The sequence below is a fragment of the Acomys russatus genome, chromosome 19 (assembly GCF_903995435.1).
Source record: "Acomys russatus chromosome 19, mAcoRus1.1, whole genome shotgun sequence".
Classification (NCBI taxonomy): Eukaryota; Metazoa; Chordata; class Mammalia; order Rodentia; family Muridae; genus Acomys; species Acomys russatus.
Genome location: NC_067155.1, coordinates 56378149 through 56522327, shown reverse-complemented (window position 1 = coordinate 56522327; position 144179 = coordinate 56378149). Strand labels below are relative to the sequence as shown.

At 47.9% G+C, this 144179-nt stretch overlaps 1 protein-coding gene across 4 annotated transcripts; it reads left to right on the top strand.

Moving 5' to 3' along the window:
- The first annotated feature begins 48055 nt into the window (after positions 1–48055).
- Tbx5 (T-box transcription factor 5) lies at positions 48056–101696 on the top strand. Of its 4 annotated transcripts, XM_051161609.1 has the most exons (11): positions 48056–48127; positions 48305–48460; positions 48625–48734; positions 52706–52890; positions 54667–54761; positions 56608–56727; positions 57549–57696; positions 61080–61232; positions 69421–69512; positions 90817–91043; positions 100472–101696. In XM_051161609.1, exons 4-11 carry the CDS (start codon positions 52744–52746, stop codon positions 101044–101046), a joined length of 1557 nt encoding a protein of 518 aa, XP_051017566.1. In that variant the 5' UTR covers positions 48056–48127; positions 48305–48460; positions 48625–48734; positions 52706–52743; the 3' UTR covers positions 101047–101696. The 4 variants fall into 4 exon arrangements, with proteins under 4 accessions (XP_051017566.1, XP_051017569.1, XP_051017567.1 ...); XM_051161610.1 differs by lacking the exon at positions 48056–48127 and having other exon boundaries at positions 48303–48460; XM_051161612.1 differs by lacking the exons at positions 48056–48127; positions 48625–48734 and having other exon boundaries at positions 48302–48460.
- Positions 101697–144179: the final 42483 nt, after the last annotated feature.

The window sequence follows — 144179 nt, the reverse complement described above, 5'->3', positions numbered from 1 at the left end:
TGGAAACAATTGGATCATGTCTGGGTGTGTCTATCATTGTCACCTGGGAAGGGCAGTGCTGCTGGCTTGGAGGGGACAGGACAGGCCTAGCTCTCCACCCCCAGATGCCTCCCCACCATCTCCCTGCTCCAGCCTTAGAGCTCCACGTACCACTTGGAGCACTCCAAGGCGTAGGGCTCTCCTAGCAGCCATCTGGTGACAAATTTGACACCTCTTCAGCTAGTGTATTGTCACTTGTGGCAGTTTGTTGATGAGCTAATGAGGTTTGCAGAAGTTAAAAAGCCAACGACTGGCAAGATGGCTGAGCAGGCGCTTGCAGCCAAGGCTGACGACCTGAGTTCTGTCCCTCGGATTTCATGGTGGAAGGAGACAATTGGCTCCTGCAGGTTGTCCCATGACCTACACATGAGTGCCTTCTGCAGGTGGTCACCCATGCATGCTTGTACACACACACACACACACACACACACACACACACACACACACACACACACACACACATGTAACATGTACATTTTAAAAGAAGATAGGTTCAAGGCAGAAGCAAGCAGATCACTGTGTGTTTGAGGCTAGCCTGGTCTACAAAAGCAAGTCCAGGACAGCCAAGGCTACATAGAGAAACTCTGTCTCAAAAAAAAGAAGAAGATAGGGTCATGCAGTCAAATGCAGACTCTTTCTTAGGGTGTGTGTTCAGTAGGGAAAATGCCTCCAATATGGTTTCTTTCCCTTCTTAGGGAATCCATGAGGTCACCATGTGGGGACAGTGGTGGCAATGATAAAAAGTGGCTTCCATCCCTTTGGAAGCGAGTGAAGCCAGAACTCAAAACAGGGAACAGCAGAAGCTGCATTTGGCAGAGCTTTGGGAGTTTCTAGGCTGCTTTCAAACCACAAGGAAGATTCAAGGCAGCCGGAGAGGGTGGACCTGCCAATCAAGGCAGGGGCTGTAAACAGCCGGATCCCCTTGGCCAGACTCCTAATTGACCACAAGCCACCGTGTCCTAAATTTGGCTGTGATTTCCAATGGACTCAATGGAGACTGAAAGAGGGTGTGAAATATGTGGCATGCTGGGCGTGGACAGTGGTGAAACCTACTGTGGGTTGTCACCTGGAAAGTTGTGGCCAGGCTGGCCACCCCAAGGTCAAGATAACTTGGGTCAGTTGCCACAAAGGGCTGATGGAGATGACAGTGAGGTACCAGCTTCTAAAGACAGGATTTTGGGAGCTACCATGGCTTCCCCAATAAACAGCATCTTAATGCAATGTGTTCATAAAGCCAAAATTAATACAACATGATTGGTGACTTTATATGTCATTTAAGGGGATAGAGAGATGGCTCAGTGGTTGAGAGCACTGACTGACTTTTCAAGAGGACCTGGGTTTGATTCCCAGCACCCACATGGCAACTCACAACCATATGTAACGTCATTTGGATCCCCAGCACCCCAGTAAAGACAGGTGTCATGCCTGGTATCCCACTGGGGAGGCTGAGATAGGAGGATCCCTTGGACTTGCAGCCCAGGATGATTAGCCAAACCAGGGTGTTCCAGGCCCAATGAGAGAGCCTGTTTCAAAAAATAAGATGGAGAAGGGCATCAGACATCAACTTCTGGCTTCCACATACATACATACACATGCAACGCACCCATAGACCAACACATACATGAACATACACACACACTCAAACTCACAAAAAACACATACCACCACCTCTCCCTCTGGGTCAACTTCCTTGGAGAAACAAACACTATTATGACATGGGTATAAAAAATGTCCAACCATAATGCTCGGTCCCTGGTTGTGGCATTATCTTAGAAGGTTCTGGAAATTTCGGAGGCAAAGTTGAACTGAAGGAAATAGGTCACTGAAGGGTATATCCTCCAAGGCTTATTACTCCTGACCACTCCCTGTCTCCCTGTCTGTTTCCTGGCAGTCAGGGTGTGAACTGAGCTGTGTCCCTACGCCTTCCCCCATGTGATGGATAGAGACCCCTGGAACCTTGTATCAATATAGACCTTTCCTCCCTTAACTTGTGTCACATTGTCTGTCACAGCAATGGCAAAGCAAGTCCCTCTTTGGAGGAGCCCACCTCCATCCCCTAGGTTCAGAATTCTCTAGATCCCTGAGCTGAGTTCAAGACTTCACAGGGTTGTAATTTGTTTTTGGCTTGTTTGAGTTTTGAAATGGATTGATTCCTATCAACAAATAAATATTGCTGGCCATACACAACGCAATCTACAATGAGCATGCACTGTGGAAGGGCTCAGTCAAGCTAACTCGCACACGTCCCTTCTCATACTGAGAGGTTTTTTTTTGGAGTTGATTGATGTCACTACAGCAATTAAAATACGCCCTCTTGGTATTTATGATTACCAATATGAGGTATTGGATCATACATCAGATATCTTTAACCCAACCTTCCCTGAAGTGCTATTTATTCTCCCTTCCCTCCCCTCTCTTTTCTCCTCCTCCCCTCTCTTCCCTTCTTCTCCCTTTCATTCTCCCCCCTCCCTCTCCTTCCCTACCTTGTCCCCTTCCCAGACCTGGCCTGATGAAGAGAAACCATAACAGAGGGAGAGACCATCTGTCTCTCTTGCTCTTTCCTAGAAATGGGAGAACTTTCTCTTGGCCTTAGAGTCTCTTGTGCAATGGCATCAGGGAGACACTAGGACTGCAGTAATCATCTGGGCTCAGAATTTAAAATGGCATCTCACTCATTGCTTCAGCTGGGGTGACTAGACTAGACTAGCCATGGTCCAGTGCAACCTCTCCATATGGCTGTCCAGCCTCCTTGTGGTACTGTTGACAACTGGTAGGATTTCTCTTTTGCGATGACTTCCTTTGCAACAAACAAGGCAACAGATGAGGGTGCTTTTGGATTTCTGACGAGCCCCGGAAGTCACACAGCCTTGCTGGCCTTGTGTCCCATGAGTGTCCATGGTGAGCCTCAGGTTGCTTGGTGAATATGGTCATCTTTGGAAGCCAGCTGTCAGCAACCGTCTGTTTGGAATATACTTCCTTGCACCTGACTGGCTAAAATCTATTACTAGGTCTCAGAATCCATCACTGTTGAAAGCAGTTGCCATCACAGCAGAGACAAATCACCATAAGAGTCAACATCAGAGCCCTGGGACATGTCCTCAGGGCCAAGCCACCTCAACTTCTACACACAGCTGTGCCTTCCTCGGGGTGGATCCTCACATTCTGTCTACCCGCAATGTCCAAAGCCCCATTCTTCCCCCAAACCATGCAGAGACCCAAGTTCTGAGACCTTAACTCATTTTAAATGGTAGCTATCCCTGATGGTGATATACCAAGTCTGAAACAAAGGGTTCTTCGGTTTTCTTTTCAGTTCAAAATGTCCTTTATACAGCACGGGCCACCTCCATGTCAAGGACTTCCCTGGTTATGTGCTGGGCTCCTGGGCAAGCATGAAGTTCACCTGTGTGTACAGGGACTCACACAGGACTTAAGTGGGAAGGGAAGAGCCTGGGACTAGGACATGACAGTAAGCTGGAAGACGTCTGCTAGCCAGATCATCATGAGCTATTACCCAAAAAGAGTGCAAACTGCTGTGTAAACAGAAGACATTTTTTATAAAAGGAAGGCTCGGGCAGAGTAGTGTAATATACAGTGGGGAGGGGCGAGAGAGAGAGGAGTTGGTTTATGCTCTATACCAGTGGCTGTCAACCTGAAGGTCTTGACCCCTTCGGGGGTCACACAACCCTTTCACATATCTGATATGCTTCACATCAGATAATTGCATTATGATTCATAGCAGTGGCAAAAACATAGTTATGAAGTAGCAACAAAAAAATGTTATGGTTGGGGGTCACTGCAACACGAGGAGCTATATTTAAGGATCCCAACATTGGGAAGGTCAAGGACCACTAGCCGATGTCTTCCCAGCTGTGTGACCGGCCCCACCGATACAAAAGCTGCATGATTTATACGCCACACCCTACTGGCCATTGGCCCAGGCCTGCCATCAATGGAGGGGCCACATTTACCTCTCATTATGTCTAGGTAAGAACTTCACCAATGCCTAGGCAAGTTTCCCAGGTGAGAAAACGCTAGAAGTTTGGCCAGCCTGCTGAAAAAGGAGACCTGAACAGATCTCTCGACACACAGGACCTAACTTCTAGAACAGACCACCGTGGATATGCCAGGGTCATAGAACTAATTGACAAGTCCATGAAGAGCACAGCTGTGGCTTTTGTATGGGTTGTCCACTACTCAAGGGAATTGCTCTGGTTCAATCCTCAGAAAAACCTACAGATTTAAACAAGATCACAGACGCAGGGTGCCTTGTTATCGCGTCATGAATGGAAGAGCTGAGGAGGGGCTTCTCTCAACGTCTGGATGTACCCATCCTGGGAAGTTTTGTGATCTTGATGTTGCCTGCCTGGGAGCTTGTAGTCTGTAGGGAGGTCCTGGAGAAAGCGGTAGTAAGCCCCAGGCATATCCCTCTGCATGCTAAGCCAGGAGCCTCTCTCTTTTCTCTCTGTCTGGACCTTCATGCATCTGGAATTCCCCTTCCTGGTCATCAGATGCCTATAACCCTCTATTTTATTAGTGTCTCCCCCCTTCATCTGTCTCGAATGACCACTCCGGAGATAGGGAGCATTCACAAAGGAATCTGTGCCACCGAGGCCGAGGAAGGGAAAGCCATTGCTTTCCTGCTATGTAAAGCATCTATAAAAGAACGCTTTCATGTTCGCTTCTGAAATAACAGAAAGTGCGGGCAGCGAAAGAGGAAATGTGTAAAGCGCTCCGGATGCTGCCTATAGACAGCCGAGCCTGTGCTGGTCTCTTTAAACATTCTTTCTTTCTTTCTTTTTTTTTTTTTTTCCCCCAGGAAGAGCCTGGCTCTCCCACTGTGCATTGATAATTTCAGTGCTTTGTATACCAGGTTCCCAAAGTATACATGAAAGCGTATATACATGATGAGCACTCTGCCTCCCACCATTGGTCCCAACAGCTCAGCTCCCCAGCCCAGGGCAGCTACTATCACCTCATCCTTGGGACACTGAGTCCTTTTGGTTTGTTGTTGTTGTTGGGTTTTTGTGTTTGTCTGTTTGATCCTGGACACGCAAGTCTGGGCACATGCCAGACCCACAGTTATGGGTTTTAGCTTTTCCTTAGCAATGTCTGTCAGGGCCACATGTCCCTTTTCTTCTTGTTAATGGCTGTGTAGTATTCTCTGTGGGTTAAACCATGATTTCTCGAGGCAGATTCCTGTGGCTAGGCTCTTAAAAGATTTTCAGTCTTTAAACCAGGCATGGTGGCACGTGCCTGTAATCCCAGCATTCAGGAAGGCAGAGGCAGGCAGATCTGTGTGAGTGTGAGGTCCGCCTGGCTTCCAAAGCAAAGTCCAGGACAGCCAAGGCTACACAGAGAAACTCTGTCTCAAAAAGAAAATATTCCCAATCTTGCCCTATTCCAAATGCTATTACAATAATCACACTGCAGACATTCCTTTATGCAATCGTGTCATTACTCATTTTAAAATGGGGCTGCTGAGCCACAGGGCAAGGGTTCTTGATATTTGAATGGCCTTCCTGGGTATGTATATATATATATATGTGTGTGTGTGTGTGTGTGTGTGTGTGTGTGTGTGTGTGTGTGTGTGTGTATAAAACATTTACTTATCAATTGTGCTTCTGTGCATGAGCGCATGATGCAGTATGTATGTGGAGGTTGGGGACAAATTTTCAGACATCTGTCCACTCCTCCCACCAGGTAGGTCCCAGGGATTGAACTCAGGTCATCAGGTTTGGCAGCAAGCACCTTTACCTGCTGAGCCATCTCACAGGCCTCCACCTGGGTATTTGGACGAACTGCAGCTGTGATAGTTAACAGCTGGGAGTTGATGCTATTCAGAATTGCCACAGAAGCAAGCATGTGAGAGGTTCTGGGACTGGGTTAATGGATGCAGGAGCTTCCTGACTACAGGCCTCACGTCCTGTGCCTTCCCCTCCCCCCAGGGCAAACTGCACCCCCAAACTGTGAACCAGAAGGAACCCTTCCCATCCTTAAATGGCTTCTGTCAGGTGCTCTATCACAGCCTCAACACAAGTGACTGGCTCAGTGACACTACGGTAACCCTCTTATCCTCTTACCTTAGTGATCATGGGGGGGGGGGCACTGGGAAGGCATTTTCAACCACAGGAGCAGATGTGAAATATAACAACGCCAGGTAAAAACAACACCTGCTAACATCCAGAAGAAGGGAGGAAGATCGGAAGAATGGAGTGTTCTTTTTTTCAATTTTCCCCTGTTGAGCTGCTGTTGCTCCCACAGAGCCGGTGTCTGAACTCATCCCTGGCAAATAAATGGCTTAAAAATTACATTCCTCCACTTTAAACCAAACACCACTCCTCCAGAAATTTAGATAAATAAAATGTCATCTATGTATCAAGTGGGCTCTCAAAGCCTAAAACGCCCCCCCCCCCCGCCCCAAGATATAGCTGGTGGAACTGTTATCTAATAGCTGGGTCAAAAGTGCAAGAGTCCAGACATATTAGTCTGTAAGCCTGGCCTGGCCGTTGATTCGCCTGCAGAGGGGAGGCAGAGTGGAGGCGGTCATTCACTTCCCATGGTCTCCTGCTCGCTCTGATGGTTCTGTCCTCCTCTACACCCCCTGCCTCAGATCCTGTGTCTAACAGTGTCTGTGTTGCATTCAGATGAAAGGCTCGGGGTAAGACTGAAGTGTGTTGCAGACTTGTCATCTCTGGAGGCTGCAGAGTTTTGATGGAGAACCCATGCCATGCTACAGTGACAGTTGGGCTTGCTTTCTCTGGAGGACCGCTGACCCTGCCCTCGATAATCTATGGAGATTTTCACATTCCAATTACACCTAGCAACATGTGACATCCCCCTCAAATATTCATTTTAAAAACTTCATTAAAAAAAGATTTATTTTAGTTTTGTGCATGAGTACTTGTGTAGATGTTTGTATGTGCACCATGTGGATGCAGTGCCCACAGAGGCCAGAAGAGGGCATCAGATCTCCTGGAACTGGATTTACAGGTTGTGAGCAGCAATGTGGGTGCTGAGAACCAAACTTGGGTCTTCTGTGAGAGCAACCACCTCTGAGCCAACTCTCCAGTTCCTCTCAACAAGATTTTTATTTTTAAGCAATGAAGATCTGGGGACCGGAGAGATGACTCAGAGTTAAGAGCACTGGCTGCTCTTCCAGAGGATCCATGTTTGACTTCCAGCACCCACAGGCTTACATGCACCTACACAAATGAGGATGAGGTGGCCAGACTCTGACTATAGCTGGAAAGCGGCCTGAGCCTGTGCTACTGTCTGGAATATTTGGGAGAAACGGCTCCTGATTCCCATCTCCACATCTATAAAATGAGGGCAATTCTGATATTTAGAGGCTGCAAATGTGCAGTAGAGTGGATAGAGCGACTGCAAGCATTCAGAAAATCCAGGGTTCAGCTAGCATAAACAGGGTGTTACAGACTTGGGAGGTGAAGGCAGGAGGATCAGTTGTTCAAGGTCAGCCTCAGCTACATAGTGAGTCTGAGGCTTGCCCAAACTATGTGAGACCCTGCCTCAAAAAGGGCACTCAGTATTGACAAGAAGAAAATCAAAATATTGATCAGTTCTTACAAACATGGAAGATGCCCAGTGCATTGCACTATCTGGTAGTCAGCTTAATTTAATTCTCTATTTACAGATATAAGTAAATACATCTCATCAACATGCTAATTTTCTTTTACTGGCAATATGTGATAAAATTATATACATATTACTTTAAAATGAATGCATTTATGACTTATTCCTAGTAAAATAAATGTGACTTTTATCTTTTAAAATTCTGAGTATGATAGGCAGTGGTGGCTCACACCTTTAGTCCCAGCACTTGGGATACTGAGGCAGGTGGATCTTTGTAAGTTCGAGGCCAGCCTGGTCTACAAAGCAGGTCCAGGACAGCTAAGGCCGTACAGAGAAACCCTGTCTCAAAAAAATTTTTTTTAGTAAAAATAAAAATTTTGAGCACAAGTCTTTAAAGTCACAAAAATAAAAGCATGGCATGTCACATTTTGAATATGCAGGACCCCTAAAGAGAGGGCTCTGGACTTCCAGTGATGGGCTTTCAAGAGGTGACTGGATCCTGACTGAGTGCACTGACCTAACTGCCCCGTTTATGGCATTATTGTGAACCAATGGAGATGGGAGATGGGTGGTGGGATCTAGGAGAGAGAGGTTAGCCAGTGAGACTAACATCTCCTCATGAGCCCTTCCTATCTCCCTTCCTCTGCTTCTTGTCTGTCCGTAGAGAGCAGACACGCTGCCTGCCGGTGATGCCCTCCTCAATCAAGCAGTTAGAGTCAAACAGTTATGGACAGAACAGTTTGAAACTGTGAGCCAAAATCCTCCCTCACTTCAGGGCCACTGCCAGGCATTTTATCGCAGCCGTGAGAAATGTAACAAATACACACGGATTGAATAAAAAGTTTAAGGATCCGTGTTCGGCATCCAGCATCACCCGGGATGCTTTCAGTAGATGACATGTGTGTCTTTGCTGTTACATCCATCCCGCTCCTACCGAAGGGCACTGCTTGCTTGGCTAAATGAGATAGTAATGTGCATAATTTGTTTGATGCTGTGGTCCATACTGGCCTGAAATAAATAAATGCATTGGCTGGCGGCGCCTCTCTGCCGTCAGCTGCTCCACCTCAGGACTCAGCCTCCCCGTGGGAAGGCTTCCAGGCTTCTGTAATTACTTAGCCCAGTGAGTGCCCTTGGGCTTTTCTCCACTCAAACACCCAACTTGGCCACTTTCCCATTTTAGCTGGATTACTTCTTTTGTAATAGCAACCAAATGTCCCCCAGGCCCAAAGACCCTTTCCAGAGGTGACAAGCCCATGTTAGCTCCTGGCCTCTTGGATGGCCCCTTGCTGCCAAAGCTCACTACCAAAAGTGGAAGCCGAGCAGGCGGCACCCTGCTTCTCCCTCAGGCTCCTGTTGGTGGGATAGCATCAAAAACCTTTGCCACAAGGGAAGCTCTGGGGAAGCCCCGAAGCTGCCCTAAGGGGCAAACAAGCTAGGCCTTGTCTTTCTCGTGTGCCTACAGTTATTTAAAAATAATAATAATAAAAGCAAACAACAAAATCTAGAACGCTGCTTGTTGCTATGGTTTTAATGCAGTCGGTCCTCAGAGGCCTCCTGTATGAAGCTTGTTCCTCAGCTGAGGACCCTGATTGATGAGGGTCTGGAGCCTTTCGGAGGTGAGACCTGGACTTTGAGGGTTGTCCCTGTCTCTCTGTCTCTCTGTCTCTTTCTCTGTCTCTGCCTCCTCTCTCCAGCCCCCGTCTCTGTTTCTCTGTCTGTTTGTCTTTCTGTCTCCTCTCTTTCTCCCTGTCTCAACTCTGACCCCAAACCTCTCAAACTCTCTGCCATTTTGTTTCTCAGCATTGGCATCCTGCATATCTTGGCATCTTGATATATCTACTATCTTGTTAATGTGTGTTGCCACAAGCTTATGCACACACACACACACACACACACACACACACACACACACACACACTTTTTTAAAGAAAGGAATCCCAATAGTTTTCATTGGCTTTTTTCATTAAAGTCTGGACTTTTAGTGGCTGCATAGTATTCCATCTCTACGTAGAATATAATAGCACTAGCATCTTATTTTGAAGCCTCTAAGCCCCTAGTTTCCCTGTTATTAGTTGCTGTGCTGGTGTGAACATTCTTGTAGATAAAATATTTGCCTGTGGTTCTGATTATTTCTTTAGAAAACTTTTCTAGACATGAAACAGGCATGCATGGACCTCTAAAATAAACTGCAAACTGCCTGGGGTGGGATGGCTTCAATTTGCACTCTGCCCCCCTCCTGTTGTCAACGGAACTTGCTGTCTCTGTTGAGGGCCCTTTCCCAAAATCCTTTGAATTGAGAGGCCCCAGAGACTTGGCATGCATTTCTCATTATAATTTTCCCTCCCCAAAATAACAGAGATCTAAAGAAAGAGGAAAAAAAGAGGGACTGGGGAAGGGGGTGGGCCTATAGAGGGCAGAGGGATAAAGTGGGAAATGAGGGGGGAGGGGGAGGGGAAAGTGAGGTGGGGGGGCACGGCAGAAGGAGACCAAAAGAAACACAGGTGATATGGTGATGGGAAAAAAAAAAGGCAGTGAAAGAGAAACAAGAAAATTGGGAAGGTTTCCTCTTGCTAGACTCTGGACAGTGGGGACCATGGTGGGGCCAGTGAGGGCTTCTCTGAAGGCTCTAAGAGTCCTGAAGGTCATGGCGGATCCTGTTGCCTTTGGCATTCTGTTCTGTCCACTCCAATTGTTTCACAGCGAGTCTGCAGTCCCTCTGAAGTGACAGCCCAGAAGCTTCTTCTACCTGGAGCAACACAGATTTAAGAACACATCCTGTTTGCATTTGGGGAAAAAATTATTTGAAGTAAAACGCATCAAAGGGAATTTTTCAAAACTATGAAGCCATGAAAGCTAGAGAGGCGAGGATGGGGAGGGGAAGGAACAGGACACACTCCCCAACACCCAACTGCATCCTGGCAAAGGAGACTACACAGGACAGCAAGGACCAAAATAGGCAAGGCTCCCAATGTCCTGTCCTGCTGACCAGGGCCCAACGTCCTCCCTGCCTCTCCATGCAAAACTCACCATGGATTTGGCTCTGCCCCTCACTGAAGGAGACCATTTAAGGCTTTAAAAATGTGCCCTGAAATACAAGCTGGTGTCACCCGTGCCAAGAGAAGATGAGCCGCTTTGTCCCAGGAACATCCGCTATCTCCCAAAGGAATGCGACAGATGTCTGTATTTTCTGATATCCCTGCCTCTCTGTGCCTCTCTGCACCTCTCTCTCTCTCTCTCTCTCTCTCTCTCTCTCTCTCTCTCTCTCTCTCTCTCTCCCCCCTCCCTCCCTCCCTCCCTCCATCCATCCATCCCTCACTGTCATTCTCACCTTCTGTTTCTAAGCCCTTACTATGGCCCTGAGAAAAACTTAGCCCTGCACTGTCCCCAGCAGACCAGCCCCACCAAGCACCTTGCTTCCCTGCACATTAGCTTAGAGCACATATCACAAAAAATCGCAGAAATTAAAAAAAAAAAATGCAAAGAACAGAGCTCTTTCTAGGTTCATCTGTAAATGAAAAATAGCACAAAGCACAGAGTTTGGTGTGGGGTTTGCTAGATAGGGGACTGAAAGACAGTACAGATTGGAATCACTGCATAATTTTGTTTGTTTGTTTTGTGTTTTGGTTTTTTTTGTTGTTGTTGTTGTTGTTGTTATTTTTTGTCCTTTTTTTTTTTTTTTTTTGAGATGGGGTTTCTCTCTGTAGTCTTGGCTGTCTTGGACTCGCTTTGTAGACCAGGCTGGCCTCGAACTCACAGCAATCCACCTGCCTCTGCCTCCCGAGTGTTGGGGATTAAAGGCGTGCGCCACCACTGCCCAGCCTCACTACATTTTTTTTTTTTTTTTTTTTTTTGGTCTGCTTAATTTTTCCTGTTTTGTTGAGAAATGCCTTCTGCATGTAGCCCAAGCTGCCCTTAAACTAGTGGTCCTCTGGGGTTTTAGGCCTATGCCACTGTGTCTAGCTTTCTGGGTTTTTTTTCCTACCATGTGAATTAGAAATTCATTTTTAATCCAGTTATTGTTTTAATCCATTTTTAATCCAAGTATTGTTTTTAAAAATTTGATGGATCTGGACCAAAACTCAACTTTACCATAACCAGCTCCGAAGGCATAGATGTGACTTTAGCCATTCTTGATCTTAAAAGAAGGTTATCAGTTGTCTGCCCCCCTCCCCTGATGTTCCAAGAAGGAATGAATTTGTGCATGTGAACCCCCACCAGCTTAGAACCTGACAACTGGTGTTAAAAAATATCACCACCACCATCATCACCATCATCACCACCACCAGCAGCAGCAGTAGCACCACCACCATCACCATCAGGATAGCCAACATCACTATCAGCAGCACCACCACCATCACCATCAGGATAGCCAACATCACTAGCACCACCACCATCACCATCAGGATAGCCAACATCACTATCAGCAGCACCATCACCATCAACATAATCATCATCATCATCACCATCATCACCATCATTAGTGTACTTGTCTGTGGCTGTTATCATCTAAATAACCTGGCTGATTACTTGTTTGTTTCCTGCAAGCCAGGAAGCCCTGAATGGCACTAACCCTTTATGCTTTGAAGTCCGTCTGCCTGGCGACCTGGGAAGGGGGCAGCCATGTGTTAGGGCCCTGAAGCATATAGATCTTCCCCCACGGATCATTAGGCTCATGTCTGTCACATTTATTTAAGGAAACTGGTAAGGAGAGGGAGGGTGAGGTTAATTGCTCTGAAGATCCTGGGCCCTGCTCTCCAGATGGGGGGAGGACCCACACAGCCTTCATGACCCCGAGCCTGGCTCCAGCCAGGGCTCCTGAGAGGGGACCAGACTCACTCAGAGAGAGAAAAGAGGATCGGGGTGACTCCTAGGGCCCCTAAGCTTTACCTCTGGGTCTCCAGACTGGCAGAGGAATAGTTTGGTAGCAGCTACTGCAGAATGCTTGGCGATAGTCTTAGCCCCTCCAGGGTCAGGGAAGAAAATGCCTTTCTACAGTTCCAGTTCTTGCCGGGCACAAAGCATGCCCACAAACAGGGACAAAATGCTGCCATCTGAGGGTCTACTGTGTTGTCCTCTGGGTGACAGACTACTTTCCAAGACAAACTAGTGAGTGGGGGTTCCCCTCCCTCTATGGTCAGGGTCAGACTTGGGGTAGCCTTTATCACTGGTCCACTCTGAACCTAAGTGAAACAATAGAATTCTACTTAAGGCAAATGGCCCAACAACTATGGTCCAAGAACAGGGCACAAATCTGTAACTGCTCATGTGCAAAATACGTGTTCTCTCGCGCTCTCTCGCGCTCTCCCTCTCCCTCTCTCTCTCTCTCGCTCTCTCTCTCTCTCTATCTCTCGATTAAAACACAAGCTCCTGAAGCAATCGGTAAAAATTCCCAAACAGATTAAATGAGCCTTTTTCCTCACCTTAGCTACATCTAAGAGAGAAAAGCCCTCGTAGAAAATAATAAGAAACACAACAGTCCCGGTTAATTGAGAGGAAAAATTAATTCCTGGTCGATAAGGGAGAAGGCGGTGTATCTACTCAATATTGGTGGGTGTTACTACCTTCCCCCCTCCCCCTCTGCCCCGCGCGCCACCAAAAATATTCCTTTGTAGGGACCTGCCTGAGCGCTATGGATTAACAACCTCGCCCTCACTCATCGCCCCCACGCCAGGCTAAGCTCCGAGGCCTGAGAAGGTGTGACTTCAGACTCGGGGTAAGGATGAGGTGGGGGCGGAATGCGGCGGTGTGTGAGGTGATTGTAACCAGAAAGGCCTGGCCAGGAATCTCGTCGCTGTCCTGAGCGCGGCTGGCAGACAGCCGGCCCCCGGGAACCCGGACCGGCCCCAGCTGCCCCGGTAGGCCGGCAGCTGCGGTCTCTCCCGCTTACTGGCCTCAGCCGGCCTGATGGAGGGGTTCGAGTCCCGGTGCGCGCTCGCCAATGCTTAGGCTCTGAACTCAGGCCAGCGTTTATCCCACTACCACCAGGTAAGTCGTCGTCAGGTGTTGGGGAGCCTTGGGGAACCCCAGTCAATCTGTTCCTTTCTTACTCACTCAGACAGGCGAAAGTCTGGTATTTTAGGGATTCCCTAGGGCAGGGAGGTGGGAGCAAGAGAAATGTCAGGGATGGCGAAATGAGTACCAGCTCACCGGACTCCCTTAGGGTGGGAAGACGGCTCACAGATTCAGAGAAAAAGGGTGCTAGTTAGTTATGAGGAAGGGTGTGTGCGCACCTCACCTGTCAGGCTCTTACTTTTCTCAGGCACTTGCGCTGAAGTGATGTGAGGTCCCAGTCACCAAGAAACTAGTGTGTCTATTGGGGTGGGTGCTACTGTAAGGACCTGTCTGTGGCACAGCCGTACACGACAAGAGCTTCGAACCTAATGCCAGAGGATTTGAGTTCACGGTTTCCCCTCCTTACTACTGTGCGCTCCCAGGTGGGTGGCTTGCCTGAAATCTCTGCTGCTCGCCTCCTCGACTGGCAGAGAGGAAACATCAGAGAAAATAGATTGTCGTGAGCTTAATGTGGTGAGGAATTGAGTAATCATTATAAAATAGACCCTCATTTTGGGTGAGTAACTATTTTTTAAAGAAAACTTTGATGATTGTCTAGGGAGAGACTGACAGGGTGCGTGAGTCCCAGGTAGGCTCTAACTGGTCTGGGCAGCTGCGGGCGGGCGGGCGGGGCGGGCTCCTGCTCTGAGCAGGTGTCCTGACATTTGGGAGGCCAGAGCGTGTGATGCTCCAGGGTTTCGCAGAAAGTTGCTAAAGGCCTCCAGCGAAGCCTTTAACAGCTGCATCCCACAGGAGGCTCTCGGCTGGACCAAGACTTCTGGTAGGTTCAGCCAGAGAGTAGCAGGCACTGCACTCCCTCACCTTAGCCCTGGGTCTGCATTCTGCTGTGCGTGTTGGGCCTCCCGCACAGAGTTCACTAAGGGCAGAAGGACACGGGAGCAGATGGGAGCAGATGCGCAGACAGACAGACGCCACGGAGCCGGACAGTCTGTGCTCACAATCAAAGGAACTCTCCTCTCTCGCCCTCTCACCCTGCTCTGCAATCCGGGAAGCACCAGGCGGTCCTGACCAGTTTGAGTGCTAGGACAGCGTCCTGGTTCTCTGGGGCTCTTTTCTGACAGAGTTTAAGCTCCATCTGTTTGCTTTAAACTGGATGCCTTCACCTGCCCAGGACTCACAGGTTGCCACAAAACACCCAAGTGCTTAGAATATTTTAAAATTTCATTTAAAATTTAAAAAGCTCATTAAAAAAAAACCATATGTAAAGAGGTTCATTATGGACAGGGTACTGTTCCCTGGGCAATGCCAAGGCAGTCAGCCATCCATGACAAAAGAGGTCACTCTTGTGTAACACACACACACACACACACACACACACACTCAAAAGCATCCTTTCCAAAAGTTTACCGAGAGCCTGGTGTCAGCTCCTCCTGTAATTCAACTGCTCCCAAGGCTAGTGAAGAAAGATCTCAAGATGGAGATCAGCCTCCAAATCTCCAAACACAAACAAATTTGTTCCTATTGACAAAGCTCACAATTTCCATGAAACCCACAAGTGAGACAAATTGTCACACTGGCCCTCTGGCTGGCCCCAGTCCTCAGAAAGGTAGATGCTGGACATTCACTCAAGCTTTTGACCTTTCAGCTGAGTCTGGCACTTTGGTCCAGCACTCTAGAGTGTGCTATAAAGCAGTTTGAGCCATGGTTTGGGCTCCCAGGGGGGTTAGTGCACACATCTGCTCAAGAGGCTGAAGGGCCATGAGGACTTGAGTCTCTGACTGGTCTTCTGAGCTTGAACCTTTGGCTGTGGCTCTTAGGGTTTCCCTTCAGGAACAAACCAATACAAGCAAATTTGAAACTAGTGAATGTTCTTTGTGACAGTGTGTCTACACCTTCCACCTGGCGCAAAGATCATAACTGATTTGGGGGATCAAGCTCTTGCTTCTTGTCTTTGAAGAGGCTTGTTCACTGACACATACATACACAGAGAGAGAGAGAGAGAGAGAGAGAGAGAGAGAGAGAGAGAGAGAGAGACAGACAGACAGACAGACAGACAGACAGACAGAGACAGAGAGACAGAGAGAGAGAGAGACCCTGTGGAGCAGTTCCACACAGAGCACACTTAAGTCCCTCCAACCTTTGCCTTGACTCTTGACCCAACCAAGTGTGGCCAGGGAAAAGTTCAAGCCCTCAGCAGAAGGAGTCCTTAACAGCACTGCCGCTAGGTTTCTTCCCTTCTTTGGCTCGCTCCCACCCCCACCTTTTCGAGGTCAGCTATAAAAATAAACTATTTTTCCTTGTTAATAAATCTTTGCACTGTACCCTCTTTAAAGATCTTTGCCCCCCCCCCAGGAAAATTCACTGCACCCAGAGCAAGCAAGCAGGGAGATTAATCTGGGAGCAGGATTTATATGGCGCAGGCGCCCTCAAACAATTGCAGTTCTGAAGTGAAATGAGTTTGGGAAGGGGTGGGGGAGGGGAAGGGCCTCGGGAACCGCAAACACTTTTGTGTCGCTAAACAATGTGGAAACTCTTAAAGACCCTTTTCCATAGACTCTTGCGGCCTTGGTGCTTCCCTGTCAGCCTTCGGGAACGGGAGAGAGATATATTAACTGAAGACAGAATCTAAAATTACTTAGGGGTTTTAAACAGGCTTGCAGTGAGGGGCGGGGGGGGGGGGTGCAGATAAACTGTTTGTCCCTGTTTCCTCCTCTTGGTGTATTATTTCCAAGATATTTTATCCTCACCCCAAGTTTTTTCCTTGCACTCCCCTTCTTTTCTCTCTCTATTTGTTATGTTGTCTCGGGGGGGGGGGGGGGCGTGTAGTGGCCAAAGACTGGTGGGAACCAGATATCAGTCTTCCAAGGTCCTAGTTTGCATCCTAACCAAGGGCAATTGTCTCTTGTGTGACTACAACTAGGCTGCCATCACACCTGCCTCTGGTGTGGCCTTTCTTTGGTGTCTTTACCTTTCACTCAGGTTCTTAGTAACATTAAGGATCCCAGCCTTTACACCTCAGTCTTGTGTGGAATTGTAGACAACTCCCTTTCTCCCAGGCCCCAGAGTTAAGCTGGCCTGGGGCATGGATGCCCCAGTGGGTGCCTATTTTCCAACCTTGGTGTAAATGTCTCTGTTGGTCCAGCTGCACTGTTTGGCTTCAGATACCTAAGAAAGGAAGAGATGATAGAACTAAAGTGGCCTCCTCCTGCTGTTGGAAGGATATGGAGCTTGGTGAGATTGGGGTCTTGCTTGCAGCAAGCATCCTGCCCCATAGCAAACTGGAGCTAGGTAATCATATTCACCTAATCCCAGCATGCACTAGTGCAGTTCCCGAAGGTGTGTGTGTGTGTGTGTGTGTGTGTGTGTGTGTGTGTGTGTGTATGGTGCTGTGTGGTGTTGTGTGGTCAAGCTCAGAACCCTGAAGGTTTCAGAGATGTCAGACGTCCTTGGGAGTGAGTTGAGATACCTGGCAGGTACCAAAAGATTGACCTGATAAACAAGGGAAGCCTCACATCAAGACCCATTCTTTGGTTATATAGCTTCAGGTCGTGCCAGGGCCTCTGCACACCCAGCGGTGGTGACTGGGACAATTTTCTGCTACTGGAAGTCCCCCAGGATTGGTGGGAGAGACCCAGGGTACCTCTTCTGTGCCAGATTCTTGATTCTTGAGTGTGCAGTTCCTTACCATGTCTGTAGTCACAGCTGCAGGCTGGCTCCTGTCCCCAGGAGTCACACAAACCACGTTGGGAAGAAAAGCAAAAACAAGCCAAATCGGGGTGGGGGTGGGGCTGGGGGTAGGGCTGGAGGTGAGGGTGGGGAGTTCTGTGGCCAGCCTCTGCTTTGCCAAGGCCGCTGTTGCCATCACTGGGAAGGCACTCCGTAAAACATTTCTGAACGTGTCTGGGCCTGACTCCGGAGTGTGAGACAATCCCTGCGGCCCACGTTGCGGGCCGGACCCCTTGATGGAATGGGCAGTGTTCATCAGCGCCACTTACATCACCTTGTAGGGCGCGCACCGCCCCATTTGCGCTCCCCAGACCCTACCCTCCAATGTGGGGACCCCGCTGAGCACCCAGCGATTTGCTTCACCGGGACTTGGCTGAAACAAGGGACCACCATGGTGGACTGTTCCCAGAACCCTGTGGAAACTCCACCTTAAATCCGGCGCTGTTAGTTAATTAAACATTAATTAATTAAAACAAGGAAAAATCCAGCCGACACCAACTCCTTTAGAACTGCATAAACTGGCAGCGAGGGCAGGACATTCCTTCCTCAGGTATCCCTTGAACTCCCACTCCAAATCCAACAATTATCTAGAAGTAGCACTGAATATTCTAAATACTTTGGATTTGCCCCAAAGTGAAAATCTGATCTTATGGAGAACTGGGTCTAGATTCTGTCAAGTGTTTCCTTCCTTCAAGACCCCAAAAGTTCCACTCTCTCTTGAAATTTCCAGTTACATTTGGACCCTCACCCGTCTAAATTTCCATCTTTGACCCTGAGCGGTGGCAGCCCTCATGGAGGGGGTGCCTTGGCCTCTTCTCAGAACTCTGCAGGATTGGGGTGCTTTGGTGGCCTGGGATAGAGATTCCATCACCTGCTGGGAGTTTCCCAAATGGAAGTGCCCAGAGAGGCTCCCAAGATCCACAGGAGACTGTGGAATCAAAGCAAGTGCTGGGCCTTCCAGGCGCTGCTGCTCTGTAAAATAAGCTTAGTTCTCCCAAGGACTCTATGGGTAGCTGATACTGTGAGGAACCTTCTCGGGCTTCACCATTGCCATCCACTAATGATAAGTCTAAGGCATACATTTTTGTCTGGAAAGGTTTAAAAAGCAGAAAGAAAGGGAAAAAAAAAAGGAACTCCTTTGCCTGTGCTTAGCCATTGTAGGTACCTCAGACCAAATTTGAGAAATCTGCAGGAGTTGAACAAGGCCCTGTTAAGGGGGTTTTGTTCGCTCTTCCAGTTTAGGATAAAGTAGCATGCTCTTACTTCCAGGGATGTGATTTGTAACCTTGTTTTTTTTTTTGGGGGGGGTGTTATTATATATCAGTGGTTTTCTCTTGGACTTTTGAATCTATGACACACTTGTGACACAGACATAAAGTGAATTTGTTTAGTGAGTTCCTCCCCCACCCCCCCCCCCCCCCCCACAAATTCGATACCCGGACAGAAAAGCTTCAAACATCTTCAGTAGGGACTGCAAATAACCCCACAGGGCTGGATCCTGGCCCTTTTCCCTGCTCACTGCTTTCCAGTGTAGACCTCTTGGAAGTGGGAGAACTGGTGGGGGGATTCCAAGTCTTCTCCCTGGGACCACTTTGAGGTTGGTGGCTAGGTCAGTCACCCTCTGAGGGCAACGATGACCCTGACTTCTGGGGCGGAGAGGGGATTAAGCAAGTGTCCTGTGGTTGCCCTTTAAGAGTACACAAAGGTAGGAGGTGGGGGAGGGGCGGGGTGATGGTGAAGGACACAGCCCCGACTCTACTAGCCAGCGGAAGCTTGTGGCCCTCAAGCCACTACAGCTGGGAACCTGAACCACAGTCTCCGTTGCAGAAGTTGTACTTATGAGCCCTTCCTCTTGAGAAAGGAGATTCAGGGCTTTATTGTACCCCAAAGATGCTCCTGACTCCCCAAAGCAGAATCCCTTACCCAGCCAGAACCTATTGCTCAGCCACGGACCTGATTTAGACTTCCTAACTAATCAGATAGGGGGCTGTGGGGTCTGAACGCGGAACCTGGACCCTTGACTTGTTCAGTGACTTTGCAGAAACAATTTAACCCCATGGTTCTCAACCTGTGGGTCGCGACCCCTGAGCAGCCAAAGGACCCTTTTCATGGGGGGGGGGGTTCTCCTAAGACCATCGGAAACCGCAGATATTTACGATTCATAACATTAGCAACATTACAGTTATGAAGTAGCAAGGAAAATAATTTTGCGTTCAGGGTCACCACAACATGAGGAACTTGCCTTAAAGGGTCACAGCTTTAGGAAGGTTGAGAACTACCGCTTTTTGGAACTCAGTTCTTATCCAGTGAAGGTGACTGGGCTTTTAGGAGAAGTCGAGTGGGAAGGCAGGAGAGGAAGCCTGGAGACCAGGTGAGTCTTTTCCCTTAGAGTTGGGGAGACCTGTCCAGCCTGAGTTCCCAGCCAGAGAGTTGTAGAACAACGCATGCTGGCTCTTTCCTCCCAACCAGATGGTGAGAATGTAATAAAATAAATATATATTGCAAGACTATTCCAGAGGCGGCGGTGTGTGGTATCGTCCCCTCTGGGCTGTGTGGGTGGATGCTTGCCTTTTTATTCCTAGGCTTGTCTCTGGGCTATGAGTTCAATTCCAAGCTCTGCTCCTGTTTCTAGCTGGGTGACTTTAGGAAAGAGCCTCCTCTTTCTGTGCACAGCATGAGAAATGAATACTGTCGCTTGTTCTTTTGTTGTGAGGCTTGAGGTCAAGTAAGCGAGTAGGTGCGTGGGTACATGGGCCAGGGAATGCTATATCGTCCCAGCACGTCGTAAGAAACACATAAGCACACCCTAACACAACACACAAATCCTAAAGGAAGGTAAACGCGGTGCGTATAATACCCGATATTACGACGTGTTATATTGTATTATAATTCTGGGCACACGTGCGCGCGCGCGGTGAGAGAGATCTGCGGTAGCCCGGACATGCTCTGACACTGTATTGCCCTTGGAGGGACGGGCGGTCTTGCGAGACCACTCTCTTCCCCAGCGCCTGCAGCTGGAGCTCTCCAGCGGCCGAACTTTCTCTTTCTCCTGGGGGCGGTGGTTCAGCCTGGCTTCCCGTCTGTTAAAGCCACCGAGGAGAGGTATTTGGAGGCAAGGAGCGCTAGAGACTCCTGAAGGATCCTGCCACATTGGAGCAACTACTCACAGCCAACGAGGCACAGAAGAGGCCGTACGTCTTTGGGATAAGCGATTTAGAGCGGCTGGCTGACGCGGTGACAGCCAGAGAGAGTTGGTCTTAACCAAAGAAGAAGCTAGTGGAAGCAGACGATGGAGACCTAAAAGCAACGCTCTTCTACCCTTCCCTTTCGGTTCCGCGCGGAAGAGCAGGGATGCTTCCCTCCCGCTGAACGCCCGTAGGCTTTGTTTGCTCTGGTTTACACCGGCTGAGGCAGTGCTGCGGACACACGAAGAAACCGGCAGAGGATAAACAACTTTGAGAGCAGTTTTAAACGCAGCTACCCGATTGCTAGCAGCGAGGGAGACGACCGAGTTCAGTGCACGCCGCAAGCAAGTTGCACACGGAGGGACTAGCAAACCCAGAGTAGGAGGCACGTGAGCACGGGATCATTCGCGCTCCGGTCACCGTTGGCGCGTGCTGTTTGCACTTTCTGAGCCATGGATAATTCACATGAGGTTGTCTGCGGACAGATTCGAGTTTGCGCTCAGCATCGCTTTCCTACGGGAAGAGCAGCGATAAAGGCGCCCATGCGGTTATTGCGTCTGCATACTCCTACCCGCGAGGATCTAGGTTGTGAAAACCGTGGGTCTCTACTCGGGAGCCTTCTCTAGTTTAAAAGAGAAAATTGTTCACTTTTGCTTTTTGCTGTTATTGGGGACTAGGATGACTAGGATCTCTCTCTCTCTCTCTCTCTCTCTCTCTCTCTCTCTCTCTCTCTCTCTCTCTCTCTCTCTCTCTCTCTCTCTCTCTCTCTCTCTCTCTCTCTCTCTCTCTCTCTCTCTCTCTCTGTCCCTCTCTCTCTCTCTCTCTCTCTCTCTCTCTCTCTCTCTCTCTCTCTCTCTCTCTCTCTCTCTCTCTCACACACACACACACACACACACACACAGACTTTTTCTTGCTAGAAAAGATAGCAGTAGCCAGGGCTACCAGGTCACCAGGTTACTGTGCTTTGAGCCCCGGGTGCGCTCTGAGCAAGGCGAGCGGATTATCCGTGGCGCAGCAGCCCAGTGTCCCTGGGCTACGGAGCCAACTGGTTCTCAAAGGGACCGGTGCCTAGGAGGGCTGTAAAGTTGTGTTCGGTTTCTCCTTTTTCTTGGCGATTTTCCACAAAGTTATTTGTAGCAGATAAGAAACTTCGGGAGACCCGGGGCCTCGGGGGATGAGGTGGGGGGTCCCTCTGCCAGGCCCCATGGGTTTTATGGCCTCGGACCTTAGAGGGCTGAATCACAGGCAGAATAAAAAAAATGTGTAAATTATAGATTTGCCTTATAAAACACAAACCCTAAATCCGGCGGCCAGAGAACGTGACGGCTGTGGGGGTTCTGTGCTGACCACAATCGGCACAAAAGCTCCTGTGCACCTGAGAAGCCTCCGAGCTCCGGTGCTGGGAAGTACAGGCCTGGAGCTTTGCCCATAACCCGGTGGGCTAGGCAAAAAGAGGGCTAAGTCGAGCACCTCAGCCTAGGATAAACAAAGATGCCCCGAGCCTCGGCCGGCTCCCAGCCTGCAGCCGGCCTTTTAGCTTCGGCTGGCTAATTACGTTTAATCGAAAATATTGTTTATAACGATAGCCAGGAGCAAATAACGGCGTTTAAAAGGTCGGGTGTACGCGCCGCCTCCGATGCGGGGGTTCCCTGCAAAGAATTTCACAAACCTCGCTGCTCAGAATGCTTTTGTGATCACAGTTCTCTTTAGCCCTTTGGGAGCTTCTGATTTTCTTCTAGCTTCCAGATTTATATCTCTTTCTTTTCTCTTTTCCTACTCTCACCCTCACCCCACCTCTGCTTTCTTTCTCACCTTCCTTCCTTTTTTTCTCTCTCTCTCCCTGTTCTTTCTCTTCCCAGTTTATGCTCATTTTTCCTTCTTCTTCCTATATACATATTTTATTTTGAATTTCTCTAGTACTGGAAATTGAACCCGAGGCCTCGCGAGTGCCAGGCGGTTCTGTAATACTGAGCTACGTCTCAGCTGGCATTCTCGGGTTTTCCCCCCTTTCTTTCCAAGTTGGTGGTAGTTCAAGCACACTTCCTCTGCATTATCTTTTTTATTTTTTTTTAACCTCCCTTACAATATTTATTTTATGCTTCCTTTTCTTGAACCACATGCCACCCCCCAACCCTCTCTTTCCACTCTACTGTCTGGTCTCTGCTTTCTGTCCCAGAATGTGCAGGTTGAGCTTCAACTTTATTAATAATATTATTATTATTATTATTATTATTATTATTATTACTATTACTACTACTACAAACTAGACTAGAAACAGATCTCATTGGCCTGGCAAAATTTGAAAGAGGAGAGAGAAGGCTTTGATAGTTCTATCAATGGGTCTTACTCTGGGTTACTGCCATTCTCCCCAGGACAGGAATACAGGAGATACAGGAGGGGGGAAAAGTTGACTAAGGCTCCACACTTTCCACAGTCAACATGGATGTCCATTTGGAACCCAGGAAGCTGCGTTATCAGCTGCGGTCCACCTTATGTGTTATCGCCTGCATGCATAACAGCATCCTTGGATACCAGCTATCTGCTTGAGTCCTATATTTGTGTGAGCAGAAATTTCAGGGCCAACAAACCACTTAGGAATCGGCTCCTTCTGAGACCACCTAGTTCCCTTCCTGGATGACAGATTTCTGTAATTTTTTTTCTGCCGTTGAGCCAAGGGTCTCCCCTTCTCAACAGCCGTTCATCTATTGTCATATTTATTAGGCAAATATAAACCCATAAATACACATGAATGAAAAGCTCCACGTCCGTAATGCACTGCTTGGGGTTGCCGACATTCATTCTCCGTCAGCCTCACTCCTTTAAATTTTGACAAAGAGTGTGGCAATGCCAAGCTACTGGCCTTTCCCCTACGTGATGAGAATATTAACATTTGACCATTGTGCCCCCCAGGAGTAGCCTCCGCTCTCATCCACCTTTCCTAACCTTTTCTTTTAACCGGAGGCCATTTTTCCCCCCAGTGCTCTAGTCACAGCCAGCAGTTCAGAGGACATTGGGAGAAAATGCAAGCACATCTGAGGCAGGGTGATTTCTGAATCCCCTCCCTCAAGCACAGATGCTTCCTGGGGACCCGAGGGACCCTGTGCTTCCAGAGACAGAGGGGCACTAGGTGCTCCTGTGTATGACCATCCAAGGGGGGGCAATTTAAGGAGAGAATTCCTAGTAGCAGCCCCACGGCTCCTTTCCAGGCTTCCTGGAAAGGCTCTTGACCACAAGACTCTGAGCCCTGTTTCAGCCCATGGTCACCTAGCTCTTTTGAAGACTGGTGTAGAGGATATTTGAAATTCACGAGCAGCGCCGCCGTTGAGGGCTTGTGATTCTAGGTAATGGCTGCAGCCACCTTGGGGGGGGGGCAGTAGGGTCCAGCCACCCCGACCAGGCGTGCAGGCGCCTTCTGAACCAGACTCCTAATCCAAGGTGTTTATCCTGCTGTGGCCCTCTCACTTGTGAATGACTCTTGCATGAGAATGCTCCTCACCAGGCACAGTTTGGAAAGGTCTCGATGGCAATTAACAAGAGGTTGACTATTGCTAATTATGTAAATTAGGCAGTGGCTTTTTATCGTGCGGATGGGAGAACATCTAGGAAATTTCTCAACTGGAGGTTGTAGCCGCAAAGAGTGAAAAATGATTGCATAGAAAGCAAGTGGCAGAATGGTTTGGGATAGCATGAAGTGGTGTGTGTGTGTGTGTGTGTGTGTGTGTGTGTGTGTGTGTGTGTGTGTTGTGATGGAGACCTCCAAGAAGATGTTCAAGACAAACAGCCACTGCGGATGATCATCTCTAAATGAAGGGAATTTCGTATTTGGAAGAGTGCTTTCCTTACCTACACTGTAAGTCATTGCAATTGATTTTTTTCTTTAGTCTTTCTTCTCCTTCTTCTTCTTCTTCTTCTTCTTCTTCTTCTTCTTCTTCTTCTTCTTCTTCCTCTTTTTCTTCTTCTTCTTCTTCTTCTTCTTCTTCTTCTTCTTCTTCTTCTTCTTCTTTCTTCGAGACAGGGTTTCTCTGTGTAGTCTTGGCTGTCCTGGACTTGCTTTGTAGACCAAGCTGGCCATACCTCACAGAGATCCTCCTGCCTCTGTCTCCCTGAGTGCTGGGATTATAGGAGAGGATCACCACTTATGATTTTTTTTCTTAATAGGAGGAAGTGGCAGCTGCCCTCTTGGCCCTTCCTTGGCTGCCCCATATCTCCACCTTCCATTCTTTGCCCCTCTCCCTTTCAAAATAATAGTCACAGACTCAGGAGCACTCATCGTGTGTCCGGGCTGTGTCAGTCATTTTAAAGACAACTCATCCATTCTCATTGGACACCCATAAGATAGATGTCCTTAGCCCCATTTTACAGGTGTGCACACAGAGGCAGGTCTTCTGACCATGTTCACATCCTAAGTTAAGATGCTTTTGGGCTCAAATTATCTGTTTAAACCAAGTAATTACAAGCAGTCTCCTTTACAGCGGTGTGCTCCCCTTTGCTTCTTTTCCCTCCACGTCCCCGGCCCCTCAGCCAGCCATTAACTTCCACCCCATCTCCCACCACTCACAACTGAAGCAATGAAAATAAAATTCTGGAAACAGCAGAGCCCAGACCGACATGGGCCAATGACTCCCTTAGAAAGCGAAAGGCAAAAAGGTGCGAGAGACACAGTGGATTGAAAGGTGGGCTTGATGAAGCCAGCTAAGTCAGACGGTCCTTCCCTCAACTGTTCACAGGAAGCCCTCCTGTGGACCCCACAGGTCCCCAGTCCTGTCCCTTTCCTCGGCTTCTCCAGCAGTCCCCATAAATCCTGGCAGGTTTTCCTTCCCAGAGCCTGTGCTAAACCCTTATTGGGGTGAGAGAGTTTGGCTTGGGAAACTTCTTGCTTCAGATCCGGATGTGGAGCCAAGATTCCTGCAGGGAGCCCCAGAGGCACAGGCTTCGCAGCTCTCACCAAATTTCCTCTTATCTAAGGATTTCGCTTCTGCAGGTGATGCCTTCAAACTTCAAATGCATTCCTCTGCTGCCTCAGCAACGCCTCAGGACAGCACTAGCAACGCTGTTTTTAGCAGAGGGAAACAAATAGCTCAAGGCACTGAGCATCCGAGATGCCCAGTGTGCATTAGACACTTCTGTATTTTTCTACCACAGAAATTAAGTGGTGTATCATAATGTTCTAGCCCAGCTGCTTACTCCCACTCCCCAGCTTCCTTCTTCCAAAGTCATTCCTTTGATAGCTCCTTTTGGGTACATTTTCCAGATCAAAGCAAGGGGTAACCTCATCTTCTGCGAACCGAACCTCCGAGCCTTCAGATTCGTCATGCAGCCCGCTGTGTGAGTACCAAGGGGCTGCAGTACACCACCAGTCATTAGCTTTGTGGTCCCGAGGAAGGCTTCAACCTCTCTGCCTTGGTTTTCTTATCTGTAAAATGGCCTTTCTTTCTTGGTACCCACCTTAAAGTTTTCCTTTGAAGATTAGATACAACAAAAGGTGTGCCAAGCAGCCAGGGTTTTTATCCAGCCAGGCTCCTTAGCTTCTCTAACTGTATGTTGCCCTTTCAGCCTCCCTGATATGAAACGGGTGCCAGTGTTAATGGAAAATAACCAAAAGAGCAGTCTTCCTTCATCAGCAGAGATATCTTAGAATGTGTGCTGTTGGAAATGGCTGAGGTTGCTGCTCTCTCGCCCTGCCTACCTTCAGAGAGGTTGGGGGTGGTGCCATACTGAGTCATAACTCCAAATTCCCACTAGCACTCCCACTTGGCCATCTTGTGCGGGGGGGGGTTGGGGGGATGGGAGAGTAGGGGGGCTAGGAGAGTGAGGGGGTTGGGGGTAGGGGATTGAGGGGGTAAACTTCAGTATAGAAGGAAGAGGTGGAGGGGCAGCACCCACAGGGCAGATTCCAACTGTCTGGAACCCCAGTTCTAGGGCATCTAATGCCTTCTTTTGGCCTTCCTGGGTGCCAGGCACTCATGCACATAAAAGATAAGATTAAACAAATACTGTACACTTTATTTTTAAAGGAAAGAAGTCTACCTTGGGCTTGAGAATGTGTGTGGTCACATTTAAAAAGTTGATGCTATTTGCTGCTCCATGAACTATAATCACTTGGCTTTTGAAAATAGTTTTTGGACATAGAAGTGCATTCCGAAGGGCAGGGCTGGGGGGAACTGGGGAGATGTCTCAGTGGTTAAGAGCACTGGCTGCTCTTCCAGAGGACCAGGGTTCAATCCCCAGCACCCACATGACACCTCACAACTGTGTGTAACCCCGGTTCCAGTGGATCTGACACCCCCACACAGACATACATACAGGCAAAACACCAATGCACATAAAATATGCTTCTTGTAGCGACACTGACACAAGCTCTGCAGACTCTTTTCTTTGTGACTAAAAGATGTTTAAATATGGAAAAATACAGATTCACATACCTACATTCTCATATCCAGAAACACACACACACACACACACACAAAAATGCACAAAGTACGTGTATGTTCAAATGTGTTTGGTTTTTTGACATTTATTTATTTATTTATTTATTTACTCTGTGTGTGTGTGTGTGTGAGAGAGAGAGAGAGAGAGAGAGAGAGAGAGAGAGAGAGAGAGAGAGAGAGATCTTCCACATGTGAAAGTCAGAAAACAGCTATTGGAAGTCTGTCCTCTCCTTCCACCATTTCTACTATGGGTTGGGGGGGGGGGGACCTGAAGATTTGAACTCAGGTTACTGGGCTTGACAAATGCCTTTATCCCCAAGACATCTCTCTAGCCTTAAGTCTGGTTTTTTTGTTTTGTTTTGGTTTTGGTTTGGGCTTTTTCTTTTAATAACAAACACAATGAAGCAGAAGTAAGCAGCCTAAGGTCTCTCTCTCTGCTGATGGACTCTGAGATAGCCCTCCTTTTTAAACTAGTCCTACATGTGACCACAGAGAATGGCATTGTTGCATTTCTTTTTTCTTTCTTTCTTTCTTTCTTTCTTTCTTTCTTTCTTTCTTTCTTTCTTTCTTTCTTCCTAGCATGTGGGTCCCAAGGATTGAACTCAGACTGTCAGATTTGGTGGCAAGCATCCTTACTGGCTGAGGCTTCTCGCAGGCTCCTCCACTGTAGTTTCAGTGCCAGTATTTCCATGTGTTTCCTTGGGCAGCCCCCACCTTGCTGGCTCTAGGTGTTTTCCCTGGCAGAATGGAAACATGCCGGCTAAAGCTGGTCAGGAGGGGGCTTTGCCCTGAGCTCTTCTGTATAGTATAGAGAGAGGCCATTTCTGCTGTGACAGTGTGAACCAGCCTAGTCAAGAATAAAACACCCAGCACTGAAAACAAAAACGAAACACCCCAATCTTTTGTACTGAAATGAGCAATTCTTAGCTAGTGTCTATTTCACAGACTAAAAATAAACAGGAGGCTCTTTGGTTATTTTCATGTCAATGCTCCAGTCACCTCAGAGGAAGTAAAAAGGAACAGAGACTGTAGGGCTGGAGTGGCATCATGAAGTGACATGAGGAAAAAAAATATATCAATAGTTTCTTGTCTTACAAAAGCAATCTGTTAGGAAGAAACACACACGGACATGGCTGGAGGTGAGAGTCAGGGTAAATTCATCCTGAATTACTAAAAAGAAAAGACCGTGGGACTAGTGGCTGGTGGTGTGGTTCAATGGTCAAGCCCAGGCCTCATGTGATCATAGTCCCGGATTTCATCCCTAGCACAGATAATAAGATAATAAAAATAAAATTAAAATTGATGTTCAAGGTATTGTTTTCTGTATGTTAAGTTTCACCAGACAGGCAGCTGCTCTGTTCCTGTTGCAGATGTACCCGGAGCAGCTCAGAGGGATTTATCTTAACCTTTGAAACCAGTTTACTTGAGATGGGGGCAGGGGACAGACTCCACTAGTGTTAATGGAATTTTATTCCTGGATGTGCCAACTTCTGGGGGTGCGAAGCCCTGAAAATTGGAAGGCTTTGTTTTCATCCATAAACGGATGTGGTCGCAGAAAGACAGAAATGAAGAAAAGAAACACAATACGGAAAGTTGTTTTGCAAACAGCTGGCCCCAACTTGGGATGCAATTAGTTGTTTTCTTAGTAATTTGCTCGGATTGGTTTAGTGTTTTTTTTTTCTTCTATGTCTATTACTTCCAAGATAGTAAAACCCCAACTAGCTATGTTTAAAATTTCTTTAATCAGTTATCAGCTACATTCAGCTTCTTTTTATGTCAAAAATAGCTTGCTGGTAGCTCCAGTCAAGCCAACTGGCTTCTCTTCAAACTGGTTTGTCTGAGGCTGGGACTCCACAGGAAATGCTCAGCTCTTACTCCTCGATGGGACCCTATTGAAGTCAGCTGGAGCCGGGCCATTTTCTTGCACTAATAAAGCCCCCAGAATCCACGCTGAAGACCTGATGAAAGATGCTGGCTGCTTTTCGGTGGCAAAGGAACAATACAACGTGGACGGGGAAAGGAGGGGGTGGGGAGACCCATTCCACCCGGTGATTCAAACCTGCTTCCAGACAAGTCCTAAGGGTAGAATGGCTGCTTTGCATTTCCAGACTTGTAGGGATGAGGATAATAGCGGGGGGGGGGGGGCGCTGCGGCAGGGGGTGCAGGGAGGTGAATGACAAAATAAGGAGAATGACAAAAGCGAAGAGAGAGGGCAAATTTTTTGCTATAAACGATAGAAGTGCACACTAGGCAGAAGTGTAATTCCATCGTTCCCGTGATTACCTTTTTTATTTCCCTTCATTTGGTTGGTGGGGAACAGACGTCTCTCTATGTAGTCAAGGCTGCCCTCAAATTTGAGACCTTCCTGCCTCAGCCTCCTGAGTGCCGGGATGGCAGAGAGGCACCACCAACTCCAGACTCTATTACTAGCTTTAGGTGGAGGTTAAATAAAGGGGAGGGACTTGGAAGATGCTCAACGGTTAAGAGCAGTTGCGGCTTTTGTAGAAGACCTGTGCTTGGTTCCCAGCACCTACGTGGGATGGCTCCTGTCTCCCTATAGTTCCAGTCTCAGGAGACCTGATTCTATCTTCTGGCACCTGCATGTACAGGGTGCACACACATGCACTCAGGCACACAGGCATGCACATACAACATAAGTAGATGGCTTTTTTTTTATTTTTACAGCATGAGGTGTGTGGGTATCAAGGTGACCCAAGACATACTGTGATAGCTTTTGTGAGAATTTATATACATTTATATGTCACAGAAACCACTGTTTTTCAGAATCTAATTAATGGTGCACCCTATTCATGATTTTTGCCAATATTTGAGCACTACTTAATCTTTTCATTGTCTATTTTTGAGATGGGTCCTCTTTTAGCCCGGGCTTACTTTGAGTTTGCTATGTAGCCTAGGTTGGCCTTGAACTCTTGTCTCTACTTCCTAAGTGCTGAAGTGTGGATGTTACAGGTGTGTGTGTGTCATGTCACCTCCACCTGGCTGTCTCAGTTTGCGTTCATCTTTCTGAAGCTGAGCATCATCCTGGGAGTTTTCTGAAGCCATGCTTCATTTGGCAGGCCACCTCTCTCACTCTGTATATATGTGCACATATATTCATAATATGTATATATATGCATGTGTATAATCTATATATAATGCATGTCTAATGACATAAATAGATACAAAATAAATATATGGTGTTAACATTTTCTTTTTATGTTTATCTGACCATAGCTGAAATCCTATGGGACACCTGAGGGCAATGGTGACAGAGACCTGACTAAAAGTTTGGACTCTATAACAACAATGTGACTATATCCAGGTGATCTCATTAACCTGTGAGAGTGTCTGTAAGTGGGGTGACAGTGCCATAATGGAATTGTAAGAATTAAAAGAAGATTGGCCATGTCAAGCTCTGTACCATGCTTGGAAGGTAATAAATGCTTCTGGGCTGGGGGGCATGGCTCAACTGTAGAGCCCCCTGCCTAGAATCCCCCAGTGAGGGGCTGGGAGCATGGCTAAATGTGAGCAAGGCCCCACCCTTTATCCTCAGTGCTTCAAATAACTAAATGAATAAACAGGTAAGTACACCAGATTTCAGGGAAGCATGTATCCCCAGGAGTGAGCATCCCTAGGAGGCCCTAGCCCATGCTCTTGGTGGTCAGCCCCATACACACAAGTGGTCAGTTTCTACTTAGATCGAAGTTTCAGATGGTGATACAGATCCTAGAGGGGATGGTAGGGCCTGGGCAGGAGCAGTGCCAGGGTCATCTGGGTAAATTTACACAAATTCTGTCATCTGGGAATGCGAAACACACCTCCCGTCGTCACTGAGCTATCCCACAGCCAGGATGCAGTCATTTTTCATAAAATGAAAAGTGTTCTAAAGAGTTTCTGGCCCGTGTTCATGGCGCAAGATGTGGGGATCGCTGTCAGATGGTTCTAATGGGAAACGAGTGCTCATCTGCGAATCTGTTCTCAGCCACTCTCTCTTGGAAAATGTCATTATTCCCAGCATGACCAGCGAGTGCCCACCCACACCTTTCATCCAGCCACTGCTAGGTTATTTATAAGGCTTAATGAACCCCAAGTACACGGCTCGACGATCATTTCACCACAGTCTTTAGACACAGCTTTCCCCAAAGCTACGCATGCCGCAGGCAGTGTAGGGGAGATGGAGTGACTCTTTGTGTAAGGGGATGGACAACAGTCCCATTACTAGGGAAACTTCTCGGATGCTACTGAAGCTGCCACTCCTCATTGGAGCAGAGTTCCCAGAGGCTGGGAAGACAGGCAGCTTCTGAGCAGGAGAGCCTGTTCTTGTTTTGGTGGGGTCCTCAGGAGGGCTGGCCTCGCTGGTCTTTGTATGCCTACTTTCTGAAGCAGGTGGTGGCCATTTGCTATTGCGGCTGCTTCATTCAGCTCTCAGGACTCCAACTCCAACTGATCTACATTTAAAACGGCAGCATACTGGGGCTGGGCATGTAGTTCAGCAGGTAGAGCTCCTGCCTAGTATGAACAAAACCCAGTGACATTTAAACTGCACGTGGCAGAACGTGCCGTAATTCTAGCACTGGGGAGGCAGAGGCAGGAGGATCAGGAGTTCAGGGTCATTCTTGGCTACGTAATGAGTTCAAGGGCAGCCTAGAGTATACAAGAACCTACCTGGATACAGAGAAAAGGAGAGAGAGAGACAGAAGACAGATAGACAGACAGAGACAGAGAGACAGAGACACACAGAGAAAGAGAGACAGAGACAGAGACAGAGACAGAGACTGAGACAGAGACAGAGACAGAGAGAATGAGAATATACTAGCAAGACGGTTCAGTTGGTAAAAGCACTGGGTTCACATACCTTACTGCCTGAGTTTGATTTCCAGAACTAACATGGTAAAAGGAGAGAATGAAAAAAAAAAATTAAAAAAAAAAAAAAAAAAAAAAAAGGAGAGACTGGACTACTACAGGCTGTCCAGATGCTCATAGAGGTGCAAGAGTACACACACACACACACACACACACACACACACACACCACACCATACCACATACACACACAATAATAATAAAACTGAAATTAAAGAGAGAAAAAATAAATTAAAAGGGAGGATTTTATTGGATCATGAAACTGATGAATCTTGCATTGTGCTGCCTTGAGGCATATTTAGAATCAAAGGAACTTAATAATGGATTTGGATCTTTTGGTTCTGCGTATGTGTTTATATATTACATAAACACAGAGGCAGATGCGGTGGCTCAGTGAGTGAAGGTGCTTATCATCTGAAGACGTACGCCTGACAACCGGGGTTCAGTCCTCCGAACCCTCTTCTGAATGGAAGGCAAGAACCAACTCTACACTAATTCTCTTTCCTCAGGCCCACAAATAGGCACCATGGCACCTGTTCCCCCTCCCCCACATTGCATGCATACACAGTAACAACAAGTAAAGGGTTTTAAATGATACATATACAATGCTTATCATTTTTCAAATGTATTTTCGTTTATGTATGTGTCTATCTATGCATGTATGTAGTGCTGGCAGAAGTCAGAACAGGGCGTTGGATACCTGGAGCTGGAGTTACAAATAGTGATGAGCTGTCCATGTGGATGCTGGGAGTCTAACCTGGGTTCTCTGAAAGAGGTAGCCAGTGCTCTTAACTGCTGAGCCAGCTCTCTGGGAACATACATAGTTTTTAATGAACCACACACATTAAAGATGTTGTTTCTCTCCTTTCCAAAGGCAAGAACTGGTATTCACTGAGAATTAGGATGGAGTTTCCCATAATCCCACAGCAGTCACCTAGTCAGACAGCTTTCTGTCTCCTGTCTTTCACAGAAGCCATAGTCCGCATTTCATTACCACTCTGGTGGAAGATGGGCCTCATTGGCTTTGGCAGTTTGGGAGAGTACTGTTTAACTATACTGGAAAACATACCGAGATTTGAGTTTGTATAATGTTACTTTGGGAATTTGTATCTGTCTGTCTGTCTGTCTATCTGTCTGTCTATCTATCTATCTATCTATCTATCTATCTATCTATCTATCTATTGAGACAGGGTCACCGTACATAGCTGCCCCAGTCTGGCTTTCATTCATGTTCTCCTCCTACCTCTGCAGGGTGAGTTCCTAGGATTCCTTTGAGTCCTCTCCAGCAAAATGTATTTCCATGAGTCAGCTTCCAGATTTGGGTCACCTGGAAGGACGTGTTTAGAAAGGTAGCCTTCCTGCAGAAGCAAAGGTGTGCTGTTCGTCCTTCACTTCTTTATGCTCAGCACATACCCAGTGTTCCAGAGTGGGGCTGCTATTTTACCCACAAGCGCCCCTGCCCATAAAGAGTGGTGGATGGCATGCTGAAGGGATTCTTTACCCAACTGAGAGCTGTTCGAACAGAGGGACCACATTGGGTGACTCACAACTGCCTGTATCTCCAGCTCCCGGGGGGATCTGATGCCTCTGGTCTCCAAGGGCACCTGTAACCATATGCACAGATTTGTAGATGTGCACATAAATACAAAACAATGAAAGCAAAACCAAAAAGATTTATGAATTCAGTTTTGTCTGCTGAGCCGCCACCATTTTCACTCATGGATGAGAGACAGTAACAGGTAATAGTGACTTTAAATTTGGGTTAAAGTAAGATAGGGATTTGATGCCTGCTAGAGCCCTGAGAGGTCTGTACCTCAACTATGCATTTGAACATATATACGTGCACATGTGCACACATATAGATATTCTTTTTGCTTTCTTCTCCTCCTCCTTCTCTTCCTCCTCCTCCTCCTCCTCCTTCTTCTTCTTTTTGAGATAGGATTGTCCTGTGTAGCCCTGGATGTCCTGAAATTCATTCTGTAGACCAGGCTGGCCTTGAACTCAAAGACCTGCTTACTTCTTCCTCCCAAATGCTGAGATTAAAGACATGTACCACCAGCACCCAGGTACACGTATGTTAAATCTTGACTCCACACAGCCAGATTCAACTTTTTAATATCATCTGCTTTTAATTAACTTTTCTTTTGGTTGGTGCTGAGGACTGAACACAGAGCCTCATGCGTGCTGAATGTGCACTCAGCTCATGAAATGCGGGTCATGTGATGCAGAGCTGATCGTTGGCTTCGGTGGTCAAGATTGAATTAGACTGTGTATCCCCTGTTCGGTGGCCTGGCGGCTGATTTCAGAATAAGATGAGATCAGGACATTAAATTAATTCCCATGTATGTAGCTCAGATGCATACCTGCTAAATTTCTTGTGCATGTGTGTGTTCATGCATACATGTGCACATGTATATTGCATGTGTATGTATGTATATATGTGTGTGTGGGTGCATGCATGCATGTGTGCATTCATGTGTATGTGGATCCTCAGGCGCTGCCTGCCTTCTCTTTTACTGAGATAAGATCTTTCGCATTGGCCTGGGACTTGCCAAGTAGCCAAGGCTGGCCAGCCAGCAAGTCCCCAGAATCCACGTGTCTCCATTTCCTCAGCACTGGAGTTACAAGCATGTCCCATGCTGCAGTTTGGGGTTGTTAAACTTAGGTCACCATACTCACACAACAAGCACTTGCCTGACCGAGCTGTCTCTGTAGCCTACAGCATCTGCTAAATGTCCCTGTCATTCACACCGCATTGGGTGTGAGCTAATGTATCATTTGTGCTTAGAAGGGTTCTGGGAAATGGTGTGAGCTAAGCCGAGCACATCCGGTCCTTAGGTTTCTGGTTGGCTTTTCCTCTTGTGATATAGTTATCCAGTGAGTCCAGTGAGTGGGATCCTCCATGGTGCCAATATGCCAGGAACCCTCCCTGTCTGCAAAAGCTGTGTGTGCTGGGTGTTCATAGCTTCATGCTTTCTGATCTTGCAGACACCGACTAGCCCAACCTTTCAGGTCTGCCTTTTTACCCTTTCTGCCTAAAGATTCTTCTCCTGTGGGTTAAAGTTTCCTTTTGCTCATGAGTCACATAAAAAAAGGAACAGTGACCCTACCTCTGTCAGGGGTGTGTTGAGTGTTACACATGAGCTGGTGTAAGTTCATCGCTCAACACTTCCAGCCCCCATATGAACCAGTGTGAAAGCTCCTTCGTGGACTTCCCAAGCTTTGGGCTTGGACCACCCCTTGAATTCTCTCCATCACTCAGCAGAAGAGAGTGAAGGTCATCTTTGAGTAGAACCAACTTCTGTCATTGTTTAATAGTCCAGGCACGTATATCCCTGTACAGTTGGGTTTTCTTCTTAAGAGCACGGGAAGGGAAACAAAACATTGATGTAAATGAGCAGAGCTGGGAGGGACTGGTGTTGCCGGGGTCCATGTGCTAAAATCTCCATTGATGGGAATGTTGATGGAGTGCGGACACTCAAACTGGATGACTGGATGTGTCTATTCACTGTGGCTTGGTAAACATCCAGGCACAGCTTCTTCATGACCTGTGGAATGTGGAGAAACCCAGCTGGGAAGGTCGGATGACTTGTCATCGGATACTCCCCAAGCTGCCTCCATGTGTTTAGCCAGCACGCGTGCCTTGGAAGTTTTGAGCTGACAAAGCCATTTTATTTTTTTTCAGTCTCTGCTTCATTCTCAGCTACGTCACTGGCAGGTCTTGGAAAAACAACACTGCATGAGCTGGTGTCTAGGTAGGAAAGTTCCTTTCTCCAGGAACTATTTTCTATTCTCTGGACACCAAACATGGACAGAGAGTCATGTATGGCAGAAATAAATGCAGGTGATTTTTCTCCTGCTTTATCAAGACCCTGCTTTGAAAACCTACACTCGGGCCGGGCGTGGTGGTGCATGCCTTTAATCCCAGCACCTGGGAGGCAGAGGCAGGTAGATTGCTGTAAGTTCGAGGCCAACCTGGTCTACAAAGCGAGTCCAGGACAGCCAAGGCTACACAGAGAAACCCTGTCTCAAAAAAAAAAAAAAAAAAAAAAAAAAAGGAAGAAAAGAAAACTTAAAGAACTAGAGAGATGCTTCAGAGGTCAACAGCACTTGCTGCTTTTCTGTACTACCTGAGTTTGGTTCCTATACTCATACCAGATAGCTCACAGCTATCTGTAACCCCAGCTCCGGGAGATCTGATGCCTCTGTTCTTCCAGGGCACCTGCACTCACGTGTACAGACAAAGACGGATACACAGGCACACACGGACAGGCACACACACATAATCTAAAATGATATATATTTTTTTAAAAAATGGGGTTGAAGAGTTGAGCATCATGGCCTATGCCTGTCAGCCCTTGGGAGAATGGGGACGGTGAGTTCAAGAACAGCCTTGCTTATATGGTGAGACTCTGTCTCACAAAACAAGGCAGCTAGAATCAAAATAAATATCCAAAGGGAAAGAGGGAACGTCAGTGCTATTCATGGAACACTCAGCATGGAACCCTGCCTGTCACCCGAACACATCCCAAGCAGACTGAGAAGTCTGTGGTTGTCATGGCTTTAGAGATAAAACTGAAGCCCAAGGAGCTTGTGAACCAATAAAATCTCAGACTATGCAGTTGTAGATGCTGGGATTTGAACCCAGAACTCTGGCGATTCTCCCACTCTATCTTGCTCATGATCAGGTACCCATATGTCCCCTGACTTATTTAATATTATGTTAAAAAGTGTGTGTGTATCAAAAGACAGCTCAAAGGGGTTGGTTCCCTCCTGCACCTCACTGGATCAGGGGATAGCATTCCATTCAGGAGACCTATGAGAAAATGCCTCTACCTGCTGTACCCTGAATTCTTGAAACTCTCTGCTTCTCCCACCAAATTAACTGTTATACTTGAAGCTGAGAGAGAGCTGGCATCCAAGGTCCACAAGGAAACAAGAACAGCCTGGTTGAGAGCATAAGCTGCCTGTTGTCAGTTTAAAAACCCTGTGTAGGGTCTAGTGCCGTAGCTCTGCCCGCAGAGGCCCTGACTCTCACATCCAAAACCCTGGCTTTGATCCCCAGCACCATATGATACTCTGTGCAACCCCAGCACCCAGGTAAGGAGGGGGCAGGGGAGATGAAAAGCTGGAGGTCATCCTTGGCTACATACTGAGTTCAAGGCTAGCCTGGGCTATATGAGATCCTGTCCTTAAAAATGTCTTTTCCCACCAGCTTCACCCTTGTGTGGGTCCTCTGGCCCGTGGCTGTGGATGCCAACCATTCAGACCTTGGAAATGGGCCCACACGTCTGGATACTTTCTGTGAGCCGGCATAGAGGACAGGACCCTCTTGTTAGGGACTGAATAGCATCGTTGCCCAAATTCATCTGTTGGAATGTGACCTCATGGGGGAAATAAGGGCTTTATAGAGGCAATTAAAATGAAAATGAAGTCATTAGGATGGGCCGTACCCTCCTACCCCATTTGACTGGAACCCTTGTAAAAGAGGAAGGGTTCATATAGGCACGTGGGAGACCGCCACCTCTGAGGTGGAAGCAGAGAGGAGGGCCATGCTTCTGCCAGATAAGGAGTGGCAAGCTGGTTGTCACTGCCAGGTCGGTGTGGTAGAGAGCTGCCCTTCCCTCTGATCAGCTGACAGTCAGACTTGCCTTCTGTGAAGGTAGAAGGATGCGCTTATCTCATTTGAGCCATACCAGCCCCAGGAAATCTAGACAGCCCTATGAGAGACCTGAGAGAGAGAGAGAGAGAGAGAGAGAGAGAGAGAGAGAGAGAGAGAGAGAGAGAGAGAGAGGGGCTGGGGAGAGTGCTTTGTCCGAGTGTTCCTCCACTGGGAGCTTGGGGTGTTTCATTCCAAATCTACTCAGCAACACATCACAGGGAAAGGCTGACGGAGTCAAGTCCCCTCCCCTTTCTGATGCTTTTGATACTCTCAGAAATTCAAGGGAAGGGCTGAAATTTTGCAATGGGATGTTCATGACTCCTTTCCTAACTTGGGACATGGAGCTAGTCAGGGCTGCTTTCAGCTCAAGGCCCCCCGTATCAGCCATCTTTGGTGTAATAGTTCCTTACAACAAACAACCACTATGGCAGGCTTAGTTTTGTTTGTGAGTCTGTGGATAGCTGGACCATGGCACTCATGAGGCTGTGTGCAGCAAGGCTGCTGGCAGTAGCTGGCCTTATATGTGATGTGCAGGATGGGGAGGGTCATCCAATCCACTCAATCTCTCATAGCCTGTGTGGTTTCCTTTATGCAGTCAGGAAGTGAGAGGCAAGGAAGAAATAGGAGAAATGACGTCACTGCATCTCAACTTCAAGACATCTCAGTAACACTAGATCCTGGGACTGAAGGCCTGAGGTCTCACCCTAGATCATTTTGTTTGCTTGCTTGTGTTTTGTCTGGTTTTTTTTTGTTTGTTTGTTTGTTTGTTTTGTTTTTGTTTTTTTGAGATATGCTTCAGCCCTTAGCCCAGGCTGGTAATCTCCCTGCCTCAGCCTCTTGAGTGCTGGGACTGCAGGTGAGTCACTGCCTCTCATCATTTCTTTTCCCTTCTATTTTTCACTCTCCATCTTTCCTTCCCTTCTTCAGCAAGGGGTCAGGGCTAGAACCCAGGGGCCTCCAATATTGCTAAGTAAACATTCTACCAGGGAACGCCCACTCCCTACCCCAGTCTGCCATGAGTATTTGATAGTATAGGATCTGGAAGACAGATCCATAGTCCCTGCCTCGAAAGGGATGTGCCCATAGGAAGAAAGCCTGAGAGTCAGGGGTTAGTTTAGGCTGTTAAGTGCTGATTGGAGATAGGGGCAAAGGCTGCAGCAGCCTAGGGCAGCTTGGCCCCTGATAGTAAAAAATCAGCCATCCCCCGCTCCCAATCTGGAGCTGGGGCCAGGGTGTCTGGGGCCATGAGCACCTCTGACCTCCTCCTTCTGCCCTCAACAACATCTCTTGGGCCAGAGGACTCTTAACTTCTCCTTGAAGATTTTAGTAAGTGGCACTCATTTCTTCCCGAGGGGACCATGGACACACTGACCTGCAGAGTCCACCTCCTGCCTCCCCTAGTCTCTAAGGTTCTGAGGTCTTTGACAATACGTGTCTCAAGCCCTGTATATGTACAGGTCATGTGTCTTACACATATATGGCTGTCTTATTTATTTATTTTCTTTCATAACCACCCATTGAGGAATGAGACTCATTGCACAGAGTGAGAAACTGAGGCCAGGGGAAATTAAAATCTTTTGCTGGACACGCACAATGAGGAAGTGGCAGGGTGGAGATTTGAACCCACAACTATGTCTAAGAGCTTCCCTCTACAGCCTGGTTTTACCACCCCGGGAATCTCCCCACTCCCAAGTCCACTGTGGTTTAAAGAGAGACAGGCTGAAGTTTGAGCTGAACCCAGAAAAAAAGCCCCTTTGCTCCCCAGCTTTTAAATATCTGTGCTCAGCAGGATCCCAGTTTCTTTCCTTACTTCTTCAAGCTCCAACCCAGTGAGACCAAGAGGTCAGAGCGTGGGTGACAGGCCAGCAAAAACAGCTAGAAGCACGGTGTTTTCTGCCAGCTATGGGCAACACCCTGGATGTATAAATGCTTGCTTGGTTTTATTTTATTGTTATTATGGCTCAGGGTCCAGTATGGGCCATAAATGGATTTAAGAGACTTTGGGGTAGAGAATTTAATATAGCTGGTGTCATTAAAGAAAAAGTGTCCCCCATGGGGACATACAGACCTTCTCTCACCCTGTCTCTCTCCCCATCTCCTGTCACCTGCCACCTTACTGAAACGAAGTTTTGGGGGCAGGGTAGTCTTCCATGGGTGGGGGTCAGGGGGGGGAGAGCAAGAGGAGACTGCGCCAAAGTGAGCTGAGAACTCACAGGGACACGGCTGGGGTCACCCTTCCCAGGATGCCTGAAGCTCTAGTGAATAAACAGTCAAGTAGGGATACTCAGGGGGTGGGGCATGGGACAGAACTTTCTAGATAAGGAAGGGGTTTATCAGCTTATAAAAATACCACTTTCACCTATCAGCTGCCTTCCTCTCCTGGGAAGAGACAGAGGGTGGAAGAAAGGGGCCAGGAATGAGAAATGGAAGAAGACAGATGAGAGATTGGCAAGGGATAACCAGAAGGATACAGAGAGGGGTCTTCAGACATCCCGTCTTCCCCACATATATGTACAAAGGGCCTTTAGTTTTTCTCCAAACGTCTCACTATTCTGACTTCTGTTTTTTCAATCGTAAGGAAGACGAGAATGCTACAGCCCTGCACATTTTGCTGATTCATTATCTATGATCTGAGAGGGTCGGTTGGTGGAGAAGTAGGGTCAGGTCCTCTGTCAGGAGTCACTGTGGTGAGTTTGAGCAGGGGGAAGAAGATGCTGGTCCCAGCCTCAACTGGGCTCCGAAAACCTGGTCCTCTAGACATCCACTGCTCCTTGAGCAGAATTAAGGAGTCTGTCTGACCAGTGGCTGTTGAGCCCATGTGGTTACCAGGCCTGGGGTGAGTTGATGTGCCTCAAGGCCCTGGAGCCTCTGGGAGGGTGGCAGGAGACAAGGAAAGGCAGGCTGAGGGTCCAAGTGCAGATAGAGATGGGCTTGGTCTGTCTGGTCTCAGTCTGCACATGGTCTATTGAGTCAGTTCTCTTAAGGTGGATTCACCAGGCCTGGCTGTGTTCATAAAGGAAGGCTGTGTGTAAGAGGGAAGAGGTTAGGTCCAGGTATGGCAGACGTAGATGCATTGTCGATCATGAATGAGTAGGTATAAATGGGACTCTGAGTGTGTGTGTGTGCATGTGTGTGTGTGTGTGTGTGTGTGTGTGTGTGTGTGTGTGTGTACTAACTGACTTGTACTATGTTGTGATAGACATTTGTTGTGGATGATGGCTGATTTCTCTCTCTCTCTCTCTCTCTCTCTCTCTCTCTCTCTCTCTCTCTTTCAGTTTGTGTGTATGAGAGACAGAGACAGACAGACAGAGGGAGACTATAGTTGCAGAGCATATCAACAAACACCTGTTAGATGAAGAAAAATAGTATCAGGAGTTCAAAGCCAGTTTCATCACCTGCATAGTGATGATGCAGCCTGGGCTACCTGAGATCCTCTTTTAAGACGCAACTATGAGTGTGAGTGGTGGAGAATGGGTATGTGTCACAGATGTTCTGTGTGCTGGACAATGAGGAAGGTGGCCGGGTGTGATGTCCAGCGAGGAAAAGTCCTACTGAGTGTGCACGTATCTGTTCACAAGCTCACAGGTTTGAGTCTGTGGGTGGCTCGGAGTGATCGTGGCTTTGTCTACATTGTCATGCGTTCTGTGTTAGATTTTCATGAGAAAACACTACACTACATGTGCTGTGTGCGTTCTAAGTGACCCTCGGTATTTTGTTGCTTGATTCTTTCCCTAAGGAAGTACCAGCTGATGGCAAAGGGGGTCCTGTCTCCTGGGAGCAGGGGAGTCAGCTGCCTTCTAATACCATGAAGCAGAGGAGGACAGGGCTAGAGACACCTTGAAACACTGGCTTGCAAGTAGCTACTGGCTCCTGAGAACCCATAGGCCTGCTCACAGGGGATAAGGCAAAAGGCTGTCTGAGCAGAGGGACCAGCCAGGAGGAAACGATCAGAGGTACAGGTTAGAGGAAACACCCCGATCCTGAGACCAGGAAGCCTAGAAGGCTATGAAGGATTGGAGGGCTGTGTGTCTATCTTGAGAGGAAGTCACTGTGCCTTCCATTGCAGCCACTGTGTACTCTAGACTGTTACCTCCATACACCTGTGGGCACCACAGGCACCTGGTCCTGCCAGCCTGTCAGGAGTGGGGCTTCCCCCACATGTTGGGGGACAGAAAGAGGCATGCTCAGCTGTACTTGCCCCTTTATTCTCAGGCACCTTTTGCCCAGTTCCCAGGAAATGGCTGTGGTATTTGTTTCCAAATATAGACAGGAGTGGGTGGCCCCTGGCTGTCTGTAGACGTCCCTTCTGGCCTCTAGAATGCTGCGCCTTTAAAGAAGCAACTGCCAGAGGATGGCTTCAGGCCCACACCTGGAACTGCTGGTAAAAACAGTAATCATAAAATTAGATGATGGGCTGGAGAGATGGCTCAGAGGTTAAAAGCACTGGCTGCTCTTCCAAAGGTCCTGAGTTCAATTCCCAGCAACCACATGGCGGCTCACAACCATCTGTAATAGGATCTGATGCCCTCTTCTGATGTGTACTCATACACATTAAATAAATAAACAAACAAATATTTTTTTAAAAAAAGTACACGCCTTTAATCCCAGCACTCGGGAGGCAGAGGCAGGCGGATCGCTGTGAGTTCGATGCCAGCGTGGTCTACAAAGTGAGTCCAGGATGGCCAAGGCTACACAGAGAAACCCTGTCTCGAAAAACCAAAAAAAAAAAAAAGTAGATGATAAAAAATGGAGAGATGGGGCGAGGCTGTGAGTCAGGGGGTAAAGGGGCTTGCTGCCAAGTCTGACGATCTAAGTTCAATCCCCAAGGAATCACATGGTAAAAGAATAGAGCCAACTCTTGCAAGTTGTCTTCTGATGCTCACACACATACATAGATGTGCAGAGTCCCACATTCCACTCCACTTCCACAAACACACTTATGCATGCATGGCCCTTCCGTGATGATAGACACATGCATGATCATTCCACACAGTCCGTGTCCCATGCACACTATAGTCTACAGGTGTTTTCATATAAGGAGGTACATAGAAAATAATAAGTATGTATTTGAATGCATAAATGCATACTGTAAATGAGTGTATGTTTTAATACTCCAAGGAAGCTTACACAGTGATATATCTAAACAACTCTAAATTGACACATACTTAAATGTATATATTTAAATACCTCAAGAAAGCCCACACAGTGACACAAAATCCCTTGCCAAATGGACAGACAAACGAACATAATTTTCTTTTTTCTTTCTTTCTTTCTTTTTTTTTTTACAAACATAATTTTCAATGATAGGCTAGGTGTGATGGCTCACACCTTTACCTCCAGCACTAGTGAGGTAGAGGCAAGCATATCTCTGAGTGTGAGGCCAGCCTAGTCTACATAGTGAGGGCCTGTGTCACACACACACACACACACACACACACACACACATACACACACACACACACACACCAAAACAACAAACAAACAAAGCAACTATAACAACAGTTGTGGCTGGGTCAGTAGAAAGCTCATCCAGTGTGCATAAAGGGCCATGTTTCATCCCTAGCACAGCATAAGAGGGGTGTGCTGGCAAGGTCTACAATTCCAGAATTATGGAAATAGAGGTGGAAAGATTTGGAGGCCGCAACCCTGGAGATTTAGATGTCTTCCCAGGAAGGTATTCCCTATAGGCTGTTAAGGCAGCCAGGATGCCTCGAGCAGAGGGACAGGACTTGAGAGTGGGGTCTCCACTTCAGGCACTGAGCTGTACTAAACTCTCAATGCCCCCTTTCTAAGGAAGTCCTCCCCTCCTGGGCTCAGGCAGCCAAGGTACAGACTTGAGCACTGGTCTAGGACCCTTCTATGACTCTTACTTGGGCCCCAGGAAGTCAGCACAGCAGAGAGACCAATGGCAACTTGTCTCTCTCCTGGAAATTGCGTGTCAGAAACAAAAACAGTAAGCCTTGTGGTCCTCGCAGCCCTGCCCCAACAGGGCAGCACTCTGGGGTCCGCTTTTCCTGCACTGGGGGCTCCCTTGCACAAACTCAAGTGCTGGCAGATTCATGAGCCTAAAATATCTGTGTGCTTGTGCATGCGTGTAGACACCAGTGGGACACTGGCAAAGGGGAATTGGGGACTTAGAGTGCTCACTTAGGGTTCTATCCTCAGCAAATGCGGGAGAATCAAATGTTCAAGGTCATCCTGGGCAAACATAGGGAATTAGAGCCAGCCTGGTCTACATAAGACCCATCGCCCCCCCAAAAAAAGGACTGGGAAGAAAGGGATGAGACACTGTAGTTGTTCCCACCCCTGCCTGCCTCACCAGGCTGAGGCCAGAGAGGCTGGGTAGGCCCTACAGGTGGCTAGGAGCTTTGCTGACACTACTTGCCCAGACAGGAATTGGAGCAAAGAGATGAGCAACTATTCCCTTCCCTGGCTGCTTCTAAGGGTGGTAGGATGGAAACTACCCCTCATCTCCAAGGCTTTTATGGGCCTAGACCTTTCTCCCGATGGCCCTTGCTCTGCTCTTCTGTCTGTCTGGGTTGATGATTGCCAAACTGGGCTGTCAATGATGGCGGGAGGGAGGAGCACTACCTCATTGCTGCCCCTCACAGGGACACAAGAAATTTAGCCTGTATTGCCTGTCGTCCACCTCCACTCCAAGAGAAGATCAATAACTCTCCTCTCACAGAAAATGTAAGGAACAATTCAACCGGAATATGTTTGTTTGTTTGTTTGTTCTTAAATGAAATCGGGGTGGCATTTACCATTAATATCAAATTTTCTAGTTTCTGACTTCTTCCTGCTGTGAAGAAGTTGCTCCAGGCCAGCAAAGGGAAGGCTAGGGTGGCCATGGGACCACTGAAATAATCATGGAGTGTACTATGTAGGATACATATATCCCGGACCTGGCTGGGGTTCCAAGGCTCATCACTCTAAGGGGTCCTCAGTCAGGCTAATACTAAGTATCAATTTTCTGCAGAAAGCCAAGGATACCAGTGAAAGCATCTTCAGGCCTCAGGACACTGAGGGACACAGGACTGGACTGTCTCTCAATTTTCATTGCTGAGTGTGTCTAGTGTGACTCCTGGTTGCCATAGTAATCAGGAAACCCAGAGATGTCACCCTGTCCAGTTCTATCCACTACCCCACTCGCCAGTGCTCTTCTGGTTGTGACTGGGAGAGACAGACTGTATGTATCTGCTTCCAGAACTTTCTAGCAAGGCTGTGTGAGGCTGGAGGAGATTGACTTGGGGGCTGCTAGCAGCCCAGGCTGATGGGGAAGAAAAATTAGAGGTCTCGACCAAGCAATTGTCTTGGTGACGGATTCTTCCACTTTGGGGTTTGGCTACCCTCCTCACCCTCACCCACACCGCCCACCTCCCTTCACCTATCTAAAGTCATTACCAGAGTTTTCACTCACAGTTCCAGGCAGGAGTGTCAACTCTTTTCACTTCCTGCCTCCTCAGTGGGCCCCAGCAGAGGACTGTGTAGTACTCCCAGACTTGGGTCTTGCAAATTTTCATCAGGGAAGCAGAAAGAGGAGAGAGAGAGAGAGAGAGAGAGAGAGAGAGAGAGAGAGAGAGAGAGAGAGAGAGAGAGAGAGAGAGAGAGAACCACATGAAGATCAAGGTGGCTGCGTCGATGTGGATAAAATGATGGTTTTTTGACTATATAGGTCCAAGTTCAAAAGTCTAATTCGACCATCGGAAGTCCCCACACCACTTTCTTAGCCTCTGCATGAATGTGAATTGAGTTTGGAGGTATCACACTGAGCTGGTGTGGAGAAGTAGCCATTTCCAATTCCTCCTTTGTTTCCCTGGCTCAGGGTGAGGCGTCGCCTCCCCTCCCCCTTATGCACAGCCCTTTATGAAACTGGGGTCGGATTCTCTCTGGTGGGACCCCTCACTTCTTTGGGCTGGCTGGCTGGAAAGGGCCCTCGGAGGCTGCCGTCAGTGTCTGATAGAGGTGTAGTTTCATCTCTGGTTTTGAATCTGGCCCTTTGAGCAAGCGCAACACGTGTGGATTTAATTTTCCTTTCTTTCTTGCCTTCTTTCTCCCCCCCCCCCACCACCCTCCAAAGGGAACAAGAAAAATAGTCTTTCGTGTCGACAGCGCGACACCATTCCTTCTGCCAAAGAAAATTTGTCTTTTCCAGAGCCCCAGAGAACAGTGCACTCCCAAGTTTCCATGGCACCCTTCATGAAGTTGGGGTAGGGCTGGATCCAGACAGGTCCCTTTATTCTCAAGGAGGACCCCCAGACCTAGATTTATTAGTATAAGTCTCTGGCAACAAGGACACTACACACACATTTTGGGACTGCTGATGGTGTGGATGTAGATCCGCAGGACTTTCATAGACTTCAGGGTTGCAGATAGGATTCAAATTCCTGGGTTCACCACAGCCCTGCAGGGGCTCCAAGTCATCTCTGTTCAGGCCCTCGCCTTTTGTGGCTGGTGACCACCCAAATTAGAGGGGATTTGGACAGCGGATCCCCTTGCTCCACTCTGCTTGCTCGCTTGCTAGTTGGTCACCAAGTTCTACTGTCACCTTCCTGCTACTCTGAGGGAGTGACTCCTCGCCCAACAGCTGGCTGTCCAGAGGAACATTTCCATTTCTTATCTCATAATCCTTGATTTGAAAAACAAAGCAACCGGTCCACCCACATAATCAAGAGCAATAATCCTAAGTGATGGAATATAAGAAAGGCATATCGAATATTGAATAATAATAAACACAGCCAACTTTCTTCTCTGAAGGCTCCAAGCTGGGAGGCTGAGAGCTGAATAAAACACTGGAAAGACCACTCCTGAGGTCCTGGAAAAAAATATAATAAAGTCAGATTTCACTAGGCAAGAGGGAAAGTGACCTCCTGAGGGGGGAAAAACCCAAAACTTCCCACCCTCCCCAGGACTTTTCCTTTTTCCGATCTAAGTTGGCCAAAGTTTAGTTTTCTCATCATAACTATTGTCTTTAGAATTCATATTAACTTTCCCAGGCCTGTATGCACTTCTCTCTACTTTCTGACCCCAGAGGAGACCGAAATGAGGCGGGACTGGGCCCGTGGGGAGGGAAGCTGAACTGATTGTGTTGGGGGTCTTCTGAGCTCTGGGTGTGACTTCACAATGGAAGGGGAAATGTGGTGATGATGACGACAACGACGACGATGATAATTAATAATAATAATAATAACAACAACAACAACAATAATGGCAACGACTCCCTTCGTTTTGTTTTGTTTTAATAGGATTCTGCGTCTTCCTGTCTTTCTAGGTATTTAAAAATCAAGGCAGAAATTTTGTAAAGGAAAGGAAGTACACTGGGGGAGAAAAGCCAGCGGGAACAAGTCTGGGGAAAGCACAGCTCTTGCAAAGGAGGGGAGAGGGAGGTGTGCCGCCGCCCTCGTGAGAATCTACAGACAGTGGACGGAAGGAAGGCGGGATGAGCCGCTAAAATCCAGACTGTGATATTTTTCTGTGGCGGTTGCTTTCTCCAGAGCGCGGGGCGAGTCTAGGAAGCAGGGCTGGTGAAACCCTTGAGGGTTGGTGCAAGCCGTTGTACCCGAAATTGCCGAGCAAAGGGGAAAGTGAAAGGAACTCGGCCCACTCGCAGTGCGCCCTCGGTCGGGGTTTCCCGCCCATCTCGGCCCGACAGGTCAGCCCAGGCGAAAAGAAGGACAGGCATTTCGGATTGCATTCTTGGCGTCTAGGAGGAGAATTCGCGGATTTGAGAGTCAGAGTCCTTCGCTAGGGGAAACGAAAGCGAAGCTGGAGCAGCAGGCCCGGCAGCCTGGACTCTTGGGGAGGAGGGCAGGGATGCGCTGGTGTCCCACGTCCGTGCTGCAGGCCGCTGCCCGCTGTCCTCTGGGGCCTGACCTTGGCTCGGCAGCTACAGCAGGGCCGCCCCGTGTCATCGCCGCTCCAGTTCCCTGTGGACCGAGAGTGAAACCGGGTCATGCTTCTGGAAACCCTAGGGTTTCAGGGAGCGCAAAGGCCCAGGATAGACCTGCGAAACTGGGGACAAATCCGAATTAAAAATTTGTCTCTCATGGGGTCGTTGGAGGGGCGGGGTGGGGGCGACTTACCCTCGAGAAGGCCCTGCGCTAGCTGGCTCCATGTAGGGCAGGCCTAGCTTACCGCTGGGCGCCACCGGGGGTGGGGTAAAGTCTACGCGGTTCGTTTCGTAACTCAAAGCGGAATGGGTTTCCAAATGCGCATAGAAACTTGCACAGACCCACCCAGCCACTTGGAAATCATGCCCCTTGAACCAACTAGAAATAATTGCCGACTTCAGCAGGACCGGGCGCTGAATTCCTTTTTCCCTCCGCACCGTGCACCCTTCTCCATCCCCTTTCCCACTCCGCCCCACCACACACTCGCACCCCGCCCCCGTCTGGCCACTCCAGGACCCATTGCAACCCGGGACCTCACTGAAGGAGAGGCATACCGAATGGCCTTTCTCTCTATAAGGAACCTTGGCCGACATCTAAGATATCTGATACCCACTAAGATAGGCCCTAATAATAACTTGAGTGCAAGAACGGACCTTGCGATACCTTGGCATGCGATACGGCACCCCAAATGTAACCAGCTAAAAAGACCTCCTCATCAGAAAAGTAAAATTGTGTAAGTAGGAAGCCTTTTACCCTTTGCAATGAATCTTGGGAAATACCGGTTTTCCTTACAAGTGGGGCTAAGGTGGGCTCTGTTCTCACTTCTCTTGACCTCTCCTGTCTCTTGTTCATCCTTTCCACTTGTCCAGAGGACCCTGGGTTTGTTTATTTTTTTATTTATTTTCCCCAGGATCCAGGCATCCTGGACTTGTGTCTTACAGTAGACCTTAATAGACGAAGACCGAGAGAACTCAGCCACCCACCACTGCCCCCCAGTCAAGCGTGACAAGGCGCGGGCTGGTTGCGTGACTCGTGACGTCTCCAAGCCCTATAGGAGCAGCGCCTGGTGAGATAGTCTCTATCGCCCGGTTGCCTCTTTATTTTATTGGGGTATGCCTGGCAATAAACAGTAATATTTAATTTGTCGGAGACCACAAACCAACGTCGAGCTGGGAGGTACTCTCTTTTTTTGATAGCCCTTGGAAGAAGTCTTCGTTTTTTTAAAAAAAGGGGCCTTTCGTGGGGGATGATATCCTTTCGAAACTCCTTGTGAGCTACCTTGCCTCAGTGAGCAAAACCCTTTTGGCTTCTGGGCTAAAAGAAGACTGAGATTCCTGGAGGTGAGTCTCGTTTGGGGGAGAACTAAAAGGCGGGATGAATAGCTACAAGGTGGCTTTTATTTTTCCTTGGAACCTCACTTCCCACCCTATCTAGGCCTGGCTGAACCTCCTCCTTACCGCTATTGAAGAGCCATCTGCGTCCTGTCCTTGCATTTTGTCTTCTATTACTCTTGCGACGGGTTTCATGGAAAGAACTCAGAGCAACAACATTGCGTGCTATGGCTGGCGCCATGCACCCTCTAAGCCCAGTGAAGAAAGTATGTCTGGCTGGGTTGTTGCTTGGGGGAAGCCCAGATTTTCCCTCTTGGGAAGGGCCTGCTGAGTATTTATGGGGATTAATTTTATCCCCAAATCTCTATGAATGTAAAGCGGAGGTCTGTCTGGATTTCCCCTTCCTTCAACCAGAGACGCAGGCTCTCATCTTGAGGTCAGGCTGCCTTTCAGTCCTCCGCCCCGAGGTTGAGGTTGCCTCAGTTCAAACCCAAAGGCCTTCTGAGAGGACTTTTTTGAAGAGTGAAGGTGTTTGTGCAAATAGATAGCTGACCTTGGCCAAAGTCTGCATTTGAAAACAGACCTGGATGGTAGAGGGTGGTGTTTCTCCCTAGTTGCCCCACGCTTACAACTGAAAAGTCCACTGGAGACATTTTGCAGGGGCGGCCTGCAAATTTTGCAGCCACAGAGGCTTTGCTGTTGCTGGGGTCCAGTTAGGGCACCCCTTCCCTCTTTCCAGTCCTTGTCGCTAAGGGAGAGTCTCTAAATTAGAGTCCCAGAAAAGAAGCATGCCGAGAGGACATAAGGAGGCTGGTGTTGGTACAGAATGGAACCCCTGGCATTTGTTTCAAGGAACACTCTGTGTCGTCCCAGCCTGGGTCTGCATACACAGAGACCTATTGCCCGTGTCTCTGCTGCTTTCATTCACCCTCTGAACTACAGACTTCAGAGAGGCAAAGGGCAAGCCAAGGAAAGCCCTAGCCAGTCCTCAGTAACTGATTATTATAATGAAACCGGGAACTACCCTGTGTACACCCAAGTGTGTATGTGTGTGTGGGGGGGGGAGGGAAGCACACACCATGATTTCTTGGCATCTTTAGTTTTGCCCCCCCCCATTCCAAGGTACTTTCTCCTCCAAGACCTAGAGAGCTTGGGGCAGGGCGGGTGTGTGTGTGAGTCTGCATAGAGGAGAGCTGTGAGTTGTCAAGGCAGCTCGTCCTGACTCTGCATGGGGCCAGGCAGGGTCACACCACTCGCTCTCTGTCTGAGGTCTGCTCTAGAGACAGAAATCGGGTGAGGCTACCGAGGTCCCTGGGTGTGTGCACGCCTAATGCGTCCACTTTTCGCTCTCTGCAGGGTCGGGCCACTGAAATGGCAGGGCTTCCTGAAGAGAAACTGGATGGCTCTACCCAGATTCCTATAGCTTTTCTTCCTTCCTTCTTTCTCTCCTTCCTTTTTTTTTCTTCCTTTCTTTCTTTCCTCCCAGCATGCCCTGGCTCAGAGCAGCCAACCGAGATGGAAGAAGGATGAGAAGGGAGTGGGGGGGGGGATCATCAGGTCTAGAACTGAGAGTCCAGTAGTGATTCAAGCGTTTGGGGGATTGCTAGTGAACGGTGGAGTGGGGGGGGGGAGGTGATGAGAGAGAGAGAGAGAGAGAGAGAGAGAGAGAGAGAGAGAGAGAGAGAGAGAGAAGCAGTTTCTACATTTTGTAAGCATCCCAGCATCCCAGCTGAGTTAAATTGTCTAGGAGGGAGGGGAGAGGAGAGGGGAGGAAGGGGAGCGGGAGGGGGAGAGAGAGAGAGAGAGAGAGAGAGAGAGAGAGAGAGAGAGAGAGAGAGAGAGAGAGAGAGAGAGAGACTCATACCTCAAATTCTGGAACCTTAACCCCCTGAAAGCGTCTCTCTGAAAACAGCTGGCCAATTCCCAAGGCTCTCTCAGGTCCCCCGGCTTTTCTTCTCTGGGTGGGGTGGGGTAAGGGAGTGGGGGAAAGAGGGAGTGCAAGGGCAGAGCAGGACACTGAGATTGTGTATGGTTTAGGGTTGCTCCCGGATCTTCTGCTGTTCAGTTTCGTGTTCTTCTGAGCCCTTCTGGAGCCTGACAACTTAAAAGTATTTAGGGCTAGCGAACAGCCAGCGAGCGGTGGTGGAGGAGGTGTGTGCTGGAGGTGGGCAGTCGCTGGGAGGCTCCAGCAGTGGGTATACTTCTTGTAGCAACAGTAGCAGCTAGCTCGGGCAAGCAGTCCCCAGCACAAACTCCCCAGTCACCATGCCTGCACCCCTACCTGGCCTCCGGCTTTCCTGCTAAGAGGAAGAGGGGTGGTGGTGAATGCATCCCGCCGCACAGTGCGAGGTAACGGTACTAACAGATGGCCGGGGAGACTTGGGCGGGAGCAGGCAGCAGCAGGCAGCTGTGGGAGCGGAGGAGAATGGCGGCGGACTCCAGATTTTATCCCGGCCTGAACCTTTTCAAGGCAAGGGGGAGCCGGGAGGCTGCTGAGACTGAGGGAGCAACATTGAGGCTTGCACGGCACACGGCCTGGTTCTGTCAAACCACATCTTGCTCGCCTCCGCCAGCCCCTAAGCTTGCCGGAATCCTGGCAAGGGCTCGGGTGGGTTTCTCCCGATGGCTGGCCGTGAACGGGAGAGCGTGTGGGGCGCCAGCCCTGTTTTTCTTTGTTATGAGAAGATTATGGGGGCTCCCATGGCAGTCTTCCCTGAGCTCCTAAGGGTGGAGGAAGAAAGATGCAGGAGAGAATTGGGCCTCAGAAACTGTCCATAGCCCGCTTTAGGTTTCAGGCCTCTGCAAAGCAGGCTGGGATCCAGTTTCCTTTTGCTTTAGAAGCTGCTAAAATTGTGGGGGGCCATTCCGTTCATGAAGTCTTCTGGTTTTTTGAGGTGGAGGCCTGGTAAAAATCCTTACTTGAGGAAGGAGGCTGAACGCTGAACGAAGAACTTCAGCTGCTTGCTTCCTCTTCCTCGGCTGAACCCCCAGGCTGCCCTACCAGCCACCTCTGTCTCTGGCAGCCCATTCAACGCTTGCAGCCCAGGATTTATCTGGGACCGATTTTAGACTATCCAAGCTGGAGCCAGGCCTGCAGTTTGAGCGAGCCAACCCTGATTGAAGCTCAAAGAAGTTCCCTTTAGCCTGGCTACTCCACAAAAAGCCAGCCTCCGCCCCCCTCACCCCCTGCCCCACAGAGAGCGGTCTGAAAGAGCGCTGAGTATGCAGCCCACCGGCCTGCAGTAGAGAGAACTCGGTAGTCTCAAACTCTCACAGATCTACCTCCTGGTCTCCTGTCTTCAGTGTGGCTACGTTTTTGTTGTTGTTGTTGTTTGTTTGTTTGTTTTAAATCGGTGTCGCTGAAGGTTGGGAAGACGGGAAGACTTAATTTTAAAGGCTGTCTCATCTTAAGGCTTGTAACAGACGACGAGAGCTTTACTATTCTTTATCCTTCGGGTGTATCTCTTCAAGTCCTTTCTCCCTTGTTTATTTTTAATTATTATTAATTTTTTTATTTTTGCAAGATGCAGATTATTCTGGGCCATTTGCCTATTGTGGAAAAATAATGTCTTTAAGGAGGTTTCATTAAAAAAAAAATTGCTGGCATGGCCTCCTGAATTTGACAAAGACTGTTTCTCAAAGAGGCACTGGGTTTTTGTTTTCTGTTTTGTTTTGGGTTCCTACCCGATGGCTTCCAAAAATACCGACTCCTTATCTTTATTGGCTCTTCCAGGAGTTCAGACAAATTTGACGGACAGCTCTCTTATCACCCAGAGCCTGTGCAGGGGAGATGCGGGGGGCCTTGCCGCCTTGCCTCCTCCCTGTCTGAAGCGGGTATTTTGCAAGCCGCGGCGGTGCGTGGTCGGAAAGTACAATAATAAAACAGACTTTCCGAAGCCTCCTTCAGCTGGGAGTGGAGGGTCAAACGTCTGTCCCCTACGTTGCTAGACACTCTCCAACGCAGTCTTTCTTGTCCTCAGAATAGAATTTCGCGCGGGCACTGGACCCCGGGCGCACCATGGCCGATGCAGATGAGGGCTTCGGCCTGGCCCACACGCCTCTGGAGACCGATTCCAAAGACAGGTCCTGCGATTCAAAACCCGAGAGTTCTCTGGGGGCTCCCAGCAAGTCTCCAGCATCCCCGCAGGCCGCCTTCACCCAGCAGGTAAGAAAAGCCGGCCCACCGTGCGCTCTGACTCAGGCTGGAGTGTGGTTCCCAGCTAGCAGTGCAGGGGGCGGGCACGGCCGGTTAGCACTTCCTGGCTAGTCTCATCCAATCTCCCCCAATACCACTCTATTCCAATCCACTTTATCGAGGCGTTTATCTTTATGGCCTGCGTATTTTCGAAACGTATTTACATTATTGGAGAGCTCTCAATTATCCGACTATTTGGGGTCAGCTAACAATGGCTCAGATAATTCTCTCCCAGCTGCCCCGGGTATGCCTTATTAAAGGTCGGGTCAGCGGCCGCTTCAGGCCGGCATGAGCGATGGCTTGACCCTCCTTAGATCTTTCTTAGCCTTCGCCTCGGCCTGCCTGCTCTGCGCAGCCCGCCTCGCCCCTCACGCAGCACCATTTATCTTGCTCTGGGGCCTGGTGGAACGCCCTGATCCGCTAGGAGAGCACTCGGGGGCTGGGACCAGGGCACCCGAAGCCTCGGAGCTCCCCTGGGCTAGAAGCTGGGAGGGGGCTTCAACCCTATGTCCTGCGCTCTGAGCGCCCAGCTCTTTGGTGCTTCAGGTGGGTTTTAAAAAACTAGGTGTCAAGGGACACCCTCGGAAAGGCTTGTCCAGAGAGATGGGAGTGATGGAGAAAACCTTCCTTGGGTGTTAGATGCCTTCTCAGGCTCTTCCCTTCGCTTCATGTGTGCATATTTTTTTTAATAAAAGCAGAGAAGCTTAAGAATAGCTGCGGGAAATTCACAGATTTTAAAAAATTCTTTATTTTATTTTATTTTTAAATTCACAGATATTTTAAAGGGGGTAAACAAGTTCACCTTTTAGCCGGTTAGTAATTGTTTCGAAATGAAACTTTGTCTCTGACTGCTTTGGTATTGGTTTTTAAAACTAGCTTCCAGTTGAAAGGGAAAATGTTATAAGGCTTAATGGCTGTCTCAAGTCAAAGAAAGGCTGGGTGGTGGTGCTGGATATGCTAGGTGTGAGGGCCTGGAAGGATTGTGAATATAGACACTGATAATTAATTTTTTTGAGTCCTTGAGAAAAAAATGTTTTAAGATTGAAAATTTCCACATAGTAGCTTACATGTGCTGGAATCTTAGCGTTTAGGAGGGTGAGGCAGGAAGATTGCCAAGAGTTTGATACCAGCATATGAGCTGCAGAGTGAATTCCAGGCCTGCCTGGAGTGCAGATTGAGACCTTGTCAATAATAATAATAATAATAATAATAATAATAATAATAATAATGATAATAATAAATAATATTGAGACATTCTTGTATGCAGATATACATACTCAGTGATGGTTGACAGGAATGTATTTGCACAGCTGTGTGTTTTGCATCTGAGCAACTATACAAAAATATCTTAGTGAGGTTTTACTAGATTGACGCCCTCCCCAACCATATCTCAGCTAAGAATGAATCAAAATTACTTGGCCTGGTCCTTTAGGGAAGAGCATAGTGGTGGGAGATGATTTCCAGGCCTCAAGCTAGCAGAGGAGACAGAAGCTGGGAGATTGCTGGAAGCGGCTTCAGCCCATGTAGGAAATGGTAGGCAGATGCCTAGCTTTCCCCAGGGTTCTTATTACACCACAGAAATTAGAGCTTCCTTTCTTAGAGCCCACTGGCTTCACTGGGTACCTGAGTAAAGGCCTCTGCATACAAGGGGAGTTTGAGAAAGGTTTGCTCCCTAAGACTTAGCACTAAACTCCTCTCTCTCTCTCTCTCTCTCTCTCTCTCTCTCTCTCTCTCTCTGTCTCTCAGGGCATGGAAGGAATCAAGGTGTTTCTTCATGAACGAGAATTGTGGCTGAAGTTCCATGAAGTGGGCACAGAGATGATCATCACGAAGGCCGGGAGGTGAGCCGGCTCCTGGCATAGACAGAGGGCAGCCATTGGAGGGAAGGAGAGAGAGAGAGAGAGAGAGAGAGAGAGAGAGAGAGAGAGAGAGAGAGAGAGAGAAGAATGGAAGAATGGAGAAGGACTTTGAGTAGTTAGATTTGGACTTGATCCCTTGCCCCTACCCCTATTCCCACCTTCTCTAACCCTGGAGTAGTTCCAGGGTCTCACCCAGTTATTGACAAACCCGGAATTGTAGAATATATTCGCTACCTCTTCCATTGTTTATAGAGAGCAGGCAAAGCCTTTGAAAGCGAGCGGGGAGCTCCTCGGAGCTCTGTACACAGACACGGATAAACACAGCCGCCGATCAGCCATCGTGCTGGGCCCAGAACTGCTCTTCAAGGCCCGCAGGAGTTTCAGTTGGAGAGGCTAGGCGTGGGGGCGGGGAGCGGGATGGCAGAGGGGGTGCTAGCTCTAGGTATCCTGTGAACTGTTGTGTGTACGGGCCTGGGGAACCTACTCATTACCCCTGAGGTACCGTATGTGTGTCCCCACTATCTAAGAGGCCGAGAGTTGGCTCAGAGCAAGTGTGCAAAGAGACAGGGGCTAGGCCAGTAGACCCAAGCTGCCGGGTGTGTAACGACAAAGGGTGGAGTTGATTTTTCCAGATTCCGCGGGTTCTCCAGCCCAAGCCACCCTCAATAAACTGACAACGGTGACGTTTATTATTTCTTGAAATTAAACAATGTCGGCTCTCCCGCTCAGCCCAAGGCCCTAGTGAACTAGAAGGCGGTGGGTCTGTTTATATCAGACATCTGAGGTCCCCTTTCCCATCCTGGCCAGGAGGGAAAGTCCCAGCCGGCTGCCTTTCTCCCCCCCCCCCCCCACTGGAGCCGAGAGGATTTAACTATAAAAGGCCTGCAATGTCTCTGGTGGCTCTGCCTGCCGGGCAGGCACTCTCGCTGGGGCAGATAAACACGAGGACGTCCGGGCTCCCGGCCTGCGGTGGAGAGGCCTTCCTCTAACCTCTTTTCAAGTTGCACCGACCTATGTTCCAACGACTTGTCCCGGTGCGCAAATCCAGCCGGATCTCTGCTTTCTGGAGCGCAGTCCTCACCAGCCCTTAAGGAAAAAAAAATACTAGTGGGGCCAAGGCATATGGGAGCCCTAGGAACCCGAGTTCTGCGTCAGTCGTGTGCCATCAACTTTCTAGTTCAGCCTACGGTTCTCTCTAAACCCGAGTCTGGAAGGGTTTGGAATGTCTTTCCTGAGTGCCTGGGAGTTTAAGCTCCCCGGGGAAACCTGCCAAGCGCTATGGAGAAGTTGCAGATCATAGGCGAGTAACCGCACGCTGGTGCTGGTGATGCGGGCCTGGTCACTAACCCAGCGAACTGGGAAACCACTTTGGCAGCTGCAGTTAACCTGCGCCTCCAAGGGCAGAGAACTAAAGTCAGTATCAATGGTGATGTGTCCCTAGGGCGCCACCTTGGTTGGCAGCCTTGGGGCTTGGAGTGAGAAAGTGGCTAGCTTTGTCCTGCACGGGCCTCCTCCTCGTGACTCTAGGTTACCCCATTGAAAGTGAGTCTCTTTAAACATAGAAATCTGCAGAGGGCAGGCAGTCCCTACTTTTTCCCCAGGTGCTTGCAGTCGCTGCGGCTGCCGCCCCCCTTCTCTCTTCACCCTTTTCTCCTCCCTGTAACGTCAGGGGAAACCCGGCATGGATCTCACCGAGGATGGAGTGGGGCCAGTGTTCTTTGTTTCTCCAGGAATTGCTAAAGAGCAGGGACCCTCTCTTCGGAGTATTGACATTAATCCCCTTTCTTTCTCCTGTGTGTTCCTCTCTTCATCCTCCCCCCACCCCCAGGCGGATGTTTCCTAGTTACAAAGTGAAGGTGACTGGCCTTAATCCTAAAACAAAGTATATTCTTCTCATGGATATTGTTCCTGCGGATGACCACAGATATAAATTTGCAGATAATAAATGGTAGGTTCCAGATTTCCAAAGGGCAGGGAGGGCTGGCAGGAAATTGTGATGCCTGTCTCACCCCTGGCAACCGAACAAGCAAGTGCATCACCATCATCACCATCACCACCTCCACCATCACCATCATCACCATCACCACCTCCACCATCACCATCATCACCATCATCATTTAGCTCCTACTAAAGCTCAGGCTTGTGTGCCTATTGTGAAGCATAGAAAAGTGTTGCTCCCGTTTCATAGACCTGAAAACTAAGGCTGGCAGGAAGTGAGGGGATCTTGTGTGCTTCTACATCCATATAGGCTGCACTTTTATTTTATTTTTTAAAAGGGTATTGTTACCAAGTACTAGATATATTTCTGGGGGGCATAAAACCATTTACAGTTATTTTTTATGAGTTACCTGCTTTCAACATGACTTTTTTTTTTTTTTAATGAAACTGCAAAACTGGCCAATGGCTTTAACTGGTGAAGCAGTCAGCAGAGGAGAAACTATTTGTGGTCTCCACTGCTCCTTAGGCAGCCGGCAGCAGGGCACAGTTCAGAGCTCCTTTTAAAGGACTTAAAGCATTTTCAGGAGTTTTGAGCGTGCATATTTTCAAATACCACTAATAATTTGTGGGCAGCAGGGTTTTGAGGTCCCATACGGTCCGGGTGTTGGGCTAGGAAGGCAGGCCAGGGGCTTTTTGGAAACAGTGTGGTGTGCTCTGGGGCAGCAGGGGACTGTAAAGGACTGAAGGAAACTAGAATGTACCCAGAACAGTCCCCTCTAGCAGCCCTTTTCAGGACAGCTACCCCCTGGGTCTCTCATCTCCTTAACTCAGGTCTGTAACTGGCAAAGCTGAGCCTGCCATGCCAGGCCGCCTTTATGTGCACCCAGACTCCCCGGCAACCGGAGCACACTGGATGCGACAACTTGTCTCCTTCCAGAAACTGAAGCTCACCAACAACCACCTGGACCCATTTGGGCACGTAAGTAGCCTGGCACCCACCCCCCCCCCCCCCGCCAGTGGGTGGGACAACCCCCACCCCTACCTCCATACCTCTCTTTGGGTCTCTATCTTCTGACTACCCCTCCCTCTTCTCCTTCTTTCTCCTACTTCCCTAACGTTCTCCCCAAGATCCCATTTACATGACCCCAAGCTGCCCCCCCCATCCCCCCAGCGCAACTAGTTGGAACCCTCCCTCAGTCTAGGATTGTCAGCCAGAGCTGCCATACCCAGCTCTTTTATCTTTCTAATCTGAACAGTCCTGTTTCACCACCGCCCCCCAAGCCTGTTCTTAGAATCCCCCCTCTTTGTCACCTCCTCAGTTAGATGGTAACCCTGGCTTTCTTTTTCCCTCTTAACTATTCTGTCTCCACCACTCTCCAACCAACCGAGAAAACAATCTTTCCTCTGCCCACCCTGTGGTCCATCCCAGGATCTATCTTTTCCCGGGGGGGGGGGGGGACTGGAGATAGGTTTTTAGGAGTCCCTGTTTCCAAGCTCTGCTTTATGATCTATCTTTCCCAGGTCAGGAGAGCGCAGAGTTCATGCTTCCTCTTTTACAGGTGACAAAGTGACCCCTGGTTTCAGAGCTTACTTATTTTTTTTATTGCATATGAGTGCTTTATCTGCAGAAGAGGGTATCAGATCACATTATAGATGGTTGTGAGCCACCATGTAGTTGCTGGGAATTGAACTCGGGACCTCTGGAAGAGCAGGCAGGCACTCTTAACCACTGAGCCATCTCTCCAGCCCCTAGATCAAAATCTTAAACCCAGAGTCTCTTTGGCTTTAAGAGAGCTTCTAATGGTCTCTCAGCCCTGCCTCACCCTTCTTTTCCCAAAGAACAGCAAGACACTGGTGTAAGTTTAACTTTTTAACAACTATATTTTATTATGAACTTATTAAACAAACCTAGGAGCATGTCTTGAAGTGTTGTAATCAACACACAGGCCTTTGGAGAAATACCCTCAAATAATTTGCTTTGGTTTTGGATTCTCCATTTAGAACTCTTTGCTAGACGGCTGGCTCAACTCTCTTCCTTGGATATCCTATACTCATGGTTGCTTTTGCAAAGGGAAGTCCAAGGGAGGGGAGAGGATATTCCCAAGTTCATACAGTTTGTTTGGGGACAGGGGTTTTGTGGGGTGGGGGTGGGAGGTAGACACACATTTTCCAGGTTAGAGGAATGAAGGGCTGGGCAGGATGTACTTGGGGCCAAGTTCAAATGAGCAATCTGCTCTTTCTGAATGATGGTGACAGAGGTCCCCAGCTGGGACCTGGGAAGAGTAGAGGGTCTCAGGGTGATCCCCTGAGGGGGTTCTGCATGTGAGAAGGGGGAAGGCTGGGTTGCTGGTTAGGAAAGTTTACCCAGAGCACTTCTTATGACTCACTGAATTCATAGTGATTGCAGTGCAGTGGTGTCTGGTGCAGGGTTAGAAGGCTTGGGATACCCCTGTAGTTACTAACCAGATGGTTAGATTCAAGGTCTTGGGAGGATCTGCCTGTTTTCTTCCTCTGGTTCCCTCCTCCTGAGTGCTGGGACCTTTGAATGGGGGTGGGGGGCTTCCTACCATGGAAGTTTCAGCTAGCAACTGAGTCTGTCTCCCAGTATCACTTCAGCTCTAAGCTGCCCCTCTCTTTTTTTCTGAGTGCTTTTTTTGGGGGGTCATTCTGGGGTAGACATCCAAGAAACGTCCTTGGCCCTATAAACAGATACAAGCCACTTAGCAGGGTGTGTGTGTGTGTGTGTGTGTGTGTGTGTGTGTGTGTGTGTGTATGTGTGTGTGTGTGTGTTTCGGTTCTCTCTTAGCAACCTATAGAAAAGGAGAGAAGTATTCTACTCTGACTTTGAATCTAGAGTCACCCTGATGGAATTAGGGGCCATTAGATTACCCTCAATCTGAAGTCTCCACACTGTCCCCAGCTGTCAAAGCAATTTGGTTAAGCTGTGGGGACGGCTGCGCTGGCCCTGGGATTGTGGTAGTCAAGCCTGGGGCCCCAGTGCGTCTCTCTGTCGCCACACTGCTGGTCAGCCAGCATCATTATAAGCCTGGTGGCCGGTGTGTGTGTGTGTGTGTGTGTGTGTGTGTGTGTGTGTGTGTGTGTTTAGACCTGGACACCCCAGGCAGGAACTAAGAGGTCAAATCTCCAGGGCTTTGCTCCAGGATTGGGCCAGGGATTCTGCAAACCAGAACCAGTAATGCAAATAATCGGAGACACCCTGGGGATCCTGTGGGAAAAGCAGTCCAGGTTTGGGGAAGGGGTTAATGTGGCCTGTTGCTTTAGAGAGTTTTGAATGACTATTAAACAGCCACACACCCCCTCCCTGCATCAAAATTTAGGCATCATCTGGACAGCAAACCCAGTTTTATTTCTATGGATGCTTATGCAGGACTTCGGCCTCCAGCCAGATCATGCAGCGGGGGATCCTGCTTGCTCCCCTCCTCCCTTTCCTAATACTAATGGTGTGGTCGTAGCACTAGCAGCCATCTGCGGCAGGGGTAAGGCTCACTTGGAGTACCCCAAGAAGGGAGAACACAATCTCTTTCCCAGCAGATGGAGAGATTCATCTTTGAGTCTCAAATGTTGATACAGAGAAAGGAAACCTCCAAGTCAGCCAGTCCCTGCCTCAGGGGTTGACAGGGAGGCACTTCCAAACCCTCACCTCCCAGTCCTAGGAAGCCAGACCCAACCCTCCTATACCAAAGCATCCCCATCTCTGTCTCTGTCTCCCTGCCCCTCCACTGTCTCCTCCTTTTCATATTTCAAAACAAAGGGTTGAGGTTTGAGGTCTATCAGAGGCACCAAGCCTCAGAGAATCCCAAACTGCTCTGCCTCTTGGCTGGGTCAGCCTTTGGCCTTCTTCAGAAGGCATTTCGGGGGTGGGGGTGGAGTGGGGCGATGTATGCCATGACTGTTTGTATGTATGCACATACATTCTTCCTGTCCCCTCACTGCTACATTGCCGTCCAGCTTTCCCTCCCAGCCCCTGCTGGTTCCTGCGTCCAGACTTCCCAGGCTCCCGTTGGGGGCGGGAAGTGCCCTTATACACAGAGTTAATTTATTAAGCAAACTTTATTAAGAATTCTGATTTACTGCTCTGTGTGCTTTGGGTAGGTTCCTGGAATATTACCTTGACTTTCTTATGTGAAAATTGTCATTTTTGAAATGTTTCTTTTAAATGAAATCACTGGCCTCTTTTCAGAACAGAAGGGGAAAAAAGACTTTTTTTTTTCTTTCTTTCTGAAAGCCCATATAATAAAGCTAATTGGCAGTGCAGATGGGGGAGGAGCAAGGACCTAGCTGGAAACAAAGGGAGTTTTGATTTTTTTCTTCCAACAATCTCATTTTCTCTGTTATTTTTAGATTATCCTGAACTCCATGCACAAATACCAGCCCCGATTACACATCGTGAAAGCAGACGAAAATAATGGATTTGGTTCAAAGAATACTGCGTTCTGCACCCACGTCTTTCCGGAGACCGCGTTTATCGCTGTGACTTCGTACCAGAATCACAAGGTAAGCCCCAAGACTCTGGCCGCCTGCACTCGGGGCCCGCCTGCTGCTTTACGCGGACGCATGCGCTGGGTTCTCACCGGAATGCCTTGCTTAATGGCTGAGGTTGAGGTTGGGTCCACAAGTCCTGCAGCGTCAGCTGCTTTTCTCCTGGAGGGTGGGGTGGGGGCACTGAGGAGAGGCCGAGTTGGAGCTGTTTGCATTGTATTCACGGTCCGGAGAATCTCTCTTACGCATTCATCCTTTTCTAGTTAGAACCGAACTTGTCACGTCATGCTCTTGGTACAACTGGTGTGAGCGACAGAAAGGGTGGGGAGAAAGGTGGTTTTGTGCTGGGACGGGTGGCTAGTGCTACCCTTGATGAGGATTGCCTTCTGTGTTGAGAACTTTGTCCTGGTTTTTCTAGGAGCCTCAAGTGGCCAATGGGGCAGGTGTCCTGATCGGGCTTAACTGGGGGAGGGGAAGTCCGCGCGAGCTCAGTGGAGACTGTCCCCTCCCCCTCATGTGGGTGCAGTTAGCTGTAATGGTTGTAAGGCTGACTGGGGAAGCCAGAGATCAGTCTCGGGCAGGTTTAGTTCCGGGCCATCCAGAGTAGGTCGTTCTGGTGCTGGCTAGGTGGCAGATAGTGCCTCAACTATCCTCCGTTAGAACTCACTGTGGGTAGGCTCCGAAAATGATGGCTGACTCCTTCCAGATCAGTGAGAACTTCCTTTCCTTGCCCCAGAAGAAACCCCTGACCCCTCCCCAACACAATTTTTTTTTTTTTTTTAAGGGAAGGAACAGGGCTGACCACAGCAAGGGCAAAATGGTGAGGTCAGCTGCTATGATTTAGCGAAATTGTGTCTCTCACACTCCCAGAAATTGGCTTCCTCATTTAACTGTGGTCACGGCACCCGATAAAGGATCCCAGACTGGACACAAATACCTCGTCCACCTCCCACTCAGGCAAACCCAGGTCCATAGAGGAAGGTGTGCGTGTGTGCATGCTCGCGAACATATAAAATAACCTTTAAGGTGTGGATCCTTGGATCTTTGGCATGGCCTGAATTCTGTCGTGATAATGTTACGTCATATGCACAATAGAGTAAACATTCACTGTTCCTTTTCCTCCTTTTTGTTTTTAGCTTTATACAGTATGCATTTTATTGTTTGTTTTTGAGCGCACTGGAGTTTGAACTCATGGCTTTGAACATTGCTAAGCATACATAGCTGCATTTCTGGCCCCTTGAAGACTGCTATGGGACATGTGACATGTGGGCATACCTCCCAACATGGTCACATTTCTGTGTGTATGTGCACTCTGTGTGTGTGTGTGTGTGTGTGTAGTTGTACATGTGCTACAGCGTGCTGGCCAAGGTCACAGGACAACTTGTGGGAGCTGGTTCTTTCTTTCTTACCTTTCTGTGAGTTCCTGGAACTGAACCTCCAGCTTGGTGGCAAGCACTCTTACCTCCTGAGACATTTTGCTGGCCCATGTATGAGTTTTGAGCACAGTCCTTTGGACTGTGGGTCTGAACATTCACAGATCTGCCAGTGTGGGTCTCCAGCCACACATTTGGGTGTACGTTTATTGACTGCATAGATGCTCCACAGGACCTGCTTTCTGTGTTAGTTGGGTCTGGGGCTCTAGTTGACGAGCACACGAAGAAGGTCTTTTCAGCCAGCTGGGCAGATTCTGGACATGCACACAGGACACAAGATCTTCTTTATTTCTTCCCTGCGGAGCCCCAAAGTTGTTAATTATCCGTGTGGAGAGCCCAAAGGACAGACTTCCCAGTCACGTTCAAAACCCTTGAAAACATTCAACTGGATATATGACGTGTGACTTAAATAAGCGCTCCATGGTTTCTTATGATTTGTAGACAGCGTCTCTCACTTTATTGTCCCAGCTGGAACGGGTGTTGAGGCGGCTGAGGGCACGGGTAAGCCAGCTGAGATGCTAACACCATGTGGATTGAGGGCTGGACCCCATAGGGAGGCAGAGTTTTCAGATTCAAAGGCAGGCTCTAACTCAGTTTCCCACCTGTAAAATGGGAGTCTCAACACCCATTTCGTGGGGCCCTTGCTAGGGTGACAACAACAATCGCGTAGGTGACAAGGCAGTGGTGTGGATCTGGCCACTGGTCAGTTTGCTCACTGGGCAGCAGCTCCGTTCAAAACTTCGGCGGTGTTTTTGGAAAACTCTTTGGCCACTCTGCCATCACTCCTTGATTATAATAAAATCTGAGTGACTGACATTTTAAAATTAGGTCTTATTTTTGTGGTTGAAAAATAACTGAAAATACTGGGTCCTGTGGTTTCCTTGGTTCGTTGTCAACCAAGAACTAACTTGTTTTGTTTAGGATGAATGAGTTTGGGGAAAATATTCTGGGTGAGTGAACAGCCAGGAATACCGAGGGAATGAAGGCCCAGTGTGGGAAAGGGCTCAAAGACCACAGTGCACCAAGGATGCTTTCTCCCTGTGAGCTAGCGCCAGGTAGGGCTGAGCGTGTGGCAACGTTCCTTCCCTAGGCTTATAAGGCACACACTCAGGACTCTTAATGATGAGCTGTATTTCCTCAGGCCAGCTGTGACCCTGAGCTGGATTTGGGAGTTATTTCCCCAGATGTTTGACAGCCTGAAAGGAAAAAAAAAAAGAAGAAAAAAAAAAAGATTTTTAAAAACTCCGAATCTTCCCCAGCTACAACGTTCACTCAGGAAACACATTTTTGTTTGGATTTTCACAGCAGTTGTCAGCAGCTCCCAGCACACTGCCTGGAAATATGTAGGTGCTAAACACAAGTCACTCAGGTTTTTCATTTCCCGGCTCTTACTGCAATGGTTGTGTATGCAAGTGTGCATATCCCTCAATGTTAACTGATTTTTCCATCCCAAGGAGCTTTGCTCTAGCTTAAGTCCTTGTGTATGGAGTTCATATTTATGAGGTATGAGCTTTCTGGTTGGGACCAGGAAATGAAGCCCCTAGTGAGAGACATAATTAAGATTTTTTTGGCCCTCATGAGTTGTTTCCCCCCCAAAAGCAAGAATTTGCAACAATTATTTTCATTAATTTTTACAACCGCTGTCTCACCAGTTGGAGCCGGCATTTATATTTGTCCCCCACCCCCACCCCCACCCCCACCTCCCCCGGATATCCGTTTTTATGCTGATTTTGGAAGGGAGTGCGTTTGTACGGTAAATAGAAGTAGGTTTCCCTGGAGGTTTTTGGTAGGCGAAGGGCTTCCAGGTGTGTGGATTTGGGGGCTCCTAAGCTAACATGCAGCCTGGGGGAGGGGGGGTTATAGAGTGGTTTATAGTGTGCCAGGAAGTGTGCAAAAGAAGATGTGCTTCAGTAGCAGATGAGCCTATCTAGAAGGGTTTCTCAAGGATGATTCTATATGTGTGTGCACATGTGCCTGTGGTGTGTGTGTGTGTGTGTGTGCACGCGTGCACATGCATGTGTGTGTTTGCCTGTGGGGTGTGTGTGTACATGTGTATATGTGTGCCTATGGAGTGTGTGTGTGCATATGTGTATGTGTGTGTGAATGCACATGTATGTGTGTGTTTGCCTATGGAATGTGTGTACATATGTATATGCATGCATGTGGTGGTGTGTGTATGTTTGTGTGCACACATGTGTGCATATGTGTATGTGTGTGCATGCACATGTTTGTGTATTTGCTTGTGGTGTGTGTGTATATGTGTGTGTGTATATACATCTGCATGTGTGTATGCATGCCTGTAGGGTGTGTGTGTGTGTGCATGTATACTTTCATACTATGCCCACAAGTGGAGGTCAGATGACAGCTTGAGGGAGTCTAGTCTTTCCTTCCCTCCTATGGGTCCTGGAGATATAACTCGGGTTGCCAGATTTCACTGGGAACACGTTTACTAGCTGTGCCATCTCACTGGCCCCATCTTATCTTTGAGACAGGCTCTTTTACTGACCCCAGAGCTCACCAGTTGGCTAGACTGGCCGGCCAGTGAGTTCCTGGGGACCCTCCTGTGTCTGCACATCCAGAACCAGTGTTCGGTGGGACCTGGAACTCAGATCTTCATGGCTGTGCTAGGGGCACAACACGCCCCTGCCTGATCCGTCACCCCAAGCCTCCCCAGCAACGCTTATGTCCTGCAGGTGTCTATGCTGTCCCTGAAAGAAGTGAGTGTAGGGTGTGGTGCAGGACTGAGCTCTGGAGGAACGCGTGCAAAGCTGTGGACTCTGTTTCCAATGCTGCCCAAAAGGAGACGTTTGTAATCAAATCAAATATGCTTGAGTGTATCTATAACTAATTAGTTTTTATTCTGTGCAATGAGTTTTTGTCTGAAGCAGAGTCTTGGTAAGAGACCTCAGCCTCAGGACCCTGCTGCTTCCACCTTGAGCATGGTAGGTTGCAGGTGTGGACTGCCACAACTGGCTGCTGGCATGGCTTTGGATGCCTTAAATGTGTGACCTGAAGTGACGTAGAAAGCACGTGAGCATATGTATGTGCATATATGTTTGTCGGTGCCCACAGTGTCCTGGAGAAGGAATTGCAGATAACCGTGGGCCACTGTGTGGGTTCTGGGAAGAGCAGCCAGTGTTCATAAGCCATTTTTCCAGCTCAGCAAAAAAAAAAAAAAAAAAAAAAAAAAAAAAAAAAAAAAAAAAAAAAAAAAAAATATATATATATATATATATATATATATATATATATATAACACACAAGAACAATAATAAAGCCCATGGTTTCCACTTTTCCTTACACCAACTTTGAGTCCTAAATTCTTAAAGGACAGTGATGTTCTGGCACGCACCCTGGTTTCACATCACCACTTGTCTCCAGTATTGTAAGAACTGACACGTTCAGTGGCTTCAGTGTTTGGGGTCACAGGGGGCATGAGGGGCAGAGGGCTTGTCCCACCCTGTTTAAATTATCTAATTATTATTACTCTTTAAAAAATAATAGGATCTCATGCAGCCCAGGCTGACTTTTAACTCAGTACATAGTAACGACCTTGATCTTTTAATCCTTCTGCCTCCATTGCCTGAGTGCTGGGGTCACACGAGTGTGACGTCATGTCTTACTCACGCTTCCGCAATTGAACACAGGGCTTTTCTGCACGCTGCGCAGGCTCTCTGTCATCTAGGCTGTATACCCAGCGCAAATTATTTATTATAGCTGTAACTATCACAAGGCCTTGTTATGTAGCTCGGGCTGGCCCCAAACTCTTCACCCTCTTGCCTCAGCCTTCAGAATGCTGAGACGACAGGTGTGTGCCGGCATACATGGTTTTTACGTGATCTAGTTTCCAGTTAGGTTTTGCTAAATCATTCCTTAAAAAATGATTTGTCCTTCGTTGGGTTGCGTTTTATGACAACATCTCAGACGGACAAGCAGACCTCTGTATTCAGAAGCACGCATTTCAAAGACGGCTTTATGAACTGATTTATAGACTCCGACTGACCACGAAGAGTTCAGCCTAAATCAGAAAGCAATAGGCTGGGCCGTGTAGGCCTGTGATGCTAGCACTCCCGGAAGCTGAGGCAGGAGGATCAAGGATTAGAGGCCAGAATCCAGGAGAACCCAGGAGTGCTGGAGTCACCTGATATACAAGAAAAAGATGACAAACTCTCCCTTTTGGTATCCACAGGAAGTTCTGAAACCAAAGCCCGCCTTCTGGTTGGAAAGAGGAAGTTGATGCTGTTAGCGAAGGTTCTAGCACAAACTAGTCCTGAACTAAAACTCATGGATCAGACGAACTGGTTGAAATGGGAGAGCAAACAGTCTGCAGTAACAGGCCTAGTTAACGAAAGAACGAGGGAGAGAATATGTGTATGCATGTATATACATATTTATAAAGTATTTTAAGTCAACCAATTAAAACAAAAAGATTTACCTTATTTTAAATCATGTATATCTGCATGGGTCTGTGTGTGAGTTTGCGCACATGGCTGCAGGTTCCGGAAGAGGCCAAAAGAGGATGGTGGATCTCCTGGAGCTGAAGTTATGGACAGCTGTAAGCCACTTGATGCGGGCGCTGGGAATCAAACTCTGGTCCTCTGCAGGAGCAGTGTGTGCTCTTAACACGCAGCCATCTTCTCAGACCCGATTTGTCCTTGTTATTGTGTGTGTGCCACAGCACCTGTGGCGGTCAGAGGACAACTTCTCGGAGGCAGTCCACTCTTTCTGCCATTGCATGGGTTCTGGGAATAGAGCTCAAGATCTCCAGGCCTGCTCAGCAGGTGCATTGTGAGCTGAGCCATCTCACTGGTCCTAAGAGCAGTTATTAAATTTATCAGAAAGTTATTTGAGTGTGCTTTTGCGTGTGGTGTGTGGTGCATGTGCTCATTGCATGTATGTGTATGTGTGTGCAAGTGTGTACGTGAGTGTATGTGTGTATATGTGTGTGCATGTGTGTATATACATGCGCACATGTGTGTCTGTATGTGCGAGTGTGTTTGTGTGTGTGTGAAGGGATGCTGCAAGTGCCAGGACATTGGTCTGGAGGACAGAGGACAATTTGTGGGAGTCAGTTTTCTCCTTCTGTCCATGTAGGTCATGGGGATTGAACTCGGGGCATCAGGTTTGAAGGCAAAGTTCATTTTCCTAGGTGGATGCACTGCTGGGTGGGTAAGACAGTTCTCAGGGTGTGAATACGATCCAGCTACAGAGTGAAACTCCAACTGATCCATTAACCCTCTAGTTTTCTATTAGAGAGTTTTAGCTCAGGACTAGTTTGTGCTGGAACCTTCTCTAATGACTTTTTCAACTTCCTCTTTCCAACCAGAAGGCAGGCTTTGGTTTCAAAACTTCCTGTGGATATCAAAAGAGAGAGTTTGTCATCTTATATTGACTACCAAGTGACTCCTCCACCGGACTTAGATTCTCCTTTGTCATATACAGTTGGGAAGAATATTTCTGGGTAAAATAATTTTGAACAAAAAGGGAGTTGTTTTAAATAAAAATCGTAGCTGGGTGTGGGGTTACAGGTGTAACCCCGGTACTTTAGAATCATCTTTGGCTGGAGGCCAGCCTAGGCTGCATAGTGAGACTTGGTCTCTGAAAAACAAAAGCAAAACAAACAAACAAACAAACAAACAAACAGAACAGACAAGCAAAAACTTAAAATGGAACTGTCCCAGCAGACAAAGTACTTGTTTACTTGCTACAATGACCTGAGGTCTGGAGTTTGGATCACTTGCACGTGTGTGTGTGTGTGTGTGTGTGTGTGTGTGTGTGTGTGTGTGTAAATCAAAACAAAACAGACTCCAATTTAATAGGAGAGGCATACAAATGCTCTTAGATGTGGCACTGGCCCTGAAGGAGAACTCCAAGCCATTGACGGCAGTCACAAAGCCCTCGTGCCCATCATATGATTCTATGTGTGACAGCTGAACTCACACACAACTTTTAGGAAACACTTCTAGCAAATTCCATATGGATGCAGTCCGCCACCTGGATCCACTATTACGTTGACGCTAATACAGTATGTGCTGATGGCTTAAATTAAAGTGCTGGGCCTTGAACCAAAACATGAAAAAAAAAACCACACAGTTCTGCTACAGGGTTGTGACACAGATTTTAAAGACAGAGTTTCCACTTCCTTGCCTAGAAAACCACAGAGGGTCAGATCCACGGGACAGCTACCATCTGTGGAAGCCCCAGACGTCCATGTTTATTGTACCGGGCAGCGTTTTACACCTGGGCTAGTCAGTACTGTCTGCAAAATGGTGAAATGGGGCATGGCCAGACCTTTGGAAGCTACGATCAAGATGTGTTTTTCTGCGACGGGGAGATTACCACATTGTGTGGGATGTGCAGTCACTATGTCAACACTCATGGCTTTCTCAGGAAGACGGACCAAATGTTGAGGTTTCCTTTTTCTTTGAAATGCAAAATGCCCAACATACAGATGAGCGCGTACACACACACACACACACACACACACACACACACGATGATGATGATGATAAAGAATATGCCTTCAATTAATGAGTAAACCAGATCCAGGATTTCCGGCTCCTTTTAACAATGGTCTGATTTAAGACACTTTTCAAAGCCTCAGCTGCAGCGGTGAATCCTGTCAGTGTGATGGACTGCACTATGTCTGGGGGGGGGGTGGGCAGGGGTGGTAGTGGTCTCTTTTCCATGATACTTGCTATGCACTCTTGTCCCAAGGTCCTCTTGTGGTAATCAAGTATGAACCAACTTGCCCTCCCTCCTCCTCGCAGATCACACAGCTGAAAATTGAGAACAACCCCTTTGCCAAAGGCTTTCGGGGCAGCGATGACATGGAACTACACAGGATGTCACGGATGCAAAGGTAAGAAATCTGGCCAAATGCACCCCACAAATCCCCCCCATCAGCATTCTTGCCATCCAACAGAGAAAGAGATCTCTCATTCTCGTCTCTGTCTCTCTCTCTCTCTCTCTTTGTGTGTGTGTGTGTGTGTGTGTGTGTGTGTGTGTGTGTGTGTGTAGGTCAAAGGTCAAAACAGGTACCTTGCTCAATCACTTCTCCACCTTATTTTTTGAGCCAGAGTCTTTCACTGAGTGTAAGCTCCCTGATTTCAGCCAGGCTGGCTGGCCATTGAGCTCCAGAGGTCCTCCGATGTCTGCTTTCCCACAAGGGGGGGGGGGGTTGCAGGCAAGCCTCACCATGCCTGGATTTTGCTATGGCATCTAGGGACTCAACTCAGGTCCTAATGCATGTGCAGCTGGCACTTTATGGAAAGAGCCAACTTCTCAGCCCCCAGTCCCTTTTCTTATAACCCATATGATGTGGATGGGTGTGTTCAGGCAGCCTGCAGTGTGAGCGTCCAGGTGGGGGACTGTGGAATCCAGCCCACCAGGCACCCAACGCCACATGCCTCCTCTTCCTTTCTTGTGTCCCACTCCTCCTCCTGAAACCCTTTTCCCTTCTTCCCATCCATCTCAGCTGATGAAGGCTGTTCTTTTGGCAACAGCTCTCTATTAGTGAAAGAGAAGTTAACAACTCGGCTTCCTGGGGGTAAAACACAGGCCAACTTGACACCAGGTGGTGTCCAGGGCACCCTGAGGAGTGGGGGTGCGGGGTTGGAAGCCAGTGCTAAAAATAATTTGCTAGTTTTACATATCCTGTGGTCGCAGCCGCTGATATGACAAATAGAAGGGGTTGGAACAAACGTACAAGAGAGGGAATTGGGTCTGATTGAAAGGATTGAATGTGCAAAGTCAGTTTGTGCTCTCAACTTCCAGTGTAACCCACTACAAGGCAAGATAATTAGAAATCCCATCTTGATCCCCTTGACAAAATGCATGCTCAAATACACACAGGCGCACACACACAGGCACACACCAACACAGGTACACACATACATGTGCATACTCATGAATGCACACATGCACTCTCTCTCTCTGTCTTTCTTTCCACTCTCACTGGGTTTAGTGATTCTAAATAAAATTAAATCATTGATGACACCTGGAAGAGAGGAAACGGGAGAGTCAGTTAGATAGCAAGACATAGTCATTCAACAAAGGGCAAGGGACCAAAGTAAGAGAAAGGAACAGAGGCCCCAGTGGTCTTGGGGTCTAACCATTGGGCTGAGAACCGTGTGCTGTAAATTTAATTTAATTAAAAATATTATTATTTTGTTTGCATGAGTATTTTGCCTGCACACAAGTCTGTGTACTATATATGTCCAGTGCCATTGAGGCCAGAAGAGGGCATCAGATCCCCAGGAACTGGAGTTACAAATGGTTGTGAGCTGCCATGTGAGTGCTGGCAATTAAGTTCAGGTCTTCAGTAAAGAGTAACAAGTGCCCTTACCTGCTGAGTTCTCTCTCTCCAGCCCCAAGCATATTTAAACTCAATATTTTCAAACTGCACTTTGAAATTGGCACTTGCTGTAGTTTTAGGGTCAGAGGAGTCTGTGCCGACAAAAAAAAAATCCCCTCTAAGCAGAGATGATACAACTGCCTGAGGACCCCAGAAACCTAAGGTCAGAGTCATGTCCCACACTGATGGTGACTTTGCTGGAGAAGTAGCCACAGCCACTGCTGAAGCCTTGTCTGAGAGCAACAGGTGAAGGTCCATCCTGGACTACTTTGTAGAAGCACAGGTCACCAAAGGATCTTAGCATCACTCACCTCTTACATCCTTTCTACAAGAGAAGAGGTCAGGGGCAGCCCCTCTACAGCTTCCTCAGTTCCACAGAGCATATCTCTTTCCTTGCTAAGGACAGAACTCAAGTTCCTTTGCACAATAAGCCCATGCTGGCCTGATTCTTCCTCTTCCTCTTCATCGTCTTCATCTTCACCTTCTTCTTCTGATTTTTCCAGACAGCGTTTCTCTGTGTAGCCTCGGCTGTCCTGGACTCACTTTGTAGACCAGGCTGGCCTCGAACTCACAGAGATCCACCTGCCCCTGCCTCTCAGAGTACTGGTATTATTACAGGCGTGCACAACCGCTCCCTGTTGCCCAATTCTTAATGCATCCTCCTTGGCGGCGGCAGCCTCTCGTCTTACACTGACTGCTACCCTCTTCTCCTCTGGAGTCTTTTCCACACAGTCCCATAGAGAGCCTTGGAAAAGACAGGCAGATAAGATCACCGTACAACTGGGAACTCTCCTGGTTCTGATCATGGGAGGGAGGTCCAGATCTCTTAACATTGACCAACCACACCCTTCCTGTCAGGCCCTGCTTCCCCCCTCCCCCAACCCCCTTATGGGCTCTATCTGTTTGGCTCCTGGTAAAGGAGGCACACCGAACCTGTTTGCTGCTCTTGATCAGTTTGCTGCTGATCATCCCCTGCCCCCCATGCCCCCGGGGCCAGCTCTCAACATCAGTGTGATTCTTGTGGTCCTTTCTTCCTTTAAGGATCTTCCCCAGCTGGGCCATGCTCTTTGGAAGCTCATAGGAACAGGTGTCAGACCGGGAAGGACAGGTGTTTGAGATCTAGGGCACATGGCTATCCTAACCAGTCCGGTCCACCACACCTGTTCCAGTTTGATTAGGTCTCTCTCTGTCCAGGTGTCAGATGGGAAAAGGAGAAAGGGAGGGGTGGAGAGAGGGCAAGGAGGGGAAGGGAAGGGCAGGTCACCGCTGCTTGTCACGTTGACATCAGTCTTTCAGCCTAAGAGCCACAGGTCTTTGTGGCCACATGAGGAGTTGTGTTGGGAAGCTGAGAGGAGGCTAGACCTTCTGGGGGATTAGACAGGGTTTGCCACTATCCAGTTCTTTTGCAGGTGGCCTTAGGGACAGTGATGGAGGAAGCAAAGTGACTGACGTAACAGTTTCAAGGTCAGTCAAAGCTGGGGTTGTCCCTGGCTCTTGTGTCAGTCACCGTACGATTCTGGGAAAGTGAGTTAATGTTCAGAGACTCAATATTCCCACCTGTGAAATGGGTACAAATAAATATACCCTACATGTTTTAACGGTGTTGTAAAAATTACTTGAGACAATGCAGGCAGGGAATCTGGATCCTAGTCCATTCTCAGAACACTGTCTCTGATCCGGGGAAAATCTTCCTGGGACTGCTAGTTCTAAGTTTGTTCAGAATTTATTTTGGGCTCTTGTCCCAGCCCCCAGGTTGCAATAGGTAGTGACAAGCAAGGACTGGGGCTCTTGGAGTCAGCGGTGATAAAGAGCGGCTCACTGTTAATCTTGTAATTCTGTTTCCTGTCCTCCGCACACTCGGTGACAGCTGACTCCAGGAGAAGGAGGAGGAGGAGGGATGAAATCTGGAAGAAGGGAGAAAGAGGCCGGGTTCTGGAGGGCAGCACAGGTCTTCCATACAGCTGGCTTCTGGACCAGCTTGCCCAAGTCCTGGACACTAACTCTGCTTTGCGCTCTCTCTTCTGATCCTGTGTTTAGGAAAACTCGACAGAGACTTAGCTATTCTCCAGTATTCATTTATGGTGTCCAGTTACAGGAGCTACCATCACTCATAATAAACACGGGAGAGCTGGGGAAAAACAAAACCACTTGAACAGCCTGTTTCCCGCTTCTTGTGACAGTGCGCATGCACACACCCAGGTTGTTTAGAAAGGTAGTGGGGAGGGGACAGGGGGCCTGGGCTGCTGAGAAAAACCAGCTTCTCCCCGGCAGTGTTTCTCAAGTCCTAAGAGATGAGAGACTCGGGAGCCGATTTTAGAATTGACTGGATAGAAAACAGGGGAGGGAGAGAAAGGAAGAGGAGGAGAGGAAGTGAAAAAGAAGAGAAGGAAGGAAGGAAGGAAGCTAGTAAGTAGGAAGGCTGGTTAAACTGCCAAGTAACTGAGCCTTCCAGAAGAGGTGATGCTGTCGCAGTAATGCTTCAGACAGCAGACATTCTGCGCCTGCGCACGGCAGCTCAGCCCCAGGAGGGGTTAAGGACTCTGTTGCTGCCAGAGACAACCCTACACCCTGCTTTTCACTGCCTTGAACTTGGCTTCGGTGTCTTTGGAGTCTCCAGACAGCTTGGGAACTTCTGAGAATTGAAAGGTCCTGAGCTGGGACAGGGATCAGGGAAGGTTTATGGAGGGGCTACAGTAGCTCCCGGAAGGATAGGGGTTACATGTGTTGAGGAGGGGTTTCTGGCTCCTGGGAGGGAAGCAGTGGACACACAGGGGCGTGAAGAGTAGGGTATATGTTCCACAGGTCTCAGAGTGGAACCTGGAGAGGAGCAGGGGCAGGGTGACATCGTGAGAACCACTCCCGGAGCCCAGAGTTTGAGATAGTTGAGACAGCAGGGGACAATATCTAGTTCATGCCCTCCCACTCTCAGCTTTGCAAAAGAAAAAAACTGAAGTTCAAGGACTCTTTCTGTAAAGGTTTTAACCTGTTGGTTTATTCCTCTTTCACCTTTATTAAATGCTCGCTGTGTACCAGGCCCTGGGGTTATGCAAAGATAAGCCAGCGTTCAGAGAAATCAGGGCTCAAGTACAGACAAAGGGCATTGAAACTGGGGGGTCCTTGCATAGTTCTGCGGCTCCCCTAGCTCACTGACCACTTGTCTCACCTATGAAAGGGAGGCTAATTACGGACAATCAGGGCCAGTGCAACAGTGAAATGTTGTAATTCAGCTTTCTGATATTGCAACAAAACACCCGACACAATCACCTTAAAAAGAGGAAAGTTTATTTTGGGCCACAGTTCCAGACATTTCAATCCACAGTCAATTAACATGTTCACGTCGGGCCCGTGGCAAGGCAGAGTCCATGGAAGGCAAGAATGACAGCGGCAGTTACTCACCTTGTAGTAAGTGGGAAAGGATGGGTGGGTGGGGGTCCCTCTGAAACCCTACTAAGTCCCGCCTGCTGTTTCCTAGAAACATTTATTATATTTTACCTTTTGTGTATTAGTGCATGGCTGCATGTATATCTGTGTGCCACATATGTACAGTGCTCGCAGAAGCCAGAAAAGGACATCAGAACTGAATTCGAGCTGCCATGTGGGTGCTGGGAGTGGAACCTGGGTCCCCTGAAAGAGCAGCCAGTGCTCCTAACTGCAGAGCCATCTCTCCAGCTCCAGCTCCCTCCCAAGCCTTCAATCCATGGGTCTTTGGGAGAGACTTACCTAAACAATAACTCTCGCTGTCAAACAAATGTCAAGCTGTCCCAAATTGACTGGGCAGTCCTTAGCTTATTATCCCATTCATGGAGGAAGGAAAGGCGAGCTTCCAGGGCACGCACTCTTATGATCTTCCAGCTTTCTGTGGGCTCTTCACTGGCTGTGCACTGGAGCACCCACACACAGCTTCTTCAACACCGGCTCTGTCTATAATAGAAGATCTTTAATGTCCTTCACTGGCCTAGATGGAGTGATAATGGATATTCTGAGGTTTAAAACTACCGGGCTCATACAGAAAGATAAAGCATAGCATTGAGCCGGTGATGTTCCATATGGTCTGTGCTGGGTGATGAGATAGGTGCATATCTGGATGAGGCTACAAGGCAGGTGAACCTGTCAGGGTCACAAATGACTGAGATGCAAGAGATCTCATGGCCAAGGATTCTCTGGTTGTGTTGATGGACTCTTACTAGGAGCTAGCTAATTGGGTGGGTTGACACACTTGGGGGTCTGCGATGGCCTCTGAGAGCGGATGGGAGGAGTGATGCTCCTTCTGTTGTTTTCCCCCTCCTTTAATAGGAAGTGGTCCCTAAGGTAGATATTTCCAGATTTTAATCTGTCCTCAGACAGACAGGGTAGGTAAGTTTGGAGCTCAGGACAGAGGACATCCTTATCTATGGTGATGGGGGCTGGAGAGGAACCCCTTTCTAGAGAATGAGGTGGGTAGAGAGGGTCCCTCTTGTATAGGATGAGGGGGGATGGAGAGGAACCCACTTCTATAGGGTGAAGGCGGGTGGAGGGAAGCCCTGTTCTAAAAGGGTGAGGTGAGGGTGGAGAGGGATCTCATTCTACAGGATGAGGCAGGATGAAGAGGACCACTTTCTGCATGGTGAGGGGTGGGTATTTGATTTCAAGGCAGTTGCCCAGGCCTGGCTGGTACTTTTTACTTCTCTTCTACAGAAAAACCTTGAGTGCTGGTGACGTTTCTGCCAAAGGCAGTCCAGATTGAATGTCTCTCACCCAAAATGTTTGAGCTCAGAGGCCTTCGAGACCTGGGAGTTTTGTGAATTTTGGATTGTTGCATGTATTTAAGAGATCTCCACTCCACACACAAGATTCACTTGTGTCTCAATGCCTTGCACACATAGCCTGAAGGGAATGCTGTATGGTGGGTTTTTTTTTTTTTTATTCAGAGCCTGAGGGTTCTTAGTGTTACTTAATTTACATACTTAATTACATAATTGTTTTTGTCTGTTTGCTGGGGACAGACCCCAGGGCCTTTGCATATGCCAAGCAGCAATGTTCTATCATTGAGATGCATCCCCAGACCTAAACTGCACTTTAAAATTATTATAATAATTAGTGTGTGTGTGTTTTCATGTACACTGCATGTGTACCATGACATTTTTGTGTGTGTGATGGTCAGAGAATAACTTTGTGGAGCCAATTTTTTTCCCCTTTGACTTTATGTGGGGTTCCGGGGATGGATCTCATGTCTCCAGGCTTGTGAGACAAGCACCTTTACCTGCTGAGCCATCTTGCTGGCTTTGTACCTACGCGTTTGATTGCAACAAGTTTCCAGTCTAGGTGTCATCGTGTCCGTGTACAGAAGGCTTCAGGAAATAGAGCGTTTTGGATTTGGGAGTTGAGGACACTCAGCTTGTGCTGATGGACTCTTACTAGGAGCTAGCCAGTTGTGTGGGTCGACACACTTTGAGGATTGTGATGGTTTCAGAGAGCACACGGGACCTGTGCTTTTTTGCTCTTTTAACGGAAAGTGGTCCCTAAGGTAGACATTTGTATATTGCCAGTCTTTCTCGGACCCACTAGCAGCTTAAAGAAGACACAAGACTTCCATAGAGTTTAAAGCTTTTGGCCTTTTACTGGGGCAGACTCTCAGCTAGCTTCTACCTTAACCCGACTTATGGGCACTGTGTCCCTGGCACGTGGCTAGCTCTTTACCTCCCTGCTCATCTCTGGTCTCCCTTCTGCTCCCTTCTGTAGCTCCTTCAAGTCCCTCCTGCTGCTCCAAACTTGCCCAGAAGTTCTGGCCCTTACTTCCTGCCCCAGCTATTGGCCATCAGCTCTTTATCATAACCAATCAGCAGTAAGTCAAGGCCAGATCCATCTCTTTGGTTGTCTTAAGACACTGAGGGATGCTTTCATCTTTTGGGCAGGTGAAGAAGGACAAGCATTTACAAATAGAAAACCTAGTGATGAGCCAAAGAAATAACAGTACCAAAATCCTCCCAGCACGTACCTCTCTGCTACAGTAATCAACAATTGAAAACACAGACACCTTCTCAAATGTAAGGAAACACACCCCAGCATTTATAGATTTTGAGCTGTCCTCAGCCAGATATTGTGGGGCAGTTTGGAGCTCAGGGACACAGTAGCCAGGTCAGAACCTTCCTTCCCCTCTCCCCTGCCCCCATTCCAGTGGCAGGCTTGAGGATCTCAGCCTGGCCACATTATACATGACTGTTATATCCTCTACCTCTGTGTGGCCTTGTACCATTTCCACTGCTTCCTTCTCCCTTCTTTTATTTAAAGATTTATTTATCTTCCTTCTCCCTTCTTAAAGTCCAATGAAATCAGCCAGTGGTGGCGTACGCCTTTAATCCAAGCACTCAGGAGGCAGAGTCAGGTAGATCTCTAAGTTTGAGGCCATCCTGGTCTACAGAGTGAGTTCCAGGACAGCCAGGGTTACACAGAGAAACTCTCGTCTCAAACACACACACACACACACACACACACACACACACACACACACACACACACGCACAACACACACACACACACACGCATGCATGTGCACATATAAAACAAATTCAATGAAAGCAAGAAAGATCTGGAATACTTGTAGTATATACTATTTCAAGGGACTCGTGGGGCTGGGCCCTTCCAAAGTTATATTTCTTCTGCAGTAGGGTTCCTGCCTCTCTCTATTCCTTTGCTTGTAAATCAATTTTCAGCCTCTGACCACACATGCCTGACTTTTGTAGGAAGGCTTAGCACTCTTGCCTTCTCTTGCTTGTGGCTAAAGGCCAACAGAATGCCTGGTAGTGGAGAAGTGACTTGAGCTGTTTTTGTGCCAGCAGCCTAGACTCCCCACCCTCCTGTGATTCCAGCTCCCCTGGAGGAAGCACATTTATCTCAAACAAGAGTGAGGCTGTGTGTGGAAAGCCCAGCCATGAGCAATGTAGAGTCAGTGTTGTCCTCAGAGCCTCCAACTGGGATGCTGGAGAGCAGATGGGATGCTTGGATAGGCTAGCTCCCCACATTCTTACCTGCACAGTCACCCCTCCCACATCTCTACCCCTGCCTTAGGGCATTTGCCTTCTAGAGAAGGGTCTGTGGGCCACTCATTCGTTCATCTACACTTTCACCATTTTTTTTTATTAATTTATTCTTGTTACATCTCAATGTTTATTCCATCCCTTGTATCCTCCCATTCTTCCCTCCCTCCCATTTTCCCATTAGTCCCCTCCCCTATGACTGTTCCTGAGGGGGATTACCTCCCCCTGTATATGCTCATAGGGCATCAAATCTCTTCTTGGCTACCTGCTGTCCTTCCTCTGAGTGCCACCAGGTCTCCCCCTCCAGGGGACATGGTCAAATGTGAGACACCAGAGTACGTGAGAAAGTCATATCCCACTCTCCACTCAACTGTGGAGAATGTTCTGACCATTGGCTAGATCTGGGTAGGGGTTTAAAGTTTACCGCCTGTATTGTCCTTGGCTGTTGCCTTAGTTTGAGCGGGACCCCTGGGCCCAAATCTGCCTATCATAATGTTCTACTTGTAGGTTTCTAGGACCCTCTGGATCCTTCTACTTTGCTATTCTCCCATGCTTCTCTCATTTAGAGTCCCAATAGGATGTCCTCCCCTCTGTCCCAGTTTCCTGGTAAGTGAAGGCTTTTGTGGGACATGCCCCTTGGGCTAGTATGCAGATATAAGTGAGTATATACCATTTGAGTCTTTCTGCTTCTGGGTTAACTCACTCATTATGATCATTTCTAACTCAATCCATTTATCCACAAATTTCAGGAATTCCTTGTTTTTAATAGCTGAGTAGTATTCCATAGTGTATATGTACCACAGTTTCTTTATCCACTCTTCTACTGAGGGACACTTAGGCTGTTTCCATGTTCTAGCTATTATGAATAAGGCTGCTATGAACATAGTTGAGCAAATTTTCTTGTTGTGTGCTGGAGCATCTTCTGGGTATATTCCAAGGAGTGGAATAGCTGGGTCTTGAGGAAGCCCTATTCCCATTTTTCTGAGATAGCACCAGATAGATTTCCAAAGTGGTTGTACTAGTTTGCATTCCCACCAGCAATGAAGGAGTGTTCCTCTCTCCCCACATCCTCGCCAGCATGTGGCTTTCACCATTTTTACTGAGGTGTAACTGACAAAAGTTTTATATATAGAAGCAAATAAAGCTTTGATATACAGAATATGAAATAGTCCAATAAGAGTCAACCCATCACCTTGTCTAACTACTACTTTCTTCTCTTTTTATTTTCTTTCTTCCCCCTTTCCTCCTTCTCCTACCTTTCATCTCTCTTCCCCTCTCCCCTCTCCTTTTACCTCTCTTCCCCTCTTTTCACCTCCCTGTTTCTTTCCCTCCCCGCATCCCAGGACTGCCTAGTTCTTACCCTTTGCCTATCTCCCTACCCCACGTGGCACCATCAACTCTATATCACGTTGCTCAGTGTCTTTCTAGAGCGTGTTTCTCTGGCATGTCTAGAACTCTCTATTCACTGACCAACACCTTTCCATGCCTCTTCTTCCAGCCCATGCAGCCACCACTCTACTCGCTCTGCTGGAAGTTGGGATCATTTTAGACTCCACCTAGGAAGTGGTATCTTCCTGTGTCTGGCTTCTTTCCTTTAGCATAACACCTTCCAAGCTCACTCAGGGTGTCTCAAATGAGAGGATTTCTGCCCACACACTCCACGTTCTCTTTTTTCACTCACTTTCAGCCTTAGGTAATTCTGATTTCTTGCCTCTGATGACCAGGGCAGTGATGGGCATGGGAATCCAGTCACCAATTTCATTCTTTTTGGATGCAGACCCAGCAAGGAACTGCTGGATCACACAGTGCTTCTATTTTTAGCTTTCAAAGGAACTCTGCAATGTTTCCTATGATGAGTGTGCCAAACTGTATCCCCACCAGTGGTGGAAAGGGTTCCCTTTTCTCCACCTCCTCGCCAACACCTGTTATCTCATGTCATTTCCATAGTGGCCATTCTAGCAGGTGTGAAGTGACAGCCCCTGGCGAGATTGCCTTGCAATCCCCCAGAAAGTGTAGTTGACTCTTTCCTTGTTGATCTGTTGACCATTCATGTTCCTTCTTAGGAGAAATCTCTGCTCAGATCCTTCACACAATTTATACTTTTATTTAGCTAATTATTTGGTGGGGGGTGCTGGTGGTTGATGTCAGTGCTTTGATCTTGCTAAGCATGTGCCTTACTATTAAGCTATTCTCCCAGGCTCCCACATTTTCTCCTTCTCCTTCTTCTTCTTCTTCTTCTTCTTCTTCTTCTTCTTCTTCTTCTTCTTCTTCTTCTTCTTCTTCTTCTTCTTCTTCTCCTCCTCCTCCTCCTCCTCCACCCTCCTCCTCCTCCTCCTCTCTCCTCTCCGCCTCCTCCTCCGCTCTCCGCCTCCTCCTCCGCCTCCTCTCCTCTTCTTCTGCTCTCTCTCCTCCTCTTCTTCGTTCTGCCTCCTCCTCCTCTCCTCCTCTCTCCTCCTTCTTCTTCTTTCTTCTTCTGTTCTCTTCTTCTCTCTTTCTTCTTCTGCTTCTTCTTCTCTTCTTCTTCTTCTCTCTCTATGCTCTTCTTTCGTCTTCCTCTTTCTCCTTCGCCTCTCCTCTTCGTCCTCCTTCTTTCTTTCTTGTTCTTCTTCTTTCTTTCTTTCTTCTGCTTCTCTTCCTTGCCCTCCTCCTCCCCTCCTCCCTCACCCTTCCCCCCTCCCTCCCCTCCTCCTCCTCCTCCTCCTCTCCTCCTCCCCCTCCGCCTCCTCCCCTCTTCCTCCTCCTCTTCCCCATCCTCTCCTCCCCCGTCGTTCTCTCCTTCCTCCTCCTTCCCTTCCTCCTCTGCCTCCTCCCTCCTCCCCCCTCCTTCGCCGCCTTCCTCCTCCTTCCCCTCCCCGTCCTCCCTCCTTCCTCCTCCTCCTCCTCTCCTCCATCCTTCCTTCTTCTCCTTCCTCCGCCTCCTCCTACTCTCCCGTCCTCTTCCTCTCTTCTCCCTCCTCTCTCCTCCCCCCTCCCGCTCCTCTTCTCTCCTCCTCCTCCTCCTCCGCCTGCCCCTACACTCCTCTTCTGCTTCTCTTCTCTTCCGCGCCTCCTCCCGCTCTCCATCCCCTCCCCCGCCGCTTCTCTCTTCCTCCCCCGCTCCGTTCGGTCCCTCTTCTTCTCTTTCTTTCCTCCTCGCCGCTCTCCCCCCCGCCGCGTCTCCTCTCCTCCGTCCCTCTCCTCCGTCCTCTCCTGCCTGCTTCTCGCTCCTCGCTCCTTCTCTCATTCTTCCGCCTCCTCCCCTCCTGCCCAATCCTCATCCTCCTCCTCCTATCCTTCCCTCCGTCTATCCTCCTCCTCCTCCGCTTCTCCTCTCCTCTTCTCGTGCTCTCCCCCACCCTCCATTCTTCTCTTCTTCCTCCCTGCACCTTCCTGCCTCCCTCCTCCTCCTCTCACGCCTCCCTCCCTTCTTCTCCTCACTTTCTCCTTGCCGCCTCCCCCCTACCTCTCCTCCTCCCCTCCGTCCTCCCATCTCGGTTCCTCTTCCTCCTCCAGTCCTCCCTCCTCCGTCTACTTCCCTCTCTCCTCCCTCTCCTCCCCTCCGTCACTCCTCTCTCCTCCTCCTCCTCGTCTCTCTCCTCACTTCCTTCGCCTCCTCCGTCTTCTCCTCTCGCCTCCCTCTCGCCTCCCCGCCTCCTCTTCATCTCCCGCGCTCATCGTCTCTTCCTCCTCCTGCCTCTTCTCTGCGTCATTCTCTCCCTCTCTTCCTTCTCTTCTCCTCCCCTCTCTCTCTACTTCCATTCTCCTCCTGCCGCCTCTTATGTCCTTCCTCCTCCCTCTCTTCTCTTCGACTCCTCCTCCTCCTCACGTCCTTCTTCCGTCTCTCTTTCCGAGTCCTTCCTCCCTCTTTTCTCTCGTCTCTCCTCCTCCTCCTCCCTTCCTCCACCTCCCCTCCTTCCCGCCTCCTCCCCGTCTCCGCCTCCTCCTCCCATACCTCCCTCCCCTCCTCCTCCTTCCATCTCCGCCTCCCTCCTCGCTTCCTCGCCCTCCACCCTCCTGCCTCACTCCTTCTCCTCCTGTTCATCCGCCATCCTCCTTCCTAACATCCTCCCCTACGCTCCTCCGATCGCGCCGTCCGCCCCTTGCCTCCTCCGGTTGCCTCCGCCGAAGATCTCCGTCGGGGGGTTCCTCACTCCCAAAGAGTCAGAAAACTAGAAGGGGAGAGAACAGGGTCCTAACCGATCGGCTCGAACAAGGAGCCAGAGCGACGGGGGCGACAAACATGCGCAAAGAAATCGCGGGGGGGGGGCTCAAGCTCCGTGCCAAGGGTGACCTCACGATAGAAAGTGAGGGCCGTGGGCAAGCAAAGGAAATCCGCGACCTCACTCCGCCTGGGGGCCTCCTAACGTCTCCGCGCGAATCCCCGGGCGCTACGACCGGGGCGGGAAAGCTAGGAGGGGAGCAAAAGGGCGGAAATGGGAGAGGAAGAATAACTCCTGAGAGAAAAAGATAGAGAAACTAAGACAATGCAAGAACTAGCAAGAAGAAGAAGAACTAAGAGGAAGAAGAAGAAGAAGAGGCCGATCCGAGGGTAGGTGCTGAGCTGAGGAGGAGGACGGACGCGACGGTGGAGGCGGAGAGCATGCCGAGGCACTGCGCGTAAGCACTCCAGAAGAAGAAGAAGAAGAGAGCACTAAGCATATACGGAAGAAGAAGAGAGAAGACTTCTTCTTAGGCTATCTAATCACTAGTCGTCACTTAACATATCTTCTTCTTTCTGCTTCATGTATGTGAGAGGATAGGTGCGGTCTCAATCTGAGTGTTGGCACGGCGCGGGAGGAACACAGAAAAGAAACAAAAACAGTATTGTAGGAAAAGAAGAAATCATCCGTTACAATGGAAGAATGTAATAGAAAGACAGAAGGAAGTTTAACGACACATCAGGCCACCCTGAACATGTCATGTGAGCCCTAAGGGATAGGAGAAGGCGAAAATGCTAGACCTTGTGACAAGAGTGTTCTCTCGCAAATGACCAAGGGAGGGAGTTCAGTGTGTGACCCCCTACTTGAGTTCCTCTTATAGGCCTTAAGCATGAGGATCGATGAGGAAACCCTGTTTTCATGAAGACTGAGAGTCTGTCCTCTAGTTTTATGTCCAGGCATTACTGTGCTAAGCAGAAAGCGTAGCTATAGACCTAAACCAATTGGTATTTCAGCACATAAACACATTCAACCAATGCAAAGAACCCACCGAAATGGTGCATAGAGCCAATAGGGATATATTGGTCGGCTCTATCACACACTTATTCATCTGTCTGTCCGTCCATGAAATCTATACCAAGGCACAACGATGCGGGGTCGATAACGCACAACACATTACTCATCCAGTCCATCGCATCCGCGATCACTGACTTTAGCCAGAGAAACTTAATTCCGAAATCAAAGAAATGAACCAGTCAACCAAACCCTGTGACAGTGTGTGCATCATCAACTAAGATTTGATTTTTGCTCTACGAATACATCAGCACTCCGATGTTATAGATATACCTTGAGTGAGATGTACACATTGTAGGTTTACCTTTCAGTTCTTGACAACGTGAAGTAAGTGTCAAATCATAACCGCTGTACATAAATCTAGAACAACCGAAAAGCCCAACGGAATTAGATAGTCACTCTATTAGCGGGCTGAGGTGAGTCTGAGACTACGGCTCTCAGCTCTCTCCCATACGCGCGGCTCGTCACTCTCACCTCTCTGCTAGACATACTCCGGTCTCTACTATCGGGATCATCTCGACATGAGAACTTAATACAGGCTGCGTCTTGTGTTGAGGTGATGTGTCTCTGATCGAAAGTGGCAACCCTCTTGCCATGCGACTGTCGTGTCTCGGGACTACAGTCTGTCTGGGCACACGTCTATCTATCAGGGTAAAACATTCTGCATGACGTCCTCTCCTCCTTGAACACTAAAATACTAAACACGTGTCGATCAGCATCTCGTACGGTCCTCTGCTGGCTGGTCTGTCGATCAAAAAGATACTGACAAATCTGCGGGTTACCTGGATTCCCCCATGTGTCGCCACCTCACTCGCCTTTGTCCACTCACTACGGAGGCAAGAACTCAAATTGAGTCCCAAGGGCTGGAAATGCTGCTCTCAGTCGAAAAATCTTGAGCATCTCGGTAGGGCTTGTGGTGTGTGTGTGTGTGTGTAGGCTCAAGGTGAATATCAGGCATCTTCCTTCATCACTCTCCACCTTATGTATTGATGTGGATGGGGTCCCTTGCTTGAACTCAGAGCTCGTTGACTCACATAGTCTAGGCATTCAGTTTGCCCTTGGGATCCCCTGTGTCTGCCTCCTTCACACTGGGACTACAGGTGAGACACCAGACACACACATTATGAGGATGCTAGGAATCCAAATTACCACCATCAGGCTTGTTCAGCAAGTAGTGCCCACTAAGAATTAACTGTAAGTCTTTTTTTTTTTTTTTTTTTTGTGCCGTGCAGTGTTGTAGACACTAGGGAAGCCCGCTTAAGGGGTGGCCTGAGCTCACCAAGGTTCACCCACATTCCAGTCCCACTTCCATGCTGGACCTTCTTCCCTGAGACTCCCAGATGTCCTGCAGGGTACGCCTTCATCTTCCTTTCCTGTAAATGGAAGAAACGAGACAGAGGGACAAAAGGAGACAAAGGAAGTCATCCTGTGGAGGAGGGGGGCCCCAGGCTCTGCTATGATTCAGAGCTGTCTCAGAATTTCAGACCCCCCCCTCAGGTAGTGGGTTCAAGTACACACATCTCCCTAGAAAACTGACAATCTTGAAGTACTTGATCTTTGAGATGGGGAGGCAGTTCAGATCTAGGCGCCAAGTCCTGGTTCAGAGTGTGTTGTACAGGATAGAGTGATGCTCCCTTGTCCTTCTAGCACCCAGAAGGTCGAGACGGGAGTTTGAAGCCAGCTTCGTTACATAGTGAGATCCTCAAACCGCTCCCTCAAAAATCAATGAGACTGAGAGTGTAGCTCAGTGGGTAGGGTACTGGTTTGGCATTCACAAAGCCCTGGCTTCATCCTCAGAACTACCATATTCATCTTGGTGGACATGCCTATCATCCCAGCCCTTGGAAGTAGAGGAAGGGGGATCAGAAGATGAAGGTGGGGTGGAGAGGATGGCTTAGCACCTAAGAGCACTGGCTGCTCTTCCAGAGGACTTGGGTTTATTTCCTAACACCTACATATCGGCTCACAACTGTAACTCCAGTTCCAGGGGATCCAGTGCCCTCTTCTGAAATTCTTGGACACCAGGAGCACATGTGGTGCACAGACACACATGCAAGAAGAACTCTCATGCACATAAAATAAAATAAATAAATCTAATTTTTAAAATATAAATTTAAAAAATGAGATGGGGCTGGAGAGATGATGGGTCAGCGGTTAAGAGCACTTGCTGCTCTTTCAGAGGACCTGGATTTAATTCCCCAGCACCCACATAGTGGCTTAAACCTATATATAACTCCAGTTCCTAGGGGGATCCAATGCTCTTTTCTGGCCTCCATGGAGACCAGGCACACACACACACACACACACACACACACACACACACACTACACAAACATGCATCCATGTGAAACACCCATACACATTAAAACAAAGACAAAAGCAAAAGCAGAAGGTCATCTTTGGCTATATATCGAGTTTGAGGACAGCCTGGCCTACCCCCAACCCCACCACCGCCATGCCCTCTACTGAGCTATATGTCCCCTCACGCGATAAGCCGCCCTATCCATTTACCGTCTCACAACCCCCAGAGGCAGCTGTCATTATGATCCCATTTTACAGGCAGAGACTGAGGTGCCAAGCAAAGGAAAATCCAGCCAGCCAGTCACCACGTTTGTGGCTGGGTCCTTGAGTACCGGGCATCCACACACAGGCTGGCCAGCATCAGAACCAGAAGCCAGCTCCCACTGTTACTCTCTCTAGGGCCCCAGAGCTGCAAAGCAATGGCCATTATCACAGAGGGGAGAAGTCCTTGAGAGGGTCTCGAGTCCTCTCACCCACACAGCCCTAGTAGGAAATTTACATAAAGTATTTGTGCCTGTTTCCCCTAGTGAGATGGTCTCCTGCCCTTCTGCCATGAAAGCTGAGAACCAGATGGATTCGTTATCTGCATTGAGTTGGGGTGTGTGCCACCTGGGGTGTGCCCTCCTCGTTCCAGGGGGTGCCCACACGTGTCAGATCAAAATAACTTCCCCCAGTGGATTGGAAGGTGGACAAGACAGGAGAAACTCCCTAGGAGCTGTCTTTGACCAGCTCATTTTATTTGGGGGGTCTCAGATGAAAGTGGAGAGCACGTAGAGGAAATTTACCCCACAAGAACAGGGCTTTTAGAGCTCTCACTCCACTTTGGTTGTTTAAAAACGCTGCCAGAAACTGAGTAAAGCATCTCCTAGAGAAAACAGAACTGAACAAAGGCCCCCGCCACGCTAGCTCCCCTGCCACCTGCCTTTGTGAAAAGGCCGATTCAATCCACTGCTGTGCGCGCCCGTGGAAAACCGGTTCATTAGCTGGCAGCAGGCTGATGGTGCAGTTTGGCCTTCGGGTTTCAATATTCCCTTGTAACGTTTTACAACCCAGACCCAGTGACAATGGCGTCATTCACTACGCCCGCTCCAAGGGAACAGAATGTCAGGAAGCCTTAGTCAGGGAGGGTCTGGTCTGTGGGTTATGGCACCCAAGGAGAGCTGAGGAACTCAAGATCTGGCTTGTGTCTGGTGCCTCTGGTCAGAGTTGGTTGGTGGGGTGAAGGGGTGGGACTGGTGGATGGGAGGAGCTGCAGGGTGCCATGAACAAGTGGGACTTACAAGTGTGACCTCAGCTCTGCCCTACTGTAGCCAGTCCACAACTCTGTCCTCATCAGCCTGCTTTGTAGGAAGGGGTGCTTGCTACACTGCTGATGTGCGTGTGGAGCTTCTCCCTCAGAGCGGTTAGGAATAGAATGGACTTTGAAGGAAACCCACTGTTGGCTATCGTCAGCTGAGCCTCTCTGAACTTAAAATTTCTTATCTTTATAGTAACTTTTAAGTATATACATGAAATGAGGAATGATCTAGACTCAAATGAGGGGAGACATTGAAGAGGAGGCTGGAAGAAGGATGAGGAGGCACTTACAGAGCATTACTGATTGTGGTGGTGCTGATGGTGGTGATGCTGTTGCTACTGTGAAGGTGGTGATGCTGACGGTGATGGTGGAGATAATGATGGTTGTGGTACTGATGATGGTCGTGGTCATAGTGATGGTAACCATGGTGAAAACGAGCCCTCTGTGGCCACTGTGCGTGCGTGCGCATGCGCGCGCGCGCGCGCGCACACACACACACACACACACACACACACACACACACACACAGAGATAAACTGCAGATGAAAGCAACTCACCTTCCCATCCCAGGCACCACGGTGATGCTAACATTTTCTCTGACTGATGAATCCTTTGATTGGTCCACTGAAGAGCTCCATGGGACCATTCTGCTGTGGTTTACTTCAGACACTTTCTTCCCTCGTCTCTCTTGTCTCATTGGGTAGAGGAGGCACACTGCCTTCCCTTGCCCATAGTCCAACACCTGTCAGATGGTCTCAGGACACAGAATCTTAGGCACCAGACGAGATGTTCTTGATACACGCTGGGATGCTGTTTGAGGCTCCTTAGAGGGGAACAAGCTGTGAGGGACACGTGGTTATTGGGGATAGTATCACTTTTCCCCTTCTGGAAGTGTTTATAAAACAGGGTTTGGCCTTTCTCAGGGTGAGTAATTCTGCAGTTTGGCAAGGGTAGATGAGAGAATTCCACAGAGCACATTGGTACGCTCCCTTGTAAATTCCCTCAGCCAATATTTTTGGAGGCTTATTTTCTTTAATTAAAAAAAAATAACCAACCCTGTTAAATATATAAAACCCCAAACAATTTCTCCCTTCCTCCTGGAGTGCTGACAGCCTAGCACTTGACCTCAGCAGACCCAAGCTGAATTACCGGTGAGATTTGATGGCTTTGGTAGTGTTTTATTATTATGCCTTTTCTTTTATTCTTCTTGTTTTTTTCCATTACATGGTTTGAACCACAAAGCCAGAGCTCTCAAGCTAATGCCATTCCAGTTAGCCTCCTGGCTAACTTGTGGTCTTGTGGCATCCAAGATGGCACAGTGCCCCTCAGAGGAGGCGTGGCCAAGAGACTCCTGGGTGTCATGAGCGTAGGTGTATAGTGTCATGGAAACTTGGCTGCCCCTGTATATCCCTTGCCTGGCCACCATGATATGTTTCCTCATAACAGGCAGAGGCAGGATTAGAGAGTAGAGAACGTGTCATAGAAGGAGACCTCCTCCCAAGCCTCTGTTTTAGACAGTGAATGAAATGTTTTGGGAGTGGGTGGGCCAGAATTCTTTCTGGTTGCTCTCTTTTAACCAGTCCTCAGACCTTGGACAAGTTGTCTCATCTTCTGGGCTTCAGATTCCTAATCTGTAAAATGGGCACAACAACCCTAACCTCATCACAGCATCATGGAAAAGATGCCATGGACTCATGCCCGCTGCATTCTCCAGAACCCTTAGTGCATATGGGATTTATATAGTGTGAGCTTTGCATTTTATTTTATTTCTAATGCTTTTAGCAGTTCTGGTATTAAAACTCAGGACCTTTTACGTCTCACGTAAATACTCTACCACTGAGCTACACCCCTAGCTTGTTATTAACGAACCAATCCACAAGTTGTGGTACTAGAATTGAACCCACAGCCTCAAGCTTGCTAGGCAAGTACTCTACCACCGAGTCAAATCTATCTGTCTGTCTGTCTGTCTGTCTATCTATCTATCCATCTATCTATCATCTATCTGTCTATCATCTATCTATCTACCTACCTACCTACTACCTATCATGGTGCTAGGAATGGAACCAAGAGCCTCACGCATGCCAGGCAAGTGCTCTATCTTTGAGCTATACCCCCAGTCCTAGGTGCACACCTTAATTTCCACAAGTAAACATTTATTTTAGTTGTTTGAGGAGAGCTGAGTTAGTACCCCAAGCACATACCCTCACACATGTGATTGCTCATACTGAGACCAAACCTATTTGGATTAAAAATGCCTGAAGAAATATTTGGCAAACAAAGCAAAACAAAACCCCTAACACTTGGGATTTTCTGATCCATACGTGCCTTGGGCCAGCCTATCTAGTGCCAGAGGTCTCTGGCTGTTTCTCAGAATATTGTGATTAGGTTCATAAAACACATACTCTAGAAAGGAGACTAATCATGTTGAAATTGTTATCAAATTATCATTTTTGTTACTGTTATTATTTTTGACCTGATCCTCCTTCCTCTGCCTCCCATGTGTTGGGATTATAGATGTGGTCCTCCATGCCAGGGTTATTTGGTGCTGGGGATCAAATGCAGGCCACACCACACAAGCCCTCTACCAACTGACTTACATCCTCAGCTTGGGAAGGGCCAGATTCTGAGAACCTGGAAGGATGTTGAGCAGGAATCCGCACTGTGGATGCCGAGGCTCGGCAGGGTGTGTGAGTGACAGCAAGGAGGGACTTGCGTTTGGTTCTGCCTCATCTCCTTCTGTGATTTCCATCTTCTTTATCCTCCCATCTTCTCCTCCTTTCTCTCTTAGCTCCACTTAAAACAATACCAACAGTGATTGGCACTTGCTGTGACAATCTCCTCATTCCTTCTCTCAACAACTCTTTGAACTGGGAACATTTTTAAGTGGGGCACTTTCACTTATAGTCTCGTGTGTGTGTGTGTGTGTGTGTGTGTGTGTGTGTGTGTGTGTGTATACATACATATGTAAAAATTTAAATTTATGTATGTGTGTGTATGAGGGGGATTATGTGCACATGAGTGCACATACCTACAAACTGCACAAGAGGGTGTCAGCTTTCTCCTGAAAGTTGGAATTACTGTTGGTTATGATGTAGGTGCTAAGAACCAAAGTTAACTACTAAGCCATCTCTCCAGCCCCTGAGGATTTCTTCTTTTAATTATTATTATTAATGTGTGTGTGTGCGCATGTGCACATGTGTGCATGTGTGTGTATCCATGCATATGTGCTTGTGATATATATTTGGGGCGTGCACATGCCATCGTGTGCATGCGCAGGTCAGAGCCCTGCTGTGTGGAGATGGTTCTCTCCTTTCACTTTTACGTGGGTTCCAGGTTGGGTCTCTATGCTTGTGTAGCAAGTTCTATACCCACTGAGCCATTGGGCCTGCCCATGACCTAGGTGTGTTTATCTTCCTCGACTTACAAATGGGAAAAACCAAGCCACAGAGCACTTAAATACTGCAGTGGGACGAAGATAGCAACTTAAAAGGAATTAGACATTACAATCAGGAACCTGTCCGCGTTAGAATGACTTAAGGCTGCAAATGACTATCCAGGGTGGTCTGTTCTACTTGGGCTAAGACACGTACAGCCTTTTCAAAAAGTAAAAAATAAACATTCAGAAGTTAAGACTAAATGTGTAGGCACCACAACCAGCTCTGGAATTGGATGGTTCAAAGATATGTGGATGAGCTGAAAAGGTTCCGAGTGCCCTGATGGTGGGGAGGGCTTTTCTGTCTATAACAAGGCTGTCTTTAGACCTACGAGCCTGATGTACATAATGTGAGAAGTAAGTGCCTGGACATACAATTCATGTCATGGGATGTCAGGAGTCATTGGGCCAACTTGATCATCAAAGACCCCTTAGTTTCTCATTTATTGATTTTTCTGGTGGACTCGTTGACACGTGTATCAGCAAGGATTCGGGGGTGGGGGGAGGCTACATCAGAGCACCGGTGGACATAACTTTTCTGTCTTCTTACTTCCAGTAAAGAGTATCCTGTGGTCCCCAGGAGCACAGTGAGGCACAAAGTGGCCTCCAACCACAGTCCCTTCAGCAGTGAGACCCGAGCTCTATCCACCTCGTCCAATTTAGGGTCCCAGTACCAGTGTGAGAATGGTGTCTCTGGCCCCTCCCAGGACCTGCTGCCCCCGCCTAACCCATACCCACTGCCCCAGGAGCACAGCCAGATTTACCACTGCACCAAGAGGAAAGGTAAGTGTGGCAGGCCTGCCAGTGCCTTCTCCCTTACTGCATTCCTCATTTAGGTGGTGTGCACAGTGACATTCATTCATTTATATTTTTTAAAAGTAAATAATACAGAAATATAGAGGTGATGGGAAAGTCAAACCATGCGGGTAAAGTAAGAGGCTCATTTAGTATATCTCTTGTATATCTCTTAGTATACCAGCCTTTCCTTAGAGAAGATGTAAAATGTCCAAACCTACTTTATTTCATTTATTAAGCATGAATGTATGTCACATGCATCTATATATAATACATACACACATAACACACACATATATACACACAAACACATACATACCAAGGATATATACACATGCACACATACATGCACACATACGTGCACACATATACACACATACACAGAGGCACACACGTCATACACATTCCACATGTATAACACACACATACCGTGCATACAGCACACATTCTTTTACCAAATGAGAAATTGATGACTTTTCCCTAAGTTGTCTGAGCCAAAAGGTTGTGTCAAGAAAAGAGACTTCTGTTAACCCCCATTGGGAGCCAGAACCACCACAGTTAACATGTGTAGTGTGGTAGAGTTTAGTTTCTCTGGACAGTTGTTTCTGTGTGTTTTGACGCAAGCCTCACTCTGTAGCCCAGGTTGCCCCAGAACTTGCACTCTTCCGGTCTCAGCTTCCTGAGTGTTTGCCCAGTGTGGGTTTCTCACTTTGTAAATGGGGACAGGTGTCCCAGAGCACTGGCTGCACCCAGCAGGCTGCAGCTATCCCAAACAGGTGGCGTGCAGTCGCCATGGATACTGAGTCCTGGAAGATGTGAAGAGACAGCTGCTGTGAGTCACACACAGGGTGGAGATAAGTTTCACCCTACATTCTTCAGGTCAGACATCGGGGATGCAGCTCACCTCTGGGAGTTGGGAGCTAGTGTGTGTGTGTGTGTGTGTGTGTGTGTGTGTGTGTTACATAGCTTCTGTCTCCTCCTTTTGTCTTAAATGAGACCGTACTTCAAGGCTTATGGTGGGAAGGGTCTTGGGGCTTGGTGTGAAGGTAAAGGCTCATGTGTATGCTGTGAGCTTCTCCAGGGTGGCCTCAGTGTGTGACAACTATTTTGTCCTCAAACACCTAAGTCATATTCTGGCCTCTGCCCCTACTCTATCAGTACCAATTCTGAGCCATCAGGAGTCCAAGTGACCTGTTTCTGGACCTTTTAGTTAAGCCACTCACCAGCAGGCACTGCCGGCAAGGCTGCTGTAGAATTCTCAGGAGCTGGACTGACTAGTCCAGACCGCCTCATGCTTGTCTTTGGAAGGAGACATGTTGGCGTTGGTCCTCGCCTGGGAATGATGCCTGACTTCCAGATGGACCAAAACCCATTCTAACTCCTTGGATCTCCAAGGCCTGAACAATGTCACCCCAACACCCCCAGCCCAGCTCCCCACACATCCGCCGCAGGGCGGGCTGGATACCAGATGCGGCAAGTGTGTGTGTTCCCTCAACTCTCAGGGAAGGAAAGAATATCCAAGGAGGAATTCCTGTTCAGATATCCTGCCTAGTGTGATAGCTAAAAGAGGTCTAGCTTGGCTTGGTCTCTGAGGAAGTTTTCTCCCAATGTAGGTATGAGGAACTCTCCTTACAGGTGATAAGCTGAGCCATAGAAAAGGGCTTTTTTTTTTTTTTTTTTTTTTTTTTCTTCTAAGACAAGGTCTTACCATTGACCTCAGGTTGGCTTCAGACTTTCTATGTAGCCCAGGCTGGTCTGAAACTCACTGTGTAGTCCAGGCTGGCTTCGAACTCCCTGCTGTCTGCCTCAGCTCTCAAGTACAAAGGTTGCAGGCATACACCACCACACCTGTTTGGCCAGTGGTTCGTGAAGGTGGAATTTGAAGCTAAAAGCCCGCTTTGCATGCTCTATACCCTGTATCTGTTAGCACCACACTCACATTTCGCCTATGTTGTCGGCAACTACACTCTGAAAATGTCATCTCCTAAGGAAGATTGCGGTGGAGACGGGTCATACACGGCCATAAAGAGCTCAGCAGGTTTGCATTAGGGAGCTCTGTCGATTAAATTAATGCCAGAACAAAAGAAAAAAAAAGAGGCTAGAAAGAAGTTGAAAAGAATCAAAGCCGGTTAGGGTCAACAGTCGCAGCAGCGTCCTCAGCCACGCCCTCCGTTCGTCCTCAGCCACGCCCTCCGTTCGTCCTCAGCCACGCCCTCTGTACGGAGGTGGTGAGAAGACTACCTTTTTGGTTCTGTGACCTTCCAGCGCCTTAGAGGAACTTAGAACTAACCTATCAGGGCTGGAGAAGGGGTCTACCTGTTACAGAAGCGGTTGCAACTGCTGGCAGTTTGCAGCTGGGTGACCCTGGGAAATTCCTTTACCTTTCTGGCCTTTGAGTACCTCTAATATGAATCAAGGATAATGGGAAATCCTACCTGTTATATTGATGAGGAGATGAGATGAGAGAATAGATGGGAAATGTCTGGTCTGCCTGCTGGCATGGCTAAAAAAACCCCATAACATCCGTGACCCCTTTCCTCTCCTCTACAGAGGACGTGTTGTCCTAAGCAGCACACTGTCCCCAAGCAGGCTGAGTATTGTGTAAGGGATCATAGAATTATTTAATTAAAATTACACTGGGCCCTGGAGTGAGAGCTCAGTTAGCAAATGCCCTCCTTACAAGATGAGGCTCTGAGCCTGACTCCCTTGAACCCATGTATTCAAAGAGCCAGGTGTGTCAACACCCACTTACGACCCAGTGTTGGGCAGGTGATGGGGTTTGCTGCTCAGCCAGTCTAGCCTAGCCAGCAAATTTCAGGTTCATGAGAGACCCTGTCTTTAAAACAGAGATGGACGGTACCTGAGGAGTAACAATCTAGGCTTTCCCCTGACAAGGCTCATGTGTACCTACAAACAGGAACACATGCAGGCACACACACACACACACACACACACACACAGAGAGAGAGAGAGAGAGAGAGAGAGAGAGAGAGAGAGAGAGAGAGAGAGCTGCGAGAGAGAGAGAGAGAGAGAGAGAGAGAGAGAGAGAGAGAGAGAGAGAGAGAGAGAGAGAGAGAGATGCAAATTGCTAACAAATATCAAATTGGACGAACAGACTAGATGTGGAATCAGGGAAAGTTGGAGGCAGCTAGGAAAGGATACGAAAGAGGGTGGGTGTCTATCCTTTCTGGGGAAGGGTTAGGATGTGCGTGCCCAGAGCGAAGGGCAAAGGGCAAGGAGTGAAGACTGGAGAGAAAGGCAAGGCCAGCTGGAGACTGCTAAGCCATTTCCATTACAACTCCAAGTGTTATCTGAACACCAGTGGGAGGCCATCAGAGGGTCAGCAGCCTGCAAGTGTCACCGCTAGTTGTGTTTAGCAGTGTCACTTTGCTGTGATAGGAAGGGACAGGAATGACACCAGACACCTGTTGAGAGGTGACTGTAGGTTGTGAGGCCTGCCATGGTGGCTCAGGGCTGGAGAAATGAGTGGAACCAGGACTTTGGGAGTAGCTGGAGATAAGAATGTGAAAACACGTCCCCTCTGTTCCTTCAGATTGGGATGCTAGAGCTCAGGCAGAAATGTCCCCCAAAGTCCTCTAGCTAGTGTGTGGCCTGGCCAGAGGTCCCCAGTGAAGTCACTGGACTTGGGACATGGGGCTGGGGGTGGAGGTGGTTATATACTCTGAAGAAATCTTCTCGTCTTCCCAGAAGCCTCTGTTCTCCTCACCACCTTCCACACTCCCAGCTCCAAAGGGAGCATGGATGACAGGGAAGCCAATGGGGTCAGCAGGCGATTCATCATCATTCCCCACAGTGTGAGGAGATAAGGGATCAGGGAGGCTTCCTTCCAGTTTGGGACTCCCTAGGAGTGATAACTCCGTGGGTGGCTTCCCCTCCTGGCCCCAGCCTGGCCCCGCTATCAGACTTCCCTTCATTGTCTGTCTGCCTTCCAGCCAGCCCAGGAGCCAGGCCCCATGCAATGTCAAAGGGCCCAGCAGGCCAGCGGCCTCCTCCCCGCGTTTGGAACACGGGCTGTCTCCAGCCTATCTCTCCCACTGGATAGAGTCAAAAAAGCTGGGCAGGCCTTTTTCTTTTCTTTTCTTTTTTTTTAAATCAATGCCACTCAATCAAATCCAGGAGCAGAGGACCTGAGAGAGCACTTGTCTTTCTTTCTTCCCAGTGCCCCAACTCTCTCGTTCGTCTTCCTTTCATTAACAACCAAACTGACCCAAATAAAAATGCAGCAAAAAACATTTACAAAACTGGCTATCAAAGGGAAGTCGGTGATAGAGACGGGAGGGCAGGGGACCCATTGGGTGTATTTCCCATGATCTGAGGGGTGTTTTACATACTTCACATGAATTGATTTTGTGTGCACGCATGTGTAGGTGTAGGTGTGTGGGTGCACATATGCTATGGTAAGCGTGTAGGGTACAGAGGACAGCTTTCAGGAGTTGGTTCCAGCCTTCCACACTCTGTGTGGTGTGTGAGGGCTTCAGAGATCGAACTCAGGTTGCCTGGCTTGTCAGCAGATGCCTTTACCAGCTGCACCAACTTGAAGCTGTGCTTTAAAAAGCAACTTCAGGGTTTTCCCCTTGACTGAATTGTTCGGGGCAGCCTTCTCTGGAGAAATACCCAATCCTCATCCCTTGGGGGGCAAACGGTGTACTGTGCACTAACATCGGATTCTAGGGTTATATGACTGCTGAGTGATGAGTGGCAGAGCTGCAGTGAAGTCATCAGTGCTTACTTGTTGAGCACTCAGTCCACAGCGGGGCCCCGGAGGTAGAGAGCAAGAGACCTGCTCTTATGAATCACATATCCTCATGGGGGAGTGGATAGACTCATGGTGGTCATGGGGTCTGAGCTGGCGTGTTTTCACTTTTACTTGCGGTCTTCCCATGGTACCATTTCAGTGTCTCCATTTTAACCCAAGTTCTGAGAGTTTGGAACATATTATGTTCAGAAGCTATCATCCATTCATTTATCTCTCTATCCAACCACCCATCCATCCACTCATGTACCAATCTACTTATTCATCCATCCTCTCACTCACTTACCCATCCATGTGTCCATCCATCCGCCCAGCCACCCACCAACCTATTCATTCTTCTATTTACCCAACTCGCATCCCCCATCTATCCATCCATCCATCCACTTATCTATCCATCCATCCATCCACTTATCTATCCACTCATCCACTTATCTAGCCATATACCTTACCGTTTTATCCACCAATCTCTCTATCCATCAAGTGTTAAAGCTCTCCATGTTGGCTGAGCCGGTTGAGTTACGTTAATAGCAGAAAGTCCAGGACCACCTGTCACCACTGTTCTGTGACTCAGAAGGTCTCCTGACTCCCAGAAGATCCCTTAGCTGAGAGTTCCATACTCTGGGTTCCAGAGCCTCGGTCTGTGGTGACGCCATAACATTTCCCTGCATGAACTCAGCCGGCAAAGGATATGACCCACTTGGGAACTGTGACCATATTTGCTCAATGGGCTCAGTGACTTGAAAAGTGGCTCTGGGAAGCTTCCAGCTCTGGAATCCACCCAAATACCTCTGAGCACTGGATGACCTTCCGAGAGCCATCTGCCTAGTCTGCTAAGAGAGAAAATTAGAGAAAGGGAGTAGACATGGGTTATGCAGAAAGATAAGATGCGAAGAGATTTCAAAGTGCTGCACTGACTCACTGAGCAAGGCAGGCAGACAGTAGACAGCACTTGGCATTTCCCTAATTAAACCTAACGAGGAGTTTGGAGATTGTGTCTGTGTGCAGTCAGGGATTGAGCTTGAAGCAGTTCAGGCCTCCGTCCATGCCTCCTTGGACCAGAAGCATCGGGGCTGTGATGCTGTGCCTTAAAGTCAGTATTCTGAGGTCATCATCACTAAAATGGTTGTATGCAGAGTTAAAAATCAAAACAAATTGAACAGCATACTTCAAGAAAACTCCAAGGGAGCAGGGTTTCCTGGAGTGCTATACTGTGATTGGGTGGTTAGGCTCAGGAAGAACTTCCCTGTTACTCAAAATACGTAGCTCAGTTCATCAGAGTTGCAAGTAAGTGTCACCGGCCACGTCTCCTACACCCGTTCTGAAGCAGGACCAGCAGGTCTCTGGCTAGTCCCATTAGAACACCTGACCCCTGGCTATGGCTCTTCACACAACAAGGGAAGCTAAACTGGACCCAGAATAAACCCAGGCCTTCCCTCAGACAAGCTCAAAGCTCATAGCTCCCACTCAGTGCGTTGACCATGCTCAACCCAAAGCCTAGACCAGGTGATAGAATCTCTTTAGTGTGAGGAAGCCTGGGGGGCAGGGAGGGGGGCGGAATTTGAGAAACCTCAGATCCAGCTTTCATCAGCTTAGAGTTTTTCCTGAGCATTCTGCACCACATCTTTTTGGGTATTACAGAGTGGAATGTATAATTTTATGATTTTCTAAACTGTGTTCCGACCTTTTTCTTATTATTCCTCCCCACCCCCGCCCCCTGTTTAAACTTGTAATGAATCTGGAAGGGATCAGAAACTTAAAAAATGGTTTCTTTTTGCCTTTTTTTTTTCTCTTGCCAAGGGTACCCTGCAGCTGTACTTTCTATTATTGAAAAGGGGAACGCCCTCGTTAATAATAATAATAATAATAAAAAGTCCAAAGCTGTGAACCCAGCAGCACTAAGATCTTTCTGTTTAAGATTTGGTGGGGTGATTAGAAGGAAGGAATCAAGAGATGAGGTGGCAGGCATTGAAATGAGCTAAGGTTGGCGATCTCAAGAGCCCAAAAGAAAAAAAGAAAAACCAGCTAGATGAAGGGGGGCGGGCGAGAGTAAACACTGCAAAACATCTGGATGTCTTCAAACATCTGTGTGGCTGGCATTGTGTACACAGGACACCTGCAAGAGTGACCGCAGCTTTCTTTGGGGGAGTGGTGTGTGTGTGTGTGTGTGTGTGTGTGTGTGTGTGTGTGTGTGTGTGTGTGTGTGTGTGTGTGTGTGCGTGCACGCACGCATGCGAATATTTGGGCACGCTATGGTTCCCAGATGTATTGCAGAGTGTCTAGCTAAAAATAAGCATGCTTGCTGTTTGGAAGGTACAACCCACACTGTGGGGAGGCTTCTGAGCTGCCCACTGGTGTCACCTGGGTACCATGGTTACCCGCGGCGCTGTGTGGCAGAAGCCAGATATACAGTCATCTATCCAGTTGAGGGGCTGTTTTATAAACCAGCCCAAAGGTGTCACTGGTGTGTGGGTGCTTACTCAAAGTTTCATATTCCATTACTTTTTCTGAATGATGGAAGAGATAGTTTTCTTTACTCACTGCCCTGCGTTGGATGGAGTGGGGCTAGGAAAAACATCTACCTGGCTCACAGCTCCATACAAAGCACCCAGCACACTGCCTGGCACTCAGCAGAACTCAGGAAATACCAATTGGGTAGCCAAGTGGGTGACATGAGCCATTGGAAAGCTGGCATCATAGGCTCAGGAAGTCAGCTTCCATGTTGATTCTTGTCCTTGTCACATCTCTGAGGTTCGCTTCCTGCTTCTGAGAAATGGGAGCATGGACAGACGCTTTGATGGGTTGCCGTATGATGGAGTGGGGTCACATCATAGGTGTTTAGTAAGTCATTTATTGGTCCTTAATTTTAATGACTAAACCTCTCCTTCATTTAATCTTATCATAGAATGAGGTCTGCATCACTAACCTGCATCAGAAGTGGTGGATTTGTCACAGGCAACACACTCACAGGAAAATCTGATTCCTATCCACATGTGTCCAGGGCTCTTAGCTTGGGTGCTGGGGGTTATGAAGTTTTTGCTCCCACACCCCATAAGTTGTGGGAAAACTGTGTGTGCAAACAGTTTTCAAAACATCCTATTTCAGGAAATTCTTCTAGGAAATAACTCTTCCCCAGCACACTGGTTAGCTCCCAAGGGTACCTAAGGGAGACTCTTCTAGGAATGAAGTTATCTCTGCTACACTGTACTCAGACTAACTAACGCACAGAGGAGGGGCCTTATCCAATTCACAGGAAACAGGAACACAGGGTACCAACTCAACAACTGGTGAAGGGGATTTGTTTCAAATTCCACCAACCTACCCATCCATCTATCCATCAATTATCCTGCCGCCTATCCATGCATCATTCACCCAGTCAACAATCATTTATCTACACATCCATATAGCTATCCGTAAATTCATCTCTCATCTAGTCATTCACTCACTCATTACCCAGTCACTATCCAACTACCCATCCAGAATTCATCTACCCATCCAGCGTTCATCCATCCCTGCATCCATCCATGCATCCAGCTGTCCTCCCACCCACTCATCCATTCATGCATCCATCCACACATTTATCCATCAATCTACTCATTCATCTATCTACCATCCATCCACCAGTCCACCACTCATCTGCCCATCCAATCCATGGATATTTGGTTTCTGATTCACGTATTTTATGACATTGATGAGCAGATACTTCACAGTGAGACAGCTGGATCACAGATCCACCATCATCAGCCACCATGTGAGCCCTTGGGCAAGCTCCTTAACTTCTCTGGCCTCCTTTTCTCTCATGTATAAAATGGAACTAACCCACCTCACGCAGTTGCTATGAGGACTGAGTGGGCTGCCTTGCGGGGAAGTAGTTAGAACACAGCCAGGCATCATCAGCACTGTATGTGTTTGTTTATACTGTTGTTGCTGGTACTACTGTCATTTGTATTGCTGCTGCGTGTATGCCAGATGGGTGGATGAGGTAACGCACACGATGGGTGAAACAATGATACTACTGTTAATTGCTATCGTTAGTAATAAGGCGGGGATGTAGCGCAGTTGGTAGAGTACTTGCCTAGAATATGCACAAGTCCTGGGTTCAGTTCCCAGAACCATATAAAACCAAGTACAGTGGCTAGTGGTTATAATCCTGGGGGAAGCATGAGGTGAGAAGTTCAAGGTCCTCCTCAGCTAGATAGGAACTTTAGAGCAAGCTTGGGCTACGCAAGAACCTGTTGATGGTGGTGGTGATGGTGTTGGTGACCATGGTAATGATGATGGTGGTGATGACCATGATGATGGTGGTGATGGTGATGACGGTGACAGTGATGATGATAATGTGTTTTATGGAATGTTTTCTGGAACAAACCCTGAATTAATTGGTTAGTGGATATATTTTTCCATTTAATTCTCAATGCTCCTACAAAGCACTTTGTCACATTTTACTGAGGGAGAAAGTTCAAGGTCAAGATTTTGGCTTAGAGCTCATAGCCCAAGGGTGTGATCATTATACTTTGTTTTGATTTGCTTTGCTTTTTTTTTTTTTATCAGAGTGGAGGTTGGAGTCTCTAGTATCAGACCCCAGTGACTGTCTCTGGCCTTAGCTGTGGTGTGAGGGTGACTAATTCCTTTCCTGTCTTTGCAGATGAAGAATGTTCCAGCACAGAGCACCCCTATAAAAAGCCATACATGGAGACATCCCCTAGTGAAGAGGATGCCTTCTACCGCTCAGGCTACCCCCAGCAGCAAGGCCTGAGTACCTCATACAGGACAGAATCGGCCCAGCGGCAGGCCTGTATGTATGCCAGCTCTGCACCACCCAGCGAGCCAGTGCCCAGCCTGGAGGACATCAGCTGTAACACATGGCCCAGCATGCCTTCCTACAGCAGCTGCACAGTTACCACAGTGCAGCCCATGGACCGCCTACCCTACCAGCACTTCTCTGCTCATTTCACCTCGGGGCCACTGGTCCCTCGGCTGGCTGGCATGGCCAACCATGGTTCTCCTCAGCTTGGCGAAGGGATGTTCCAGCACCAGACCTCAGTGGCCCATCAGCCTGTGGTCAGGCAATGCGGGCCTCAGACTGGCCTCCAGTCTCCAGGTGGCCTCCAGCCCCCAGAGTTCCTCTACTCTCACGGCGTGCCCAGGACCCTGTCCCCACACCAGTATCACTCAGTACATGGCGTCGGTATGGTGCCAGAATGGAGCGAGAACAGTTAAAGGCAGACGTTTGCCAGAGGGGGCAGGGCGGGAGAGAGACAGGAGAGGAGAGAGATGGGGGACAGTAGCGATGAGAATGCCATAGATGAGAAACTCATGTCATCTGTCCTCACCTCTGTACCTGAGGCTCCCATAGCCACTGATCAGATCAGTGGCCTGAAGCTGCCATTCCAAAAATCGTGGACTCTGTCGTTTTGACTCAAAACCTACAAAACAAACAGAAAAAAGAAAAAAGAAAGAAAGATGAGTTCTACCCTGCATGATCTCTCCACTGTCATCAACCAGGCACACTCACAACCCTTAGACATGTTCCCCGATTGTTTCTTTTGGGTTCTAGAACATATTGCCTCATTGAGTGTTTGATCCCGGTGCACGGTGAGAGACATTCTGTGTCTCAGTGTTAAAGTTGACTTTGTTATATAATAAATAATAATATATTTTTTTCTTTGAATTTTCTTACTGGGACCCAGTCCCTTAAATGGAGGGAGAGCAGAGACAAATAGGCCTCACAACATGTACTTCCCGAGCTTCCCTCCAATAAATGAGCTAAAATGTACATTCGCCACCCTCCTCTAACAAAAGTACCTACCTCCGTCATGTGAGATGTCTACGAAGGTCCCAGAGTACCTGCTAGTTTTTGGATCGGAGTTTGCTTTTTCCCCTCCCCCTTTTGGTTTTGTTCTGCCTTCCCCAGCATCATGGCATTCAAAGCTGCCTTCTACTGAGCGGATGGAGTTAGGATGTTGGGCTCCGCATGACATCCCGCATCCTCAGCACCATTTCTCCCCATCTCCAGGTCTCTCCAGCGCCAGACAGGGGGGCCAACTTCTTCTCAGCCAGAAATCTTGCTTCAACAAACTGAAAGCGCCCTGGGTGACACAGGGGAACAGAACTGTGATGCAGAGCAAGGGAGGGGGGTGCACACTCCCTGCTTACAAGTTGTAGGGGAGAAAAAGAAAGTGAAAATAAATATACTTTGTGATTGACAAGAACCGTGACATCAGCCCCAGGCTGGCTCAGACCTTTGTGACCCTGAAGGAACCGGGATGCGGAACAAAATAGCTCTGGGTGCTGCAGGACAGGAAGCCAGGTTACCAGTGCCTTGCCGCCAAGAAATGCCCCCCAGCGCCAACCACCTGGGACACAAAACCACACTCATCAAAAGCAGAAAAACAGTGTTTGAAAAAAAAAAGTATGTAAGTACTACATTATTGTAGGGTTTCTCAGATGTAATATTTTACTGGTACTATTTATTTATAAATAGGAATTCTAATTAAGTAGTAACATGAAACCCAGCCTGGGGGCTGACCAAGACCTTTTAATTTTATTGGTACTCAAAACTGTGTTTGTGTTTTCTTCTCTCTCTCTCTCTCTCTCTCTCTCTCTCTCTCTCTCTCTCTCTCTCTCTCTCTCTCTCATGCCTTCTTTCATTGATTTTTTTTAAAAAAAGTTTTGTGTTTCCTTCCTTCCTTCCTTCCTTCCTTCCTTCCTTCCTTCCTTTTTAAACTGACCCTAATAAACAGAACAGGGTAATTTGTGTGGCTGAGGATGTGGGAGCCTGTGAGCGAGTGAGTGTTTGCACGTGTCCTATGCAATTTTGTCTTTTTTTTTTTTTAATGTCGCTAAGCGGGGTGGGTGAGGATCAAGTACTCGTTTCTTACATTTGTGTGCCCATTAATGCCTAATAAATACCATGTGCTTAAAAGAGTACACGAGACATGAATAGCCTTTTTTTTTTTTTTTTTTTTTTTGTTTGTTTCTGGGTTTTGTTGACTGAATAGAGGGACTGGCTGTTGGGAAGAAGGAACGGGGTGGGGGGTGGGGGGCTTGCGGATGGCTTTTGCCTGCTGTCAGGTCTGTCCTGGTGACCCTCAGAGGTACTTCAGGTCTCCCACTCCAGAACAGGATGGAGCAGGAATATATTATCCATAGGACTAGAACCGTGGGGTGCAAAGACTTTATGTGGGCATTAGGATCAAGGACCTTCAGGAATCCTACCTGTTTCCTGGTTGCCTGACAGAAACAAATTAAAGGAGGAAGAGGTTGGTTTCTGTCCAGGCTTCTAGAAGGGCCATGCTTGTGTGGCCCCATACCCTGGAGCAGAATAGTGCAGTGTTGGGAGTCTGGGATGGAGGAGACGTTTCCTTCCATTCTTGGTGGACATAGAAGAGAGAGGGGAGACCCCTGGGTGACCTGTACAATCTCCTAAGGCCCGCCCCCAGTGATCCACTTCTTCCAGCTAGCCCTGCCCTGTCTCAGGATAGTAAGCCCCTCAGAAGCCAAGTGCTCAAAACAGACCTGTGGGTGATGTTTCATAATCAAACCATAACACACACTGGTCTAAAAGTGGTTTTTTTTTTTTGGTCTGGTTTGTTTGTTTGTTTGTTTGTTTGTTTTGAGACAGGGTTTTTGTGTAGCGTTGGCTGTCCTGGACTCACTTTGTAGACCAGACTGGCATCAAACTCACAGAGATCCACACGCCTCTGCCTCCCCAGGTGCTGGGATTACAGGCATGTGCCACCTAAAGGTGGGTTCTATCCTAATGTAGATACTATCTTGGCCTGATGTTTTCTGAGATGTCTTTTCCTGAATTATTTTTAGATTAGATGCATTGAGGGGTACTCCATGCAGATAACCTTTGGATTAGTATTTTTGTTGTTGTTGTTTTGTTGTTTTGTTTTAAGCCAGGGTCTCTCTATTATGTAAATCTGACTGTCCAGAAACTTGCTAAGTAGACCAGGCTGGCCTTGAACTCAGAGATCCTCTTGCCTCTGCCTCCTGAGTGCTGGGATTAAAGGTGTGCATCACCATTTGCTGGACCAGTATTTCAACAACAGCGACAACAACAACTACAACAACAGGAATTTCTGATTTGTGTATCTGTCACCCACACAAGACAGACGAAGCAGCAGGTTGCCTATGAAGTGGTCTTAATTAGGGTTTTATTGCTGTGAGGAGACACCATGACCATGGCAACACTGATAAAGGAAAGCATTTAGGCTTACAGTTCAGAGTTTGGTCCCTTGTCAGGGAGCATGGTGGCACCCAGGCAGACATGGTACTGGAGAGCTATCTGAGAGTTCTGCATCCAGACCAGCAGGCAGCAGGAAGAAAAAGGAGATACTGGGCTTAGCTGGAGTATTTGAGACTTCAGAGTCCACCATCTTCAGCAAGGCCACGCCCGCTCCAGAAACGCCACACCTCCTAACAGTGCCACTCCTTATGGGCTTGTGGGGTGGGAGTAGGGGCATTTTCATTCAAACTACCACAGAAGGAGTGCTGGCGTGGGGCTAGGGACAGTCTCTGCAGGGAAAGTGGCTGTGACACAAATGTGATGACCTGGCCTCCACCCTCAGCCAGCATCCAAATCAAAAGTCAGGTACGGGTGCGCACCCATAATCCCAGCAGTGGGAACTGGAAACAGGAGGATCCTGGGAGATTGCTAGCCCACTGGATCAGAGAGCTCCAGGTTCAGTGAGGGAGCCTGCCTCAAAACAGCACGGTGGTTGGAAAGTGATGGAGAAAGATATCTGACGATGACCTCTGGTCATCCTCAGGCACACACATGCATGTGCACCCACAAACATAGGGCACATGTGAACATGAACACACACAACAGCAGCAACAACGACAACAGAAATGAGTGTTGTTCATTTGCTTGTTTGTTTTTAATAATTTGTTTTTGACGTCGGGGGCTGGAATCCAGGACCTCATGAATATTAGGCGAATGTTCACGGTGGCAATGAGCCATGTCCCAAGCCTACTGTTGTCAAAACAATCAAGTTTGATTCCCACGTGTGTCTCACCCACCCAGGAAAAGGGACACTTGACTTGTCCATTACACACAATTCATTTAATCAGGCCCACCGTATACTTTTCCTTGGCACAGAGTTCCTAAGAAGTGTGAATTAACCATGGAGAGATGACATACACAATCCCGTTGCTACCACATATGATAGAGAAACTAGGTCAACAGCTTTTGCAGCCCTGAGGGTCTGAATTAGGAAGGCCGCGCAGAATAAATACTGACTGGCGATATATACTTAATCTTGTGAGTTAATCTGAGAGAAAGCGTGCCTTCGAAGAGATGAGCCCCTAACTTAATTAACCAATTGGACCACCCAAACACAGATGGAACATCCTTTATCAGAAATGCTTGGGACCAAGTTTTGTAAATTTGGTTTTGGGGACAGTCGTCTTTGCATAATGAGGTATCTTGGAGGAGGGGGAGGAGGTGGGCCCCAGGTGCAAACATGAAATTCATTCATGCTTTACGTACACCTAAGTACAGCCTGGAGGTAATTTTGTGCTCTGTTTTCAGCACACTTGGCTTTGACATTAGCCATTGCCTGGGTGCATGAATGCAGGTGTAGAATTTTCTACTCAGGTTCGAAGGTTGGCTGGTGCTCATGATGTTTTGGATTTGGGGCATTCGGGTTAGGGATGCCCATCCTGGACACATATGAATCCCATCTCCACCCCCAAACGCTGCCATCCTAAAATCATTAAGACTTTAAATTAAGAGCATGTTCACAAGCTTTCTTAATCTGAAAGAAAAAAAAAAAAAAAAGATTCTCAACCTGTCTTTGTACCATGGAGCTTTTCATTGAATGAGCAGGACTGGGGTGTCATAACAGGACTGGGGTGTCATAGCAGGACTGAGGTGTCATAACAGGACTGGGGTGTAATAGAGGACAGGGGTGTCATAACAGGACTGGGGTGTAATAGAGGACAGGGGTATCATAACAGGACTGGGGTGTAATAGAGGACAGGGGTATCATAACAGGACTGGGGTGTCATAGCAGGACTGGGGTGCAATAGCAGGACTGGAGTATAATAACAGGACAGGGGTGTCATAACAGGACTTGGGTGTAATAGAGGACTGGGGTGTCATAGCAGGACTGGGGTGTCACAGCAGGACTGGGGTGTAATGCAAAACGCTCAGGTCTTCTCACTGTGTGGCAGTCAAGGGCACAATGGGCATTGCTACCTTCTGAATCTGTCTACTGAGTGCTCAGTCTGACCTGAACTCTCTGGAAGTACTGGGAATACTGGGGCAAACAAGGTGATAGGAACTCGGTACTCCTAGATGCTTGGAACTTAGTGAAATGAAAGGTCTTTAGTATTGTGGTGGTTTGAGTGAAAATGGTCCCCATAGGCTCATAAGGAATGGCACTACTCAAGAAGGATTAGGAGATGTGGCCTTGTTGGAGGAAGCATGTCACTGGGGATGGCCTTGGGGGTGAAGCTCAAGCCAGGTTCAGAGACTCTCTCTTTTCTTGCTGCCTTAGGGCCCAGCTGTAGAACCCCCAGCTCCTTCTCAAGCTCTGTGCCTGCCTGCATGCTGCTGTGCTTCCCACCATGGTGAGAACGGCTAAACCTCTGAACGCTAAGCCAACCTCAATTAGATGCTTTCCAACATGGGCTTCCCTGGTCATAGTGCCTCTCCACAGCAATGAAACCCTAAGTATAACTAGTCTGCCACGTGGGTAGATTGTAGCACTGGGGAATCATGAAGACAGAGTTCACAGGTCATTGAGGGATAGGACAAGGGGATCTAACACACTCTGTGGTAGTGTGTCAGTATGTGATTATATGTGTGAGAAAGTGTGTGCATGTGTGAGTGAGTGTATGTGTGCAAATGTGTGAGAAAGTGTGTGCGTGTGAGTGTATATATGTGTGAGTGTATGTGTGAGAAAGTGTGTGCATGTGTGAGTGTATGTGTGCAAATGTGTGAGAAAGTGTGTATGCATGTGTGTGAGTGTATGTTGTGAGTGTATGTGTGAGAAACTGTGTGTATGTGTGAATGTGTGTATGTGAGTTTGTATGTGAGTGTGTGTATGAATTTGAGTGTGTATATATGTGTGAATGTGAACATTGTGTGTGTGTGTGTGTGTGTGTGATTTGAGCTGTGTCTAGTAATTAATGGGAACTAAGCAGGTAGGTAAACAATTGGCAGGCTCAGCATTTCAAGCAGGGAGGTAGGTGCCGATGGGAGGCTGAGAAGAAGCTGTAGTCAGAGTCACCTACCTGCATTCATTTATTTCATCAACAGACACACATTAAGATCCTCACTTGGGGACAGTGACAGAGCTGGAAGCAGCGCCAGCTGGCCAGCTGCTAATCACAGAATGTTCTGTTTCGGAGGCGAGGAGCTGCCTGGATATTTATGTCTCTACTTCCTGGTGGGGCTGCTTGGTCCTCTTGGTGCAGGGAAGCTGTTGTTCTGGCCTGAACAAACATAATACTTACACCCTTTCTCACACACAGACAGCACTCACACACCCACACCCGCACACTCACACATTCACTTCCTCCACTCACTCAGTATTGGGCACTTACCTTTATTTTGTGGCCTGGATTACTGAATTCACTCCACTCCTTGCTGCTCCTTGGGTAAGCCACTTGACCTATTTGAGCTTCTATTTAATCAGCCTTGGCATGGAGCATCCCAGGCATTTATCAAAGGGAGTGTTGGCTGCAGGGAGGAATCAGTTTGACCACCAGCATGCACTGCTCCGTGCAGAAGCCTGGCATAGTGGAAGTGCCGGGGAACCCTCAGCCGATGACAAGAGCAATGGCTTCTGCTATCATTGCTTCTTAATCTCCTTCCTTCTCTTCCTTGTCTTTCTTTTCTTCAAAAACTTACCCCATTAAGTTCTATTGGTTCACAGTATATCTAAGGTATGGGTGGGGTGAGGAAAGCACCACACTTGCTACCATTATCACTATCACTGAGTACCACCATCACTGCTGGCAGTATTGGTGTTTTCACCACCACCACAAGCACTATGGCCACCACCATCACCATCACCACCATGACCATGACCATCACCACTGCTATAATCACCACTACCATTTCCACCGCCATCACCACCACTATAATTATCATCACCATTTCTATCACCATCACCATTGTCACCACTATAATTATCATCACCATTTCTATCACCATCACTATCACCATTGTCACCATTATCGCTGTCTCCACTACCATCACCATCTCCATCATCATCATCATCATCACTATCACCATCACCACCACCATTCCCATCAACTCCATCACCAACATCTACATCTCTACCACTGCCATCACTTAGGATCATCACAGCCACCACCTTGCTTCCTCAAGGCAGTTTGGAGGACTTTCCTTGCTGATCCTTTCCATTTCTAGAACTGCAGATGTCCAGGGCCAGGAGGGCCCTGCAGGGGCAGGAACATCCCAGCTGTTTGTTTACACATCAGATGAGCGCCTCAGAGGGCACATTCCACCACTTGGGAAGTATTCTGTCTGTAGTAGGTTCATCTGTTGTCATATGACGTGGGGTGTGTGTGTGTGTGTGTGTGTGTGTGTGTGTGTGTGTGTGTGTGTGTTGTGTGATCTACTCACTCCAGATAGGTCACCACCAGCTTAGAAAAACACTGAGTTTGCTGAAACTACCTACAGAAACACAGATGACTCTGGTCATTGCTTGCTCATTATGATGAGCTACAAAGCCAAAGCCTGCCACACACGTGTGACGACCTGAGTTCAGAATCCCTAGAAGCACATAGCAGCCTAGCCTAGTGGTGCATGCCTGTCATCGCGGTGCTGGAGGCAGACGTAGGTAGATCTTGGAGACTCAGAGAATAGTCATTCCTCCCCGCCCCCACACCCCAGCATTGTTGTTTCATTTGAAATAAACATCTGGAAGTCCAGCTGTGAATAAAACCTTTCTCCAACTTTCTCTGCTGCCCATCTTTTTTTTTTTTCCTTGAATAAGAAAGAGGAAGAAGGAGGTAGGTGGGGGTGGGGGACACTGCTAAAGGCAAGGGAGCAACTCCTACCGTGTTCTAACTTCTGACACATAGAGGTTGTTCTTGGTAAGCAATCCACTAACCACACTCCCCACTCCGTCCCACCCCCACCCTCTGTGGCATTTAAGGATAGATAAACTCCTAGGAAAATAATGTTTCAAGTCCTGCCTGATCAAAGATCCATATAAAAGTACCCCCCCCCCAATTTTTGTATCCTCTAAGGAAAAAAAAAAAAAAACCAGCCCCCACAGGAGCTCCGAAAGAAGCAGCAATACATTTGCGGACTGTCAGCTAAGGTAGGGCCGTCCTCATCACATCTTTCGCTGGGACAGAACCAGAAGGAAGTGATTCTGTGCCCGCTGAGCATCCAGGCTGGGGGTATGTTAGTGATTAAGGGGATCTTGGCTTGGGGGAGGCAGAGAGATATGGCTCAGATTCACGAAAGCATCATAAATCTCCTGTTTTATTCAAAATGTGTGTTTTATAGTCGTTTCCTGGCCAATGGCTGCCTTTGGATAAATACATGACATATCAGGATTTAGCTTTTGGGCTCTGAGCTGGGGCTTGAATGGAGGGCCAAGCATTCTGAGTATTTCCAAGCGCAGCAAAGGGGTGGATAACGAGGCTCTTTGTCTTCTGGAGTCACCGCATACTACACCGAAAGCAGAAACAGAGGTCGGCACCAAACTGGACCAAGAGAGACAGAAGTCCACCTGCTCTCCATCAGGCCTCCAGTCCCTTCCACCTTCACTCAGAACCCATTCATGAGGGGTGTCCCCAGGGTTCCACCCTCACCCAGCATAGTCATGAGGGGTGCCCCCAGGGTTCCACCCTCACCCAGCACCCATTCATTAGGGGTGCCCCCAGGGCTCCACCCTCACCCAGCACACAGTCATAAGGGGTGTCCCCAGAGTTCCACCCTCACCCAGCATACAGTCATGAGGGGTGCCTCTCAGGGTTCTACCTTTACCCTAGAACTCATTAGATCTGCCAACTTCAACCTTTGGCCAAAAGACCTTGGTTTGATGGGATCAAAGGTTGGCAAAAGCAGTTTTTTAAAGGGAAAAGAGAGAGAGAGAGAGAGAGAGAGAGAGAGAGAGAGAGAGAGAGAGAGTGTGTGTGTGTGTGTGTGTGTGTGTGTGTGTGTGTGTGTGTGTACAATGGGAATTAAACCTAGGGTCTTAAGTATGCTAGGCAAGTGCTTTACCACTGTGTTACATCTCCAATCCTCATTTTACTTTTTTATTTTGAGACAGAGGCTTCCTATGTAGCCAAGGCTAGCCTCAAACTTGTGATTTTCCTGCCTCAGCCTCCTGAGTAGCTGGAGTTATAGGAGTCTGCCATCATGCCTGATTTATGCAGCAGGGCTGGGATTCGAACCCAGGGCTCACACATGCTAGGCAGATGATTGACCAACTGAGTCACATTCTCAGCCCTGGTTTCTTCATGTCCGATGTGAGACACTTCCAGTGAGATGAGCTATGGTGTCAAAGCCCATGGTCTTGGCCATGTGGAGTTCTCAGCCCAGCGTGGCATTGGATGCCATGTGTTCAGGTGCCCACCTCCTGCCTAAGGGATCTGACATTGCAAAATACATGCAACCAGGCATGACAGCACAATCCTTTAATCCTAGCACTGGGGAGGACTTGAGTTCAAGGTAACCCAGAGTCACAAAGGGGTACTGTGTCTCCAAAGAACAAACAGAAAAAAAGAAAAAAAAAACCAGGATAGACACAGCTTGAAGCATGGGGATGCCATTTGAACCTATCAGCACATCTCATTTGTTCAACAGTGACTATGCATTTGCCCAAAGACTCCAACCCTCTGTTGGTCTCTCACACTTTCCAGAGATTCCCTGGTATGGAGCCCCTTGTTACTTTGACTATGGTATTGGGCACAGAAACTTACTTTCTACAAAGTGCAGCTGAGCATCCTGCTCCAGCACCAAGGGCTCAGCAGAAATCAGCTCCCACCGAGGTCACACAAGGAGGTTAGCTAGGTGCTGAGGGTCCGACACACACACCCTCAACTGCCTTTTTTTTTTTAATGGAGGCTTCTTTTTAAAATTATTCGCTATGGGATAAACTAATTTATTTAAGCCATAATCTCTTTTATTTCAGTTTTATTTTTATTTTGATAAGCATGTGTTTCTGTATTTGGGTGTGAAGGTCAGAAGAGGGCACCAGAAACCCCAGAGATGGTATTATGGGCATTTGAGAGCCACTGTGGGGGAGAACAAGAGTCCTCTTCAAGAGCAGCAAGCACTTTTGACCACTGAGCCATCTTTCCAGCTTGCCCAAACACTCCTTGGCACTCAGCCCCATGCTGGAAGAAAGCATAGACATACCCTGTGAAGCCCACAGGGGAAAGAGTCGTGACCCCAACCTAGAGCCAGCATCCTCCACTCAGGAACCACGAGCTTCCATATGGCTGCAGAACTTCTGTCAACATCATGGCACCACATCAGGCTGCCCTTGTTCCGCTCTGCTCTGTCTCCATCCAGACTCTGGAATCTAGGAGCATCATAAGTGGCAGTATTACGGCTCTGCATTTTAGGAGCACTGGCTTCTTTAGCCTTCCTTCTGGAACATCCTGTGTAGGTGAGAGGAATCCATCTGTCCGGAGCCTGCTGCCTAACCAAGGAGAGCTATGGTTAGCGGCAAGAGTCTGCACTCTGACCGTAGATAGGCAGATGGAGGGGGTTTGCTAAAGGTCAGGGGTGGTTATCTCTTGACGGTCTTGGAAAGATGATGTAGAATCTTACAGAGATGGAGAGATGGCTCAGTGGTGAAGAGCACTTACTGCTCTTTCAAAGGACTAGCTGGCGTTTGGTTCCCAGCACCCACATCAGACAGCTCACGGCTGCTTGTAACTCCAGTTCCAGGGGATGCTATACCGTGCTCTAGCCTCCACAGGCACCGGCACCTACATGCATATTCTCCCACTCAGATACACACAAGGACACCTAATTTAATATTCAAATGTGAACAAATAAAAAAGAACTGTATGCTTGTTTCACTAATTCTCTTTCAGTCTCACTCTGCAGCCCAGGCTAGTCTCCCCAAACTTGCCATCTTCCTGCCTTAGCCTTCCAAATGTAGGGATGACAGGCATGGGCTTTCATATTTAGCTTGATCATTCAGTTGATGGCATCAGTGTGGTGAACCATGTCTCCCATGACCCCTCACAGCAGGACTGTGTCTCCTAGGGCTGCTCACTGTAGGATCATGTCTCCCATGGCCCTCACTTTAGGACACAGTCTCCTAGGACCCTTCACTGTATGTACAACACCCAAGTGAAGATTTAGATATTTCAAACACGGGGCAGTCTACATGGTGACCCTGAGCCACCACATTCGTCACAGGTTTGGCGTGGATCTAGGGAGACATTTTCAAAAAAGTGCAGAAAGCAGTTTGGTGAGGTCTCACTCTCTGGCACCCAGAGTAGAGCAGGTGCAAGGTCCAGAACTGTCCAGGGCATGAATAAATAGCAGAGAGCTGTATGTCATTAAAAGTGACCATGGCTAGCAGGAAGGCTTGTTTGTGGCTTTGCTTGCCTTGCAAGACTGAGGATCTGAGTTGGATACCCAGGACCACTTAAATAAGAAGGCCGGATATGGTGGTGTGTGCTGGAGAAGCAGAGACAAGTGGGTGCCTGAGGGTCACTGGACAGCTGGTCTAGCTGAATTGGTTAGTCTCAGGTGAGAGAGAGAGAGAGAGAGAGAGAGAGAGAGAGAGAGAGAGAGAGAGAGAGAGAGAGAGAGAGAGAGAGACCTTGTCTCAAATTAAACAAAAACAACAAGAACCAAAGAAAACAGCTCCTGAAGTACGACAGCTGAGGTTGCCCTCTGGCCTACACAAAGGAAAAAAAATTGTCATGGTACTCTACAAGGCTGGCCTTGCAGGCTCTAGTCAAGGTAGAGGCGATGGAAAGAGACCAGGAAGCTTAGATTGGATCAGGCAGTGATGAGGATGAGAACTCTAACGCAACTTTGCTGGGTGCAACACAGGCTGGGACGTGGGGGCAATCAGCCGAAAGGTGGCAGTGTCTATGGACAGATATGGCTGAGACGGAACCTCAGTGGCCACTGGACACACCCACCCACCAGGATGCCTGCTGAAGGAGACAGGTGTGCCTAGACATTCCCCAGAGAAAAGGGAGGGCCATAATCGATGATCAGATCTTGAGGGTGGGGAGATGCGGAAATGAGAGAGTCACTCAGCTGACTTAGTGGGAAGAAGCTTCAGGAAGTGTGCCCCAGGTTGCTACAACCTCTTCTCATTTGATTACTTCTGCCCTTCTAAAGAGTGGTCTCTCCCAAGAGACACATTGTGGTAAATTCCTCAGATCATCCTTGTGGCCCCAAGAAAGTCACCCCATTTCTCTAGGTCACTACTTTTCTATCTCCTAGACAGGGAGACTAGCCTGCCCATTTCATAGCAGTAAAAATGGCCGCAGTACATTCTGGAAGACATGGAGATCATTAGAGTGGCTGCACCGTGTCTTTCCTCTCCCTCACTTTCTCTTTCTGGGTCTCACCCCTCCCCTGCTACTTGAGAGAGACAAGCTGCAGTTTCAAGTGGGTCTAGTCCCTTGGGAAGAGATTCAGAGAAAGGACTAGCAAGATCTCATCCCCAGCACCCAGCACCCAGCACCCGGCACCTAGTACTCAGCACCCAGCACCTAGCACTGAGCACCTGGCACCCGGGCCAGACCAAGGAGGGCTGAGTGAAGGGTATGACCTTCTCAGTTTGGAAATCCTATTCTTGGGGGGAAACTGGCTAGCCAAAGCATCCTGTCTCTAAAGCCCTGCTTCTCTCCTCCCCCAGGAGGAGACAATCAGTCCTGCAGATAGTGTCAAGAAAGATGGATGGAGTGGGCTTATCTGGCTGAAAGAGACAGGCTTCTCCCCTCTTCCCTCCCAGCCTGGGAACTGGGCTTTCCCCTAGGCTCACAGTGGCCTGGGTTCCTCACACACGAAAGCGCACTAGGCAGTTTCTTTCTGTCTGGCATGGTGGCTCACCTGGCTTCCTCTCCACTGTTCATAAAACAGGACACAGTACTGACCTCAAAGAGGCCAAGAGTAGATTCTGGAAACTTAGATAAAAAGGGAAGTGAGGGAGGGAGGAGAGAAGAGGGGAGCAAGAGAAGAATGAGAAGAAGGGGAGGGGGATATGGAAGAGGAGAAGGATAGAGAAGAGAAATAGAGGCAGGGAGAGAGTAGAAAAAAGAGCCAGATAAAGAGGAAGGTGGAGGAGGAAGAAGAGGAGAGATGCTCAGTCTCTCTCTCTCCTTACTGGCCAGCCCAACCCCTGAGACAGTCTAGCCTCTAGAACTGCAATCCAGAGGCAGGCAGTCTTCCTGGATTTGGGGTAGGAGACGGCGAGGAAGCGGAGAGACACTCACAATTTCAGACTGAATCCTAAATCCAGACCCGCAGGGACAAAGAGGCAGAATGTTTCCCAACAGGACAAATACTCTTATAAAACTCTTAGGACTTTGATGTAACTTGGTAGAATGCTAGCAATGGTGACTTCCTAGGTGGCATTGAGGGGACCAAGATGGGGTGGGGGTGGAGGTCTGTGGTTTTATCTAGAAATCCAATTTTTATCTTGCTCTCTTCCTTCTCCCTTCTTGTCCTCTGTCCTTTCTTCTTCCTCTTCTTCCCCCATCTCCATCCATGTCCGTCTTTCTCTTGTTCATGTGTCAAATACTTGGGATAAAATTTGAATGACAGTGAGGATGGGGACTCAGAGACTAACTCATTCAATGTCCATATTTGACAGGATCAAACCAAGAGAAAGGAAGGAGCTGGCTCCATCAAAGCCACACAGCAAGACCCTGGCAGGTCACAGAGGGATTCCAGCCTGATAGTGGTATTTGTGCTCCCAGGAGAGGGTAGCAGGAGGTGACAGGCATGCATGGGGGCTCTCCATTGTTTCCCTGCTCCCATTCAACAGGGACATCAGGCACACTACAGAAAGAGCCAGAGCAATCTCATGCCTTATGCTGCCCCTGACTTAAAGCACACAAAATATCCTAAAATGATCTGGCCAGGGCTGGAGAGCCATCTGGTAGGTGTGGGGAGGACATCAGTAAGCAAGGAAGGGAAATGTTGCCATCTACCCTCCCACCATTACACTCAGTCACCCTTTTATGTGTCTACTCATCCATGCATCCATTCCATCCGTCCATCCGTCCATCCGTCCATCCATCCACGAATCAACCTATCACCTCTCTACCTATCTATTCATTTCTCATCTTTCCATATGCCTATCCATCCAACCTCCATCCATCCATTTCAATGCTTCATTTATTCATCTACCATCAACCCTGCATCCCTCATTCACCTGTCCACCCATCCACTCATCTATCATCCATCCATCCATTCATCCATCCATCCTCTGCTCACCTATCTACTCACCCACTCATCCACCCACCAGCCATCCAACTATCCATTCATCCACCCCACTTTTCTACCCATCTGCAATCCAGGTATTCATTCAACCATCAATCCACCTATCCATATAGCCACCCATCTACCAACCTTTCCTCCACCCATTCCAGATACTCATCCATTTGTTCATCCAATCACTCACCCACCCTGCACATTGACCCAAAGACTATGGCCTGCCCCTCTGGAAGAGTAGGGTCAAATAATCAAAACTAGTGGCTTATCCTCAAAACAGGAAAAGAGAACTTGTAAGTAATATCTATGTCTCAACTTGGCTTCTCCAGGAAATAGATGCTGAGATAATTTGGTGCTGAGAGGTTTACTGTGGTGCATTCTTAGGACCAACAACATCTGAGGTACAAAGGAGGATGAGTACACAGGAGAAGAGGTGGGCTGTGGTAAAAATCTTCCTGGAACAGACCACACAGACAGTCCTGAGTTAGTTGTATATTTCTGTACCTCATACAGATTTGGCATGCATTCAGCATTTTGCACCTTGTGAGGGTCAGGCATCCAGACACGCCTCTTATGATTCATGGTCCTATGATTCAGGGTCTCACAATTTTCAGATCAGAGGGCGGGTCCCACATTAATGGGCTGTGGAAAGACCCACTTCTAAATCCCCATTGCTGTTGGGAGAATTCAGTTTCCTTCAGACTACAGGGCTGTGGACTATTTCTGGAAGCCACACTTAGATTCCTGTTAATGGTTGTTCCCAACATGGTCACTGGCATAATCAGAGCCAACAAGGCACCCTGAGAAAGCTGGGTGTCCCAGTGCCATTTTCTTCTGCGTTCTGTGTTCCAATGCATGCATGTGTGCATACTCAGTGCATGTTTATTGTGTGCAGGTACACATGGTCATGCATGTGGGGCCAAATCTGACCTTGATTTTCATATTTCAGGCATTGTCCACCTTGGTTTGTCTTATTGACAGGGTCTTTTGCTGCCAAATAGGTTCAACTGACTGGCAAGGGAACACAGGGATCTGCGTGTCTTAGCTTCCTCAGTGCCGGGATCACAAACATATGTCACCATTCCCTGTTGTTGTCGTCGTCGTCATTGTCATCATCATCATCATCATCATCATCATTATTATTGATAAGTTCTTGGACCACACCAGACACTTTACAGACTGAGCTCTCTTTCAAGCCCCACTTGAAACTAGTCATAGGTTCTACCTACATTCATGAGGAGGGCAGACTTCAAGGACATGAGAATAAGAGTGCAGGAACAAAGGACGGCCCCCTTAGGATCTATCAACCACCGTCTATGAGGCTGGAGTGGCTATTCGAAGATGATCTATGTTGCAGACAGGACCAGAGTCGCCTTCACACCTCCCCATAAAGCTATCATTGGATATGAGCCACTGCAGGAAAAAACGGTGACCTTGGTAGAGGTGTCTTTCTGTTGACTGGGCCATCTCTGACAGCTTGACAGCTGAGGGCCATGAGCTGACAATGTTTTTAGTGGGTACTCAGTCCTTCTATCTCCTTCCTAAAGGGAAAGTCCACAAGTAGCTCGGGCACACACCCATCACATTGCTAAGCAGTGGGCATTAGATATGACAGAAGCCATCTCTCTGTGGGTGAGAAAATAGAAACTGAAGCCTCATCCATGTCCACACCAGTGATTCAGTCACCTCTCCACCCAGATTCCAGCACCCAGCTGCTACATTCATGTTCCCTGATTTCCTGGTGGGATTTAAACTCTCAAAGAAGCAAACAGGTGCCTTGATGGGTGATAAACTGATTATAATTTATCAATTTTGTGCATAAATGGATGGATGAATGGATATGTTCATTGCATGGATGGAGAGAAAGATGGCAAGGTGGGTGGGTGGATGGGTGGTTAGATAGCTAGGTGGGTAGATGGGTGGATGGAAAGTTGAATAGGTAGATAGATAGATAGATAGATAGATAGATAGATCGATAGATAGATACATACATACATACATAGTTGGATAGATAAATAGATAGATAGATAGATAGATAGATAGATAGATAGATAGATAGACAGACAGACAGACAGACAGACAGACAGACAGACAGACAGACGGGTAGATGGAGAGATAATTAAATTGATGAATAGGTAGATGGATAGATGGGTAGACAAATGAGGTGGCAGATGGGTGGGCAGAACCAGCACATGGATGGATAGAAAACTATTCCTGGAAGACATACTGCTCCTTACACTAGCATAGCCTTTACAAGGGAAGATGGATTGTACATACGATGTACAGAAGCAGGTGTAGTCTCTTAGGGTGAGTGAGGTGGCACTGCATTGATGCCCCTGGAACTGAGTGGTAGAAGTCTCTTGCACTTATAATAGACCAGCCGAAGTTGGGCACTCCTGCGTGGCAGTTCCACACACAACCCATACTCTTCCTATCCAAAAGGTACAGTCCCTTATGTGACCAAGGAAAAGTCATAGAAGGTCATTGGTGATCTGTAACCCAATGCAAGGATGAAGAAAAAAATTTGGGGGGTCTAACTGTAAAAACTGGTTTGTATCAGGAGTGACATGCCACCGACTGCTGCCCAGTGAATTCCAGCTACAAGCACTGTTAGGGGTTAGATTGCTCATGGAAAGTATGTACTATGGGGGATAGTGGAATCAAATGTTGATTGTGTTTATTAAGCCTTAGAGTCGGCTAGCCTGGTCATCCACAGTCCCAGAATCTGTCTGGTCACATCAGATTTTCTAACGTTCTCTGTGGTTTGCTGAGCCTTGGTGGGGGCCGGCTGGTGTTGGGTTTGAACCAAAAGACCTAGAGAGGGAAGAGACAGGATCTGGCTTTAAACCACTCCCAGACAGCAGGCTCTTAGCGCCTAAGCCTCGAGGGGCAAGACACTCTTCTTGAGAGACATCGTAGCCAACACATGGAAGAGATTGATTGCAAGACATCTAATGCGGCTGCGTGATTTATGAACTAGAGCTATTGTGACCAAGGTGTGCGGGCTGTTGGGGAGGAGCGAGTGAGACTAGGGACTTACTGGGGTGGGGGGTGGGTCTACCCTCGAAGGAGGGGGAGGAGCTCATAGAGGGGAATGGGAGCTAGCTTCAAGGCTAAGTGGAGACTGGCTGTGTGAGCTCATCTCTAGGGATCCAGGAGGCCACGTCTCACATTCATCATGCAGATGAACAGCCTTTTGTGTGATATCACATCTGTCAGGAGGCCTCCGAGCTCGCCCCCAGTCCATCCCTTTGGCCCCCGCAAATCTCTCTCCGCCCTCAAATCTGTGCCAAAGGCTTAATTCACACACATTGCTGAGAGATCAAGGCTCCTGGGCTTGGGGCTCTCTGTACCTCACTCTCTTTTCCAAGTGCCTTTAGTTTTGTTTTGCTTTTTGTTTGTTTCTGTTTTTTTTTTTTTTTCCCCCAGACAAGGTCTCACTATATAGCTCAGGCTGGCTTTGAACCCAGAATACTCTCCTGCTTTAACTTTCCAAGTTCAAGGATTACAGACAGAAGCTGCCCAGTTCTTTTATGGGAGCTTGGAAAGTCTTTGCAGTCTTTCAGTCATATTTTGCAACTTCCGGTAAATTTCTTTGTAGCTCTCCATCCTGTAGGTCCCAAGTGTGTGAAATTCAGGGAATACGTGAGTTCCCTGTCTCACGGGCCCTTGCAACATGATGACTTCACAGGGTTTTAATCTGATAAATGAAAATCAAAAGTACATTAATATTCTTCCTCAGCAGAAAGATTATAAGATCCAGAGGGGATGGAAGACTTCAAGACACGGTGTCATCTTCCAGACACAGCAGGGCTTACACACATACTAACTCACAAGAGACTGTGGTGACACACACAAAGCTGCACAGATTCAAGCCAGATGGGGTCCTAGTACTGAGAGGGGAAGTAGGCACAGGCTAACCAAGAAGCTATCTGTAAGTGACACCCACTGACAAGAAAGATTAGTTTTTCGCCATTGGAGTTCCACTAGGTATACAATTCACACTTAAGAGCACAGTCCATAACCAGGAGTGGTTGGCCAATACAAAGCAAACTCAATGGCATGCTTGTATATTGTGTGTGTGTGTGTGTGTGTGTGTGTGTATGCTGTGGAGTTGGGTGTGTGGGGAGATGGGAAGGATCTGAGAGAAGCTGAGGGAAGGGAAAACATTATCAGAATATATTGTATACATTTTCTTTCAATGAAAAAAAAAAAAGGCCAAAAAAAAAAAAATCAGAAAGAAAAAGAATCTGCCTCACCCTAGTGGGAATGGCTGTCATCATCAAGAAGGTGAACAAAGATGGCAAAGGAGGAAGAAGCCTTCTTCACTGTTGGTGAGTATGAAAGCTAACCCTGCCACTGTGGAAAATAGTCATGAAAATCTCTAAAAGAAACTGTTATGGCATACAGGATCCCCCCTCCTGATTATATACCAATAGGGGTCTACACTGACATTTCAGAGACATCTGCACTCCCATGTAACATGTTCACAATAGCTCAGATGCTGAACCTGCCCCGACATCCACCAGTAGATTCACGGAAAGGAAACCCAACACAGGTGCACAATGGAGTATTATACAGCCCGGAAGAAGAACACAACCATGCAGTCTGATGGAAAGGGAGGGAACTGTAGACCATGTTAAGTGAAATAAGCCAGATTAAGAAAGACAATGAAGATTCCTCCGGAGCACCTTTTATTGTACAAGATTGTTTTAGCTATTCTGGGTTTTTTGTTTTTCCATATGAGGTTCAGAATTGAACTTTCAATGTCTTTAAAAAATTGTGTAGGTATTTTGATAGAGATTGCATTGAATCTGTAGATTGCTTTTGGTAGGATGGCCATTTTTACTATGTTAATTCTCCCGATCCATGAGCAAGGAAGATCATGCCATCTTCTCAGGTCATCTTCAATCTCTTTCTTCAGAGTTTTGAAATTTTTTTCATACAAGTCCTTCACTTGCTTAGTTAGGGTAACTCCTAGATATTTTATATTGCTTGTGGCTAATGTGAAGGGTGTGGTTTTCCTAATTTCTTCCTCTGCAAGCTTGTCATTTGTGTATAGGAAGGCTACAGACTTTTTTTGAGTTAATTTTGTATCCAGCCAGTTTGCTGAAGGTGTTTATCAGCTTTAGGAGTTCTCTGGTGGAATTTTGAGGGTCACTTATGTACACTATCATATCATCTGCAAATAGGGATAATTTGACTTCCTCCTCTCCCATTTGGATACCCTTGATCTCCTTTTGTTGTCTTATTGCTCTGGCTAGAACTTCGAGTACTATATTGAAGAGCTATGGAGAGAGTGGGCAGCCTTGCCTTGTTCCCGATTTTAGAGGAATTTCCTTGAGTATCTCACCATTTACTTTGATTTTGGCTATTGGCTTGCTCTATATAGCCTTTATTATGTTGAATCTCCCATACCTGATTTCAAACTGTACTATAAAGCAATAGTAATTAAAACAGCATGGTACTGGCACAGCAACAGGCTGGTTGATCAGTGGAATCGAATTGAAGACCCAGATATGAATCCACACACATATGGTCACTTGATTTTTGACAAAGAGGCCAAATCCATTCAATGGAAAAAGGATAGCATCTTCAACAAATGGTGCTGGTCTAACTGGAGGTCTATGTGTAAAAATATGAAACTGGACCCATATTTGTCACCTTGCACAAAACTCAAATCCAAGTGGATTAAAGACCTCAACATAAAACCAGAGACACTAAGCCACTTAGAGGAAAAAGTGGGAAAGAGCCTGGAACATATTGGCACAGGAGACAACTTCCTGAACAGAACACCAACGGCCCAGGCCTTAATGTCAACCATTAATAAATGGGACCTCATGAGGCTGAGAAGCTTCTGTAAGGCAGGAGACACTGTCAAGAGAACAAAGCGACAGCCTACAGACTGGGAAAAAATCTTCACCAACCCTACATCTGACAAGGTCTAATATCCAAAATATATAAAGAACTCAAGAAATTAAACACCACCAAACCGTATAACCCAATTGAGAAATGGGGCTTGGAACTAAACAGAGAATTCTCAACAGAGGAGTATCAAATGGCTGAGAAACACTTAAAGAAATGCTCAACCTCCTTAGTCATCAGGGAAATGCAAATCAAAACAACTCTGAGATTCCATCTTACACCCATCAGAATGGCTAAGATCAAAAACTCAAGCGACACCACATGCTGGTGAGGATGTGGGGAGAGAGGAACACTCCTTCATTGCTGGTGGGAATGCAAACTAGTACAGCCACTTTGGAAATCTATCTGGTGCTATCTCAGAAAAATGGGAATAGGGCTTCCTCAAGACCCAGCTATTCCACTCCTTGGAATATACCCAGAAGATGCTCCAGCACACAACAAGAAAATTTGCTCAACCATGTTCATAGCAGCCTTATTCATAATAGCCAGAACATGGAAACAGCCTAAGTGTCCCTCAGTAGAAGAGTGGATAAAGAAACTGTGGTACATATACACTATGGAATACTACTCAGCTATTAAAAACAAGGAATTCCCGAAATTTGTGGATAAATGGATTGAGCTAGAAATGATCATAATGAGTGAGTTAACCCAGAAGCAGAAAGAATCAAATGGTATATACTCACTTATATCTGCATACTAGCCCAAGGGGCATGTCCCACGAAAGCCTTCACTTACCAGGAAACTGGGACAGAGGGGAAGGCATCCTATTGGGACTCTAAATGAGAGACACATGGGAGAATAGCAAAGTAGAAGGATCCAGAGGGTCCTAGAAATCTACAAGTAGAACAATATGATAGGCAGATTTGGGCCCAGGGGCCCCCCTCAAACTAAGCCACCAGCCAAGGACAATATAGGAGGTAAACTTTAAACCCCTTCCCAGATCTAGCCAGTGGTCAGAATATTCTCCACAGTTGAGTGGAGAGTGGGATATGACTTTCTCGCGTACTATGGTGTCTCACATTTGACCATGTCCCCTGGAGGGGGAGACCTGGTGGCACTCAGAGGAAGGACAGCAGGTAGCCAAGAAGAGACTTGATACCCTATGAGAATATATAGGGGGAGGTAATCCCCCTCAGGATCAGTCATAGGGGAGGGGAATAATGGGAAAATGGGGGGGGGAATGGGAGGATATAAGGGATGGGATAAACATTGAGATGTAACAAGAATAAATTAATAAAAAAAAAAGAAAGAAAGAAAGACAATGATGCAGTGTTCTCTCTCAAGAGCAGAATCTAGATTTTTAAAAGAAGACAAGAAAGTAGAAGAATGAATTTGGGGGGAAGAAGAAATGTAGTGGGAGGGGAGATGGAGGACAAGAGAGAATCATGGAGGAATAAGTACGTTTATATAGAAAAAGATCTTTGAACCCAAGAGATAGGGTCTACGACCTGGCTACGAAGCCTTTAGCTTTGACCTCCCTGAGGGTCTCTTCTGACTCACCCACAACATGAACCACAGCTCCGTGTTCAGGTCACAACAGATATGATAATGGTGAGGGCACTTACTTCAAGGGTCAGGACATTGCATGAACTCAATACAGGAGATATATAAAAAAAAAAAAAAAAAGAAGAAGAAGAAAAGAGAGAGAAAAATCTACCCACCCCAAGCTATTGCTACTAATGGCCACATACTCATGGATCATGGCTATTTCTAGTAAAGAGAGAAATTCTATAATCTACTAGCTCTAAAAAAGTGTATGTGTGCATGTGTGTATACATGTGTGTGTGTGCATGCTATGTATGCACTCACACATGTGTGGTGGCACAGGAGGCCACAGGCAGTCCTGTTCCATCCAAGTCCCCCTTATTCCCTGAAGACAGAGTCTCTCACTGAACCCACAGCTTGTCAGTGCACCCCAACTTCACTGTGGATTCAGGTGAAGTTGATGCTGCCCTCTAGTTCCCAGAATGCACAGCACCTCACGCATGGCCAATCAGGAAGTTCTACGCCATCCCTCGCCACAGTGATTGATAGGCTTACAAATGATGCTGTGACTTCAAACCTGGCCAGTGAAGTACATTACAGGAGCGTTGATTGGTGGTGCTGGGAAAGCAAGCCCTGACCATCTGCAGACCTTAGCTGCTAGTGAGGAAGGTCACATGTGGTGACTGTGCTGGCAGCCCGTATGCTTGAAAACTGCTTACAGAGCTGATCCTCAGAGTGTTCTCAACAAAAAGTAGTATACAAGACAGTGTGGGTATTATTAACTCAAGGTAGTCATTCTACTGTGTGTGTGTGTGTGTGTGTGTGTGTGTGTGTGTGTACACATGGAAACCAGAGGGTCCCACCAGGATGACTTCCTCAATCTTTAACTCTATCTATCTACTATCTATCTATCTATCTATCTATCTATCTATCTATCTATCTATCTATCTATCTCTGTTTTGAGATATGTAGCCCTTACTTTAACCTGAAGCCTGCTACTCTGGGCTGGAGAGGCTGGTCACCAAGGCCTAGGGACCCTCCTGCCTCACCTCTCAGTGCATCACTGTATCTAACTCTTATGTGGATGCTGAAGATGAGAACTCAGGCCCTAAGAGTCTTGGTGTAGTTTGACTTGCATTTCCCTAATGGAAATTCTTCATTTTTAAAATTGTATTTATTTAGCAAACATTAAAAAAAATCAAGCCCACTTAAACCTTAAGCCATTTCCTTCAAAGATTTCAGAATATTTTTAAGACATGAAAATATTTAATAAAAGAGGCAATAACAATGATACACTTAAACACCGAGCCATCTGGCAGCACATTTAAAACATTAACATCACGTGTCTACATATTTAACTACTCGGTAATCATGCATTCACAGCATTAAAGTATTTTAATGGAGGCTTTTCCCATGATTTTTTTTTTCCAGGACAGGATCTCACTATGTAGCTCTGACTGTCCTGGAACTCATTATGTGGACAGGCTGGCCTTAGACCCACAGAGACCCCTCTGCCTCTGTTTCCTGAGTGCTCGGATTAAAGGTATTCGCCACACTATACTCAGCTTTTACCCATGATCGTAATGACCCATCTGGACCTAGATTGCACACGGCTGTCACATTTAATCTACATCTTGATTCTATGAAGGAAAGTCTAGCCGGATCTCTATTTATAGACAAGGAAGCTCAGCTTTAGAAAACAGTCACATGCCACTATCACGCTCAAGTAAGCGGGACTTAGACTTGAGTCTCATGCCCCCAGCCTGCCCATGCTTGGCTCCATACTCGACTTAGGGATTTACAAAGTGCACACTGGGCTGAGGGGATGGCTCACCAGATAAAGTGCTCACCATGCAATCGTGAGGACCAAAGTTTTGGCCTCTGCGTTGGCTCCTGCCTCCAGGTGCCTGCCTCAGATTCCTGCCTCCAGGCTCCTGCCTCAGGTTCCTGCTGCGCTTGAGTTCCTGTCCTCACTGCATTTGATGATGAACTGTTCTATGGAACTGTGAGCTAAAAACAAGCCTTTCCTCCCCAAGTTGCTTTGGTCATGGTGTTTCATCACAGCAATAGAAACCTTGACTAAGACAGGAACTGTCTTCTCAGGTCAGCTGCTATGGAGGGGTGTGAGCCTCTTGCTGGTTAGGACAGTTGGGGACACCCTCCAGCTGGGTGCTTCAGACTTCCCATTGCTTCTTCCCGAGGTCTGCCTGTAACGCTCTAAGAAATAGTGAGAACAAGTCAGTCCTCTTTGGAACAAAGTTCAGGAGGCAGCCATACCCCTTCTCCTTGGAGTTAGAAAATTAAGTCCTTAGTTAACCACGTCAGACTGGCCGTCCCAGCAAGCCACCAATATTTCCCCCTTGTCACTACCATAAATGTAGCGGTCCGCCGCCCAGTTTGGCTTCTGAGTGTCTTTCTTTCTTTCTTTCTTTCCTTATACCAAGGGAATGAGCCCAGCCGGGTCTCATCTAGTTTTGTGTCCCAGGTGAGTAGAATTGAGGCATGATGCTCTCTTTTTCTTCCTTTAAATCTAACCTACCCTGGATGGAATTTTTTTTCTTTCATTTGCCATCCAAGGCTTCTGGTCCTCACAGCTTGAAACATGGTTGCCTTGCACTAGAATAAGAAATGGTTTCCATCTACTTCCTTCTCAGTGCTAAGGCTGTTTGAGCATTCATCGGACCAAACTGAGGCACTTTGCTTTAAGTACCTTTAGGTGGGAGTCATGCAGCCCAGCCCAGCTGGTGAAGTGAGGGAGCCAAGGAATATCCCGTTCCCAGCATCTTTTTATCATACAGAAGGTTTGGCTCCCTCATCAGTGAGAATAGCAGTAGCATCCACTTGAGGGTACTGAAGTTTGAATCCAAGTTGGGCATGGTGGTGTACACCTCTAATGAGGTTACTCAGGAGGTTGATGCAGCAGGATTGTAGCCTTGAGAACCAGACTGGGAAACTTAGTGAGACCTTGTTTGAAGTCTCACTTGAGCTTTTAACTCAAGTTCAACGGGGGGGTGGGGGGGTGGGGGGTGCTTGAGGGCCTAGGTTCTAATTCTTGGTAAGAGGAGGAGGAGAAGAAGGTGATGGGAAGGAGAAAAGGTGGTGATGATGAGGAGGGTTCTGGGCTTTTGAGCTCTTTACGTTCTTTACCCATGGATCTACCTCCTTGGCGGGAACTCTCAATGGCAGGTCTCTTTACCCATCCTCTGCCTCCTTGCTCACACGTGGACTTTCCTCTCCTTGTGTTAAAGGCATTCAGCATGCTGGGAGTTAGCCGGATCCATCTGGCGCAGCACCAGACTCTGCAAAGCCAGCCCTGGCATGGCCCACCTCATGCGGAACTCAATGGATATTTCCACTCGGCCTTCCCACAGCAGTGCCAGCCAGCCAGCCAGTTCGCAGATGTTGCCATTGAAAGGGTGCCCAGTCCCTGTGATTTGAAACACAACTGCCCAGAAGCAGTTCCATTGAGCTGCTTCAGAAAGACTCAGCCATTTTTTTTTTTGAAGTTTAAAAAAAAAAAAAAAAAAGGCTAACAAAACTAATCCATGGCTGTTCTTGAAGTGGACTCATTTGGAAATAAAATCTTTTCCACAAAGTGAGTTTTGGCTCTACTTCTTTATGTTGGATCCAAAAATGACTTTCTGAGAGCATGTTAGCAAAATTCTGGCAGACTCGAAGCGGGAGGCGGGGGTGGTTCCGTGACCAGAGAGGCACCATCACAGCCGGGCGCACAAACACTTGCTTTTAATTCCGAGAGTCCAGGCATCTCATTAGACAATCCATCAAACTCCACACAGGAAAAGAGCTTGGTTTCGGCGGTCCTGGCACCACCTGAAGTGCAGCCCAGGCTCATAGCCTCTAGCGGTTTGGGTCAGAATCAAGCTGGGCCTTCCAGCTAGCAGCAGGCCTAGAGGACTTAGCATTTGGGTGTGAAGCTGGGTAGGGTTCTCTTGGCCTGGCTATTGGCCTAGGCTGAATATTGTAAACGGATGGGTGATGTGGCACTCAGAGGGGTAGCTTCGTTTGACCGACAAGTAGGAAGACCAGAATTTGATTTCCTAGCTTTCACATAAACTGCCAGACACAGAGGGGTCCTGCACTGTAGAGGAGATGGGTAGATGCCTGGGGATTGCTGGCCAGGCAGTCTAGCCAATCAGTACTCCTCAGGTTCTAGGAAGTGAGAGACTCCCTACAACAATATGGTCCACACCTGACCAACCACATCTCCTGCTAACCTCTGGTCTCCACAGACACGCAGGCATACACCACAAGGGTGTGAGACGGACTTTCAGCCCATCGTGGACGCTGCCATCCCTGGGCTGGTGGGCCTGGCTTCTATAAGAAAGCAGGCTGAGCAAGACACATGGGCAAGCCAGTAAGCAGCCCCCCTTCATGGCCTCTGCCTCAGCGCTTGCCAGTAAGCTCAGTTTTCTTAACCAATATATTTTATTAACAACTTAGCGGCTGAGCATACGTCACTTATAACCTGACTAACCAAAACAATAGGAAATGAGGGTTAATGGACACAATAACGAAACTGTAAGGATATCAGTTCTGAGGAACGATTCTCTTGGCACAATCTGCAGGATTTCTTCTGTTGGAACCTAGAATAACCAGAACTCAGAACCTCAGCAGGAGCCCGAGCCCTGAAGCCTTCCCTCGAGCGGTTCTCTCTAGGAGCATTTCAAAGTGCAGCGATGAACAGCCAAAACTATTTCAAGTCTCCAAAAAGCCCCACCTCCAGTTCTGGGCTCATTTATATATCTCCTCCCAGAGTCTGTTCATGGGATCTTTTTAGCTGACAACAATTAAGCTCCTGCACGAGGTGGTTGCTCTTCTAGTGGATTAACCTCACCTGTTTTCTCACAAGACCATTCTGATCCCACACTTGGGATCTTAAAAAACAGGTTTATCTCTCCTTCACTTGCCCCTAGGTTTGAGTTCCCTGTCATGCCTTCCTTCCATGCTGGACTGCAATGTGGAAGTGTAAAGCCAAATACTCACTTCCCTCCCCTAGTTTCTTTGCTCATGGTGTTTCATCGCAGCAATAGCAACCCTGACTAAGACAGAGAGTAGCAAGGACGTTCAAGTCCAAGGGCAGCCTCTCTCTAAGATGATGCTGGAGCTAAGACTTGAGTGTATGATGTGATGGAGCCACGCAGAAAGGTGGCAGGGAGCAAACAGCAACTGCAAAGGTCCTGATATTGGAATGTGAGTTGCATCTAGCGGTAGGGTGGAGACTGGTGTCTCGGGAGGGAGGGAAGAAGTGTGAAGATGGTGGGGGCTTGATCAGGAAGAAGCGGGAAGGATGCCAGAGGTCTTGAGAGAACTGACAGTCAAAGATGCATCCCTGGCTGTGGTGCCCTGAGGAGAGGGAGGCAGGGGACAAGCTCGCTTCTTGTAGTCCACCATCCACACAGCAGCCACTTATGGGACACACAGACACTATGGGAAGGCACAGGTGGGAACAGCTATTGGAAGCTAGACAAAAAAGGATTTAAGTCAGGCTGCAAGCCAACACTAGAAGGGGTCATCCCAGGCCTGTGATACCAGTCAGCCAGTATTATCTGTCCACCCAGCTGTCAGGGGTGGTGGAGTGATCAGTGACTCTTGACTTGATTAGCATTGGCTGCCTCGATGAATCTGGGTTGTAAGCCCTGCCTGCCCTGGGTAGGGCACAGGGTCTGTCTCCAGTGATAAAGGAAACAGCCCCTCCCAGAGAAGAAGTGAAGTACCACTGAGATCTTACCGAACCAGCTGGACCAGTGAAGGGGTAGAGGGCAGGCCTCCTTGGGGCATAAGAGATATTGGGGTTGGGAGCAGGAGTCTGAGGTTTGTGTGCTTTTGGAGGGAAGAACATCAGAATATGAGAGAACTGTGGATGCTAAGAGTCACAGGCAAGACAGACCCCTATCAATTTAATGAAATGCTGGTATGTGTGGCATGTGGTGCCAACTCCCTACCCATTCCCCTTTCTCTGTGTATAAACACTGGTAGGGGTACAGTCCTTTTGGGGTGTTTTCTTTCAAACCCTTGTTTCTCTCATGTAGCATCCTGTGGGGGTGGATGGTGGTGGATGGTGAGTGGATGCAGTCACTGTGACAAGTCAGAGTTCTTCCCAAGAAGCCGGTTCCCAGCTGGACCAATGAATGACGTCAAGTGATCCAAGTTGATCCTGACAGAGTTCTATCTGCCTTCCAGGCTCAGCTGGAAGAGTGCTTATTTGGTGTGTACAAAGCCCAGGGTTCAAGCCTCACCCAAAGTCGTGTCAACTGGGCATGGTGGCACATGTCTCCTTTCATCCCTGCACTTAGGAGGTGGAGGCAAGAGGGTTATAAGTTAAGGTTATCCTTGCCAAGACCTTATCTCCAAAATAGATAGATGGATAGATAGATAGATAGATAGATAGATAGATAGATAGACAGACAGACAGACAGACAGACAGACAGATGACCCAGTTTGCTTCAGGGACAGGCAGATCTATCTGGCTGGGTCTCCTGTATCTTAATGAGCCTTTTCATCCCCAACATATTTATTGGAACCATTGGCACATTTGCACCCAACTCACCCAATCGCATCTGCTTGGTTTCAAAATCTACACCGTATCAGTTAATACCAAAGAAAGCACACAATCCTCACACTCACCCATGTCCGGGCTGTGGGCTGGGGGTGGGCTCAGCCAGTTCTAAACAGGCTCCAACAGGACTTGGAGCCCAGCGTAGCGTGGAAGAGCCTTGTCCATCATGGGTGGCTGCATTCTTTAGTTTTTTAATTTGTTTCCAGTCTCTGCTCTTCCAGATTTGGTGACACAGGTGATCGCTCATTCGTTCGACAGGCACATTACGTACTTGCTGTGTTCTGAGTGATGCACTAGGTACAGTAAAGGTCTGATTCATGGCTCTGCCCTTAGTGAAATTCAGTGGAATTTGTAGCCTAATGGGGGGGGGTGCGTATCATCAACTGTAAAGGCTCAGAGTCGTTTAGTCATCTACCGAATGCTTCTTCACAAGTCAATAAGTGTTACTGAGCAGCTACTTGATGCCACCATGGACACAGGACTTGCAATAGCAAAACTGATAGTCCCAAACTGGACATTTATCTTTTTTTTTTTTTTTGCATTGATTGGTTGAGTGAGTGAGTGAGTGGCAGGGATAAACGCAATGGCACATGTGTAGGCGTCAGAGGACATCTTGGGGGAGCCAGTTCTCTCCTTCTGCCGTGCAGGTCCCAGGGATTGAACTCAGATCCTTACCCTTGGTGGCAAGCACCTATACCCATTGAGCCATCTTGTGGCCCCCCCAGTCGGGATATTAATGGTACTAAGGCTGCAACAAGATACCGTCCCTGCAACCCTCTGCCCAGCACTGTTACTGTGACTTTATCCTCCTCATTATGAGATTTCTATGGCTCCCTGGTGTTTAAAAAGGGTAAAGGTGCCAGCTCAAATGCCCAGGTCTCTCTTCCTTACCAAACCTGTCTGATTCTGGTCTGGCCATTGCCACTGTGCAACTGTGGGGCACAAATCTTCCCTGAGCCTCGGTTTCCCTTTAGTAGAATGGAGACAATGACCACTTAGATTCCAGAGAAACCTCACGAAGACCCCGTGAATATCAGCCATCACTACGTATAGGTCCACCCTTGAGATGCAGCCCTAGCCCCACAGTGTTTGACTTTTGATTTTGCTGTTTTGGAGAGAGGGGCTCACGTAGCCCAGGATGGTTTGGAGCTCCCTACATTGTTGAGGATGACCTTGAACTTTGGATCTTCCTGCCTCCTGAATACAGGGTTACAGGTGTGTGCCTCCACACCTAGGGAAGCTTTTTATCAATTGAGGCATCCTTGGTTGTTTGGTTGGTTGGTTGGTTGTTTTAATGAAGAAAAATTTCACATACTTCAGGAAGCCTGTTTCCTAGCTGGAACACTCCCGAACAATATCCTTCACACTCTCCCGGTAAAGCGTGTGCAATTTCTACGTTCAGTGGTTGACCCAATGGGAGCACAAGTCAGGCAGGTAAGATCATCTCCGGAGGTTCATTTCCAGCCAGGCAAAGTTCAGAGCGGGATGAGACTGTCCAGGCTGGGATCCCACAGAGGCAGGAGCCACAGTGGCACAGTGGCAGCTCTTCCCGGGGGCACCTGGTTAGGACTTGACTGGCTCCTGAAGTGAACATTCTTTCTAGCCAGCCCCCACCTTCCCGCATCACACTCACATCCTATCATCCCAGTACTCTTGTGAGCCGTGGAGATAGGTAGGGCTCTGGACATGATGAGGGAGAGGGTGGTGTTGACCTGATGACCTGAGTTCTGCTTAGGGCTGCATAGGTCAAGCTCAAGTTTACCACACTGGGGCTGATAAGAGATCAGGCTCTGAGTCTCCGTGGGAGCTAGCTCTAATGGTCCTCTTTCCAGAGGCTTGCAATGATTCTCTCAGCCAATCACCAGTGTCCCCTCCCAGGAAGCACCAGTGGCAGTGACTTTCCGTGCGTGCGTGCGTGCGTGCATGTGTGTGTGTGTGTGTGTGTGTGTGTATAGCTTGCCCTCCCTCCTCCCTGATTCTCCATGTGTGTTCGAGGCTAGCCTCCTCTCTCTCTCCTGCCCAGCAAGCGACCCTGGGGTCTGGCTCATAGCTCTGGGGCCTTGACTAGTCCAGGCTAACATCATTTCCTCTGTTCTCTCATCTTCACAATGAAGTCCCCATGTCTTTGGGTGTTCCTGCGGGCTCTTATTGGCAAATTGATGCCTGAATTTTCTTAGGATGCGGGAACAATCGGCCCAGTTCAGATCAGTAGGGACAGGGAGGAGACCACCTGAGCCACAGCAGTGTCCCTGAGGGTGAACTCCTGAGCTGGGATGGGTTCAAGTGGGTGTTTCATGTTGAGGGTAAGCCACAAAGAGTCCCAACCTGTCTGCTTGTTTCCCCTGATGCATGTGGCCCTCAGCCAAGTTGGAAAGTCTAGCTTCCTTCCACTTGCCTTGTATTTCACTGAGATGTGATTCCTGCTCACTTAGCTGGGTTTAGAGTCTTGTAAAAAAAAAAAAAAAAAAAAGCGGCTGTGCTGGAGTCACAAATCCTTCACAGGCCATCCCAGTGCCGAGAGCATCATGGCTTGCTTTCAACGTGGGCCCCTGGTAGGCAGTAAATCAGACCCCCCCATCCCATCCCCTCCACCAAAGGCAGAGGCGATTGCAAAGCACCATAACAGGGCCCAAGGCTCTTAGGAGATGCCAATCCACCCCACAGAAGATCCGTACTGCGTGGGGGACTCTGGGAAGATCTTCAGACTCTGTTTGCTTCAAGGATCCAGGGGTTGGGGCTCTGGTCCCCAGCAAATTCAAGGATGATAAGGAAATAAGGGATAATCTAGGAACCCATCCCCACCCCCACCCCTACCCCCACCCTGGCAGTGGGGGCAACAGCAACACTCAGAACAGTACAGATGAGAGTAGCTAAGGAACACTTGGGGAGGCGCACCCCTGAAGCAGATGTCATATTTACATATTCAAGAATAGTGCATAATTTACATACACACAAACACAGGCACGCAGGAAAAAAAAAAGCACAAGTGTACGTATTTTCTCTCCCACTGCCTAGTTGTAAAGGTTAAAGGCATGTGCCACCATGCCTAGCTGTGTGGTTTTTAAAAATAGTAAATTAAACAGAATGTCTGTGTCAAAGAGCATGTATACTTTTAAGGTTACTTATACACACACACACACACATGCACACGCACATGTTGTCCAACTTTTGGAAAATGTGTATCAATTAAATTCTCATGAAAATGCCTTAAAATGTATTTTGGCGCTGGAGATATGGTTTAGCAGGTACAGTGCCTGCCTAGGACACATGACGACCCAGGTTCCTTTCCTAGGATCAATATAAAAGCCAGCATGGTGACACTTGGCTGTAATCCCTGCATTTCAGAGGCAGATGCAGGAGGATCAGGAGCCTAAGGTCATTTTTAGCAGCATGGAAACTTTGAGGTTAGCCTGATATACATATATACTGTCCTATACTATACACACATAGACAGACATATGTATATATATGTGTGTGTGTGTATATATATATATATATATATGAAAGACCCTATATCAAAAATTATTTTTTAAAAATGAGACAACACAGAAACACAAAGTTCTTTTAACCTAGCAGTTGCACACATGGCCCTAGTTAAACTAAATGGGTCACAAAACAAACTCCCAAATCATTAACCTGAGAGAGGGGGTGGTAGAAAACGGAGGCGGACACTGGTAGGAACAGCAGAGAGATAAGAGAAAGTGTGTGGGAGTGATTCGTCAGAATATCTGTACACGTGGTTTTACACAACAAAAAAATGTTTTGAAAAATATTTGCTTTTTGCTTTCCTTCTGTTTTAGTCCACTTCACCACCACACTGAAGGACCTGAGGCTGGATAACTTTGTGAAGAAAAGAGGTTTGTTTTGACACAGAGTTCTAGAGGTTGAGGTTGACAGATAATACCTGATGGTCAGCACTGGGCACCAGAGGGTGTCTGAGATAAAAGGAAGGGAATAAGTACGTCTGTGTGTGTGTGTGTGTGTGTGTGTGTGTGTGTGTATCTCCGGGTATGTGTCTCTATGTGTATATGCATGTGTGTGTGTATTCTCCACTTCTCCCTCTTGTGACATAACCAATAATTATGGCCCCACCTTGATGACCTCCTCCAATCCCAGTCATCCTGCAGCTTTCCCCCCAACACCATAGTAGAGTCAAGATTCCAACTTCTCAGGGCCTCACAGTGGGCATGGAAGGCCAGGGTGAGTTGTGGGGGTTCACACCACTGATGGCCTATTCCAGGTTCCACTGGATCTTGACCCTATAGACTTCTCTATCCTCTCCACAGATTTGCCTCTGGACTCTAAGCTCTGGGAGGCAGCATCCTCAGTACTCATTTGTTTGTTGAGGTCTGCATGCTGGCGCCACCATCAGGGCTTGGCACACAGGAGTGTTCACAGTAACAGTTAGCAGTGGCTGTGTAACAAACAAGCCCCACATTTGGCAACTAAAACAATGAACATTGATAGTCTCAATTTCTATGGGAAAGATCTGGGGCTGACATGGCTTCATGGCTCTGGTTTGAGGTCTCTCATGAGGTCACTGTCAGGACACAGGGGCTATGGTCTCATCAGAAGACTTGCCTGTCATGAGGCTCGAATTCCTGACCAGGCATCCTGGTCCATGGGACTGCTTAAGAGTTGTCATGACATTATAGCCAGTGTCTCCCAAGAGATGTGATCCAAAAGTGAGAAGAGAGTGGTGGTTGTAGTCTCATTTGTGACCTGGGACCAGAAGCCACATTCTGTCATTGCTTTGGTATCTTACTTGTTACATAAGTCAGAAGTGAGGAAGGGTTTCATGCAGAGGCATCGATGCAGAGCTGGGCTTGGTGACACTCACCTATATATATAATCTTAGTACTGAGGAGGTTGAGGCAGGAGGATCACAAGTTTAAGGCTAGCTTGGGCTGTGTGGTAAGACTCCGCTTCAACCAAGGCAGAACAGAATAAAACAAAGGCATTGATTCTAAGTGGTGGGCTTGGCACGGGCCACTGGTAAGACTGGCTGTTACATTTACATGAATGGGCTCAAGAAGCAATAAGGCGACATACGACAGCCTAGAAGAAGCTGCTAATGTGGCTCCCCGTGCCTTCCGAGCTGTCCCATGTAGAGAAGGGAATCACTGTCTGAGCCTTGAGTTTGGATTAAGCTGCACATTCACTGCAGACTTTTTTTTTTTTTTTTTTTTGTCTTGAGTCAGGACAAGTGAGTAGGACTTGCCAGCTCCCACAGGCATCTGGGAAGTTGCCAGGGAAGGTGGGGTGTTATGGTTGAGATCATACACCCAGAGCAAAGCTGTTTCTCACCATTCTCAGGAATACCAGGGCTGATGTGTCAATCAAGTTACTGTGGGTCACAGGGCCAAGGAAGGCCATTTTCATGATTGAGCTATGCAGTAGTTTACGGCCTCCATAAAACCATTAACCCAGGGGGAGGAGAGGGAAGCAACCAGCAATGCCCTGTGCCTCCCCTGTCCCAGGCAGAGGGGAACTGGCCTGATTATCAATCAATTAGCCATGCCTGTCAGTAAGTTGCTAGCATCCTCCCCACTGTCAGATAGACGAGAGCCACAGCAGGTGACTCAGAACTGAATTAGGGCCTCAGTTTCTCCAGCTGTAGAGTAAGAAGTTGGGGGAAAAAATCCCAACACCTCTCATCAAAGCCAACTTCCATGAACTTTGATCACCTTCCTCCAGCCATGGACGTGTGCCTTGTTTTGAAATGGGATTTGAGGAAGACGATAGCATCTATGCTGTACTCAGCCATCCCTGTTTGCATCAGATATTCCTATCATTAAACCACTGCAGAGATAGCAGCTGAATATTCTGACAAATGACAATGACTGAACATCCCGAGGTCTGTTGTTTTCATGCCTCACTTCATATCCCAGTAACTCCACAGGAAGGCGTCAGAATCATGGCCAAGATACAGGTAGGGAAACTGAGTCTCTGAGAATTGGTCCCACTTGCTAATTGCTAGTTTATGAAAGACATAAGCTGGGAGCCAGTAACAACGAGTAACAGGCTTGACATGAGCTTGCTTCTAAGAGGTCAGACCCTGGAGCCAAGTTCACCAGCTATGTTAACTGTGTGACAGTGGGCAAACCACTTAACCTCTCTGTCTGGTTTCTCCTCTGTAAACTAGGATTGGTAATAAGTATGAACCAAAGGCGGAAGCATCCATGCCCTCACCTCTTTGGTAATGTAGCTTGAGTTGACCTATTTAACTTGTGGCATCCTTGAGAGAAGGATTAGGAGCTAGGTTGCAGTCAGGGAGACTGGTGCCTAAATCTGTCTCTACCATTTCCCCTCTTTCTTTTTGTTTCCTTTGAGTGGGTCTTGACAGTCAAAGCCCAGAGAAGGCAGTCTGAGAGTACCAGAAGCCATGTTGTAGGGCTCACCTCACATGACAGGAAGGGTGATCTGGGCAGAACAGCTCGTGCCTGGAGGTGTTCCAGCCCAGCTCTGGATCTGAGCTTGGTCCTTATGGGAGCTCTCCCTGAATCTGTCTCTTCCAGCAGGTGGGCAGGGCAAGCATTATCAGAGTCCGTTCCATCTGATGGAAAAGATCACAAGGGTGTCTCTCGTGGACCAGTGCTAAGTCTTTCAGAGATGCCCATGCCATCTGTCTCCACATCACTAATGAGCTCACTGAAGCCCAGAGAGGTGAAGACACATGCTGGAGGCCACACAGCTGTGAACAGCAAAGGGAATGTGCGAGACAATTATTCATGGTTGTAAGCGCCTGTCCTTCATCCAACGCAGTGACGGTTCCAATTAGCACATGGGATTCTATGACCCCCTCCATTCCCTATCTGATGACATAGCCATGTGCCTTAGACTAGCGTGGCCTCCAGATTTTTCCACAAAAGTTTCCAGTTATCCATAGCAGCCTAAAGAACACCCTCTTGTGTTTAGTCAGGCTAAATAATCTTTTCTTATAGTTATGAATTATGGGTCTGATTTGGGATGCAGCTTGAGGGGTGGTGCCAGTTACTGGCAAAGGCAACTTATGGAAGAACATTGTTTGGGCTCACAATTCAAGACAGAAGAGGAAAGGGTGGTGGGTAGACGGTGTGTTCAATAAAACTAAAGATTCGTGGAAAAGCCTTATGGAAACATGCCAGTTAGTAAGCTAATTTAAAAAAAAGGTTCACACAGAATTCTTGTGTATGGATGAGCAATGTCACCGCCAGAAGACACAAGTTACCAAATGAAAACTGAAGTTAATGGCATGGCACCTCTCTATGATGTTAGTTGAGGAGGCCCCAGAAGTCTTCAAAACAGCACAGGCTGTTGTCATTGCACCCGGGTGTCCCCTATAACTACATGGCAAGACCCTGCTTGCTGAAGATGCTATACGCTTTGGCTGAAGGATACAGAGAAGTTTCAAGCTGACTGAGAAACATCCTCCCTGATGGCTAGCTTTCATAGTGCCAGAAGGCACTATGCAGGCTGATGGGAGGAGGGTAAGGGGGGACAAAGACTACCAATGGTCTTATTGCCCAGTACTTGACCCTGCATCCTGCAACATGGACCTGCCGGGCAAGCTGCATCCACCAGCTGCAATAGTGACATGAGCTACGAGGCAACTAACTAATTTCTGCTTGGATTTGAGGCTCACAGGAGGGAATTCATGTTTGGTATTGTAACCCAGGCCCAAAACTCATGTTTGTGGGAGGTGGGAGGTTACAAACCCTTCTACTGTTACTTTGCTAAATGGCCAGACTATTAAATTGCCTTCTAAATAATTAGGATTATACCTACAGATGCTGGTCTTAGCCTTGGTCAGAGGCATTTCTTCCTTAAGTGGGCAGCAGCCATCGAGAGATGGAGAACTGGTCACAGTGGTGAGAGTAAGAAACTGAGTGCTCAGTCAAAAGTGAGATGTCCATTTTAACTTGCCACCATCAAGTGTCAGAGAACATCGTGGAAGAGAGGGTGGAAGGAGGGATAGGGAACATGTAAGTAAGAGGAAGAGAGAAAAGAGACACACATGGCAAATGTCCCTCATCCTAGTTACTCTAAGTGTCAACTTGGCACAGCCTAGAATGATCTGGAAATTGAAGAATTTACTAGATTAGGTGGACCTGTGAGCACGTCTGTGGGGCTGTCTTCTTTGTTTATTAATGTAGAGGACTCAGCCCACTGTGGGTGAAACCGTACCCTAGGCAGGTGATCCCGGGCTATACAAGAAAATTAGCTGAGGATGGCTCCAGAAGCAAGCCAGGGAACATGTACCTCCATGGTTTCTGCTTCAAGCTCCTGATTGAGTTTCCTCAATGATGGACTGTGACCTCAAAGTGTCACGCAGTGTACAAATAAACCCCTTTCTCTCCCAGTTGCTTTTGGTCGTGGTGTTTGTCAAAGCAAAAACTAAGTTGAGCCCTCTCTTCCCCAGTAGACCCTTCCTGGCCACCCCCCTCAAAGAAAGCCATTACTCTAACCTTTTCAGGTCTCTCTGTATACCCCAGGCTGGCCTGGAACCCATTATCCTCTTGCTTTAGGCTCCTGAGTGCTGGCATCACGCTCTCACACTGCCATGTCCAGCCATTGTCTCAACTTGAAGTACCAGAATTTATTTTGATCTGCCTTTGAATTTATGTCTGAGACTTCGCCTGTGTGTGGAGTGAGACAGAGGTCACTGCAAACAGGCCCTGGGTCTTCATCCATTCTAGGACTGAGTGGGAGGTACATCTTATTAATCACACATCAATCCTAGTAAATGTTTGAGCATCTGCTCTATACATATGTGTACAGACACATATCACATGTGCTCACCATCGTAACAACAGACACAATTCATGTATTATAAAATACACAGGGGAGCATGTAGAGAGAAGTCTGGCATAATATGGCTCACAACTGTAATCCCTGCACTCAGGAGGCTGAGGCTGGAGGATTGTGAGTTGGAGGCCAGCCTGGGCTGCCTAGAGGGACCCTGCTTCAAAACCAACAGCCAACCAAACAAAGAAACAGAACAAAAAAGAAATGTGAAGAGCTGTGGAAAAGGTGAACACACAAGATTTTCTCTCTGTGGTCCAGTGGATCGGGCCCTCTGCTTCTGGCTTGTGCTTATAAACACACATGTCTCAGCAAGAGGCCATGCAGTATTGGGATGACTATGACCATGTAAGTCAGACAGACAAGTTTTGTCTTTGTGTATCAGCTGTGTGTGGATTTAAGAAAATGACTCATAGACAGACATAGATAGATAGATAGATAGATAGATAGATAGATAGATAGATAGACAGACAGATAGATAGACAGACAGATACATAGCTACACTGATAGGTGATAGATTGACACAGATGGATGGATGGATGGATGGATGGATGGATGGATGGATAGATAGATAGACAGACCGACAGACAGACAGACAGACAGATACATAGTTACACTGATAGATGATAGATTGAAATAGATGGATGAATAGATAGATAGATATGATTGATAGATGAGAGATTGATAAATGATAGAAGATGGGCAGGTAGATGACAGATACATAGACAAATGGAAATATTTTATGTGTATGACAGATGTTAATACATAGATGATAGGTCAATGAATAAATAGTAGGTAGAAGTTAGAGAACAAATAGATGATAGTTGACTGACAGGTCCTATTTCCAGACAGCCTCTGCATTCACATGGACTATAGGTTTATAGTGCTGTGATCAGTTAGTGCTGATTGTCCACTCACAGGCTCTGCAGTCTCCTAGGAGACAAGTTGAGGCACACCTGTGAGAGATTCACTTAGATTAGGCTAGCCTCTGGGCATGTCTGTGAGATAGGAAGACTTGTCCTAAATGATGACAGCATCCCTTCCGGGCCATGGGTCTTGGGCTAAATGGACAGGAGGAAGCTAGGTGAATGTAGAATACGGTTCTTTCTTTCCTGTTTGTGGGCGAGATGATGTATCCAGCCATCTCAAGCTTGTGATGCCATGATGTTGCTGTGACGATGGGTGGTGCCCTTGAACTGTGAGCCTGGACAAATGCTTTCTCTCTTGAGTTGCTTTAGGTGGAACACTTTTATAACAACATGAAAAGGAGCTAATGCAAACGCCTACTGTATATCAGGCCCAGTTCTGGGGATATGGCCCAGTTGGTCAAATGCTCACATAGTATGCCATCCCCAGGACCACCGTGTACTAGGTGTGGTGGTGCGTGTCTGCAATCTCAACATGGAAGGGATTTAGGCGGATCGCTGTGAGTTCGAGGCCAGCCTGGTCTACAAAGTGAGTCCAGGATGGCCAAGGCTACACAGAGAAACCCTATCTCGAAAAACCAAAAAAACAAACAAACAAACAAACAAAAAACCCATCCTTGGCTATGTAACAAGTTTGAGGCCAGCCCAGGCTACATGTGACCTTGGCATAAAAAATAAATAATGGAGCCAATCACCAATGAGTCTCTCTATTGAATAGGACCAAGTGGTTGTGACTATCCCTGCAGGGGCCCTGTGCTGGATGCAGACAGCACAGAGATATCCTTCAGACCACACTCCCTGCTCTGGCTCATGTAATTGAAAACTGCTCCCTGGGGTGCCCATGAGTCACCCCCAAAAGTCTCTCCTCTCTGTGTGGTGGGGAGAGGGTAGGAGGAGGCAGGAATGGAAGGGCAGAGGGCAGAGATTTCTGAACATGAGTTATTCTGTCAGCTCCCTCCTTGGCATGCTTATACCAAAAGCGCCTGGCCTCCCCCCACCCCCAGGTTATCTAGACAGAGTGTCTAATTGAAATAGAAGACCTGTTTGCCTGCCGCCTGCCCAGCCTGATGGAGAACGTGGGTTACCACAAAGCCTATGTCTGTGGCTTCAAGTTCCCAGAAATCTGACATGACTAATGTCTTTCATAGCTCAGGCTCCACGGCTGGGCTCTGGGCAAAGTCCTGACATTGAACACAGCCTAGGAGCCATCTGTACTAAGCAGGCCCGGAAGCCCAAGTGAACCTGCTACCCACACTACCCTGAGGCACACCACAAGGCTGGTGCTTCAATCTGGATGGGTGCTAGAAACCCACTGAGCAGGGCCTTAGGAGTCTACCTGCCCATGGAATCAAAGAGAGAAACGCTGTGTGCTCACCACAACCCTCTCACTATATAAAGCCCGCACCTGAGTAACAGTGAGGACTCAAAAGAGAAAGGACTTGTTTTCCATCCCCAATGCCTTGGAAAATCTGGCCAAAAAAACTGTACAGGGACTTCACACACACACACACACACACACACACACACACACACACACACACACACACACTCACACACCAAGAAATTTGCATGTCATTTAAATAACGATGATGATGACCTCCTAGGACAATATAGGCTTCCTGGTTTCTTGAGTTGGCTTATTTAATTCTTGGTAAAAGGTTTCAAGGTAGACACTGCTCACATTATTACTGACACAGGCACACTGAATGCTAGCCAGGGGACTTAGCTGGGAGTGATCATGAACCCAGAACACTGAGGCAGTGTCCGTGTCCATAACCAACCCCCCCACACTGCCTGTGGTGACTCTAATGGCAGTGACCCAGTTCGAGCTTGCTGTGGAACATGGCGGCAGGTAACACTTGGGTCAAAGTTTCCACAGTTTAAACACCCAGGGTTGGGGAATGACCTGTTGGTTTGGGCTGTCTGATGTCCTTCTTTTGGGGGACCCTCCACCCCAGCCTCTCACTTCTGCTCAGTGGGTAAGATGCAGCTCCGGCCTCTGTGTGTGTCCTGGATGTAGTTGATAAGAGCCTCACGCCCCTGGCAGTGAAGATGGGTCCCAGGTAAGAGTGTGGTCCAGGGTGGACCAGTTTTTACATAGAGTTAGCACAGGAGCCTTTGATGGAGCAAATCTACTGGGAGAGGATAGGAGATGTCTGAGGAGAACGTCTCAACATTGAAGTCATAGGAGGTAGGAACCTTTTGGAAAATAGAGACTGGAAGTAAAGAGGTGGAATCCAGATTTTTACCAGTTTGGTCACCCTGACCCCCTGAGGCCTGATTTCCTCTCATATGATGTACTAATTCTAGTTTTTCTGGAGCAGCAGTTCTCAACCTGTGGGGCTTGACCCCTTTAGGGTCACATATCAAATATCTTGCATATCAGATATTTATGATTTGTAACAGTAGCAAAATTACAAGTGTAAAGTAGCAACAAAATAACTTCATAGATCACCACAACATGGGGAACTCTATTAAAGTGTCGCAGCATTAGGAAGGCTGAGAATTAATGCAGTAGAGGAATAGACCAGATAGTGTGTGTGTATATATATATATATATATATATATATATATATATATATATATATATATATATATATATATATATATATATATATATATATTATAAGGGGCCTTTACTAGATTGGCTTATACAGTATGGTCTGGGTAGTCCAACTCTGTAGCCCAGAGACATACTAAAAACAATATATTAAAAATGTTACAATGTAAATTCCCTCCCCCATGTTGGCTAATTATATGTCAACTTGACAGAAGCTAGAGAGTTACCTGAAAGGAGGGAGTCTCAGTCAAGAAAATGCCTCCACAAGATATGATAATAGGACATTTTCTTAGCAACCAATGTGAGAAGGCCCCACCCATACTGAGCGGTGCTACCCCTGGGCTGGTGTTCCTGGGTTCTGTAAGACAGCTGGTTGAGCAAGCCTTGAAGAGCAAGCCAGTAAGCAGCATCCTTCCATGGTCTCTGCATCAGCTCCTGCCTCCAGGTTCCTGCCCTGACATCCTTAGTCTGTGAACAGTGATGGTGAAGCATAAACCAAATAAAGCCTTTCTCCCTTAAGTTGCTTGGTCATAGTGTTTCGTTGCAGCAATAGAAACCCTCACTAAGACATGCCCAGACCCTTTCAGTTTTAAGCAGTCCTCAGCATGACCAAGTATCTTCTAAAGTTGTTTCTTTTCTCCCCCCCCCCTCTTGGATTGGAATAAGTGGATGGGCAAACAATGGGAAAACATTTTCAGCCAACAGAATGATTGCACAGAGGCCAACATCTAAAGCGAAGGCTGATTTTAAAGTCTCGGATATCATGTACCTTTCTGTAGTACACAGGGCTGGAGGTTTGGATAAGCTGGTAAGAGTGCATGATGCACAAGCATGAGGGCCCAAGTTCGAATCCACAGCAGCCATGTCAAAAAGCTAGGTGTGGCTACCTGCACACCCGAAGCCCCAGTGCTGGAGGGACTAGAGATAGGAGGATCCCTTAGGCTTGCTGGATGCCTTTCACCCTGGTTGAGTCTGTCTCAAGGGAGGAAAACACCTGATATCCCTTGGACAGCTACACATACACACACACACACACACACACACACACACACACACACACACACAAATTAAATAAATTAATAGAGGGCCCTAGAGCCAGATAGGAGTGGATGTTCCTAGACAGAGATCCCAGGTGACATCATTTTCTGGGTGTCTGCTGCCGGAATCAGCACAAACTATCTCAAAGTATAGGGGTTCCATAGCAGCAGCAGAGGTATCGCCTCGGGACCGTAGCTAGGCACACTCCTTGTGCACCCCTGGGTGACACACACTGTGAGGGTGGGGCCAGTTGTCTGCCACTCAGCAAGCCTTCCAGAAGCTTCTGCTGGGCATGTTAGAGTGAGAAGCCTTGCTCAGTCCTTAGTAGGTCTGCATACTAGTCCACTGTAGCGTGCTGATGATAGCTTCCATTTTCATATCCATAAAAACAATTACATAGATTTATTTGTCTGTGTATGTGTATGGACATGGACATGCCAAAGTATGTGTTGAGGCCAGAGGACAGCTTCCAGGAGTCAGTTTGCTTTTTCCTACCTTGTTGGTCTTAGGGATTGAACTCAGGTTATTGGGCTTAGTGGCAAGTGTATCTTCCAGCTGAGCCATCTTGCCTGTCCCCAGTCCTTATATATTTAAAAATGATGTTACCTCTGCACAGACTCTTCGTTTACCCACAGCCAGGCTGCTAGTGTAGCCAAGCTGGGCTTCAGTGCCTCCTCTCACAACTGAAAAACCAGACTTTGCCTGCCCTAGGATGGAAGTTGTCTTAAACGTATTATCTTCGTCAAGCGACAGTGGATATCCTGAGGCCTCTGATGGCAGGTGGCCCGCTGGACCCCAGAACTGTGTTCTGTTCCCTGAAAGGGAAGGAGAGACAGGAATTGCTTTTCTTAAATGTGTCCAGGGACTTTTAAAAACTTCACCCACCCTGGAAGATCCCCCTGGGGAGGTGCAGGGATATCTCTGTCAAGCCAGGATAGTAAATGAAGCAATTTTCGTCAGATAACACGTCTTCTGGTTCATGTAAATGTCCCAGGATCGCCACGCTCGTAAGTCAGCCTGATTGAAAGTGAACCGTTAATCCATTTCACTTTGTAGATGGGCCATGGGCTGACTGGGAGCATGGCCCTGTCCCGGAGCCTTGTGATCACCGTGCTGTGGCGCCACTACCAGCCGCTACTCCCCCTCCCCTTTCTCTCATCAACCTTGGAGATCTGGCTTCCCACCCAGGCCCCTGGACCTCAGAATGTGTGACCATGGGAGACCCAGTCCTCAGTATTTTAGAGAAGGTGATACCAAGCTCTGAATGCAAGGACACACTCGAATGGGAGCTGTGACATAGGGGACATGTACTACCATGGCCTCCATCTTGTTTCTCACCCTGTTCCTAAGCCTCCATCTAGAGATCCCATGGTCCCTTCTACTTCAGCCCATGAAATAATGGTGCTGGCCCTCAGTAGCTAGGGCCTTGGGCTCGGTGTCTGTCAAATGGGGATGATGGCTTGACTTCTTAGACAGAGCTGGGTGGTTGCATGGGAGAATGTTGGAGGACATTTAGCAAATACCTGGCACATCAACCATGCTTTTGACTGCTGTTCTATTTGTCCCATAGCTCTCAGTTTCAGGGTTAGGGAGATGGCTCAGTGGGTTCGAATCCCAGGACCCGTTTAAAAA

Excerpts from the sequence above, each read along its gene's own strand:
- Tbx5 (XM_051161609.1), top strand. The coding sequence starts at position 52,744 with ATGGCCGATGCAGATGAGGGCTTCGGCCTGGCCCACACGCCTCTGGAG. Across the intron at positions 56,728-57,548 it reads AAATTTGCAGATAATAAATG|GTCTGTAACTGGCAAAGCTG; the intron begins GTAGGTTCCAGA and ends TCCTTAACTCAG. Across the intron at positions 69,513-90,816 it reads AGGATGTCACGGATGCAAAG|TAAAGAGTATCCTGTGGTCC; the intron begins GTAAGAAATCTG and ends TCTTACTTCCAG.